The following is a 117,167-nucleotide window of genomic DNA, read 5'->3' on the forward strand; positions in this document are numbered from 1 at the left end:
CCTAAACATTGATGCCACCAATTCCCATTCTAGACAGCTGTACAGTCAACCCTCCACATGTGTGGATTTGACTTTTGAGGATTTGATAATGCATGGATTTGATTAAAATGTTTTCCCTGGATCCTCTGGTGGCACTCTAAGGTTATTTTGCACCAAATCATAGAGCCATGTTGGAAGATCCAAAGATTCCCAGATATAACACCTCCCTAGGTACTCCAGTGCTATTGTATGGTCAACTTCCAGTGGATGTTGACCCTAAAGCAGTAGTTCCCTACCTTTTTTTGACCAGGGACCACTCTCCAACATTAGTAGCAAAAGGGTTATGAATAATTTTTGGTCAACTTTTGATTCAGTTTGGTTATCTGGGGTGCTGATTCAGAAAATTGCATTGGATGGACCACATCAGCTCTATCTTCTGATACAGAACATATGCCATCCAGTAGTCGCCATCTGCTCGCCCACAAAAAACAAATTTAATAATCTAGAGCTGGTGTGGTCTATCCAATGCAATTTTCCGAATCAGCTCCCCAAATAACCCCAGGAACAGGCCTAAAAACGAAGATACCGAGGCGCCCTCACTTCCATGCACCATATCGCTCAGGGGGAGGGAGGAGGAGAAGCAGCACTCAGGAGGCTTGTTGTCATGCCTTTCATGGGTAGTCAGTCTCTCCCCTCCCAATATCCCCATTGCCTCAGTACTATAAGAGGTGCGGCCATTTTATTTTAGTTCTTGGGGACCACTGGTGGTCCATGGACCATAGGTAGGGAATCACTGTCCTAGAGTCATACTGGAGAACACAGATATTATGTTATTTCATTTTTTCATTTACATATTTTTATTTTCGTGGTGGTCCTGTGCCCCTATCTCAAGAGCATGTAGAGGACTGACTGTTTGCAATAAACCAGGAATAATGTTAAGGATAGTATCTGAATGAGATTTTCTTCTTCCATCTGAGAAAAAAAACCTGACACCAGAGGAGTCAAAAGCCATGGGCAAGTATAGTGAAAGCTCCCATCTGAAGGTGCTGGACAGCTTTCTTGATTTTTCCTTCCATAAACAGTTTTCTGCATTAAGGAAACAGATATCCAAACAGGTGAGGAAGCAAGGGATGTTTACTTCCAAGAAAAGAGCGATGCATTGTAAACTTTCGTGACTGAGGCGCAGCAATAGTGTAACAAAAGCTTTCCACAAAAGCAGTAGTGCACTGCTTTCTGGGAAACATCTTCAAGCCTTCCCGTCAATAATTCCCAGAACATAACAATTCCACACAGTGCAGGCATTAGCAATTATTCCTAATGCAGCACAGCCTTCTGCCCTCTGTTGCAGGATATTCACTTCAATTATCCTTCTGCTTGGTGTTTCATTTAAGAAGATTATTTCATAGCAGCATCAGTAGATGACTTGTGCTGTTACTCACTTATCCGTTTAGCAGGTTTATTCAACACTGGGTCAGCAGAACACTGGAACCTGCTGTCTGTTGGACAATTTGGGCTCTTTTAATTCCTCTGTGAGACACTGCACTGCAAAGGTCTGTAAGGGTCAGCAAAGATTAGCAAGGATTTCCTATACAGAATCATCTGTCAACGGATGTGCCTCCTTATTAAAAGATCTTAGGAAGCCTATTGGAATGATTAAGGAAAATATAATTACTGTTGTGCGTGAAGGGCAACCATTAGACCACAGTGATTTTAATATCTGTGTTTATTTATTTTTAGAAAGTGGCAATAGATGGTTCTCAGATAACCATTGTTCATTCTATGGTAAACATAATCTTTCCTTCTCTTTCGATCTCTCCCCTTCCCTCCCTCCCTCTTTCCTTCCTTCCTTTCCCTATGTAGAAAGGAACTTCTGTAAAATCAACCCTCGGGATTACTAGGCTCACTGAAGAAATGGTAAATCTTTATCAGAAGCTATGGAGCCCCTGGAGGCGCAGTGGGTGAAATCCTTGTGCCAGCAGATTGCTGACTTGAAGGTTGAGTTGCTGACCTGAAGGTTACCGGTTCAAATCCAACCCAGGGAGAGCACCGATGAGCTCTCTCTGTCAGCTCCAGTTCCATGTGGGGACATGAGAGAAGCCTCTCACATGGATGGTAAAAACATCAAACATTTGGGCGTCCCCTGGACAACGTCCTTTCAGACAGCCAATTCTCTCACATCAGAAGGAACTTGCAGTTTTTCAAGTCATTACTGACACGAAAAAAGTCAAAAGCTAATTTAAAGGCCCTAACACACTCATAAATGTGTGTATGTGTGCCTTACCAGTAGGGGTCACTGTGCAACTAGGAAGATTAAGCTACAACAATAGGACAGAACATATACCTGGCAGTTGAAAGAATAGCATATATCAGTCTCAGCTTATCTCTCTGAATCGGAGTCTGGAACCCTATTTCTGCAGTATGCTAGAAGCTGCACTTCTTCCATGCAATGAGGATGAGAAGAGGTTGACAAAATGTGTCAGTTCCTTGCAGTCTATTTTCCAGTGCCCCAAACTTTCTCCCCCTTTTACACTCACATAGTTTCATACTCACAAAATTATGGCTTTCGACTGCTTAAGCAATGCTTTGAAAATACATTTTTGGCTTTAAAGAAAAATGGAAGAAAAACATTTGCTAGTTTGTAATATGAGTTGACAGCCTGTTTATGAGATACATGTCCAATTAACGCTTGCATAATTCCTTATTTTGGATGTTGTGAAAGTTGATTTTTTTATCTCCCTCACAGGGAAACCAAACTCCCTAGTAAACCTACCTTTAGCATGCTTACTGCCCGCTATAGCTATGTGGAGGCCATTTGTCAGGAGTGTCTTGGTTGTGTGTTCTCGAATTGCAAGGGGTTGGACTGGATGGCTCTTATGGTCTTTTCTAGCTCTATGATTCTATTCAATGTGAGGTCAGAAAAGCATCTGATTGCCATTCCCTAAGGCTGCAAATGATTGGAAGCTCTCAAAGGATGCCTTGTAGGGTTCCCCCATTCTCTATATGGCTGTCAGGGGTGGATAGCATGCAGAATATGGATTTACAGGGAGAAGAGACAGGAGATATGACATACTTCTGCTGGCAGAAGCCTTATACAGTGCAGAATCTTGATCATAGTGTTGATTGTTACATAGTTATATGAAGGCATTAACAAATCTGTTTGAGTAGCTACATGCATGCCTGACATAAATAATATGTGGCCTGAGTACCACATATTTAGCTCTATCTCCCCCCTCCCCAGTTTTTCAGGGCCTGCTTCAATACCATCTGTGCACAATGGCAGAACTATCATAGTAATAAATAAAGCCTTTGCATAAGTAGACACAAATCCGTTGAATGAACTTCCCTGCTAGCTTTATAATGCCCCTCCTTCACTACAACCCCCACAATCAACAGTATTTTCGTTTTGCCTGCAACTCAGTTTGTCTCTTCATGTGTCTTATCAATATAATTTGTTTTGTTGCCTATAGATTTTTGTCATTCTTTTATCTATTTTGCGTTTCTTGTGTTGCTGCCTTGGGCATCAGGAAAAGAGTCTAACAATTTATTTTAATATGCACATGATGACTAATAAACACTAGTGAAGCTTCCATTGTGAGGGAGTGTGGTTTTGTATGCAGAAGGTGCAAAGTACGGCAGCTGCTCTTTGCCTAGTAACACTGACTCTAAATTCAACATAGTACAGTCACAGTGATGAAACCCCCTCTCCCTGGAGTGGAACAGGAACTTGATGTGTAATGAAAATGAGGCCATTTGACACATTTTTCTATTTTTTTATTCACAGCACCTGTAGATCAAATGAAAGTACAGAAGAATGTTCTATTTTAAAACAGCCCTTTCCTTTCAATGTCTTAGTAATTTTCATACATAACACATTCCAGACTAAAAGGCATACTTACATTTGTGAAAACACCCGCTGAGATAACCCATATCCTTTGTGTGATGTAGAACCTTGATGTTTTTAAGACAGTGCTTCTCAAGCTAACTGACATGGTGGAAAGGCATCCAATCCCAGTGTGCCAAGGACCAGTATGATATTTGTGCTATTTTACTATATTTGGATAGTTCCTTGGAAACTCATTATGGATTGGCAGATGATGGTTTGCAGACCAGAGCTGATCCATGGAGCACCATGTAGTGTTGTAAGAGATGCTGGGAGTTGGTTCACCTCCTTACGTTAAAGTATTTGTGTGCCTAAACACCCTAAAAGCATTAGGTTCTGCCCTGTCTTGGAAGATGATAAGCAGAATCAACCCTGGTTATTACTAGATGGAGGATCGTCAACGAATACTAGGTGCTGTAAGATATATTTCAGAGGAAGAAACTGGAATAACCACTTCTGGATATTCCTTTTAGCTGGAGTGGGGAGGTTCATGACATATGCATGTATGTTACATACTTGCATGTCATGTTAAGATATTTTTATGCATATATTAGACATATATGTTTTATGTGGTGTCATATAAACGGATTCCAAATCTGGAGCTGCAAGAATAGAAGTCGTAAGATTTTGGAAAATCACAGGATTCTCTGGATTCTCCACAGGGCTATCTCTTTAATACTAGTTGAATAGGATCTGATAGGCTGCTCAAACTCAAAAACCAATAGCAAAATCTTAATGTAGCAAAGGGAGATAATTCCCCCCTCCAAAAAAAAAAACAACAACACCCCACACTTTGCAGTCAAGCTTTAAAAGCTTGCATAATGTGTTTTGTGCATTTGTAGGATTTTATTGTATTTTGTACAAATATAGCATTTATTTTGCACAAATATAGTATCAAAAAACGACTGAAAATAAGGATCAGCATGATGCAGTTTGTTTGAACAAAACAGGAAAAGACAGATGGATTGATTCCATGAAGAAAGCTATAGTCACAAGTTTGCAGGAACTAAGCAGGTCAGTGCCATAAGCTGAAGTTGAATTGACAGCAAGTCACAACAAAAAATAACACAAGTCTCTGATAATGTTGTAGCATTTCTCAGCAATAAATTCAATTTAAAAATAGGACTGATAAAGAGTACATATTGCTGCACCTTTTAATCTAAGACATTTTGCCCAGTGGCTTTTAAAATGAGAGATAAAAAGGAAGAGAGGGGGATAAATAACATTGAATGTACACTCTCTCTCCAAGCATTGGATTGACAAAGTTTATGGCCCTTTAAGCTGAGCAAAAGAAGAAAAAAAAGAATAACTTCAGCCCGAAGGGCCAGACTGACAGCTTTAGATCTAAAAACAAAAGTAGAACAGAGAGAATGAAAAGCGCCTGCAGATGCGCTAGTGAGAAAGATATTCTAGCCACTATGTTTGCAATCCTTACCTCATGAAGAAACTGGAAAGCTTCAAAAGCTAACCTGATACATTTTGTGTCTGTTGACTGATCAAATGAAAGCATGCAGGATTTCAGAAATACCCAGGGATCCCAGCAACAATCTTTTTAAATGCTCCCCTCATTTGTTAGTTCACCTCTTCGACTTTCCTTTGCACCTCTCATTCTCTGCTGCCTCTGGAAAAAAAACCATGTTAATGCATTCTGTTGGGAAACATGCAGTTTGAACACCAAGGCCTGCTTGGCTCCTGCTGCAGTGCTAGTAACCAGATCTCCTGTTTTTTGCTGTGAGAAGAGACACCTCCCTCCTCTTGGCAAGTCTCAGGTTAAAAACCTGCCACACTTCATTGGTCACTTGGCATCCAGCCAAATCCTCCTGAACACTTGTGTGCCTGGTGCTGGGGTCCCTTTCACTTTCTGCTCCCTTCCAAACTCTATAATATCATGCCTAAGCATGATCAGGTCACGCATTTTGACCCCCCACCTTCATTAGATGCCTCATTCTTTAGGGTTTAGGGTTTTTTTTTCTTGTTTTAAATTTTAAAACCCAAGATCAATTCAATCCCCACTATTTTTCATTCCCCATTTTTCATTATTGCCCAGCTTGGGTATGTGAGAGGAACCTTCATTCTTTGAAAGGAACTTTTTTGCTCCTCAATTTGGCCTAAGCCTTTTGGCCTTGTTGCTCCCTGTTCCTGGAGTTTTACTCCTAAATTTTTACAGGCTGTTAGTTCCATTTATATATCTGTGGAAAGTTTGGGTTGGGAGAAAAAACTTTTGTCTGTCTGAGGCAAGTGTGAATGTTGAAATTGATCACCTTGGTTAGCATTTAATGGGCTTGCAGATTCAAAGCATGGCTGATTCCTGCCTGGGAGAATCCTTTGTTGGGAGGTGTTAGCTGTCCGTGATTGTTTCTTGTCTGGAATTCCCCTGTTTCCAACGTGTTATACTTTATTTATTGTCCTGATTTTAGTTTTTTAATACTGTAGCCAGATTTTGTTCATTTTCATTGTTTTCTCCTTTCTAATCAAGGTGATCAATTGCAACATTCACACCTCCCTCAAACAGACAAGAGTTCTTTCTCCCACCCTGGACTTTCCACAGATATATAAACCCCACTTGCCTAGTTTCCAACAGACCTCACAACCTCTGAGGATGCCTGCCATAGATATAGGTGAAACATCAGGAGAGAATGTTTCTGGAACATGGCCATACAGCCCAGAAAACTCAGAGCAATCCAGTGATTCTGGCCATGAAAGCCTTTGACAACACATAAGACACAATTTTCCCTCATTTGCCCATATTTCCATAATTACTATTATTAACTCCTTACTCCACACTTTGGAATTCAAGGCAGCTTACAATTTATAACAAAAGCAAAGAGAGCAAACATGGCGTATTGGTTTGTGTGTTGAACCATGACTCTAGAGAGGAGGGTTTGGATCTGTATGCAGCAATGGAAACCTACTGGGTGGGCTTAGACAGGTCAGAAGAATACAAAGGCAAACTAGGCTCTGAACAAACCTTGCCAAGAAATCTCTATGACAGGGTTGGTTTAGGCCTGCCATAAATTGGAAATGACTTAAAGGCACACAACAACAAACAAAAGTGAACATAGAACCAGAATTAAACTATTGATAATTTTTAAAAATAAAGCATAAACACTTTCAATGGATAAAAAGCAGTTTAAAACTACAATTATTGTTATTAGGTTATACCTCTGTGGCAGCAATATGTTTCTATTGTTTTATGTTTGTATAGCACTGTGTACATGGATGGCACTGTATAAACAAATGACAGCAAGTATAAACAAAACTGTCAGAAGAACAGCTAACAGCATATTTTCAGCAGTCACTTCTTCCAAAAGAAAAAGAAGCCTTTCCCCATAAACAAAAGGATCCAGACACTGTGGACCATGGGTGGGACCCTGTCCCGTCTTCAACTAAATTCACAAACATTCTCCCACTTCCACAAATAGTTATAAGTCCCATTACGCTGGAAACATCAATGGCATTGTAGGTCATCCAAGAGCCTTGTCAATGTCTTCCACCAACACCATACTGCTCACCACCCAAGTGAAGGCTTTCATATAAGGACAATTTCCTCCTAGATTTGATATGTTTCCTCTACTACAGACATTTTATTTATTTATTTATTGATCAAACTTATATGCCGCCACTCCCCTAGGGCTCGGGGCAGCTTACAAGAACAGGCTAAAATCTAACAATTTAAAAACATCCTAAAACATCTTTTAAACATCTTTTAAACATCTTTTAAAAACATTGCAGTGTTCCTTTCTGTCATTGGTATGGAATTTGCATGACCCCACCCACTGTCTGCCCCTTAACCCTTTCCTACCCTTTCCTATGGTGTTCAGCAACTGAACATACTGGAGGGTGTTGGGGGACTGACTCAACATGATGGAAGTTGTAGTTCACCTGCATCAAGATACAGCACTGTGAACCCCAGCAGCAATGGACCTGGACCACATTTGGCACAGAACATTCTGGAGGGATTTGGGGGGAGTTGGCCTTGACATTTGGGAGTTGTAGGTACTGGGATTTATAGTTCACCTGCAACCAAAGAGCACTCTGATCCCCACCAACGATGGACCTGAACCTAACTTGGCACACAGAATCCTCATGACCAACAAAAAATAGTGGAGGGCTTTGGGGGAAAATTCACCTTGATTTGGGGGTGTTGTAGTTCACTTACATCCAGGGAGCACTGTGAACCCAAATGTCAATGGATCTGTACCAAACTTGGCACACATATCCAAATATGCCCAAAATTAAACACTGGAGGGGTTTGAGAGAGATTGACCTTGATTTTTGGAAGTTGTAGTTCACCTACAACCAGAGAAACTGTGAACCCCACTGACAATGGACCTGGATTTAATTTGGCAAACAGACCATTGTGACCAACTGAACATACTGGAGGGGTTTGAGGGGAACTGACCTTCATTTCTGGGAGTTGTAGTTCACCTACATCCAGAGACACTTTGACCACCACTGATGATGGATTTGGACCAAACTTGGCACACAGAACCCCCATGACCAACTGAACCTACTGAAGGGGTTTGAGGGGACTGACCTACCATGATAGGAGCTGTAGTTCATCCTGCAGCCAGAGAGCACACAGACACCACTGATGATGCACCTAAAAAGCAAACTTGCCCAACATAACAAACTTTAACTACTCATGGAGCTTCAGAGGGTTAACCTGGCATGATGTGAGTTGTAGTTCACCACAATCTTATGCATTTTGTCCAATTAAAAACTGACTTTTTCAAATAACCCAGGCAACGCTGAGTACCCATGCTAGTGGATATATGTGTGTGTGTGCTTGATTTTAAATATCTGATATTATTCATGGACAATTCTTACTTTCTAAGAACTGATTTGATGCCAACAGGAGCCTCCCACAGTGAACAGCACACTGACTCCCTGGGACTAGGAGGAGGCGGAGGAAGGGAGTGATAGGTCTTTGCTTGTATGAGAGCGTAAAAAAAAGCCATGAGAGTGTAAGTTTTTTCTAAGAAAAACAACCCAAAAACCAGAGTTGGGAAAGACAGTAAAAACTGAACAAAAAGTGATGCCAAAGTGGGGGCTTTACAGAGCTCTTAATCAATGGCTAGTCAGTATTAAAAACTCTAAAATCAGGACAGTAAATAAAAACCACTCAGAAAACAGGGGAATTCCAGACAGGAAACAATCAGGGGCAGCTAACACCTCCCCACAAAGAATTCTCCCAGGCAGGAAGTAGTCAGGCTTTGAATCTGCAGAACATTCAATGCTAACCAAGGTGATCAATGGTAACATTCACACATGCCTCCAACAGACAAGAGTTCTTTCTCCCACCCTGGACCTTCCACAGATATAGAAACCCCATTTGCCTAGTTTCCAACAGACCTCACAACCTCTGAGGATGCCTGCCATAGATGTGGGTGAAACGTCGGGAGAGAATACTTCCGGAACATGGCCATACAGTCTGGAAAACTCACAGTAACCCAGAGAGTCTAATCGTTTTTTAAAAAAATTAAAAAAAAAATCAGTGGAAAAGAAAGGAGGGATCGGAGAAAGTGGGAACCGTTCAGCATCGGGGCCAGCTATACCTACAATTCCCTCCCTCCCTCCCTCCCTCCCTTCCTTCCTTCCTCGATTACTCACTGGAGGCAAGGGGGAGTTTGGGGGTCTGAAGGAAAGCCTCTAGGAAAGGCGGGGGGAGCCACGCGCGGCTCTCATTGGACGCGCGCGCTCCCAGAGGCCCACGGGGGCGCGCGCACGCAGCCTCCCCCTCCCCTCCTCCTTTCTTCTTCTTCTTCCTCCTCCTCCTCCTCCTCCTGGGTCCATCCCCAGCCTCCTGGCTCCCGTCGCCCAGCCTCCCTCGCCTCTGCCCTCTTGGCCCGGACCCATCAGCGCCGCTGGCAAAAGCCCTGCCGCCCGGCTCTCCCTCTGGGCCGCCAGGAGCCGCCAGGAGCGGGACGAACGCGGGAGAAGCCTCTTTGCCGACCTTCTCCTGCTCGGGCTGCATCGAGCCGCCAGGATGGGCTGAGCGGAGGAGGAGAAGGGAGAGAGAGCGAGAGAGAGGAAGCGAGAGGGCTGGATGCCCGGCGGGTGAGTGCCAGGGCGCAGAGACGGGAGGGCGGTGTCGGCGGTGGTGCAATGCAACACATCGCGGCTCCCGGCGCTTGCAGGGCTCGGCGGACAGGCTGAGGAGGGGCAGCGAGAGCCTCCGCAGCCGCAGCAGGCGGGACTCCTGGGGTCCAGGAAAGGCTGGAGGCAGCGCTTCTGCGGGAGCGGGAGCAGCAGGTGGAGCTTGGAGGCGCAGCGGCGGGCATGAGGCTCCTGCCCTTCCGACCTGGAGGAATGTGACCTTCCCTGGCCTCCGCCCGCCGCCCTTCCGACCATGTGGCTCCGTTGGCGGTGGCCCCTGGCGGCGGTGCTGGCGCTGGGCCTGGGCCTGTCGCTGTCCCGCGGAGCGGTGCTGGCCCTGGCCTGCCCCAAGGAGTGCGTCTGCGCCAGCAACATCCTCAGCTGCTCCAAGGCCTCGCTGAAGATCTTCCCGCCTCACCTGCCGCCCTACGTGGCCGTGCTGGACTTCAGCCACAACGAGCTGGGCCGCCTGAGGGCCGAGTGGACGCCCTCGCCGCTGCCCCTGCTCCACTCGCTGCTCCTCAGCCACAACGGCCTGTCCTTCATCTCCACCGAGGCCTTCTGCAACGTGCCCCGCCTGAAGTACTTGGACCTCTCCTCCAACGCTATCAGCTCGCTGGGAGAGAACCTCTTCAGCAAGTTGGAAGAGTTGGAGGTGCTGCTCCTCTACGCCAACCGGATCACCAAGATCGACCGCACCGCCTTCGAGGAGATGGGCAGCCTGCGCAGGCTGTACCTGAGCCATAACAAGATCTCCCGCTTCCCGCTGGAGCTGGTGAAAAAGGGAGAGGCCCAGCTGCCCGAGCTTGCCTTGCTGGACCTTTCTTCCAACGAGATCAAGCATCTGTCCGTGAAGGAGGTCAACCGGCTCCCGGCCTGGGTGAAGAATGGCCTCTACGTCCACGGCAACCCCCTGACCTGCCACTGCGAGCTCTACAACCTCTTCACCCACTGGCAGAAGCGGCAGCTCAGCTCCGCTGTGGACTTTGAGGAGGAGCTCAAGTGCTTCCACAATGGGGAAGCTGTCCAGATCTCCAGCCTCAGTGACCCGAGACTGATGAACTGCAGCGAATTCAAAGAGCAGGCCCTGGAGGTCCATCGTGGGGAAAAAGTAGTGATCAACTGTGACACCCGGCAACGAGGGGTGGCCATCAGGGAGTGGCTGACGCCCAAGTTTGAGCGCGTTCCCCAGGAGGGGGAAAACAGCTCCATTAGTGTCCTGGCCAATGGGAGCCTTCAGATCAGAAACATCAGTGTGGATGATATGGGGCCCTACACCTGTTATGCAGCGAGCCAGGTGTTCAACGAGACCCTCTACGTGCACGTCACTGTCCACAACTACTCCTTGCACGGGATCCCCGACACACTCAACACAGCCTACACTACCCTCGTGGGCTGTATCCTGAGTGTCATTCTGGTGCTCATCTACCTTTACCTGACTCCGTGCCGATGCTGGTGCCGCCACAGTGAGAAGCAGGCCGAGCAGCATGAGGACAGCATCAATTCCTCTGTCCTCAGCACCACTCCTAACCACAACGCTGAAGGGACTGGAGGCAAGGAAGGGTTGAATCGGCACACGGGCAATGAGCAAGGCCAGAATGGCAAATGCAAGCCCAACAGCTCCCCCCAACAGGGCATGAAAGGGGTCTCAAAGGGAGAGCGGAAAATGTCGGACCCAGACTCTGTCTGCTCAGTCTTCTCAGATACTCCCATTGTGGGAGGCTCTCAAAATGAAGGTGGGAGAGGAGGCAGTAGAGACAAGGGAAAGGCTGAGTTGGTGGGGCTGCTGTGATGAGTAGGGCAGTGGAGCGAAAAAGAATGGAACTAGACCCACGTCCTGCAGGCATAATAGTCATACTTGGCCCTCTCCTCCATGCTACCATAATAGTCTTAACTGCTTTAGCCTGCTGCTGTCAAACCCAATATTGAAAACCTGACATCCTAACTTGCTCTTGAAGTACAGCCAGTATGGAGCTCCCTTTTTTGGGGGGTGGGGGGTGGAGGTGGGTAACTAAATGATTGTTCAGTTCTCCTGCATTGGAAATTGGCAGATCTTCAATCTAGAGAAGCAGAGCACAGGGTCAACTGGCCAGTGGATTTACTGGGTTCTCTCTAACAGGAAACTTCCCCCTCAAGCCTTGCAGTACCAGAAGTGGTTGCATCCTGTTTCGTCTTTAAAACCAATGATGTTAGTGTGGCATATGCTTTTGTAGGTGGCAGTCTGCTTCATTGGGTGCATGAAGTGGACCTGAAACCACGCACATTGAACCAGGTTCATCAGCGTAGTAGCTCTAGCCACAGCAGTAGTCCCAACCAGCCATAGCACTGTGAGGAAGATGTTCCTCTTTTAACTCCTTAAGGATTTTTTAAAAAAACAAAGAAACATGCTGCATATTTTTAGGAAAGAAAACAAAGGTTTCCATCATACAAGGCTTCTCAGGATACAGTTCAAAGCATTTTCTTCCAAGCAGGCTGAGCTGTTTTGGAAACCTAAATCACCCTTGGTGATGGTGGTGAGAAAGATAAAAATCTACCAGTGCAAAGGGTAGTCCCTCTTCTGTAGAACGCTTTGTAAAAGGGAGTTCAACCCAGAGATTTTAAATTTCATGGCATCAAATTGCAAAAAAAAAAAAAAAGATACCTTGTTCTTCAGCTTGTTTGAATTAGAACCATGGCGTGGCATGGCCAGATTCAGCTGTTTTAATTACTCAGCTCTTTGCTTGGCAGGCTTATGATAAAATTTCCCATTATCCGTGACATATGTTGAGAGAAGAGCCAGGGTTGCAGCACAGCAATTCATCCTTTCAGAACTGGAGACTGTAAAGATAAGAAATCTGGAATCAATGCAGCAGCTCCATCTCTCCTAGCTTTTTTAGAAGACCGAGTGTTCAACAGACTCAAGCTCTTCTGGTGCGGATGGGCAGCAAGGAAAGTTCCTGACTGTGACTACAATAGAACTCTATCAGTCATTCAGCAACAAAGCATAGGCAGCATTTCTGGCAGAAGAGACACTTTACCAGGATTATTTGTGCTCCCTTCAAGCCTCGCTTAAGAACCAAGCCAGTATGTTTGGCTCTTTTTCCAGTATTGTTTTTTTTTGTTTGTTTGTTTTGCATTCATTCCTTCATTGGCTTATCTCTCAGTATTTCTTGAAGAAGAGGGTTTAGAAGAGAGGGGAAAGGAAACAAGGACTACTTTTCAGGACACCCTGTTGGCTTGGCTCCCTTCCCTCTCATTCTGTGAGAGTTAAAGCCAAGCCATGACTAGTTTTCAGGACACCCTATTGACTTGGCTCTTTTTCCTCTCATTCTGTGAGAGTTAAAGCCAAGCCATGTACTGATTTGCACCTGCTGATTTCTTTGTGGAACATTTGCAGCACAAACCCATCTGAGTTGTTTTCATGCAAGTGCAGGAGAAGGTTTTTACACTTATTTCCTCATATTGATTTTTCAAGTCCCAAGAGAAGGCAGGATTCCATTTGCTTGCCAAGTCTGAATGGTTCATTGAGTAGGGGTGGCCTTCGAAACAATGGAGCCACCCAAAAGGTGCGCTGTTTGCAAAGATTTCTGTTTTATCTTAATTCTGGCTCCATTGTTGATTTAAATTAAGGTTATTTCATGCCTGCAGAGAAGAATGGAGAGCAAACGGGAGAGGCCAGTAGAAGCAGGATGTGTCAGGGTAGGTAGATAAATGACACAATAAGCCATAGAATGTATTGCACAAAGCTGCGAATGGGTCCACACCATTCTTGGCCCTAAAGAGCCAGAGCTCTATGCTATATAGCCATAGGAACCTTGCTTACAGCCCCAAGGCTCGCTGTTGCCTCTCCACTATAGGGAAACCCTCAAGAACTGTGCAGAGCCCAAAGTGGAAGACTAAGCTGCCTCTGACTAGCAAATCTCTTCAGCCGAATCAGCTAGCTTGGAGACACTGTCACTGTCCCTGGTGTATTTTGTCATTTGTCCCTAGTACACTGTTGGGAAGAAGTCCTCTCAAAGAAGCATACAGACCAAGACAAAGATGCACCTGTAAGCCACATGAGGGGGAGAAAGGAGAACTCAATGCTTTATTTCTATTTGTTTAAGAAATGAAAAGAATGTATTTATTTACTTATTTATTTATTCGTTACACTGCACATGATGAAAGCAGGGAGAATTTAGCAATAATGGACTGGAATGACCGACTGATTTTTGTATGCCTGTGGTTGAATGCAAAACCGTGAGAGTTGCCATGTCCCAAACACTCCTTCCCTTCTAAATCTTGCAGTAAACCTAGTTTCTAAAATCCCCAGGCCCTAGGAGCAAAATCAGAGCACCACTAGAATGAACACATCTAAGATTCTCTTATGCATTTTTTAAAAACAAATGTGGAAATAGGTCACTCGGCGCTGTTGATGTAGTAAAGCAAAACAAAACAAAATTCAGCAATCTTGTACTCTAATATTGCATAGGCTACGTATTCATTCATGCTAATAACTGTAACCAACTGTTTTTAGGCTGTTATATTTCTCCAGATCTGGTGAGAAATAGGAGAATTGAGGGGAACTCTCTTTGCTACTTGTTGGTGCCGTTGCTATTTGAACCCTTTTTTTGTTTGGCAGGACAGAGCCATATTGCTGCATATCATAAAGGTTGTGGTCCATAGCAGTAAGTCCAGGGAAGGGATTGCTCTCTTCCAACCCCAGACTTTCAGATAGGTGATTATGGGAGAAAGGTTTGTAGCCTAAAGGTGCAGACATTGATCACAGTATAGCTGAAGGGAATCTGATTCATAACACAGCAGAATTCTACCTGTGTAGAGTAACCCCAGTACAGAGGCATCAGTCTAAATTCTCATATATCCACATGTATTTGCTGCAGTTAAGGGTTGGATAAACGAGGTAGGTCAGACCATTTAGCCATCTGGCCAGTTGTTATTTACTTTGATTGGCATTATATATGTTCACACCCATAGATCTTTCCTGGTACCCAAGAACCTTAATTTGCAATATTGAGGATATTATACTTGGAAGCATATGTTCCCAAATACCACTCAACCCTTGATTTTGGTTTGACAGAACTGTGTGAACATATTGCTAATGAGTCAGAGTGAGGGTGTAAAGGGCCTTTAGCTGTCTCAAGTATGCACATGTGTGCAAGTATGAATTAGTTTGTGGGTGGACACACTTTATGCAGTCTCTGATGTTATTCTAGAAAAGCCTAATGTTTAGACTGTGCTAGGGGCAATACTAACATTTATAGGGGATGCAAAAGTATGTGACTGTAAGAGTATCTCTAGATTATTTTTTAGCATGTCAGAAGTGAATTGAGAACATACTGCAAGTCACTTCTGGTGTGAGAGAATTGGTCGTCTACAAAGACATTGCCCAGGGGACAATCGGATGTGTTACCATCCTGCTGGGAGGCTTCTCTTATGTCCTTGCATGGGAAGCTAGGGCTGACAGATGGGAGCTCACCCCATCTCACAGATTTCAATCACCAACCTTCAGGTCAGCAGTTCAGCTGGCACAAGGGTTTAACCCCATTGCACCAAAGCACCTAGATCAGTGGTTCTCAACCTGGGGTCCCCAGATGTTTTTGGCCTTCAACTCCCAGAAATCCTAACAGCCGGTAAACAGCTTCTGTTGGTCCCTTAACAGGGGAGCAACCTTGTATTGATTATAGTGAATTGTGCAGGAGATGACCTTGTAATCCCAGGAGAATATTGGACACAGGCTTTGCTCCAGGGGCCAACATGGTTGGGTGCTTGCAAGGGCTCACCACGGCAGACTCCCTGCTCCTCCTCTTTGGGCATCTCTTCCCCTTCCATCCTGATTTCATGGTAATTGTGAAGATGAGCAGCACTTTTCCTTTGATGTTGTTTTATGGGCTGTGTCTCAAGAGAAAATGAATGAGCCATTGGCAAGGAAGAGGGTGCCCTGACAGCATTTTGCCCCAAGCTTGGAGATAGCACTCTTGCAGAATGGGTCCAGTACTTCCATCCACTAGAAACAAAGCAAACATCATCTCGTTTTTCCAGTGGCAGTAAGAAAACACAAGAAAAGGGCCTAAAAGTAGGTAAGGAATCTGGTGTTTGTCTTGCTGCCAGTACTAAGGCCCCTTCTACACTGTCATATATCCAAATTATATGACAATGTAGAAGGGGCCTTAGTAACTGGATTATATGAGTGTACACTGCTATATAATTCAGTTCAAAGCAGATAATTGGGGTTTTATATGGCAATGTAGAAGGGGCCTAATCATGGTTGAGGGATCAACATACCCTCCTATCTGTCCCTGTACTTAATCCTGGTTAGTGTACTTCTTGCACCCCAACCCTGAAATTATCCTCACCAGTGTCTCTACCCACACTCCTCTAAAGCACAGTTCACACAGTACTCTTTCGGCTATTTAACAAGATCCTCATTGCCAGAAAAATTAGTTTTGAGCATTCTGTTTGCTAGCTGCTAATGGGGAAATGGTTTGGGATCAAGGCTTTATACTGGAAGAGCCCCTATTCTGTTGCCTGATCACTCATCTCTCCCTCTGTTCTGTCTGTTCAAAGGGATGAACTGAGGAAAGAAAGGAGATCTCTCCCATAGATAATTATGCCTCATCAATAATGAGTAAGGCAATCTTTTTATTCCGTCAAAACTCACAGTCAGAAAAGAAGCCACCCAGATAGGTTCCCTCTTGCAAACCTAAAGGAAACATCCACCTGTTCTCTGTGTGGTGTCAGAGCAAGTGAACTACTCACCCCTCAGCAAAGGCCTTCTTTGTGCTTTGTGCTGTTTACATGAGCAGGATCACTGCTGAGAATCCCAACACGCTTTGACCCCATTTTTAAGTTGCTAGGAGAGAGTTCTTGTTTTCTCCCTGCATTTTTACCCACAGAAGCACATAGATGAGAATAAGTATCACAGCTAGAAATATGCCTGTTGTGATCAAGAACAGATCATAGATTGGTATTGGTTTTTTGTAACCACTTCTACTGCTCAGTGAGAATTGAAAACGATCCCTAGATTTCACTACATAGTTTTGAAATGAGATGGTGAATGAGCTGCCCCCATACCCACAAGATGCTGCTGCAGTCAAAGAAATAAATAGCCTGTGTCCACTTAGTGTAACCTTCTGGCCTGTTCATGAATGATTACCAGAGCTAAGTGCTTCTATAAGGCCCATTAGCATTAGGTCATTTTAAAGGGCTCAGATAGTTCAATCAAGATATGTAAGCTAGCACTATAGGTTTTTCATCAGTTGTATCTTACCCTGCCCTGTCCGCTCAGCTGGCAACATTCTGCATGAGCCTCTTTAACGGGATTAAATTGAAGCTACATAGATGAGCACTCTGTATCTTCCTTGGTCAAACGTACACCTGGCCTGCATGAGTCGGGCTGCCCTGAATCTGTCTGTCTGCTGATGAGGTCAAATGCAGAGCGTCATCTCAGTGGAGAGAAATTAGGCAGCTCACAGCTCCACTCTATTCACATTTAGAAAGGCACCGATGAATGTGCTCCCCATTCCTGATGCTTTAGTCAATGCCTGTGCATGACAAATATGCAATGCAGCTGCAATCTTGGCTTAGGGAGAGAAGTGAAGGGAGAGCCTGATCTTTGGGCAAAATTTGGAACCAGATGGTTCCTTAGCAGATTATTGGAAATCCCCCAAAAAACTCCAGGAAGGACACAGATTAAGTTTGTGTGTATGTATTTATGGATGCAAGCGAAAGACAGGCATACTGCCCTGTGAATCCATGCAACAAATACAAGATTGCTCCTGTGGCTCCAGAACCAAAAAACGATGAGATGCTTATAATCCAGCATGGCCCCCATCTCCCATTCCCCATTATGTGGTTTGCAGGTCAAGCAAAATATTACTCAAACCTACAGAGAAACATACAAGCTTACGTATTTCAGGCAGAGACGATCAATCCCAGAGAGTATCTGGGCTGTATTTCTCTGTCAGATAGTCTGTACTCTCCAGCATAGGCACAGGTGAAAAATAAAACATGGTTTATGAATATGCATTTTCAGGATCTGTCTGCTTCTATTTTTTCTCCCTCAGGATGGTGCATCATGGATACAAGCCTTGGTTTGTAACATTTCATTACAGGCAATTAAACATAGCCAAAGTGGCTATTACAGGACAAACTATTTCATAATTAGAGCATACCACTGCGAAAAGAAAAAGACCAATAAGCTTGCCATGTTAATTAGATTGCACCTTGAGCTCCCCAATGAATGGTCAAACAACTAAGCACAAAGGGAAGCTGAACAGAGCAGGACAACCAGCTGTACAGCCTGACACTACACCTGGATGGGCAACCTGAGCCCCTCGAGAAGTTGTAGGACTTTCAGGCTGATTTTATCCAACAAGGTAATGGTGAAGGAAGATGAAGTGTGTGGTTCAGCAATATTTGGAGGATTTCTCCTGCTTTAAATGCTTTGTAGCCCTGAGACAAATGCAGTTGTTGTAGCTCCTATTCTCTTGGCCCATCCTCCTGTTCAGCCAGCCAACCTGTTCGCCATGGAACAAAACTAATGCCTGCCTTTTCCTCTTGGGTGTTTGCTTGGTGTCCCTTCTGCATATCTGCATCGCTTCAAGGTAATCAGCATTTTATTTGTAGGGTCAGCTCCAAATTTCATGGTAAATGTTTTGCCACAAATACTTCACAGAAGCTTCTTCTGGCAACATGGAGCATCAGAAACACTCAAAGAGAGTTATGAATCATTACCAAAATCATTTGTAGTTTTCACAATTTCCTTGTACTGCAAAGTTACTAATCAATTCACACCATCTCTAGTTATCGATGTCATGGGAATTGTAAACCTCTCATGGGAAGCTACAATTAGATCTGTGGTTCCAAGATGTTACTTATCATATGCAGGATTTTAGTTCCTAGATAATAAGACCAAGTTTTCTCGAGTTTGTAGTTCAACAACACTTGATATCCCAATGATTTGGGGTCAACAGTGCATGCTGTGCTCACCACACAAAAGCACTAGAACAGGCTGAAGATCACACTAAGTGTACACTATATTTGTGCAGTGCTGACTGATGGAAGATCAGGAGCTTCCATCTAAAGACAAGCAAAATTGTTTCTTTTGTCAAAATTAGGGATCCTGTGAAAGAAAAGGCTTACATAGTGTAACACACCAGATCTAAATTCAGAGCAATGTTCACCCAAACAGTAGCTGCCTTTACTTATGCTTGAAAGCATGTTTCATTGGAGGATTACTGGACCCATGTGGGCTCTCCATTGCCAAAATATGAACAGTCACTAATGAGCTCTGTCCAGAAAAAAAGCATTTCCTTTTTCCACTAAGCTGACAAGAGAGATTGATCTGAACAGACAGTAATTCCACTCAAGCATTCATGGCTGGAACTTGCCATAGGCCATGGAGTCAGCACTATGAGGTACAGTACTACTTTCTGCAGACATTCATATCAAAAAGGACAGGACCATAGCTGTCATGAATGTGTGTGCTAAGAAAATAAATTGTGATCAGAATGTCTTTTGAGATCTCCTCATGCTTTTAGAGACTCCGGTTTCCTAAATATTTCTTAACATGACTGAGCTGAAATTCTTACTTTCTGACTACTAGCAGCTCAGAATATTATTATTTATTATTATGTTTGTTTATACCCTGCTTTTTCTCTCCACAAGGAGACTCAGAAACTATAACTGGATACATCTTGCATAATTATATACTTTAACTGCCTTGGCTCAATATTATGAAATTCCGAGATTTGTAGTTTTGTGAGATATTTCTTTTTGATAGAACTCTGTTGCCATAACAAACTACAGATCTTACGATTCCATAGAATGGAGTAAGGGAGTTAAAGTGGTTGTCAAATTGCTATAATTCTGCTGTGTAGGTGGTCTATATATGCCTCACATAGAACAAACTGATGTTAGTCTTCAGCTTTTGCAGACACACAACTCACCTTTAGCCATGAATGAATTTATAGTTACAACTGAAACAATTAAAACTTAATTAAATTATGCTTAAATGTTTTAATATGTGTTAGTTGACAGAACCAATGTTGCAAATCTCCTTTGGTATATTGCAAGAAGAAATGCAAGATTCTGGCTGGGGCTGATGGAACCCACAATCCAGCAGCCTCTAGAGGGCTCCAGATTCCTCTTCCGTCTCTGAGAGATAGATTTCCCAGGATTTCTAGATGAGTTGCTCTCTCTCTCCGGGCCCTTATAACATGCCTAAAACCTGGAAGAAACCAAGATAAAAGGGGTAATTCCTTGGTGGATAAATGGCATTTCAGGAAAGCTGAAAAGCATGTGTTTCAAAAATGCACTTAGCACTTCTTCACAGGGCCCAAAGGGGCCATGCCGTTTCACCGGCAAAGACAAGGCGCACGGGGCAGCTTGTGGCACCCTGCAGGCCCTCCCTCCTCCCCTAATCACATGGAGAATGGGATAGGGTGCTTTGGCATTCTTTCGCTCTCCTCCATCAGATGGCAAAAAGGGTGGCAATGTGCAGCAACATGCCATCCTTTCTACCATCCCATGGGTTTTTTAGTCCCAAAATGCGAGTAGGTCCATTGAAGCTATCCAAAACACATTTAGCTTCCCATAGTTTTCTGATAGCACCTGGAAGGCCCCATCAAAGGACCTCTTTTGCCGTGTTTAAAGGCAGCAAAACTGCGTTTAAAAGCCTCTTCACATGACTGCATATCCATGTAGTCATGGAAAATCCATGACTTTTGAGCCCCTTTTGTGGACTACTCCAGTGCATGTGCACTTTTTAATAGCCTGAAACAGCTGATCAGGCTGTCAAAAAATGGAGCCACAGACACACAGGTGGCTCAATCTAAGGACAGTTGGAAAGCAGTGAGAACTCTCTGCAAACATTCATTTGTTCCAAGCTATGGTCAATAGTTTGGCCACAACATTTTGAACCTGATGCAGTTTCCAAAGGCAGGCCCACATAGAGTGCACTTCAGTAATGCAACTGAGAGGTAGCCAAAGCATGTAATGAGTTTGTAAGTATGATAAATTGTGTATGCTACACATAAACATGTACAAAAGCATCCCCAACTTTGGTTGAGCAGCCATCTAATGTCCATAAATGGAAAGGGAGAACTTAAAAAAAATCTTGACAGAGATTCCAGCCATAGTTGATCAAAAAGAATGAGAGTTTGAAATTCAGGTGAGAATATGAAATTGATTTATTTTTACATACAGAATTTTAAAATGAGGGAGAGGAGGAAAGTGTGTTTCCAGTGGAAAAGTACTGGAAATCCCTCCAAACTAAATCTAGCATTCCATACTACTGTCTATGCTGGCCAGGACTACTGGGACCTACAAGATGTGAAGTATTATATGATTCCCACCCTTTTAGTAAATCCACTGCTTAGGAGGTTGTTTGCAGAATAGACACAAATCTTCACTTTTCATCCTTCATTCTGCAAACCCCTTTCCTACAAGGGGATTTTAAGCTTTAAAAGCCAGACTTACCCTCAGGTAACACTGCTGTAGCCAAGCATAATTCCTATATCAAAATGAGTTTCACAGAACTTAGGTAGAATTGTCCCTTCCTTGCAATTTCTCCTTGAGCTGTATCCTCGCTATATCATTCGCCATGCTTTCCCAAATGTAACTGTCTATAAATATGAATACAGGTATGCACGTCAGATGTTTGCACAGCTGTTGGTGTTGTGTACCTTCAAGACATTTCTGAATTATGGCAAAACTAAAGACAAATCTATCATAGGATTTTTGGGGGTCATTTGTCATTGCCTTCCTCTGTGGTTTAACCTACTGGCAGTGCCTGATTTCATTTGTCTGGGAAGGCTAGGCTGCACAGAAAGGTTTAATTTGCGAACGAAAGGCCATTAAGGAGGGGGATGATTGTACATCATTAGGGAGGGAGTTCCAGAGCCGTGGAGCCACCACCGAAAAGGCCCTCTCTCTCGTTCCCACCAAACATGCCTGCAATGGTGGTGGGACCAAGAGAAGAGCCTCTCCTGAGGGTCTCAGGGTAAAAGGAGATACGGTCCTTCAAGTAGGCTGGGCCTGAACCATATAGGGCTTTGTAGGTTAAAGCCAGCACCTTGAATTGCGCCTGGAAAAAAACCGGAAGCCAGTGCAGCTGCTTCAGGAGTAGAGTAGTTCTTTCTCTATATCCCGCTCCCATGAGCAGTCTAGCAGCTGACCTTTGAACCAGCTGAAGTTTCCAAATGGTCTTTTGGGGCAGCCTCACATAGAGTGCCTTACAGTAATCTAGCCTGAATGTGACTAAGGTATGTATTACCATGGCCAGATCAGGCTTCTCAAGGTATGGGTGCAGCTGGCACATGAGTTTTAACTGTGCGAAGGCCTTCCTGGCCACCGCCAACACCTGGGCCTTAAGGTATGTACACATCATTTTGATAGATCTGAATCCTATTGGATAATCCCAACTACAGTAGATCCACTGAAATCACACTTAAGTAAATTGTATTGATTCAGTGGATCTATTCTAGCTAGAACTAACAACAGGATTTGGGCCATTGTCTTTGCTAAGAACAGGTTAAGCTCCAAAGTCTAATTCAAAAAGATCCCAAAAAATGGTTATCTTAAAGAGACAGAGATACTGTACATTAAGTGAATGGGAAAAAAATCCCAACAAGTGGCCCAGTGTTCAGCAAACTGCCAGTCTCTTACCGGGCACAATTCAAAGTGCTGGTTATGACCTTTAAAGCCCTAACTTATATGAACTGGCCTGGATCCTGAATCATAGAATAGTAGAGTTGGACGAGAACTCATGGGCCATCCAGTCCAACCCCCTGCCAAGAAGCAGGAAATCGCATTCAAAGCACCCCCAACAAATGGCCATTCAGCCTCTGCTTAAAATCCTCCAAAGAAGGAGCCTCCACCACAGTCCAGGGCAGAGAGTTCCACTGCTGAACAGCTCTCACAATTAGGAAGTTCTTCCTAATGTTCAGGTGGAGTCTGCTTTCCTGTAGTTTGAAGCCATTGTTCCATCCTAGTCTCCAGGGCAGTAGAAAACAAGCTTGCTCCTATTACTTCCCCTCACATATTTATACATGGCTATCATGTTTCCTCTCAGCCTTCTCTTCTTCAGGCTAAACATGCCCAGGTCTTCAGGAGAGGCCCTTCTCTCGGTCCCACCTCCATCTCAAGCTCAGTTGGTGGGAATGAGAGAAAGGGCCTTCCTTCTCGGTAGCTGCCCCTCGACTGAAACTTCCTGCCTAGAGAAGCCAAAATGGCCCTCTCCCTGTTGTCCTTCTGGCAGCAGGCTAAAACCTTTTTTATTCAGGCAGGCTTTTAAAGATGAAGGTATTTAAGATCAATTCAGGGGGTGCTGTGGTTTATATTTATATTTAATTGTTTTAATGTTCATATATTTGTAATTTTTAAATGGTCATGCTGATGCTTTTATGTTAAGCCGCTTTGAGTCCCCTTCAGGGGAGATAAAGTGGGGTATAGATGATGATGGTGATGGTGATGCTGATGATGATGATGATGATGATAGCCTCACCTCAAAAAAAGGGGAGGTAGCAAGTTAGCCACTAAGACAAATTCATTAATTTTAAACACATTTTAAACATTTGCTGGCTTTTTTTAAATCAGATTTATTTTTCAAATGTTGGTGAGGACTACAATGCAACCTGGACAGATTTTTGAAAAGTTCCTTTTTGGACAATAGTTTACTTAATCCCCCCTGCCAGCAGTTATAGGGTAGATAAGGCAATATGGGGAATCTGAGTATTTAGGAAAGATCTGCAGCCCTCTTCCTCTTTCTTCTGAGTGGCCCAAACCCTGGCAACATCAAGGGCATTCTAACGATTCAAAGTGCCAAGCTAATTGCATATTCTTTCCTGAATCTGACACTGAAATCCCCTGAGCACACAGGCAGGTATTATAAGGGCTTTATAGTCATCTCCATATGAATGGGATAATAACTTTCAGTTAAAAGTATTAAGACCTAATTTATCCTTTTTGACTGAGAGCTTTATGCAAACTGAGCAGGCATCTACTGTGAATTTAAAAAAAGACTGACTTTCCAAACTGTCCTCCAAGTAAAAGGAAATAGAGCTTGCCCTTTGACAGCAGGTATTACTATATTGTCTTGTACCTGAAATTTGTCTAAAGCAGTGGTTCTCAACCTATGGGTTCCCAGGTGTTTTGGCCTACAACTCCCAGAAATTCCAGTCAGTTTACCAGCTGTTAGGATTTCTGGGAGCTGAAGGCCAAAACATCTGGGGACCCACAGGTTGAGAACCACTGGTCTAAAAACAGAGCTGGTCCAAGGTAATTTTCAAGTGTAGGCGAACATAAATTTTGCCCCCCCCCCCGGAAAAAAATCACCGAAAAATAAAAGTGTTGGATAAGCAAAAATGTTGGATAATAAGGAGGGATTAAGGAAAAGCCTAAATAAACAACACTCTGAAAACGGGAAATCCAGACAGGAAGCAATCAGGGCCAACTAACACCCCCCAACCAAGGATGCCCCCAGGGAGGAAGCCCAACTTGCCTTGCTTCCTAGACTTCCTACAGAGGAGGAGGAGGAGGCTGAGTTGGATGACCCAGTAGTCTGAATCAGTACAATTATTTCTAACAATGTATGTCAGATTTTCTCAAACTGACATTTTCCAGAAGTGCTGGACATTCATTACTGCCATCTCTGCCTTGCACATCCATTAGAAAGTGTAGATTCTATATCTCTGCTAAACTAAATAGTTGCATACAGGTGTTAAAACTTTAATCCTTGGGAAAATCTACTTATAAATGAAGGTACTAGGACTTATTTAACAATTTCCCTCCTTTCTCATAAATGGGGCCAAAAGTGGCTCACCTATGAATTAAAACAAGCTCCATAAATTAAAAAGTAACAGTAGAAAATGAACATTCAATTAAATAAGTGTGTATGCATTAAATTAATTCACCCAAGTTAGGTAAGATAAGCAATACTTACTTCACAGGCTTCCCAAAAACCATATTGTCTTCCTAGGCTCCTGTCTGCCGCAGGAGACAGGAGTTGCCTCGATGGCGCCCCCAACAACATGGCGCCACAGGCAAATGCCTAGTTTGCCTGGTGGTAGAACCTCCTCTGTCTAAAGGTATACCAAGAGATGGGAGTTTAAGGCTGGCGACTACCTAGTCAGAACACAACTAGTGCGTAGTATATTTAAAAGGGACTGAGAGCCTAACCTAAGGAACAGAACCCTAACACCCATTTTAAAGTCCAATGAGCAACTCTTTGTTATACCACAGTTCTGGGATGGGAAGGGGCTGGCTATGTCATTCTGAAGCACTCTGCTTGACTTGGAGTTGTTTACACTGTAGAATTAATGCAATTCTATGCCACTTTAACTACCATGGCCCAATGCTATGGGATCACAGGAATTAGAGCTTTACAAGGTCTTTAGCCTTCTCTGCCAAATAGTGGCAGTGCATCACTAAAGTACAAATCTGGGATAGCTGAACATAGAGTTTAGAACCCATGTGTAATACTGGATGCCTACTATGATATGCAATTTAAGATATAGACATAGACACCATCTATATGGATTCATCGCCTACATTTTCTTTCAACATCTTCACCCTACGAGATGGAGACTGACATTAGCAGAGGCACTCCTCTTTTTAAATTGTCATACAAATAAGCAGTTTTTAAAAAAGGGGTCAGTATTAGCGTGTTTGAAACAGGAAACAATCCTTGCTTCACATTCTTCAAATTTCATTTGGATGGCACCTCATCCACAGTTGTACTGTTAAGTGGCTCCCTTTACTCCAGACAGTGAGAAGTTCCAGCCTTGCATTTCTTTGGAAGGAGATTACCTGAGGATTCTTGGCATTTATTTGCATTCATTTACAAATCTGCAGGTGGAGAATTGGTGGAGGCATAGCTTAAACACTCTGACAGCTCACACTAGGCTGCTGCTCCCACAACTCATTATCTCCAGGGAAACAGCAACCACCTCAATATGTTAGCCCTACAGAGTAAAAAAAACCCTGTTCTTTCATCCTTAGTCTGACTCAAATTATAGTGTTCTTTTGGTTTCTTGTTACATACAACCACAAAAACTGGGAGTGGCTGAGGAGATCTGCCCTCTCTTGCTATCAGTTTTTCCTGTTAAGAATATCCTCAAAATAGGTTGATTGCTTTGGGTCAATAGAAACTGGCCATTTAGTTCCCATGCCAGGTTAGCATGATACTAGTGATGCCATCTTATTGAAACTAGATATTACTGGCATTTATGTGTTCTGTCTAAATTTGGATAAATTATTCTTTTGGACTATATCTTTCAGTATGCCAGCTCAGTATGTCCATTCTGTGCTGGCTAGGGGCTTCTGGGAGTTGTCATTCAAACAGTAACCTTTTCAAGCTTTGTACACTGTATATCCTCATGAGAGTACCAATAGTGCTGTTTAGAAAGCAGAATCATAGGCTTGGAAGAGGCCACAAAAACCTATTAAATCTAACTTCATTCTGCCTGCAGAAATGCACAAATAAAGCACCCCTGACAGATGGCCATACAGCTTCTGCTTATAAACTTCCAAAAAAAAAAAAAAGAAGCCTCCACCACACTCCAAGGCAATATATTCCACCATCAAATGGCTCTTACCATTAGGAAGTTTTCCCCAATACTTTTAAACAGTCATTGAGGAAAAGGGGTTGGAACAACCACTTCCCATGAAACGTGACTGCCTGAGATTCTTCCTTATTTATTCCCTGCTTCCCGTTGATAATCAGCCCACTCCTGCGCCCCAGCAAGTAGATCTCTCTCCCACTTCAAAACGTGCATCACTTGTCAGAAAGGTTGCTGTGATCTTGCTGTCTTTGATGTCATCAAACCTTCTCTCTCTTAAACTTCAGGAGGTTTCTGTGGATGGGAAACATGAAAAAGATACTGTCAGCTACCGGCAGCATAACATTTAGTTCTGGGAGAACACATGGAAATGTAAGTGGTTTCAAAGCCTTATTAGGAGAAAGCTGTCACTCAGAGTAAAAAAAAAAGTGTTTGCGGGCTGCCCTAGAATTTTCTTTCATAATATCAAGAAGAAGCTCTTGCCAAATATCTCCTGAAATCCTACTCTGTTATAGCCACAGCCTGGGTAAACATATCCTCATTAAGGATATTAACTTTCTTCCATATCCCCTAAACATACATGTTGCATTTCTAGTCTTTGTGTGTGTGTGTTCATAGATCTGGAAGAAAATAACACCCACATTCTCTATGGAGCCATTAATAGAACCTCTAAATCCCTCTTTACTGGCAGGATGGGGGAACCCTTTGATTTCCAAATGCTTTGGACTACAGGTCCTGTCATTAGTGTTGAGTGGCTTCAAGTCATTTCTGACTGATGGCAACCCTAAGGTGAACCTATCATGGGGTTTTCTTTGGCAAGCCTCCTCTGAGGCTGAGAAAGTGGGTTTCCAGATCTGAACCTTGGTTTCCAGAGTCATAGTCTCTAATATTCAACCCAGTACATGCAATCACCGAGTTCCAAATATCCGACTTACAAATGTAGTTAAGAACAGGGGTGAGACAACAGGAAGTGAGATAAATCTACCCCTTGTAAGGGAAATTCACTCTGAAAGAGTTATCATGGAGAAAAGACATCTCCACTGAAGCTGTAGCACAAATCCTTGTTTCCATAACAAGTCAAATTTTTCAAAATCTCATGATTCAATACCCATTACTGCTCAGACTATTGGCTGTTGATGATGCTGTTTTATGTTGTTGTCTTGTTGTAATGCCATTGATTTGATTGATATACGTTTTAATCTATGTTTGGTTTTAATCTTTGTTGGATTGGGCTTGGTCCCCATGTAAGCCACCCCGAGTCCCTTCGGGGAGATGGAGGCATGATATAAAAATAAAGTTGTTATTGTTATTGTTGTTATTATTATTATTATTATTATTATTATTTTATCACAGGGACAGAAAGTGAGTTGAAATCCTCTGAACAGGGGTACAGACAGCAAAACAAACACCATGTTGACCCCTTCCTATACTATTCAAAGCAATGCTGGAGTTACACTTAAAAACGTACCTGTTCTGACTTACAAACAAATTTAACTCAAGAGAAAAAGTTAACTGAAGGACAAACCTACAGAACTTAGTTTGTTCATAACTTGGGGGCTGCCTGTACAGCACACCGGTTCTCACAGCTTCCATAAGTGATTGCAATTGACAATGTTGGTTGAGGCTACTGGATAACAAAGTCTCAAATATCTAGAAAATGAACCCATGTTTCATGGTAACTAAATCTAACTACATGTAACTGTACTGAGTACTGTACATTTTCTTTCCTCTGCCAGTTTTTCATCCTTTGCCTGTATCACCACAGGATGCACATTCCTCATAGGAGGGCCCTGTCTTATTTCTCATAATTTCATAAAGTAATTGTTGCTTTCTTCATATGCAATCCATTCCCTGTTGTACTGCTTCAGGAAGGCTCTTACATAATAAGCCAGTTACATGGAGATTTTTTAAAATAAAACTGTACACATGGAAATGATTAAAAAACACATAGATATGATTACTATGAATAGAGATTATCAATAAAGATTGAAAGTTTGCTTACTGGATTATAGGTCTCATATTTCCCCATGTCATCACAGTCAATGAACTAGTGGGGGGAGTCTGGGAAGTACAGTCCAAAATAATAATACATTATACAAATGTCATTATACAAATATGAGAGAGAGAGAGAGAGAGAGAGAGAGAGAGAGAGAGAGAGAGAGAGAGAGAGAGAGAGAGAGAGAGAGAGAAATGCGAGAATCTGTTCCAAAATGGATTTTAAACAAGGAGATGAAATTGGATTCTTTTTAGTGTAGGCAGTTTGAATCGGAGTGCACTTGTTAGAGGTTTTTTTATACTGAAGCAAACAAGCAAGCAGGGGGGATTGTTGCATTAAGTCATCTGCAGCAAAACTAACAAAATGTTCACCTTGAACAGATTGGCACCACAGTTAACATAATTCTCCACTTTTCTTGCATCCATAAATATATAAATTTACCAAAGGAACAGTCCATTCACCTGAACACATGGGCTGTAGTCCACAACTGGTAAGACCAGGGGGCCCCAAACTAAGGCCCGGGGGCCGGATGTGGCCCTCCAAGGTCGTTTACCTGGCCCCTGCCCTCATTTATAATATAATATTTTTATATCCGTTTTAATAATATAATATATTGTATATACATATGATATTGATAATAATATCATTTTATACAATATAATACTAATAATAATACCATATAATATTAATTATATGTTATATATTACATATAATATTACACTATAGTGGTATAGTTCAATATAGTAATATATAATGCTAATATTGTGCTATACTAATATTATAATATACTGTATGTACATACAGCTGCTCTGAGTTCCCTTTGGGGTGAGAAGGGTGGGATATAAATGTAGTAAATAAATGTCGTAAATGAATAAATAAATCATTTTGGACTTAAGCTTGCCCAAAGTCTGAAATGACTTGAAGACACACAACAACAATCCTAATTAACCTGACTATCTCATTGGCCAGAAGCAGGCCCACACTTCCTATTGAAATCCTGATAGGTTTATGTTGGTTAAAATTATTTTCATTTTTAAATATTGTATGGTTCTTTCATTGTTATTGTTGTTGTTTTGCACTACAAATAACATGTGCAATGTGCATAGGAATTTGTTTGTTTCCCCCCCCCCAAATTATAATTTGGCCCCTCAACAGTCTGAAGGATTGTGGACCGGCCCTCTGCTTTAAAAGTTTGAAGACCCCTGGGTAAGAGTGTGAGTTTTTAAGATTTCTTTTTTATTTGATTTACCAACTGAAGTGTGCTATAAAAGACATACACTGAAAACTGAAGAATTGTGTGTACCAAGACTAAATCACAGTGTTTCTACACACTTTTTATCCATCCTCTCCCTTCCAGGTTTCTAACATTTCAGCTATAGAAGTTAGGGCAGGAAAAAGGTTGGGTTTTTTTTTGTTTTGCTTTTACTTTTGTTACAAAATTTTCCAATTTATTGGCAGTTCACCCGAAGATCTTCCAGCAGATCCCTCTTTACCTTCTGCTCTTGCTCTACAAGAATGGTTTGCAAAAAAATATGATAATGTTGAAGCCAGTGCAGGTATCTTTGCTGTGTTTATTGTAGAGACTTTTCTACTCAGTACCTTATCAAGAGCCAGCACAGCACAGTGGTTCAAACATTGGAGCTGCAACACTGGAGATTTGGGTTCAAATCTTGATTCAGTCATGAAACCCCGGTCACTTTCACAAGTCACAGTCTCTCAGCAAAAGGCAAAGGCAACCCCCTCTGACCAAATCTGGGTGACCCTGGGCAAGTCACACATTCTCAGCCCCAGAAAATCCTGTGAAGGGGTTGTCCCAGGGTCGCCATAAGTAGGAACCAACTTTGACCATAAAAAAATCCACAACAAAGTCCTTTCATTGCCTTTTGCCCACCCAGTCCCTGCAATATATCCAGATATTAAGGATGAATTAATGATCATTTAGAAAATGCTAGTTATATTTTCAGCCCACCATTTCTCCAGAGAGCTCAAAATAACAGGTCTTTTTCCTATCTGCAATGTTAACCTCACAACAACTCTGTGAACTATTTTCCAAAGGGATGTCCATGTTAGTCTGTTTTAGCATAAAATATAAGGGAGGGAGGAAGAGAAAAGCCTAATTGTCTCTAAGACGTGAAGACAATATATTCTAATCTCAGGAAAGTTTGTTCTGTTCAATGAAGAAAGTCTTCTTGAAGACAATATTACTGATATTACCTCACAACCTCTGAGTTTGCCTGCCACAGATGTGGGCAAAACATTAGGAGAGAAAGCTTCTGGGACATGGCCATATAGCACGAAAGACGTACAGCAACCTAATACTGCTGATGTTGTTGAATTACAATTGAAATGAAAATGGGCATATTCATATATATGCCAGCCTAAGAAGCCATTAGCTCTGTTCAAGCCTGTGTCAATATGCTGAGACTTCTCAATTCATTGCTCTGCTTTTCTAGTATTCTACTGAAACTCTCTTGTTCCACAATGACCCTTTTATGATCAGAACAGAATGTCCTGGCAAACAATGTGGTGTCAAGGCCCGAGGTCCAGTGGTGTCGTTGTATATTTTGAAGTGCAGGCATTCCTCCTCACAATCCTAGAGGTCATGCCTCCAAGAGGAGCCTAAAATACCATCAGATGTATCCATCCACAACACACTGTAACACATCCATTCTAGAATTTTTTATTCAGCCATTTTTCACTCTGTCTTTCCATTGTAGTTTCTCTATAGGGAGGAAGATAAATAACTGAGTTCATGTACATGTGTCTGCATTAGAAGTCACATAAATGGACTGCTTTTAATAGTACTTCCAGGGGAAATGTCCAATTTTCCTCTGGGTGGCACTGGTGTTCAAAAATCCCAACCTACAGAAATGTTTCTCAGTGGTTGTTGATCAGCTGAGCAAAAAAATCACAGGTGGCTTTTTTTTTTTTTTTTTTTTTGCAAAACAGGGCACAATAGGAATCAAAGAAAATGCCTGAAATAGGAAATGACTTGCTTAAAACTTCCATCATATCCCTTCCTAAAGAATGCCCTCATCCCGATGGCAGCAAAAACAGAGATGGGAATTGTGTGTCCCTCCAAATGCAGCTGGACTATAACTCCTGTCATTGCTCCCCACTGGCTAAGAAGATGGAGTTTGTAGTCCAACCTGGTCATAGCTGGTTGCTTCTACTCTGGGATTGATTCCAAGTTCTGAATGATCTGTCCAAAGTGCTGAACTCTGCCCTCCAAATTGTCAGGACCCAGGCTGCAGAGCACCAATAACCATACGCAGAGACCAGAATCTATCTAATATCTTTATTAAAGGATTATATAAAGTCAATAAAAACAAGTGAAGAATATAGTTCAGAAGTAGACCATTCAGGAAAGGTCAAATATAGTCCAGGAAAACAATGTCCAATATGTGATATTAGAGTCCAAAGTTGTAATCCAATAACCGAAACACACACTTTGCCAAGCAAAGTGTGGGGAAATAACAGGGTCCTTTAGTCCAATGGAGCTTGGCAAACAATGCTGGAAGCAAACTAGATTCTTGGCAACCAAGGCTTGATACGTGGCAGCAAGAGGCAAGAAACAAGAACAAGGTCCGTGGCGAGGTCCGTGGAAACAAGGAAAGCTTGATGCTAGAACAAGGTCCGAGAAACAAGGCTTGGAACTTGGTCCTGGAGGCAAGGGACTGGAGTAGCGTAGTCCACACACGATCTCACTCCACAAGGTGACGAATTGACTCCGCAAGGATTTCTTTGCGGGCAAACACCTATATAGGATCTTGTTTTCCCGCCAGGGAACACTTTCCCTGGGGAACAAGAAACGAAACCCATACTGTGTCCAGATGCATGACACCTTAAGATTTCCCAAGGGAAACAGGCTTAATCAGTTAATTGTCTGGCAGCAATCCTGGCGCTTCTGCGAGTCGCCTCCCTAGCGCCTCTATCTCGATTATAATAATCCCGGCGAGAAAATGGGGGAGATTTCTACTCAAGGCTTGTTTGGCTGACTTCCTGTGGGCAAACATCTTGCAGGTGCAAGGGCTCCAATTCTGGCTGAAACGGTGGGAAACCCAAGTTTTCCTCTTCATCTGCCACAATAGTACTGGGAACGGGACTACATGGCCCATGAGTCATCACACTATCCCCCTCCTCAAGGCCCCTCTCCAAAATGGGCCCCCTTCCCGAGGTGCGGGGCCACGGCTTGGCAGGGTAGGCCTGATGGAAGCGGCGGGCTAAGTCGGGGGCATGGACTGTGGAAGCGTCTTCCCAAGAGCGTTCTTCGGGGCCAAACCCCACCCAGTCAATGAGATACTGAAGGCGGCGGCGGTGGAAGTGAGAATCCAAAATGTCCTGAACCTCGAATTCCTCCTCCCCATCCACCAAAACAGGAGTGGGGGCCGGCCGGTCTGCATCGGGGCGGACACCATCCGCCGGAAGGAGCAGGGAGCGATGAAACACTGGATGGATGCGCATAGAGTGCGGAAGTTGAAGTTTGAAAGTCACGGGGTTAAGTTGCGCCACCACTGGGTAGGGACCAATGAAACGGGCATCTAGCTTCCGGCAGGGACGGTGGGAGGGCAAAAAGCGAGTGGACAGCAGAACCCGATCTCCTACCTTGATTTCGGGGCCCGGCTGGCGATGGCTGTCAGCGTGGCGTTTATAGTCCTCCTTGGCTTGGTCCAGTTGCTGGAGCAATAGTTGTTGCACCGCTGTGAGTTCCTGCAGCCAGTCCTCCGCTGCAGGGACTTCTGAGGTTTCAATGACAGGAGGAAAGAAACGTGGATGGAAGCCGTAGTTTGCAAAGAACGGGGTTTCCTTGGTAGAAGCCTGGACACTGTTGTTGTAGGCAAACTCTGACAGAGGTAATAGGGAAGCCCAATTGTCCTGTTGATAGTTTACATAACAGCGAAGGTATTGTTCCAAAGTGGCATTGGTACGCTCCGTTTGCCCATCTGTTTGGGGATGATGAGCTGAGGATAAACGAGAGTCTATGCCCAATAGTTTTTGTAGTGCCTTCCAGAATCGAGAGGTGAATTGAGATCCACGGTCAGTGACTAAACTCTTGGGCAATCCATGTAGTCGGAAAACATGCTGAAGGAATAAATCTGCAGTTTCTTTGGCCGTGGGAAGGCCATCACAAGGAATGAAGTGGGCCAACTTGGTGAAAAGGTCCACCACCACTAGGATCGTGGTATATCCAAGGGAGGGTGGTAGGTCGGTGATAAAATCCGCAGAAATTATCTCCCATGGACGAGATGGAGTAGGAAGGGGATGCAGTAGCCCTGAGGGCTTCTCCCTTCTTGTCTTGGAACGCTGGCATACCGGGCAGGTATTGACGTATTTTTCCACATCCTTGCGGATCTTGGGCCACCAAAAATCTCGTAGGATCAAATGCATGGTTTTAAATAGTCCAAAATGCCCTTGCAGTCATGGCATAGGTGAAGTGCCTTTTCTCTGCCTGGTCCTGGAGGGATGTAGACATGATTTCTGTAGCATAGTAATCCATCCTTAAGTGAGAAAGGGAAACGTAGTCCTTGGCAAATTTGATCTTGAGCCCAGGCATCCGCCTGTTGACTGGCTCTAATTTCTTGAGCACAAAGGGGTCCTGGAGTAGAGGGAGTTGGTTCAACTGCAGTGGATTTGGTGTTCCCCACTGTGAGCGTGGCAAAGTTCTCGGGCTGCAGCAATTGGGATTCGAAGGTCTCTCTGCGCCCTGCAGCATACTCTGGTTTCCGTGATAGAGCATCTGCTTGCTTGGTCTGAGCTGGGGTTACATAATGGATCTGGAAATCAAAGCGCTCAAAAAATAAAGCCCAGCGCTGCTGCCTCTGATTTAACTTGCGGGCAGTTCTTAAATGTTCCAAATTACGATGGTCAGTATGGACCTCAATGGGAAATTTGGCCCCTTCTAACCAATGTCTCCAATTTTCAAAGGCTGCTTTTATGGCCAAAAGTTCCTTCTCCCAAATAATGTAATTTCTCTCTGGGGCTGTTAGTTGACGGGAGTAAAGAGCACAAGGATGAAGATGTTCTCCCACTGGTTGCATGAGTACAGCCCCAATTGCCACATCGGAGGCGTCAGCCTGCACAACAAAAGGATCAGGGTGCTGTAGAATTGGCTGGGACGTGAATAACTTCTTTAGTTGCTGGAACCCTTTCTCTGCTTGCTCCGTCCAGCAGAAAGGCTGTTTTCCACGGATGCAGCTGGTGATTGGGTCAGACCAGCGGGCAAAGTCTGGAATGAACTTGCGGTAGTAGTTCGCGAACCCCAAGAAACGTTGCACCTCTTTCTTGTTGGTTGGCGCCCGCCATTCCAATACTGCTGAAACCTTTGCCGGGTCCATGGAGAGCCCTAGTAGCGAAACACAGTATCCCAGGAAATCTACCTCTTGTAGATCAAAAGCGCATTTTTCCAACTTGGCATATAGTCCATGATCCCGCAATCGTTCTAACACCATTCTGACGTGTTTCTCATGCTCTGATTGTGATCTAGAAAACACCAAAAAATCGTCCAGGTATATGATCAAGAACCGATCTAGATAATCCTGAAAAATATCGTTGACAAAGTGCTGGAACGTTGCGGGAGCTCCGGATAAACCGAAATTCATGACTAGGGACTCGAATAATCCGAATTTAGTCTGGAAGGCGGTTTTCCACTCGTCCCCCTCCCTGATGCGAACTAGATTGTAAGCCCCCCGAAGATCCAGCTTGGTGTAAACCTTGGCCCCTCGAAGCCGGTCTAATAGGTCCGAGATCAAAGGCAGGGGATAGCGGTTCCGCTTTGTGATATTGTTCAATTCTCTATAGTCCACAACCAAGCGTAGGTCCCCTGACTTCTTTTTCACAAACATCACTGGGGAAGCGGCTGGGGATTGAGAGGGTCTGATGAACCCCTTGCGAAGGTTGGACTCTATGAACTCCCTGAGAGCTTCTTGCTCTGGTTCAGTCAGGGAGTAGAGGTGTCCTCGTGGAATCGGGGCCCTCTCCACCAAGTCAATGGCACAATCGTAGGGTCTATGCGGAGGTAGTTTCTCGGCTTCCTTTTCATTGAACACATCCCAAAAGTCTGAGTATTTCTTGGGCAAGGTGATGATGGGTTCAGCGTCTGTGGCATGGCAGACCTTGGCTACGAGACAATGGTTTTGGCAATATTTAGAAGCAAACTGCAGTTCTCTGTTGGTCCAGGAGATGTTGGGGTCGTGGAGTGTCAGCCATGGAATTCCCAAAATCACAGGGAAGTGAGGGACCTCGGTAACAAAGAAGGAAATCTCCTCCATGTGTTCTCTTATCCACATTCTGGTGGGTTCAGTCCATTGGCTTACTGGACCTGTCTTTAGGGGACGGCCATCTATGGCTTGCACCACCCGGGCGTTCTTGAAATCGTGATATTGTAATCCCAGAGAGTCGGCATACTCCCTGTCGATGAAATTGTTTGTTGCTCCTGAGTCTATCATGGCATGGATCATGACGGGTCCTTTTTTCGCTGACCACAAGGTGACCACTAGGAGGAATAGGACTCCGGTTTGCGGCTCTTGAGTGGGGTTTTTGACCGGGTTGGCGAGCCTCTCTACGCCCGGTCGCTGGCTTCCCCCGCCGGCTTTGCGCCAGCCGCCTCGGCCGTCTCCGCAGAGGACGCCGCCACCAAGCGAGCGGCGGGCTTTCTTTTGGCTGGACATTCTCTGGCAAAGTGGCCCCCGTTCCCGCAGTACCAACAGAGGTTTAAACGTTGGCGGCGGGCCTTCTCGGCAACATCTAATCTGGGACGCACATTGCCCAACTGCATCGGCTCCTCCTCGCTTCCTCTGGGGTATGGGGCTGGTGGTGGGGGTCTCCACACTGGACGTGGCTGAATACTGACGGGAGCAGGAGGTTTTACTCCTGCTCTCCCACTCTGGCCTCGGAGCCACTGTTTTCTGTTGGCAAGCATGACTTCGGCTCGTAAACATTGGTCAATAAGTCTCTCAAGAGAGTTTGGAGGATCCACCTTGGAGATTTCTTCCTGCATCTCGATGTTGAGACCCTCACGAAACTGTCCTCTGAGGGCTACATCATTCCACCCAGTGTTTTGGGCCAGCACTCGGAACTCGGCGATGTACTGGGACAACAGCCTGTCCCCTTGGAAAAGGCGCCGGAGTTTATGGCCGGCCGCCTCTAGATTGTCCTCGATCCCCCAAGTTGCCTTAAGGTGATTCAGGAAGTTTTGCGCGGAACTTAGGTGCATGGAGGCTTCATCAAATAGCGCCGTCGCCCAATGGGCCGCTGGCCCTTCTAGGAGACTGTAAATCCATGCCACCTTGACTTCTTCTTTGGGAAACTCGGCGTGGCGGGCTTCCATGTACGCCTGGCATTGGCGATGGAAAACATGAACCTTGGAAGCTTCTCCAGAAAACTTGGTTGGTAGCGCTAGGGCAGGGAGACGGGCTCCGCGTTCCTTCAAGCCCCGCATGTCTCCCTCCTGCTTATGGAGTGTATCACGGATTCTGTCCAATTCATCCTTGGAAATGGTGTAGCTGAGTGGTTGGGCTTCTGCCCCGGTTCCTGTAGACATTCTGGTCTAGGTTAATTGGTGCTTAGGTTGGCGGAGTCAAACTGTCAGGACCCAGGCTGCAGAGCACCAATAACCATACGCAGAGACCAGAATCTATCTAATATCTTTATTAAAGGATTATATAAAGTCAATAAAAACAAGTGAAGAATATAGTTCAGAAGTAGACCATTCAGGAAAGGTCAAATATAGTCCAGGAAAACAATGTCCAATATGTGATATTAGAGTCCAAAGTTGTAATCCAATAACCGAAACACACACTTTGCCAAGCAAAGTGTGGGGAAATGACAGGGTCCTTTAGTCCAATGGAGCTTGGCAAACAATGCTGGAAGCAAACTAGATTCTTGGCAACCAAGGCTTGATACGTGGCAGCAAGAGGCAAGAAACAAGAACAAGGTCCGTGGCGAGGTCCGTGGAAACAAGGAAAGCTTGATGCTAGAACAAGGTCCAAGAAACAAGGCTTGGAACTTGGTCCTGGAGGCAAGGGACTGGAGTAGCGTAGTCCACACACGATCTCACTCCATAAGGTGATGAATTGACTCCGCAAGGATTTTTTTGCGGGCAAACACCTATATAGGATCTTGTTTTCCCGCCAAGGAACACTTTCCCTGGGGAACAAGAAACGAAACCCATACTGTGTCCAGATGCATGACTCCTTAAGATTTCCCAAGGGAAACAGGCTTAATCAGTTAATTGTCTGGCAGCAATCCTGGCACTTCTGCGAGTCGCCTCCCTAGCGCCTCTATCTCGATTATAATAATCCCGGCGAGAAAATGGGGGAGATTTCTGCTCAAGGCTTGTTTGGCTGACCTCCTGTGGGCAAACATCTTGCAGGTGCAAGGGCTCCAATTCTGGCTGAAACGGTGGGAAACCCAAGTTTTCCTCTTCATCTGCCACAATAGTACTGGGAACGGGACTACATGGCCCATGAGTCATCACACAAATAGATTCAGATGCTTGCGTTCCTCCTCCAAAGTCTGTATTAAGAATGATGAATTCCTACATTATCGATGAAGGAAAATATGTATTAATTTCCTTTACACAGTTCCTAAAATCAGGAGCTGTTCAGAGTGCAGAAAAAATGAAGCTAAAAAGGTATGTTGTGGAAGGCTTTCATGGCCAGAATCACTGGGTTGCTGTGAGTTTTCCAGACTGTATGTCCATGTTCCAGAAGCATTCTCTCCTGACATTTGACCTGCATCTATGGCAGGCATCCTCAGAGGTTGTGAGGTATATTGGAATAAAGTACAACACTCTGAAAACAGGGGAATTCCAGACATGAAACAATCAGGGCCAGCTAAGGATTCCCCCAGGCAGTAATCAGTCCTGAAGTTGCACTTACTTACTTAGGCGATCCTTCTTAGTTCGAGGATGATGGTCCTCCATTTCTTGGAAGACGCTTGTGCGTGATTTTTTTTTAATGTGTGGAGGTCGGTGCATGGCCGGTCAACACACAGTTTTCACAGATTGAGGTCCCAGCAGTGGTGTGATTAACACAATGAGAGTGGCTTCTCAGTCTGTTGCAGCCTTCTTCCACCTTCACAGCCGTTGTAACATGTATCATGTTATCCTACGCCTGCTCTGCCGTTGAGGTCTTTGGGTCTTTGGATTGTTCTTGGTCTGGATCCTCCCCTTTGGCTACTCCTGGGAGTGTGTGACTCCCATGGTTGTGCCCACAGGTTCATTGGAACACGCAAGCTCCCTCACCACGCCAAGGTGACAATCCATCAAGGGGGCCTGAAGTTGCAAGGCCATTAAATGCTAATCAAGGTGATTAATTGTAACATTCACACTTGCCTCCAGCAGACAAGAGTTCTTTCTCCCATCCTGGACCTTCCACAGATATATAAACCTCACTAGCCTAATTTCCAATATATCTCACAACCTCTGAGGATGTCTGCCATAGATGTGGGTGAAATGTCAGGAAAGAATGCTTCTGGAACATGGCCACACAGCCCAGAAAACTAACAGCAATCTAAAAAAGATATGTTTGGATTGTAACTCCCAGAATGCCCAGGAAGCATGGTCAATGGGGATACTGGAGGTTGTGGTGCAAAACAATTATGTACCAAAAAAGTAACATTTTGAGCTTAGCATGTTTTCAGTATATCCAGATATATATGATTAATGTTTCTCATAGAAATGACAGAACTACATTAAATGGTCAGTGTAGCTGAGCCACTGAAAGAGCAATCCAGGTTTCCACATCTTATCACAAAATCAGTTCACTTTGACTATCTACTTTAAAGTTTGGATTAAACTCTAGACTAGATTTAGTGCACTACTGACATGGAATCTACCAACTACCACTGCCTTTTCCTAAAGCTTTTTACAACAGGAAATTACCCTTTTTAAAACTAAGCTCTGCCATTTTACATTTTTATGTGCCCATTTATTAGCAAATCATTAAAAAACAACAACACATATACTCCACTGAGGTCAGGAGAATGGAGTTCTACAGAGCTAGGAGGTGATACTTCTGGGACTACTGGATGAGTCAATCTGGTAGATGTAGTTTGCCAGACACACACTGCCTGGCTGTCTAAAGCACTGCTATGCTTTGGATACTTTTCAAAAGCAGAAGGGCCAAAGGGCAGAAAGAGCATATCAAGAAAAGGTCTTCTCTCTGAACTCTGTAAACCAATAAAACGATTGTTTGGGTAAGATTTATTTCACTAGGATCAATTGCTGAGGGGTACTCTTACAGTTTCCATGTCAGCAAGGAAACAGAATATTTATGTCCTGGTAAAAACTGTTGAAACAACATTAAAGAATTGGGCAATTCCCTCACACCCATCACTCTTCTTTTTTCTTCTTTCTCTTGCTTTTTTTCCTCCCCTCTTCTTTTTTTGCAGGGATGAAATCAACTCAGCATTTTCCAGTGCAAGAATACATTCCTTCAGGTACCACTGAGGAGTCCATGGGAGTGATGAAAGCCAGCAGGAACAAGAGGGAGTAAAAGATCAAAAACACAGAGGCCTCCCAAACATCATGGCTTTAATTCAAAAGCTAAATGGCTGAAAGAGAGCTAATGGGGCAGGGCACCAATCTCTCCTGGGAAAAGCTCCAACGGGGAGCACCATTGTCTGGCCATCTGTCACTGCATCCATTGGGGTAACTCTGTCAGCTTGTTCTGCTGAATTCCTATCTGACATCATGTTAGGCGAGGCAGCTGTAAGGCGGTCTGACTCTGTGGCTCCAAGGAAAAGGAAAATAACATCCCATGGGGGGAGGGATTAATAGTTGTTGTAGATAAAACAAGTGAAAACCTTAAGGCTGCAATTGTATGCTCACTTACCAGAAAGCTGTCTCATTAAATTCAGCCAAATTTAATTCTAAATAATACACGTATGACATTAAATAAGACATCTTGTAGCACTTTTGTGACTAATTGAGAGAAAGGAATTGGCAGCCTGGGAACAGACCTTTATAGTTATGAATAACCTGGCTGGTGTGAGAATAACAATAGAAATGCAAAACTTTGTGGGTAGGGTGGTGGGACGACAAACTCAATTTTAATTGTGGCCACTGGGGAGGAGAAATAGAAGGAAAGATGTTATCTAAAACCAAGGTGAGTAGATAACCAAATGAATGGTAGAAGGAGTTATTGGAATGTAGTGTCGTGGTGGAACCAGAAAGGTAAACTGGCCAAGATAGCCTTCAAAAGACTGGGGTGACAACTGGTGTTATACTATGTGTAATGTGCCAGGATATCTGTCAAACCCAATTCCATTAGACTGGAGGCTGTGGATATATTCCAGTTCTGCTGTTTCCCCCCCCCCCCCCCAATCTTTTCTTGCAGTTTTTGTTATGTTAAAAAAAAAACATTAGTCCTACAAAATCCCTTTGTATATGTATCCAGATGGCAATGTCTTTGAATTAAGTAAGTCATGTTTTACATTGAAAATGGAGGCATGATATCCCACATCTATATCAGCCAGATGTAAATTCATCAGCGAGAAGATGAGTCTGCTTTGGATTGTAATTTGAACATTAGCAGAGCAATCCAAGTGATATCTCTCTCTCTCTCTCTCTCTCTCTCTCTCTCTCTCTCTCTCTCTCTCTCTCTCTCTCACACACACACACACACACATACACACACACACACCCAGAGGGGGGGGGGGAGAGAATATGATTCAGCACCTTGGAGAGCCACTAGATACTACTAGCTCTCACTCCCAATTATTGGTGTCCATGTCAAAATCCTGTTTAAAGATAGAAACTTTTGAACACAAAAAAGTAAACAGTGACTACTACTTACAACTGCTATACAGCCGCTAATAGTACAATTATTACTTCAAGACAAACTAGATAAATCCTTACACATTTGCAACAGAGTATAACGTAGCAATGAATTATGCTGAAATGTAAGCTTTTTCCATTACTTTGCTCTGTTAATAGAAGGAGAGGAGTGTAGTCCACACAACACACAACACTGCTACACTGGACCAACCTCAGTCTATTAGGACACTCTGAAGCAATAAGACCATTGGATCCCGTGAGGGAGAAAAGTGGGATATAAAGAATTATTATGATTACGAGCTGCAAAGGTTAGGACATCATCCTTTGTAGTTGTTACTTTAGGGTGTCCTAGTAGAACAAAGCAGCCTCTTGACAAGAAGTGGATAAAATCACAAACCTTGTTATGATCTTTGTTTGATCCCATTAGATAACATACCAAATGTTGTGGATTTATGATCAAGCATGTGGAAATCTATAGCAAAATAATAATAATCAGAAACTAAGTGGGAATCACATGGCTCTCCAGATATTGTGAACAAGTCCCAGCAGCCCTAGCCAACATAACCAGTGATAATGAGTGCTGTTGTTGGAAGCTCACAAGACTCCCTCTCAGGCTTTAAATTATAGAGATTGATTGGCTCTCTCAAATATTTTTTCAGGTTACTTAAGCAACCTCTTCTCGCTCTACAATGCACTTTGCTAGCCTAGTTTATTTGCTCTAATCCATTATCAATATTATTCTTTAACCAGAGAGAAAATTGTGCTTTTTCAGAAATATATCCCATATTTGTTCTCAAACCCGATTTGCTTTGTATAAATGTTGAAAACAACAGTATTTCAGGGGGAAATGAATTGATTTTCCACTTTAAGAGACTGTTGACTTTATCTAAAAGTGACGGTACAGATCAAAGCACCCTTAGCAAATCTGTGTTCATGGCATTTGACTTAGAATAATCTAAATTGTGAAAATAGTTTGTTCTCTTCACAACCTCTGAGAATGCCTGCCATAGATGTGGGCGAAATGTCCACAGAGAATGCTTCTGGAACACGGCCATACAGCCCGGAAAACACACAGCAACCCAGTGATTCCAATCATGAAAGCCTTTGACAACAGATTGTTCTTGTTATTATTTTCTGGATATCTATCATCTTCTAATCAAATGACATACAAAAGTATCAGAAAACAGGTGAAATAAACTGTTAGAGGCAGGAAATCTAACTAGATAGATAGATAGATGACAGATACCTCAAAACAAAATAGTGATTACAATGTATCTTGGTCCAGCTGGGACATTCAGGGGAAAAGCTACAGGTGCTATTCCCTTTTGAAAACATCTAGGGTTTTCTTTTTACTCTTCATAATATCCACATGAAGGATTGTGAGGAAACCCTCAAGTCACATGGAGATATTTATATTACCAATTTATTTGTTTGTTTGTTTATTTACTATACTTTTACCCTGCCCTTCTTACCCCGGAGGGGACTCAGGGCGGCTTACCAAACTAATAAAGGCAAAATACACTGCAGTGGTGAGAATTTTACACATGGCATTATGACTCCGCTTCAATCTCTGCTGTAGAAGAAGAGTTTTAAAAATCACATGGATTCCATCATTCATGGTTTGAAAATATTAAAAGAAATTTCAAAAAAGGCTATCTTGATTTTGCTATTTTAGATAAGGGACACAATTTCACTACGCCACTGCATAGAGTGGGATGAACATCTACAGATTTTGATATCTACAGGGGGTACTGGAATCAAACCTCAGCAGATACCAAGGGCCCATTGTACAGGTTGCTTCTACATTGATGGCAAAGTTAATCAAAAGACATTGTGTAGCTATTCTTCCTTAGCATTCTAAATGCTTCTCCTTCAACTGCAAATCCCAGGATCCATGGGACTGAAGCATGGCATGTAAAATGGAACCACAGCACTATAATGATATAGTATGAAGGAACCTCCAAGTAGCTGAGCATTTGCTTTGGAATTTGCACTAGCACAGTGATTTTTTAAAATGTTTTACACAGAATAAGAACTGAACTGAAGTATGCATTCTTTCCTTTTTGCTATGTTGCAGTGAGTGTGCATAGACATACACTTTCCCACTCTTAGCTAAAGTGCATTCTTTGCTTTCTCTACTGATGTCTATGGAAAATGCTCTATTCCACCGGCTTTTCATTGTGAAGCAGCCATTAAAAAATAGCCTCCCAGTGTGAAGCAGTCAGTTAGGCTTAGAGTTATTATGGGGTTAGTAAGGGGGAGCTCTTAAGATTTCCTCCCCCTAAAGCACATAAGTAATACTTTGGGTTGCCCTGTATCTACTTTATTTTTTGATTGTGTATGGCCTGGGATGTTTGGGGAGATGTGAATTGGCATTAATACATGGTGATGATTTAAAAGATAAAGCATACTTCCAGAGTTGCATTAAGAGTGCGAGCAGAGAATTCTGCTTTTACACTAGTGGCACACTTCAACACATTTATTACTGTAAAAATTACAGTAATGGATAATTTAAGACTTCCTGGAGTGAACAATTGTTAACGATTTCCCTCAAATTCCAATTACAGACCAAAAAGAGAGATCATATGAACATTACTCTTGATATAACATTGTTTTTAGGTTGATTCTTTCTGAGGAATTAAATTTGTTTCCACAAAAATAAGTTAAAGTTAATGATGTTGAAGTACATAACTGGAATTGTTAACATGGAAATATCCATCAACTTCAGCATCATAAAAAGGAGTCAATTTTTTCTCAACTTGACTGGCTGTTTGCATTTCCAAGAGAACTCTATGGTGTGGCATGATATTTTTAACCATAGGATTGAATTTGACTTATGAAATAGCTATAGCCTCCCTTGAGGAAAGCCTTTGCTTTACCCAAATACTGTCAGGAGCTCTATCTTGGTGTTATAAGATTTATTTTAATCTCTGCCACTTTGTATGCAGAAAATGTGTTACAATGGAGATCCCATATTAAACAGTTCACTGTGTTCTCTCCAAAGCAGGGAGAAAAGACCACTGGCTAAACCAGTGGTTCTCAACCTGTGGGTCCCCAGATATTTTGGCCTTCAGCTGCCAGAAATCCTAACAGCTGGTAAACTGGCTGGGATTTCTGGGAGTTGTAGGTCAACAAAAACATTGACTCATAAAAGGCAGACTGCGTTGGATAATCCAGAACGTTGGATAAGCTGGATAAGTGAGACTCTACTGTACATATTTTAATAATAATAATAATAATAATAATAATAATAATAATAATAATAATGATAATAATAATGCGGTTTTCTGGCATTGTATATTTCTGCCGCTTCTGTGACTGTTCATTTGTATTTTGATTCCGTAGCCCACTTGTAGATGGATGTCCAGAATCAGCAGCATCCATCGTGGTCCATTTTATCCTGGGCGACGACCAAGCCAGTATAGACTTCGTTTTGGTTTGATTCTCCATAATGCTAATGGGTTAGGTGCTCTTAGTTCAACTCCTCAGCTGAGACCTCTCTGGCTTGGTTGGACCTGTCGGTAGTTACACTACCGCCAGCACAGCTCTCAGCATCATTGGAGCAGTTAAGCCCCCCCCCCCCCACCACCATGTCAAGGTGGCACCAACGGGGGTGCTGTGCCAAAAAATTTCAGCCAGCATTTGGAAATAATAGACATTGACAAAATTATGATCTGCCAACTGCAAAAGGCCACCCTACTGGGATCTGCACGCATCACCCGAAAATGCATCACACAGTCCTAGACACTTGGGAAGTGTTCAACTTGTGATTTTGTGATACGAAATCCAGCATATCTATCTTGTTTGCTGTGTCATACAAAATAATAATAATAATAATAATAATAATAATAATAATAATAATAATAATAATCTTTATTTATATACCACTCTATCTCTTTGAGATGACTCAGGGCGGTTTCCAACATGTATGCAAAAACAGTCAATTGTCAAAACAACATACAACAAAAGCACAAAAGGTCATTTTTTTGTTTTGGCAGCAGCAAAATATATCCAAAGCTACTTAAATATGTGTGCTTTAAAACTACAAATTGAACAATTAAGTCAATCATTTGTAGTGCAAAGACTCCAAAGCTTATTTGAGTAGAATCTGGGAAAGTTTTTCTGGACTACAGCTCCCAGCATCCTTCAAACAAGTAGTCCAAGAAAGTAACTTTTACTAGTTCTGAATATGACCTACACGGACAATTAAGCCTGGAAAATACATTTTTAAACTTAAGTTAAATGTGGCATCTCCTAGCAATTGCATGAGAATATCATAGCAATTTAATTTCTAGTATCCATGCTGTGAATGATTCTTGCTGGGATTTTACTCTATAGGAAGCCTTTGCAAATAGTTCCCCCTTGTGGAGTTTGTTTTGAGCAACTACCAATATGGGTAGTTGTTTTTTTTCCTTCTTTTTCTGCTCCCAGGGATTTAGATCATAAAATCATTAACACATCGATAGACACCCATGCCCTTTGTCTGAACTTTCTAACAACGTGGTTGGCCTTTGTAGCACTGGAGGAGCACAAGACCAACACCACAGAGTTCAACTCCTGTTATCGGGTCATTAACAACTCTGATGAATTAACAGCACTACAGTCTGCTACACATTGTCTGTAAGCAGATCTATTTAACAGTGTATGTCCAGCCCCAAACTGGTTGCTTCATTCTACTTAGTGATAGACTCAGTCTTGCTGCTGCTTCTTCATTCACTGGTTTATGAGTTAGCATCCTTCTCATGCACATAACCTGGAATTTTTGCTACTTTCAGCCACCTTTCTGGTTCAGTTTTCTCCCTATTTCTACTCAGGATATTTTCTATCCATTCACACTTTATTCTTCACATCCTCACAAGAAATCTCTTCTTTTTGGGAGGCTCTATCTAGACTGGAAAACATCACACCGCAGTCACATAGACATTTACTCAGAAGATGCATGAGTAAGATACATGTGCATCTTAGGACTGCAGGTGCTGCTAAAGACTCATTCCTACAGAGATGTACAAACTCATATTAGTTCCGCTCATGAAACTTGGATGCGCCTGTGGACACACCCACTCACCATCTGCACACTTGAGAAGACACACACACAGGGGCAGCATCAGAGTTGGTGTTGAGCAGGCTTTCTTTGTTAAGATGTGAGACTTTTGTGACTAATGTGTTTGCTTCCGAGCTGTTTTCTAGAAATTAAAAACCAAACCCACCAGGCTAGCAGGATAAGGCAGGTATATCAGCAAGTATTAGAACATATATTCTCCAAAATATATCTAGAAGTAAAAACCAATCATTATTTGATCTGAAGAGAAGGATAGGATGACAACCTTTTATCCTTCCATGTACAGAAACCAAATACACTGAACATTTGGAGATTAGGTCAATATTACTGATGGGACACAATAACTTGGGAGGTCCAGGACAAGTGGTGTGGTGCACATACCACTGTATCTTTCAACAGAAGGGAATGGCTAGCATTTCAGAAGGTATTGCTACCATACAGTATCTGATGCCAGATCAGGTTGTCCTATTATGTCCAACAGTAGGGCCAATTCTGACAATCAAATGGGAAAAGAAAAGTAATACAAGGAACAGTAAAGGAAATTATGAAAAACAAACTGGAACAAACTTAGTGGGGAAGGGGGACAGATCTCAGTGTGAGAAATAAAATATGATGGTATCAATAAATATGAAAGCACCACATCACCTCTGATCTTGGAAGCTGAGCAGGATCAAGCCTGGTCAGTACTAGGATGGAGACCATAATGGTATATTCCTTTGTTTACCCTAATATAAGAGCCCCCGGTGGAGCGATGAGTTAAACCCTTGTGCTGGCAGAACTGCTGACCGAAAGATCGGAGGTTTGGATCTGGAGAGTGGGGTGACTTCCCATCTGTCAGCTCCACCTTCCCATGTGGGGACATGACAGAAACCTCCTACAAGATAGTAAAACATCCAGGCGTCCCCTGGCCAACATCCTTGCAGACAGCCAATTCTCTCACACCAAAAGCAACTTGCAATTTCTCAAGTCGCTTTTGACATGAAAAAAGTAGAATATGCATACTTCTCATTTGTTAAATAAAATTAAGTTGTTTTCCTTTAAGGCAGCACAACTCTTCCAGAAATACCCTTTTTTTAAAAAAGCACTGAAGCAGTGATATTTTATTGCTGGGAAAATACAGGTAAAACATGATTACAGGAAAGATATGCATCTGAGGGATGCCTGCTGTATCACCGCTAGTGAAAAGCAGTGCTAAGCTTCATTTTGCTATTCCGAACCATGTTTTTGAAAGAGCAAACACATTTCTAAGAACCAGAAGCATTCACTTAACACTATGGGACACAGAGAATGGGCATGAGATTTTGTCTTTACCCAACTTGTTTAATGCCAAATTGTAAACTTCTCAACTCCAAAACCCAGGCAAGACAAAGACTTCCTTAATACGTGTTGCTTTCTAGCTCACTTATTTAATTAGCTTGATCCTACCACCAGACTCAAATAGTGAAGATGTGTATTATATGAATCTTGAAAGAAAGGCAGTATGATTGAACAGCATGGTATAGTGGCTTGATTGACTGGGAAGCTTGGTTTTGAATCCTTCTTCCGCTATGGAAAACCACTTAGTGACCTTGGTGTCCTCTAAATAAATCTTGCCAAGAAAGACCTATGAACAGACTGTCAGAAGTCAGAGTCAGCTTCAGGTACATAATAACAAAGAAGAAAACACAGATGATCCTCATATGGGTTTATTAAAACTATAAATTAAAGAGTCCTTCAATTTCATTTAAAGGTTTATTCCTTCAGGTTTGTTGTTCCTATTTATCTTCACTTGAAATTATTTTGCTTATCTGTGGCTTCCTTGACTGAGTCAATCTACCTGCAGAGCAGCCTTTCTATTTTCCTACAACCTTTTCCTACTGCTCAACATATTTATCTTTTCTAGCAAGTCACATCATCTCAAATGTCCAAAGTACTGCAATCTTAGTTTAGTCATCTTTGTTTCTCGTAGAGTTGAGACCTGATTTGCTCTAGGACCCATTTTTTTGAAGTCTGTCATATCAATGGAACTTTTCTCCAGCATATTTCAAAGGAGTTGCTTTCCCTTCTGTCACCTTTCTTCACTGTCCAGTTTTTACATCTATGCATAGAAGCAGACAATTTGAATCTCTTTTAAAATAGGAACCTCCACACTTTCTGATACTGGCCTACATAGAGGATCACACCTACTGAACGTGCCATTTGGATGCAAAACTCCAAAGTCAGAGATCCATGTCTATTCCAAGAATAGTTCAAAGAATGACCAATATAATATCATAATTAACCAATAAGCTTTTGACCTAGAGTTCAGATACATTTAAAAACCACTACCACCCCCACCCCCGTCACAACACAGTTATCTTTTGTGTGTGCTTCTTTTTGAAACTTGGCAAGCATAATGGCCTTATGGTGTAGTACAATCTCAAGATTGTCCAAGCCAATTGGATGGACAATGTGAAAAAAAATCATTCATTCATTCATTTCATTTATATCCTGCCTTTCTCCCACCAAAGGACCTATGGCAGCTTACAAAGTTTAAACTGGTCTCCAATATAAAACAATGACAACCAAACGTATAAACAACTGCAAATTAAACAAAGAAGATTCACACACACACAAACAAGAAATAATTACATAATGTATTTGAAATAAAAAAGAGACTCACCCCTGAAATGCCCTTGACAAACAATCCATATGTTTTCTTCACACTGTGAATCCCAACAGTCTGAAAGTAAGTGTATATTCTGAAGCATATTACAATAACATTTTATAGCCAGCTGCTTGCTCGTGTGTTTCTTTCTTTTATTTGCACTTTTGTACTTCAGTCAAAAAAGCACTCGGTTTCCTGCTATCCCACTTACAATTTAAAAAGACAAAAACACAAAGGAAGGGAATAGGAGTGAGGGAGGAGATTGAGTCCAGAAAATTCTTGCTGCCCTATACACAGCCTCTGGTATTGGGATGGGGGGGGGGGGGCTCTCACCAGTTGCTGGGACCAAGGCACAATGCCACTGTACCTGACTGCTATCCTTTTGTGTCTCTGCACAGACTTCATTGTTTCTATAAGAACCTTGGGAAAATATGACTGGGTTACACAGAGGCCTCTTAGAAATTCTCCACCCTCCGTTCACAGATTGAACCTTTGCTTGCCACTCACTGCTACATCTCATTGTTATAATGGCTTAGTGTTTTCTAACAAGAACATATAAAATCCTTCTTTATTGACATTTTCCACAAAAAATCCCTGTTGACTGAAGGATGAGTGAACAGCATATATAATGCTAGTGGGGAAGAGAGGGAGAAAATAGAAGAAATGTTGACTGACAGGATGTCAGGAATAAACCCCACATGGAGAAAGGCCCAGCTTTGCTGAAGATATTAGAGGGTTATTTGATTGTATGGTTATGAACATACAGAGCAGAGGACATGGTAGATCTGAAGAGCTAGTTGGGGTAATCTACAAGCTACAGTTTAACACAGACATGAGCAAACTTTGGATTTGGATTTTAACTCCCAGAAATTCAAGTCAGTTTACCGGTTGTTAGGAATTGTGGGAGTTGAAGTCCAAAATACCTGGAGGGCCAAAGTTTGCCTGTGTCTGATTTAACACCTTTAGATGACACAAAGGACGACTACTATAGAGTAGCAGTTCCCAAACTGTGTTCTGTGTAAACAGAGGATTCCACAAGAAATTGTAAGGGTTCAGCGAAAAATCTTTAAAACCTTTTTAAAAATGTATTTTTACATGCCCAAGACAATAAAAGTGAAAAAAACAAACAAACACCACATTAAAAAAAAACAACACTTTTAAAAAATATTAGACAAAACCTTTCATGGAATCCTAGGTCTCTCAACATGACTCTATGGTCAGCTTTTGCCAAAGGTTGACCACAGAGTTGTGCTATAGGATGTAGAGATTTCTGGAAAGAACATATTAATCAAATCTGTGAATAATCTATACTGCAAAAGTTAAAACCAGAAAATGTAATCTAGTTTTCTGCATCAGGAAAGCATTACAGGACTTCCTCAGCATCTCTGTTGATTGATGAGCTGAAAAACAATGTTTTTTTCTCCAGAATACTGGAGAATTCTGAACAAGAATTAGCACATGCTAGACAAAAACTGAAACAGGAGAATATTTTTCTAAATCAAGACATATCACACATTTGCACATGTGCACAACAATACACACAACACAGAACAGAACAAAAGAAGCACATGACACAGAGGTTCACAAAGTATTGTAATAAATCAGGGGGAAACAAAGTGGATGAAATTTTGCTTCCCAAGGGTCCTTCTGAGATTTAGACGTATTGTCCCTTCTTTGGCAAATGAGTTCTTGCGACCTGGTTCACAATCACCAAGGCTGGGCAGAAGGGCAGCCCCACAGATAAATACCAAACAAGTCCTTTAATCTGAGCCTGAAACCAATCAGAACAGATGGCTAGCACCACAGTGAACGTGGCAAGAAGGTAAACTATCAGTCCACAAATAAGGTGGTACTGCCGGAGCGTAGGTATAAACGACATTCTCAGGAGGTGTGGAAAACGTAGGCAAAGTCCACACAAGATATGCCCACATGCAGCCACAAAGGTCAGGAGACCCATAATGCTGTGCCAGGAGACAAAGTGTGGGAGTTCACTCCGGTTCTTGCTGGAGACAATGAAGGCCAAGCCCAATGCTGCAGCCACAAGCGCCAGCGTCTGAAGAGTCCAATGCAGTTGCGTGTGCACTTTGTGGAAGCAACAGCAGAAGAGGAATAATGAGCTGTCTGGTGAAAAGATCAGGATGGCTTCAGTCAGGCTGAGGCAAAACTGAGAACAAAGGAGCCCATTAGCCAACAGGTCTGTTTTTCCTTTAAAAACAGTTGATGGATTGTGGCTATCAGTTAAGTGGAGGGATAAATCCACTTTAAGTACAAACTTTAAAGGACATGTGCAAGGTACTAAATCTCAATGCAATCAACACCTTGGACATCCCTTTTAAAATCTTGACTAAATCATGGTCCATATTTGCTGCCTCAATGACATATAGATGCCTAGCCACCACTAGTAAAGAGTTGGCTGTCAAGTCAGGTGAGCATCTATGCCAATTTACAAGCAGCACCAAAGCCTTTGCACTGGATGAGGACCTGCTAAACAAAGTAGCAAACCCTTTCTTAAAAGTATCACATCAAATGAAAAGGCTTAATTCTTCATCTCCCATTTCATGTTGGATGTTCTGGTCACTCAAGCAGCAGTGTTTCACATGCTAAATCTAAGGAATATACATAACTTGAATAGATCTTTCTGTTTTTTTCTCTACATGTTGGGAAAAACAGATCAAGCGTTGTTTTGGAAGAGCCTGAAGTGGCACAACCCCTAAACTACCATGCAATCCTACCTAGCATATAGATTGGTCCCAAGAGTTATACCCCATCTTAAGCCACAAGGAGAGGCAAGTAACAAATATAAATTTTTATTATTAGCAATTCGTTTGTGGCAGGAAAACTGAGTTACATCTGTGTAAGACAAGTCACCACTGGCCAATGCTGAACCCTGAACACCTGATATCTCTCTAATTTGCCACCACTGCCTTTAAATGAAGAAAAGTTTCAAGAGCAAAAGTCACAACTTCTCCCCCCAGGAAAGAGATGGAGAATCTTTATATTACATTACAGATAATATTTTAGACCAGACTTCCCACAACTCTTTTCTGTAAGCTACACTGGCTGGAGATTCATGGAACTAAAGTCTACAGCTTCTAGGAGGCAAAAGTGCCCTGCCTTTACTCTTGGTGGTTGTACAGACCAAACCTACAGCAGACCAAACCTACTTGATGATCTTGCCTTCTACCCCTTCGTATTAATGACTTAGACGAAGGGTTAGAAGGCACGACCATCAAGTTTGCAGATGACACCAAACTGGGAGGGATAGCTAACACTCCAGAACACGGGAGCAGAATTCAAAACGATCTTAACAGACTAGAGAGATGGGCCGAAACTAACAAAATGAAGTTCAACAGGGACAAATGCAAGATACTTCACTTCAGCAGAAAAAAATGGAATGCAAAGATACAGAATGGGCCTGGCTTGACAGCAGTAGGTGTGAAAAAAAATCTTGGAGTCCTCGTGGACAAGTTAAACATGAGCCTACAATGTGATGTGGCAGCTTAAAAAGCCAACAGGATTCTGGCCTGCATAAATAGGAGTATAGCATCTAGATCCAAGGAAGTCATGCTCCCCCTCTATTCTGCCTTGGTCAGACCACACCTTGAATACTGTGTCCAATTCTGGGCACCGCAATTGAAGGGAGATGTTGACAAGCTGGAAAGCGTCCAGAGGAGGGCAACTTTTAAGCAGAGGCTGGATGGCCATCTGTCGGGGGTGCTTTGAATGCGATTTCCTGCTTCTTAGCGAGGGGTTGGACTAGATGGCCCATGAGGTCTCTTCCAACTCTACTGTTCTATGATTCTATGATTCTAAAATGATCAAGGGTCTGGAGAACAAGCCCTATGAGGAGCGGCTTAAAGAACTGGGCATGTTTAGCCTGCAGAAGAGAAGAGGGAGCAAGCTTGTTTTCTGCTGCCCTGCAGACTAGGACGAGGAACAATGGCTTCGAACTACAGGAAAGGAGATTCCACCTGAACATCAGGAAGAACTTCCTCACTGTGAGAGCTGTTCGGCAGTGGAACTCTCTGCCCCAGGCTGTGGTGGAGGCTCCTTCCTTGGAGGCTTTTAAGCAGAGGCTGGATGGCCATCTGTCGGGGGTGCTTTGAATGCGATTTCCTACTTCTTGGCAGGGGGTTGGGCTGGATGGCCCACAAGGTCTCTTCCAACTCTACTATTCTATGATTCTATGATTCTAGGGCTGGGGGATATGTGGCTTTGAGGGCACTGAAATATACCTCCAAAATTATGGAACATTTTATTAATTTGTCATTCTTGTGTAGGGGGCCACGCTAAACTGTATCATACCGATTTTAATATATGTCCTGTTGAAGTTAGGTCTATACAAAGAATATTAGCATGACCCATGTACAGTGGAATACACCATAATATTGGCTACACTGTTAAGATATGATACAGTTCAACATTGGGAGGGCCACACATTCCTCACCCCTGGCCTAAATGAAAGGGAGAAGCAGCAGTGAAAGTGATAAGGCATATTCAGAGGTTCCCTAATGGTGATAAGGCATATTTAGAGATTCGTAAAGCCTGTAGCTGGCATCAATACTACTGGACCAGAACAAATCATTCTGGCATACAATGCTGCTCTCTTAGGGCTACTTAATACCTTACAAGGAAAAGAAAATAATGCCACAATTAGTCAAGGGGTTCAAGCAACTGTTTACTTAGTATTTTTGGAATACCATTCAAACCTCAGCTACTACATATGGGTTGGCTTAAGGAAGAAATCCATGGATTCATCTTTTTTGTATATGCCAAATATACTACAGTATCATAAGTAATTTCTCCTCCATTTAGAATGGCCATGAGGGTGCTGCAATGACTCTATGGTAAATCCATAGAAGAGAGGTAGCGGATACCAACCTCCATATCAAACAAAAACATTGACTTCTGCTACTAAGAGGATGTCAGACTCCTGCCTTTAGTCTGAGGTTTAGAGGAGCTTTTCAATGTGCTCGTCCCCTCCAACAATCAGCACCTTAGATGGCTCTTTTATACTTCAGGCTGAAATCAGTGGTTTACAGTACAATGACATAGAAGCCACTAGCTGCCACTTCCTTTTTAAAATGCAAGTTTCTGTACGCTGCCTTAGTCTGTCAGTCTCTCCAAAAGCAAAGCTTAATAAAACAGTATTCCTGGGATATTGAAGAGAATAACTTACTGCTATTGACATGAGGAAAGGGTGCCAAGAAAATAAACCTGGAAGGAAGAGAAAAAAAAAGAAATTGAATACAACCCAGCTTTAGCTAAGCAATCTAAAAATAAACATGACTTCAGTAACAGATTCAGTTATGGCAAACCGTACATTGTTACAGCAAAGAAACTCTGATCTGTGGCAGAGCTTTGGTTGCAGCCAGACAGTCCTCTGGAAGCAAAGGGGGATTCTGTATCAGCAGCTATGGATTGGGAGAGATTTCTGCTTATTCCTACTGCAGACAATGGGAACACTGTGCACATGGAAGACTCTGCATAATAGCCTGTACATACTGTATGCACTCAAATATATTATCCTTGTTGGCTTGAAGTTGTAGGTGATGCAATGAGAAACGCCAAGGTTTGAGCTTATTCTGAAACAGTTTAATTTCTTTGACAAGGCCACTCTTCATATACCCAATGGCCTAAATCCAACGTGACATTCACAGAAGCACTGGGATTTTTACCCTCTTCCTGTTCATCCTCCATTGCCTGAAAACATGTTTTGGAAGTCCTTGAAGCCCTTTGGAGTAGTTTTTTTGGAGGGTTGCTCAGTGCGATACAGCGGGAAGGAGAGATTGCACCATCTTGCTCATGCTGGATTCTGCTCTTCTGCTAGTCTACATTGCAATGTGGATACAGCACATTATAATGACTCACTACTATGATAAAACCTAAGATATTGAAGAACTTACTATTTTGGTAAGGCCAGAGCTGATATATTAAGCATCAAGGAAATATAGGAGCAAGACCTCCTCATGCTTTATGCAGTATTTCTAGACTCTTAAAATAAGAACTCAACTCAATACCTAGACTACGTGTAGTTGGTGGAAACAATTTAATATACTGAGTTCCTCACTATTTCATGAGCCCTTCTACTGCATTTCATTGCAGTATTTATAATAGCTTGCTTTTGTCTTAAAGGAAGAAAGTGGGGTTTTTTATGCTTCTGAAACTGCAACCAGAACCCTTGCCATATGAATTTTGAATTATATTTTTATGGAATTAGAAAAGATGCCTTACTTAATTCTCATCTCTTATATAGAAGATCTGGATGTAGTATTTTGACTTGAACATTATGGGGACCATAGGCTACATTTTCAATGTGTGCATAGAAAACTTAGGTATAACAATCCCAGCCATACTTCTGTTGTCAGCAGAATGTGAATCCCAGATGACAATAAAATGTAAGTGGAATGGGGGGGGGGGGTAGTTTTTAAGTGTAGTTTTAAATGTATTTTAATATTATGTTCCATAACACAACAATTTAATTGCTTTTTAAATTTATATAGTCGTGTTTGAACACATGTGCTCTGTTTTACTTGTATTGCGTCATGTTTGCTGTTAGCTGCCTTGAATTCCTATAATGGGAGTAAGGTGGGATATGGAGATATATATACATACATATACAACAAGATGTTGAATGCTTCTGTTTAGGATTCCAGCCTCTCCTAGCCTTTCCCCTCCCTTTCCCACTCCTTAACCCTTCAACATACCTCTTTCCTCCCCATGTCCAAACCTTCCCTTCCCTAAGTTTTTTCCTGCCCCTTTCCTTGTCCCTTCCCCTATTTTTTCTCTCCCCCCCCCAATATGTAACATATAGCAAAACCTCAATTTTTTAAAAAGGATTCCAGCCTCTCTTTCATCTCTTTTCCCAGGTTTTCCTCTGTGCCCCATTCACCAGCCAGTAATTTATGGTTACTGAGTTTGCTCATTCTTCAATGGGCCATTTCAAGGGAAATTACTTTTTCCCTGATCTCCCCCTTGAAATCCTGGAATTACACAAGCCTGTTAAACCTCCTCCTGTATGCAGATCTCACCATTTTAGTTGCATGAGGAAGACATACAAGTGCACAGAGAAAGGGTTCTCCAAAAATCTCTTCAATATATAGATACGTGCCTGTCTTAACCAGGCAACCTGTGGCCCTCTAGAAGCAGTTGAACTCCAAATCCCATTAAACCCTGCCACCATCACTAACAGTATGAGGAACAAAACTTGAGGGATGAGCACAACCCTGTGTTATTCTTCAACAAGAATGGATTTTACAGCAAAGATAGAAGATTCCCAAATTCAAAAGTTGGGACCAAGTTTCTCTCTATTCCCAGTAAAGTAAATAATAAATCAATTATCAGCCAAGTCTTCTTGCAGACCTCAGATATTCCTTTTGTTCTCAGCCAGCGTAGATGCAGGAAAAACAGTACTGAGAAGGACCACTAGAATCTGAAACCCAGCAGAAATCGATAGTAACTGGTGTTATTTGGAACAGAGCGCACTAAGCACCAGCCAACCACAATGAAGCAGGGTTAAGCCCTGTTGATTGCACAGAATAAAATGAGCTCACATTTAAGTTCACTGTAATCTGCCCCATTTAGAAGTGTTTAACTGTAGTCAATTTGTGCCCGTTATGAGAAGCATTAAAAGGCTTTCCTATTGAAAGTAGTTCTAAACAGTGAATTATAAAAGCTCACATAATCAGACTGCCAGATCAAAACTAAGGGATTGTAGAGATCTAGTGTATGGCCTGTAAAGTTCACAGAAACTGTTGGATTCTGAAATAGAAAACATCCATCATGTATTATAGAGCTGTCATATTCTGAAGTAAGTCTTCCAGCAGCCATAACAGAAGACAAAACCCATTCCAAACAAGAAAACAATCCCAACCTCACCATACTGGTTGTCAATGCACAATAAAAGGCAAATATAATTTTGAAAAATTAGGAATATAATGTGTTACTATGTATGGGCTTAAATAGTATCATGGTATTATGCAGATGTGCCTGGCAAGTAGAAAACAATATCCTGTCTGGTATCTCAATTGCCAGTAAAATGAAGTTAGCAGGTAGCCGTTTTCAGTCCTATAGCTTTCAGTGAGCTACAAGTGCTATTTCCATACAGCAAAATAAGTCCAACATAAATACTCACAAGTGTTTTGTGAAACTTCAGTGTCTTTTCACATATGAGATTTGTCATATTTGAAGCAGCTTCAAAATTGATTAATGAACATTTGGGAGGTGTATGTGTGTATATATATCTATATATATCCTCTGTACACATTACTTTCCAAACAGGTGGAATATGTTCTTCAGTCTAAATATATCAGAGCTGCATTACAAAAAATGATAAAACTCAGAAGCAAGCTAGTAAAATTGTTTCAAAATTATTTCAAAGAAATTATTAAGCAACACTCAACATAGAATTGTCTGTGCCTTCAAGTACCCTGTCGACTTATGACAATTCCATGAATTTAATATAATTTATGTAGGCGAGGAATACTCAGGGGTCCTTCCCTTCGCTAGTCCCTTCTTTAGGAATGGACACAATAAAATATGCAAAAAAGGGGGTTTGCACCTGCAAGGCAGACATAACAGAGAATGAGACAAATCAGGACTGCCACTACAGACATTTCAGCATTAAAGTGCATGATAGTGTTTCACTTTACCCTGCCTGCCTCCTTTAAATTGTGAAATGCTGATCTTAAAGTTTCTCTTTTCTGCCACCTTTGAAGGGTACTTGCCTGCACCATCACTCCACACATTATTTATTCTATATAAACATCTGACATGGCATCCTGTCTATTTTGCAATTGTCTATTTGTGTTGTATGAAAATGTAAATGAGGCATAAAGTTGTTTGGTTAGTGCTGATTACACATTAATCTATATTTATTTGACTAAATTACTATTAGGTCATTTCCTCACAAGATGTATATTCAAGATCATTTAACGGAGTAGTAATCCTGTCATGCCTTCAGTCACCATGTCATATTGCATGTACCCCATTTATTATATCATTAACTACCTGTCAATCTTAAAAACATTAAAATTCCCATCACTAGTATGAAGATTTATTTCATGCAGGTCTGCTATTTTGAATAGGCTCATTTGAGAAATGTTTGTGTCAGAAAATCAGAAACATTGATTTTATAATTGCATTATTGTTAGGATTTATTTACTGTTTCTTTACTGCTTTTACCTCCTAGAAGGTGGTTTATAAATCTACACATAATCACACATGAAAACTAGAATGGTGGAGCCCCCAATGGCGCAGTTGATTAAACCGCTGAGCTGCTGAACTTGCTGAAGGTCAGTGTTTCGAATCCAGGGAGGGGGTGAGCTCCCACTATTAGCCCCAGCTTCTGCCAACATAGCAGTTCGAAAACATGCAAATGTGAGTAGATCAATAGGCACTGCTCCGGCGGGAAGGTTATGGCGCTCCATGCAATCATGCCGGCCACATGACCTTAGAGTTGTATATAGACAACGCTGGCTCATTGTTTTAGAAATAGAGTTGAGCACCACTCCCCAGAGTCGGACACGACTAGACTTCATATCAAGGGAAAACTTTTACCTTTATCCCAGTAAAGAGGAATGAATCAGAAGGAAGACAGAAGGGTTCAAAAGGAGGCTGCTTCCTGGCTCTCTCTGTATCACACCACATGACAACACATGATTTGGAATCAAAATATGAGTATTTTCAGAGTTTTATTTGATTAAGTTTCTATGCTGGTTAAGAAACTGCTGAAAAAACAGGGAGAGGCCTCCTCTTCTTACACCGCTGGCATTATGCACCTCTGAAGCCTCCCGCTTACCCTAGAACTGCATCACGATCTTTTCCGTGCCAGCTTCTTATTTTACTGGTCTTAAATACCTTGTGCTTCCAGTTTTATTGGCATGTAATGTTTGCTTATATATGTGTGTATCTTCAACTTGCCTGTTGACTTTTGTGATTCCTTGAATTTCACAGGGTTTTCTTAGGCAAGGAATACTCAGAGGTGGTTTTGCCAGTTTCTTTCTCTGAAATATAGCTTACAGCATTTGGTATTCTTTGACAGTCTCCCATCCAAATACTAACCAGGAATAACCCTGATCAGCTTTCAAGATCAGCTGGGACTGTTGCTGTTAGCTGCTATCAAGTAAATTTAGACTGACACAGCTCCATGAATAAGTTGTCATTCTTATCATCAATAGCTCTGCTCAAGTCTTCCACAGACTCAGGGCTGAGGTTTCCTTGACTGAGTCTATTGATTTAGAATGCAGTTTTCCTCTTTCTTATTGCCCTCTACTGTACCAAGCATTATTGTCTTTTCTAGTGAATATCCCTTCTTGTCATATGGCCAAAGCCCCAGTCATATTAGGCTCCATTTACACTGCCATTGTAATGTAGATTGAACTGCATTATATGGTTATATAATCCAGCTCAGTGCAGTAAAGTGCTTAATGAGTCTACACTGATAATATAATGTAGTTCAATCTGCATTATAATGGCAGTGTAGATGGGGCCTTAGCTTCTAGGGACGGTTCTACGTTGTTTTTCTCTAGAATTCATTTTTTTGTCTTTTTAGGAGTCCAACTTTGCAACTATACACAGAAACAGAGAAATCAGTGGCATTGATCATCCTTACTATCCAATGATACATCTTTGCACATAAGGATCTTGTCTAGTTCCTTCATAGCTGTCCTTCCAAGTCCTAGTTTTCTTCTGATTTTTTTTACTACAGTCTCCACTCCGATTCAAGGTATTTTGACTGAGCCAAGGTATTTTTTTCCATGTCAGGAGCACATTGAGAAACTGCAAGTTGCTTCTGTTGTGAGAGAACTGGCCATCTGCAAGGACGTTGCCCAGGGGACACCAGGATGTTTGATGCTTTACCATCATTGTGGGAGGCTTCTCTCATGTCCCTGCATGGGGAGCTGGAGCTGACAGAGGGAGCTCACTCATTCTCCCCAGATTCGAAGCGCCGACCTGTTGGTCAGCAGTCCTGCCAGCACAAGGGTTTAACCCATTGTGCCACCGGGGGTTCCTAGCCAAGGTATTAAAGGTTTTGAATAGTTTGAACATCATATCCTTTAAAGTTAGTTTTGTTTTCTTAATGTTCAACTACAACCTTGCTTTTGCACTTTCTTGCTTGACTGTCTTCAGTCATTGTTCCTAGTTTTTGCTATTTTTTCCACTAGTAGTATGGTGTCATCTGCATACTGATGTTCCTTCCTCTGATTTTACACTCTCCTTCTGATTCCAATCCTGAGTTATGTATCTGTTCAACATACATGTTAAACAGATGGAGTGATAAAATGCAGTCTTGTCTGGCTTCCTTGCTAATTGGAAACTATTCTCTGCCAACTGGAACTTATTTGGTACCCTGAAGGCAAGCTATGAACCCATCATTAAATAAAATGATGCATTTGGAGAGTGAGATGAAGCAGCCATGATCACTTCGGGATTGGTGCAATGTTCAATGTTCTATTATTTATGTTTGATGTTTATAGTAAGCTGGTTTTAATCAATTGTTACTGTATATGCTATTTTAGTTAAGGGTTGTATTTTATATATAGTGAGGCACTGAATTTTGCCATTTACTTTGCTGTGAATCACTCCGAGTCTCCCCCACCAAAGGGGTAGAGAAAAGCGGCATATAAAATAAATAAATAAATAAATAAATAACTGAAATTACATGATGAGATCGTACAAGGGCATAAAATTGGAAAAAAAAGAATGTATTTTTATACATTAATACATGTAACTGAAAGGGCACGATGGAATTATATAATTACAGTAAAACCCCACTAAATCGAGCCCCACTTGTCCGAGCGTCCGGGCAACTCGAGCCAAATTCCTCCCCCCCCCCCTCACCCCGCCAGATCCCAGTGCTGCCGGAATCCAGCTGGGTGAGTGAGCGAGGGATGGAGGGTGGGCTCTCTCTCTCGCTCCTCCGCCATGCTGGGCACCGGTGCTGTCGGCCCCCCCAGCATGGCGAAGGAGCCAAGGCATGGGTGGGCGGGAGAAGGAGGAGGGCCCCAAAAGTCCTCCTCGCTCACCCGCTCGCTCTCTCGCTCCTCCTCCATGCTGGGCACCAGTGCTGCCGGCTCCAGCATGGCGAGGGAGCCGAGGCACGGACAGGTGGGTGAGTGAGGAGGACTTTTGGAGCCCTCCTGGCTCACCCACTCGCTGCCTGGCTCCTCCTCCATGCTGGCCGCCGGTGCTGCCGGGAGCCGAGGGAGCCGAGGCACAGGCGGGTGGGTGAGCGAGGAGGACTTTTGGGGCCCTCCTCGCTCACCCGCCCGCTCGTGCCTCGGCTCCCTCGCTTGCTGGAGCCGGCAGCACCAGCGTCCAGCATGGAGGAGGAGCGAGCGGGTAGGCCCATTTAATTTAATTTGTATGCCCATTTAATTTAATTAGAGAGTGTTCTGCCATGATTATTGATACCTTGCTGAGTACTTCTGCCACGAAGCTATAGAAGCCCTCTATTTCGGCCTAGAACTGTTTTATCTCCTTGTTTTTAACATGTGATGTATGTATTGATTGTATGACTGCTTTTCATGTTTGATTTTACAATGTGTAATTTGTTACTGTTTTTATTGTTGTTGTGAGCCGCCCCGAGTCCCCTCGGGGAGATGGGGCGGGATATAAGAATAAATTTATTATTAAATTTATTATTATTATAGGCGAGGAGTGCTCCAAAAGAGCCCTTCAGTCAATGTTTTTAAAGTTAATGTTTCCAATAAATTGCGATGTTTTAATGCTAAATTAATAAATACAGTAATTACTACATTACTGTGTATTGAACTGCTTTTTCTGTGTATTTATTGCAAAACATGATGTTTTGGTGCTTAATTTGTAAAATCATAATGAAATGTGACATTTAATAGGCTTTTCTTTAATCCCTCCTTATAATCCAAGTTATTCGCTAATCCAAGCTTCTGCTGGCCCGTTTAGCTTGGATGAGTGAGACTCTACTGTATATAGAATCACTAGCTTTGCCCAGCCACGTGTTGCTGTGGCTTGTGGGAATCGTTTGTCGGCCAGGTGGAATAGCAGTGAATAGCCTTGCAGCCCCAAAGCTTGGCTGTTTTCTGGAGTAGCTGGAGTCGCACCCTCAGTCAAACAGCCACTTTGAAGCCTGGCTACTTCCTTTGTAAGGGAATAATTGTTTGGCCAGATTGAATTGCACTGAATAGTATTGAAGCTTAAAAGCCTGGCCGCTTTCTACATAGGGCATCCTTGCTAGGCCAGGTTGAATGGGACGGAGTAGCCTCATGGCTTCAAAGCCTGGAGGTTTTCCATGTAGGGGAAATCTTGGTTGGCCAGGTTGAAAAGCACTGAATAGCCTTGCTGCTTGCAAGCCTGGCTGCTTTCTACCTTGCAGAATCCTTGGTTGGCCAGTTTGAATAGCAACGAATAGTCTTGGTGTGGCAGGTATGAATGCTGCAACTAGGCATCTTGATTAGCATTTAATGGCCTTGCAGCTTCAAAGCCTGGCTGCTTCCTGCCTGGGGGGAATCCTTTGTTGGGAGGTGTTAGCTGGCCCTGATTGTTTCCTTTCTTGAATTCCCAATTTTCCTGGTTTCAGAGTATTGCTCTTTATTCACTGTCCTGGTTTTAGAGATTATATTGCTCTGTATTATTATACCACAGTAATTATTACGTATTATATTTATAATCTTATATTATCTGCTTAGAACTGGATTGAATGAGGCCCCTTGTACACAGCTGTATAAAATTCACACCTAACTAGATTATATGACAGTGTGGAGTCAAGATAATCCAGTTCAAAGCAGATAATATAAGACTATAAATGGGTAATATAGCTGTGGGGAAGGAACTTGAGCCTACACTGCCATATAATCCAGTTCAAATCAGATAATCTGTATTTTATAGGCAGTGTGGATCAGGCCCAAGTGCACTCTGCCTGTGCCCTGGGCGCCATTTTAGCTGAGGGAGTTGCTAGGATATGAAGGGGGCGGGGCCTAAAGGCAGCAGAGTCTACCTTTCTAACTGGCAGTTAGGGGGAGAAAGGCTCTTCCTCATCCTCTGTAATTTGGACTATTTTTCTGGGGGTGTTTGATTGAAAAACATATTTTGGATGACTGTCTTTTGTGGCCAAATTTGGTGTGATTTGGTTCAGTGGTTTTGTTGTTTACTCCATAGAAAAATGCCACATTCTATTTTTATATATATAGATTTGATGAATATATCCAATATATGGAGTTATCTGGAGCCCCAGGTGGCGCAGCGTGTTAAAGCGCTGAGCTGCTGAACTTGCGGACTGAAAGGTTGCATATTCAAATCTGAGGAGCAGAGTGAGCATCTGCTGTTAGCCCCAGCTTTTGCCAATCTAGCAGTTCAAAAACATGCAAATGTGAGTAGATCAATAGGTACTACTCCGGTGGGAAGGTAACGGCGCTCCATGCAGTCATGCCAGCCACATAACCTTGGAGGTGTCTACGGACAACGCCGGCTCTTTGGCTTAGAAATGGAGATGAGCACCTGCCCCCAGAGTCGGACATAACTGGACTTAACGTCAGGGGAAACCTTTACCTTTACCTATGAAGTTATCTAAATGATATAAAGTTATAGAATAATACAAAAATTGTAATTCATGTACTCAATATAGTTATACGGTATATTCATATTTATAATTTAAATGATATGTACTCAATATCTCCTTAATATATTAATATATCTTCCTTCCTTATTTCTTCCTTCCCTCCCTCCCTTCCATGGGCAAGGGAAGGGATGCATGCCACTCACTAGTGCCAGGCCTGGAGAGGAGGAGCAAGAAAGCCGCCACGCCTAGAGCCCCGAGGTACGCCAGGACCCAGCATCCGCGTCGCAGCCACCGGAGACAAACGTGGCCCCAGGAGCTAGGCATCGCCATCTCGGCCAAAGGGACACGCAAAGCGCATGCGCCAGAAAACACACCTGTCGGGGCGTGGCCGGAGCCTGGCAAGGGGGCGGGGCTTGGCGCGCCTCTACAGGGGGCGGGGCCTCTGTGTTTAGCCCCTGAAGCAAAGGAGAGAGGAAGCGAGGCAAGACGCTCTCTGAATACAGCGTGTTCTATGGCCCAAGCACGTGTAGGAAAGGGCCGTTAATGCTGCCCCCGTCCATTCAGTACTCCAGGTCTGAATCGTGTGCACAAGGTTACAATTCTTGAGTACTCGCCACTGGCCCGTTTATTACCAGGAAACAGTACAGACAGTGGGTTGCTGTGAGCTTTCCGTCCTGTATGGCCATGTTCCAGAAGCATTCTCTCCTGACGTTTCGCCTGTATCTATGGCAGGCATCCTCAGAGGTTGTGAGGCATGGAGAAACTAGGCAAGTGGGGTTTATATATTTGCGGAATATCCAAGGTAGGAGAAAGTACTCTTATTTATTTGAGGCAAGTGTGAATTGCTGCAACTGATCGCCTTGATTAGCAGTGAAAAGCCTTGCAGCTTCAAAGCTTGGCTGCAACTTACCTGGGGGAATCTTTTGTTGGGATATAAACATACAGTAGAGTCTCACTTATCCAACACTCACTTATCCAACGTTCTGGATTATCCAACGCATTTTTATAGCCAATGTTTTCAATACATCGTGATATTTTGGTGCTAAATTCATAAATACAGTAATTACTACTTAGCATTACTGCATATTGAAATATGTTTTTTGTCAAATTTATTGTATAACACGATGTTTTGGTGCTTAATTTGTAAAATCATAACTTAATTTGATGTTTAATAGGCTTTTCCTTAATCCCTCCTTATTATCCAACATAGTCGCTTATCCAACATTCTGCTGGCCCATTTATGTTGGACAAGTGAGACTCTACTGTAGTTAGAATAATGCAATTCTACAGAAGTGGTTGGATTGCAAGGCATAGCCTAATGGCTATGGTGGCCAGGGCTGATGGTCGTTCTAGTTCAACACCTGGGGGGCCATATGATTCTTATCCCTGCTTTAGTGGATTATGCCTTTATAAGTTTTCTGTCCTGGCAAGTTCAGGAGATAATGGATGTTTTGCACCAGGTGAGAAATGCAGGGAAACAAAGCTTTAAAATCTTACTTCACAAGACACCTAAGATCGGGCACTTACCAACCCAAAGGCATTGTGCAGATATTCCATCTTTTCCCCCATTAATAGTTTCTTTTCAGTTAAAATATGGTAAAGTGTCAGAAGACTGCATGGGAATTATAAGTAAATTATAAGCCACATTGCTCTAATTTTGTGTAGAGGCTTGTTGTTGCAGTGAGTGCTGTATCTGGAAACACTCTTAGCTTACCTGGTGGTTATATCACTTGGTAAGGTCTTCTGTAGCCACGTTTATCATGGGCAGAAGCATGGGCAGATGCCACTCTCCCACTTGGGTAGATACTTATTGCAGAAGTGGAATTGTACTATGTGTATTCAAAGCCACTGCTTGATTCTGTACAAGTATATTCAACCCTTACTTCCATACCTCTTGTGAACAGTCTGATGAAATACTGTTGGACTCTGTCTCTGAAGTTGTAAGGAGTTGGGCATTTCTTTTTCCCTGAATAAGTCATGGATGCTCAGCCATACACAACTGGCCCATCTGCTCTTCTGAGCTGAAAATACCTGTTGTGACTGCACCTTCGGGGACTGTGGATGATGGTGGTGGGATCAGGAGAGGAAGGAAAAACCCTCGCGAGGTGGGCTCGTTGGAGGATTTGTACAGAAAGAGAATTAGGGACCTCAATGGGGAGTCTTCTGAGGAAGATTCAGATGGGGAGTTTGTGGAAGAAATGGATGCTGGTGAACAGGTGGTGGCTGAGGAAGTGGGCACTGACTGGGCACGGGCACCGGAGATGCCTGGGGAATTGGGGCCCATGGATACTGCTGAACCTGGGGTATCTTCAGAAGCAGATCCCACTTGGTCTGTTTGGAGAAGCGAGGATGGATCCTCAGGTGTGCATGGTGTTGGGTGTGGGCAGGATGATTGGGATTCTGATGAACAATTAGGCACTCCCGATCCACGAGCCTTAGCTGTGTGGAGTTCTGACTCTGATTAAGGATTTGGGACACCTGCTCTTTGGGTGTTGGTGTTTGGACACCCAGGGAGAATTGGGATAAATTGGGAGTGTTTGGTCACTTCACTTTGCATGTGGCAAGATGTTGCTGGGCGCCATTGGGATTCCTGTACGTGTTTAAGAAGACTGGACTGGGACTTTGCTTCAGATCTGCTGTTGCCTTCGTTGCCTTGGCTCTTTGTGCCAATTTGTGGACCTAGGATTGATGACTACAACCTCTGACCCTGGACTGGAATTCGACCCCGTTTCTGCCTTCGCTCTCTGATTAGTCTACCCATGGCTCTTGACTTCTGGCTTGCCTCCTGACCCTGCTGCTGTCTCCTGTCCTGACCCTGGATCAACCTGACGACGTCTCTTCGCTTTGTCCTTCGACCTTCTGGCATTACCTGCACTCTTGAAGCAGTTTGCTGCTGTTCCTGCTATTTCGACTCTGGACCGGTTTGACGACATCTTCTTGCACTGCCCCTTTAAATCTCCAAAGCCTGTTGTTTGCAACAGAAAGGGTTTGGAACCATTCTTTCCCTTTTGCACCGGCTCCAAGTTTGTTTACAAGCTCCTTTGCCCGGTTTTTGTTTCTGTTTAGAGCTTTGTGTTAAAACTGCTAGCTTGTGACTCTTGGGAGTTTTCTGGGAGTTTCCAAGTCTTTGTTTTGTTTTGGCTGCTTTTCCAAGTCAACTTAGTTTGTTTAGAGCTGAATTGAAGCACCTTTTGTTTTATCTGGATTATTTGCTTGGCTAATCCGGTTTGGTTGCTAAAGCATACTTTTTGATATATTTTTGTTTGGACTGCTTTAAAACACTGAAAGTTAAGTGTTTAAAGCCATCTTTTGTGTTTGTTTCTATTTTTTGGGCTATCTCTTGAATAAACTCTGTTTTGCTCTCAAATTGGCGTCTGGCTCTTGACAATACCATCATTGTACTTTATAGGAATCTTGATGTGCCTCAGGAATGTATAGGTTGCTCTGTGTCAGAAGGCCCAACAGATCATTTTAGGCAAGGGACCCCCAAACTAAGACCTGCAGGATGGATGCAGTCCTCCAAGATCATTTACCCGCTCCCCACCCTAAGTCTGAAATGACTTGAACAACAATAGAGTCTCAGTTATCCAACACTCGCTAATCCAACATTCTGGATTATCCAACACAGTTTGCCTCCTGCCTGGATCCACAGCTGTTTCTCTGGGCAGCAAGGACTGAACTTTTTACATATTTAATTTTTGACAGTGTTGTTACTCTAAGTTCATTTTATGCAATTCTATCTTTATTTGTAGTCAGTTAGTTAGTAGCCAGTGTTTTTGTAGTCAATGTGTTCAATACTTTGCGATGTTTTGGTGCTGAATTCGTAAATAAATTAATTTCTACATGACATTACCATGTATTGAACTGCTTTTTCTGTCAATTTGTTGTAAAACATGATGTTTTGGTGCGTAATTTGTAAAATCATAACATAATTTGTCATTTAATAGGCTTTTCCTTAATCCCTCCTTATTATCTAACATTTTTACTCATCCAATGTTCTGCCAGCCTGTTTATGTTGGATAAGTGAGACTCTGCTGTACTGATTAATTTGTCTATCTCATCAGCCAAAAGCAGGTCCACACTTCCCATTGAAATGCTAGTAAGTTTGTTTGTTATAATGGTTCATTTTAAATATTGTAGTTTCATTATTTTTTCACTACAAATGAGATATATGCAGTGTGCATAGGAATTTGTTCATGTTTTTTTCAAACTATAATCCAGCCCTCCAACAGTAGGATGGACTGTGAACCAGTCCTCTGTTTAAAAAGTTTGAGAACTCCTGTTTTAGACATTAATCTTTTGTCCCCAAAGACTGAACTTTTCTCCAGAGATTCTGATCAAGCTGTTACCTTAGGTCAGCCTTTCTAAATCTAGCTGCTTCTGAACATGTTGGAGAATAACTACTTTAATGGTGATGTAATGGCCATACATAAACTGAAGAGCAGTAGCTCTCAACCTGTGGGTCCCCAGGTGTTTTGGCCTACAACTCCTAGAAATCCCAGCCAGTTTACCAACTGTTAGGATTTCTCGGAGTTGAAGGCCAAAACATCTGGGAACCCACAGGTTGAGAACCACTGCAGTAGAGTAATGGAGTTGAGAAAGGCTGCCTTGAAGAGTCTCTTTAAGGCCTTGGATTCCATATCCCATCAGCCCTTATAAACATAGAAAGTAGTCATGGATTATAGCAGCTGTGGCCCATAATCTACTAGAGGCTACAAATTCCTTAATCCTCACCAGCTTCTCTCAGCCTTCCAGCTTGTAGACTAAGCATTACTCCTGCCCGTCCTTTGCCTGAGAATTCACATGATTTAAGAGGCTGGTGGAGAAATGAGGTTTTAAATACACAAACAAATCTATGAAAAGTTGCAAGTCATTCTTGTGCAGCACAATTCATGTTCATTTCTTTTTTTTTTTTCATAGTAAAGGTAAATGTTTTCCCCTGATGTTAAGTCCAGTCATATTCGACTCGGGCTTGGTGCTCTTGTCCATTTCTAAGCCGAAGAGCCAACATTGTCCACAAACACCTCCTAGATCATGTGGCAGGCATGACTGCATGGAGCGCCGTTACCTTCCCACAGAAGCGGTTGCTATTGACCTACTCAGATTTGCACATTTGCATTAACAGTGGGAGCTCACCACGCTCCCTGGATTTGAACCACTGACATTTCATTCAGCAGCTCAGCGGTTTAACCTGCTGCATCACCAGGGCTCCATAGGATCCACTTAATGGGGATATTTATGTGTCAACTCCTTGCAAGTGCTGTTTTTGCACAATTAGCTCCTCTTCCATTCCCATAATGTTTTGAAAGTAGACATAAAACAGACCTCCCCTCCAATAATACAGTCTATACAACAGGGGTGGGCAAATTACACCCTCACAAGACTATTTTTGCAGGCGTTTGGACATAACTCTTTTGTCCTCAAAGACAAACTTTTCTCCAAGTTGAACTGCAGCTAAGCATAATCAAATCCAGGTCATAGGATCAATCTATTGGGCCAGCATTTCTAGATTTGGCTTCATCCTACTTCAGCTCTCTAAGATGTTATTTTTCTGGCCAAAATGAAAAGGTGAGTTGCCTTCTTTTAGAAGTCTTCAGAAAAGTAATTCACCCTTAAAAGCCCACCCTTAAAAAAAGTACAAAGGGTAGCAGCACACAGCCGGGGAAATACACAGGTCCACCATCCCTTGTTCTGTGTTTTGTATTAAAGTCTTGCTGTCCTGTGTATTATACAAGGCTATGAGTGATACTGAATGCTGTAGATTTTCTCTGCCAGACTGCACACTGCCCAGTGCTACACAGGTCTGCTTCTCTTGGAAGGAAGCAGACAGGCACTCCAGAGAAATATATCACAAAGCTTTGTTAAAACCCAGTGGCCATCCTCGCAAAGAAGCTGACACTGGCTCACAAAACCAGTCAATGCCAGGTCCAAACTTCTTTCCCATCCTCTGGGGAAATTACAAACAACTCCAGCAAATTATTTTTAAAGGAAAAGAAACTGCAATCTCAATTTCATTACAGTGCTACTGGCTTCTGGCCATTCTATATACAATCAAATTCCCAAATTGGGATTGAGTTGCATTTAAATCAGCTTTCCTCTTATTCTGGTTCTTTTTTCTTTCTTTCTTTTGCCTTTCTCCTCCCACCCAATCCCTTGTTAAATTTAAGCAGAAAAAGAACAGCAGGAGCCTTGACGTATTTTAGAGGATTTTTTTTCTTTTAAAAAAATACTATAAAGTTATAAAAAGCAAAGAGGCTTTAAATCGGGCTCAGGGGGTAGAGTTCTCAGACTGCCGGCTCCTTCTGTAGAATGCAGGCACTTGCTGTTAATGCGCTTTTGACTGTAAAGAGAAAAGAGAAGAGAGTGTCATCAGTGCAAGTTTGTGTAACACTATTCACAGAAAAAGGGACTATGTCACCCATACTGCAACCAATACCTCTTTAAAATGACAAAATACTTTGGTAATGAATGACAACCAATGATTCAACATCCCCATGTAAAACTAAACTAAAAATGTACATAGGGGAGCCTATAAGACTGTAGACAAGGAGGAAGCGGATATTAATTTTGAGCCTGTAATACCGTTATATGTACTATTCAAACAGAAGACTGTAACCCCTTAAAGAAAATATATTATCTGAGAAATGATAACTGAACAGCTGGAAAATATTGCACTGTATGCAATAAACACTTATAAAATATATCTATTTGAATAAATAAATAAATCTAAAAAAATTACAAAATACACATTGCCAAGTTTGTTCCTTAATACAAAAGCTGTTTACATGGTATTCTTCTATTCATCCAAAATGGGAGAGATGGGGGAGTGTGGTATTCCAGGTATTGCTGGACTACCTTTCCCACAATCTCTCTCCATTCTCCATACCAGTTAATACTGATGAGAGTTCAACAAGCAGAACTACAATTCCCCATTTCCATTCATTGCAAAACATTACATAAACAAGGATATATAAATGCTGTTGCTGTTCAGTGGTGTCTATTTGGCTTTGTCTTATGGCAACGTATGAGTGCAAGATCTCCAATAGACTGTGTTAGATTTACCAACTTTCTACAAAGAAAAGCACAGAAGTTACACTTTCTGTCTCTCTGCTCAAACAGAACCACACACGAAGGGCACCAAAATGTTTATATTCCCTCAAACAATTGCAACAGGCTGATCCTAGTAAAAAGGGAAAGCAACTCCAGAGGTCAGAATAAGCAATAGAACACACCTTCACAACCTGTTGCCCTCCAGATGTTCCGGGCTTCAGCTTCCAGAATTCCTGACCATTGGACAAGCTGACTACGGCTGCTGGGAGTTAGGGTGCCAAACACCTGGAGGGCCACACATTGTGCAGACCTGTTCTAGAATTTCCTTTCCAGATTGGCAGCAGTTGATATTTTCCAGATAATGTGTGTCCATATTATCTGTAAGTTTCAGAAAACCATATAACATGCCCAGGTACAGTAAGGCCTTTGTATCTGCAGAGCATACATTTCTGGCCAGACTGTGATTACCTGATATATAACCTAACACTATTAATTTAGCTGACTTCTGGTCCAAACACACCACAGAATTGTGTTAGATAACCTAGTGATTGCTAGAAAGGCATTTTCTCTAGGAATTTGCAAGGTTCTACAATGCAACCCTAGGGTAACTTCCAGGGAAAGCATACTATGGAATTTCATGGAGGACTTAGAAAATTCCTAGAAAAATCATTTTCCCCTGGTTGTGGATGAAAGAAACCACAGGTATAAGTTCCATAGTTACACAGATCTTACTGCATAACAGAAGTTAAAAGAGACAAAACTAGAAGACCGATGGTCTTGGAGTGCCCATTAGAAATATGAAATTAGTGATCAATCGGATCCAAGCCTCAGGGCCTGTCTCCCAAGCCTCATCCCTTTCTCATATGATTTGGTGCCCTTTCACAGAACACATTCATAATGCTATGATTCCCCTTTAACTACCACAGTAACATTCTAAGGAATCCAGATTTCCTGCAGTGTAGGGTAGGGTTTTGGAGAATTCTCGGTCAGAGATTCAATGACTCACTAAACTACAAGCTCCGAGATTGCACAGGATACAGCCGTGGCAATTAAAAAGAATAATGATGCTGTAACAGTATAGTCTGTGTGCAGTCTTGGTGTGGATTACTATTGCTCTCATGTGATCACCACCAGCACCTGTCTTTCTGATATCCATTAGTTGATGGAACCTTCTGCACACAACTGCTCTTATTTTGGGTCTGTTGATCATTATTTGGGTCTGTTTTGGGAGAAGTCATTTCTTGGGGTGCTGAGCTCTATTTATCTATAGAAGTACTCTTGCAAGCAGCCTAAGAGGTGGGCAACACATTATAAACAAAGGGAAAGAGAACTGGAGGCAATTTGATAGGCACAGATTCAAAGTAAGGTAGGGGCAAAGCCAGAGATAAATGCCGAAAATCTGCTGAGAAAGAAGCCGGACAGCAGTGATGGTACCTTGCCATCTGCAAGGAAAATGCAGCATGCTGTGAGGTAAACAAAACAGGATTAAGATGAAACTCTGATAAGGAAAGGTAAATACCATCTGGTAGGTGTCACTGAGATTTAGTTGGATGAGAGTCGTAACTGGAACACATGAACTAAAGCATTAAAAAGGGTCCAAAAGAAGGAAAGGATGGGAAATAAATAGATGATGATAGATTCCCCTGCCCCCCTAAAAGAAATGTGAAGCTTTCATAGACTTGCACAGAAATCCATAGATAGGAAATCCTACCCTAAGCATCTCAGTAAGGAAGAAAAAATAGAGAAACAAGTGGCATTAATATGGCAGTATAATATAGACCACTCAGCCAGCTGGAACACTTGGGTAAAGCCTTTCTGAAAAGTATTCCAGAACTCTTACAAGCCACAGCAGTTGGGGGGATTTCAATGATGCAAACAATCTGCTATAAGTCTAACTCTTCTAAGAATAGAATGCCCAATGAATTATTGATTTGCCTTGTTGACAACTTCATCTCTCAGTAGGTGGAGGAAAAGACAAGGGGCTCTGCTAGCAAGGACTTAACTCTGACCAACAGAGAAGAACTGGCTGATGAAATGATAGCAGCAGGCATCTTGGAGGGAAACAACTGTATTTCACTGACATCTGCGATAGCAGGGGATGTAAACATAACTGAACATAATCAAACATGTGTCGGCGACTTAATCCCCCCCCCCCCAAAAAAAAAACCCTCAGAAAATAAAGAGGCTACTGACTCTGAAAAGACAACGTGGAATGCACAATAACTTTCCTTCCAATGAGAAAGAAAAACACAGAAGAGATATAAAGAAAGCATTGCTGCTTCACAGGGAGCTCTCTGATAAGCTGAGATATATCTAGGATACTGAAGGAGAGACAGGTGACCAAGGATAAGTACAAGAGTGTGGTTCAAAATTGTAATGATGGTATTAGGAAGGCCAAGCTTGAAAGATGCTGGAAGCAACAACAAAGAGTTATTTGGCTGTGCTTAAGAGTAAGAAGCAGCAGGAAGGCAGCAGGAAGTCAGCTGTCTACAGAAGTTGGGGAAGCGTTGGGTGACAGAAAAAGGAAAAAAAATAGTCTCTTATTTTGCCTGAGTTTTTTTTTTTACTACAAGGAGATTTCTGTTTACAGAAAAGAAAATCACACAAAGGACTTGCAATCCAAAGCAAATGCAACCCTGAAAAGACATTTCAGATACCTTAAATGAATTCAAGTCTCCAAAGTCAGAGGGGATATTTTGTAGATCAAGGATTTTGTGGATGGTACTTTAGAGACATGCGACATTAATCCTGGACAAAAAATCCAGCATACATATTTAAAAGAGTCTGTGAGCATATACAAAACAATTTATAACATATTGAGCATTCTCCATTTAGAATTCCAATATCCAAAATAGTTCGGCTGAGATGTTTACTTTCTGATGGTATGCAAACGTTGTTTCATACACAAAACTATTTTAAAATATTGTGCAAAATTACCACCAGGCTACATGTACATGTATATGTGTATAAAATGTATATGAGGCATAAAATATTGTTGTGTTTAGACAAGGGTCACATCTCCAAGAAATCTCATGTATGTATAAGCAAACAAATCCAGAAAAAACCCCAAAAGATTTCAGGTGCCAAACATTTTGGATAAGGGAAACTCAACCTGGACTAGAAGCCAGCTGAAGTCAAGATGACATTTTAAAGAGACAAATATAAATCTCTGCCATCTAGATATGTGTGTCTATATGCATACATACACACACTGAGACACAAATATCAGCGGGGGGAGATGTGGCTTGGCAATAATAAACAGAAAAAAGGCTCTGGATGTTTCAATAGATCAGAAGCTGAACACGATCCAGCAATGCAGTGTTTAAAAAAAATCCTGATGCAGTTGCTGCTGCTGTATGCCTTCCAGTCATTTCTAACTTGAGGAAATGAGCAGCTCTAACATGAACCTATCCTTTCTTGGCAAGATTTATTCAGAGCAGGTTTACTGCTGCCTAACTGTCAGAGAGTGGGATTTGCCTTAAGTTTCCCAGTAGATTTCTATGAATGAACAGGTATTTGAATCCAGTTCTACCGAAAATCCTAGTCCTGTCACCAAAGTACTACAACATTTTCTCAAACATTCAATCACAAGCTGCATTAAAAGAAGCATTATTTTCAAGATCAAAAGAAATAATATTTCCATTTTGTTTTGTGTTCAGGGTATGCCTAGAATATTGTACCTAGTAATCATGGCTGGCACATCTTAGAAACATAGAATCATAAGGTTGGAAGAGACCTCATGGGCCATCTAGTCCAACCCCTTGCCAAGAAGCATCACATTCAAAACACCTCCAACAGATGGCCATCCAGCCTCTCCTTTAAAGCCTCCAAAAAAGAGCCTCCACCACACTCTGGCTGAATAGCTCACACAGTCAGGAAGTTCTTCCTAATGTTCAGGTGGAATTTTCTTTCCTGTAGTTTGAAGCCATTGTTCCGTGTCCTAGTCCCCAGGGCAGCAGAGAACAAGCTTGCTCCCTTCTCCCTATGACTTCCCCTCACATATTTATGCATGGCTATCATGTCTCCTCTCAGCCTTCTGCAGGCTAAATATGCTCAGCTCTTTAAACCGCTCCTCATAGGGCTTGTTCTCCATACCCTTGATCATTTTAGTCGCCATCCTCTGGACTCATTCCAGCTTGTCAATATCTCTCTTAAACTGAGGTGCCCAAAATTGGGCACAGTATTCCAGGTGTGGTCTGACCAAGGAAGAATAGAGGGGTAGCATGACTTCCCTGGATCTAGACACTATACTCCTATTTATGCAGGCCAAAATCCCAATGGCTTTTTTTGCCGCCACATCACATTGTTGGCTCATGTTTAACTTGTTGTCCACGAGGACTTAAGTTCAATGACAAGACGGATCATGTCAACAGGAAGAAATTTGACAAGAGTACACACTTTTTCAGAAAGTGATAGTGAGGGGCTTCTCCTTCACTTAGGATGCACCTTTTGGGGGCGCTGTAGTCTCATGCTTCACTACAAAACTTGAGGTGCTGCCTGCCAACTGGATGATTCTAACAATACGAATCTGACAGTATCATACTCACTCACACATGATAATCAAGACTGACATTTTGCCAATAATGTATGTCCCCAGAGTAGGCAAGGAGTAATCCGGGAACTAAAAGCCATTTTTCACATCCAGCCACCCATGCTCTCTTTATCTTCTGTAACACAGCTCTACTGTTAAGCTTGGAAGATCCAGGGAAAATTTAACTCACACCCACCCATAAAACCTCTATAATGATGCCTGCTTTGGACAGAGCTGCCTTGGATACACTGCTTTCTTTGCCTTTTAAGAAGAGACGGTTTAACTCTTTGGAATGCAGGAAGGAATGCAAAATCAAGTGAGCAATGCCTGATGAAGCCACAGGGCAGAAAGGTCAGGAACTGCTGACAGTGAAAGGTCATTCCGCCTGATGCAATTCCTACTGAAACAAATTCAAGTCATTCACATTGGTCTACTAAGAGTTATCCGTCAGAAAAGTGTAATGGAGCTTCCATGTTCAGATGAAAAGAGAGAGATTTGCTTGTAATTGCATCCTGGGGGTTACTCTTTTGAATCCCACAACCAACATGGCACTAACTATGTGGCTGGTGGGACAAAAAGGTAACCTTCCCAAACACTAACAAAAACTGAACCACTAGTATTATGGTTATACCCTGCAGGTAAGCTCTCTGGGGTATCCATTATTTCACTGATGAACCTTTTAAAATGTCTTCTTGAATCAGTTTTCAGAAATTGAAAACAGTCAACAAATCAAAGTCAGTGAAGCATCACTGTTTCTGCTCCCATAAAGGATTATGGGAATTGTAGTCCAACACATCTGGAGGGCCAAAGGTTCCCCGCTCCTGTGTTAAATAGTGTATACACTTGGCAACCATTACAAAACAACTTCCAACGGAAGACAAATATCTTTTTCACAAGTGAATCCAAAGCACTTTCACTGAAATATTTATGAAAATTTTACATTTAACCAGCTTGCTCCTCATTGGGACAATGAACCTGCTCTTTATTTTCATATAAAACTTTATATGTTCCATCCACAGTGCTGAACCTATTTAATAGCACCCATCTTTTTTGATAGCTCTGGACTAATACTCTGAGCAGATGCTTAGCTACCACGGCATTTGACACAAACGCCCAAATGCACACAAATCTCTATCAATAATGACAGATAGAGGTTCATGTATAATCACATCAAGACAACTGTATTAACACAATTTCCTTTTTAATTTATATTACCCTGGCAGTAATGTTTTCATTGCTAGGCAACATATTAATATTTTAAATAAATATTACAACTGCTCTTCACTTTCTCTCGCTCTCTCTTATGTCAGCCAGCAGAATGAACAGAAAGCACAGCCCTTCATTGACATTGATTATTGTTTCATTATGTTACTAGTTCCTTTGAGCCCATTTGGATCCAGTCATTCGCATAAGGCTACATTAGCCAATTAGGCAGGTCTATATTTTAGAGTCTTGTGAGATCCAGCTGATGGACGGGAGGCAAAAATGCAAGCAGTCCCCAAGTTATGAACAAGATAGCTTCATGTTTTGGATAGCATAGGGAAGGGTTAACACCCTTCTTGAGTTTGCTTTGCTGTGTGTGTCCCTGTTCAGAAGATTTCACCTAACTTTCTGTACCTGTTGTAATTGGATTTTGAAAAATTTGGTTGGTTGTGGAAACAAGGATTGGTGCTAAAGCTTCAGCTGAGACACCTTTTCCTCATGGTAACTCTTTCAGGAGATCTCTCTTCCTACAGAGAGATTTCTCTCACTTCCTGTTGTCTCACCTCCGTTTGTAATCCCAAGTCATTTGTAAGTCAAATGTTTGTAATTCGGGGACTGCCTGTATAGATAATAATAATTTTAGGATTTCTTTCAAATACGCTTTTATGTAGTTCTTCCTCATTACCTGTTTCATTTGTGGAGATTTTTGCAAACTGAAAAAAACCTTCCTGGAGGGAAGGATATTGGAGGCAAAGTTGAAGTATTTTGGCCACATCATGAGAAGATAGGAAAGTTTGGAAAAGATCATGATGCTGGGGAAAATGAAAGGAAAAAGGAAGAGATGCCGACCAAGGGCAAGATGGATGGATGGTATCCTTGAAGTGACTGGCATGAACCTGAAGGAACTGGGGGTGACGACAGCCGACAGGGAGCTCAGGCGCAGACTGGTCCATGAGGTCACGAAGAGTCAGAAACGACTGACTGAATGAAGAAGAAGAATCCCTAATATAATCAAAATCTTCTACTCTTTCATTTTTAAATGAAACTTTACTAATGTTACCGTCTTTCCTTATCAATGAGGCCAAGAAAAAGCTGTACTTGTATATTTCTGTTATGCAGCTTGTAAAAAATCCCAAATAAGTAAAAGGATGGATCCTTAGCACAGGCTCAGTGCCAAGAGTGAAGAAATGGAAAGAGGTGAGTTTCACCCCTTAGAACATGAAGGGCAGGACTACTGTGCTGTGTATCTTCAAAGCTTAGTTTCTTCTAACATTTTCAACATTAGTTATCTTAGCTCAATGAAAACATTGGTTTCCTAACTTGTACAGGTCTCACGGCTCTGATAAAGGCTAAAACTCTGCAGCAACAAAATAATTTTTAATTGAGGCTCTGACTTTTCACTGACTGTACATGTATTTGAATTCATCAGTTGCCACAATCTCAGTATCATATCCATCATTTTAAGGAAATAAAGGTTGCTTGAGACAACTGTTCAAAAGTTTGAAACTGAGTGTACAGAAATGTAATCTGTACCTTGGAATTTCATAAATCTAATTTAAAAAATCAAAGCTAATGTTTAGTGTTCAGAAAAACTGCCCTTGATACTTTGCTTTTCATTCCCTTTTTCTGGAGCCTCGGGTAGTGCAATGGGTTAAAACCTTGTGCCGGCAGGACTGCTGGCTGACAGGTTGGCGGTTTGAATCTGGTGAGAGCGAGTGACCTTCCTCTGTCAGCTCCAGCTCCCCATGTGGGGACATGAAAGAAGCCTCCTACAATTATGGTAAAACATCAAACATCTGGGCATCCCCTGGGCAATGTCCGTGCAGATGGCCAATTCTCTCACACCAGAAGCGACTTGCAGTTTCTCAAGTCGCTCCTGACATGAAAAAAAAATCCCTTTTTCTAAAAGGCCTCAAGTGCATCCCCCAACATTATGTGAGTCATTAATAGAAAAAGGAAAAATTATTTTTTGTACTACAAATCCCACTTGCCCACGCTGGTTGGGAGATTCCAAAAACTGATATCCCAAAATGTGCCTTTTCCCATTTTTAGTATTAAAGATGACAAATGGCTACATCAATTAATCATTCCAAACTTTCTATGACTAATCTATTCAATAAAGCTTACTACCATTTTTCAAGTGTCTTTGGAAATTATGAGATAAGAATGATGTGTTCATGGCATACCTCTTTTTGTTCCACTATTTTACAAAGATGTGAACAAAAGTCAGCATGTCTAACAAAATACTGCAGTTGATACATTTATTACAAAACACAGTTTTAAATGATGTGCCTTGAAATACTGACTGAAACTCCTCATTACAAACCCCAGTGGTGGTAAAGTGGGACGGATGTGTGGCACTATAAATCCTTCCCTTGAAATTATTACCTTTGGGGGTCCTGACACATAACTGAAGGTTTGTTACAAAATGCTCTGCTGGCACTAGAACACAGACTATGTGGCACAATGCTACTGAATTTAGAGACACAAATGCAGGATGCGCAAGGCCGTAACATACCTTCATTGTGTTCTGCTTCTCCTCAAAGCCCAAGGAGACAACTGGCTTCTTCCTTCGGATGGAGCTACCCAAATCAGATGAGGAAGAGGAAGGCAAGGGAGCGGGAGAGTGCTTGGCTTTCACTGGCCGACAGTAAGTGGCTGTATTCTTACGTCTCTTAGCCTCCTCATCAGAGATGCAGTTGGCTTGCAATCCTTTGGGCCCATTCAGCGAAGAGGCCCGGTTCTCCAGTTGTGAAGCTTTGACTGTGATGTGGCTGGGAGCCCGGCAGTCCAGATGGCTGACCCTTTTGATTCTGGCACCTGCAGGGACTGTTCCGTTCAAGGAATGAGTGGACGAATTGATGACAGATGGTTTGGCCTTGGCAGATGGGTGGGAGACCTGGCAGCCAGCTGCCTTGCTCTTGCCCAGATCCAGGAAACAGGTCTGTTTGTATGGCAGACTAGCCGGGGAGCTGGGAGACTGCTTGCGCTTCCGGGCCAAAGCCTCTGGCTCCACGCTGCCAGTCGTCTCCTTGGCTTTGGAGGACTTGCTGGCCTTGGTCAAAGGCAACTTGCTGAACGAGGGCGAAGGTGTGTTGGCTGGGAGCGGGGAGGTGATGGACTGGCTCCCACCCATGCAGTCTGACTGGCTACAGGCGGCCGCAGCATGGGGTGAGCCCACTGCATAGTTCATACTGTGGTGGCCACGGCTGTCCCTGGAGGCCACAGTGGCTGAAGCGGCACAAGACACAGAGGTTCTGCCTGGGATGCTGTGCGGGAGGCTGCAAACCAGGGAGGAATTGCAATTCTGGGACGTGCTGGATGCAGAAAAACCCAGAAGCGCCGGGGATGGTGTGGAAGGGATCTGGTGATCTGCAGCTGGAGGGATCCTTCTGATTGGGCCATAATAGAGGGGGAAATGGTTAGAAGCAGATCCTACCTCCCTCAGATGTCAATCTGCACATTTATTTGGATTTTTCAGAAATTACACAGCCTTCCTTTGCCCCTTTACCTTTCAGATCCACAAACTGTTTAGCTGTCCAAGTCTAAGAATTTTACAGAGACAACTACAGATATAAATACACCTCCTTTGCTACTCCATCATTATTTCTCCCTTCGTCAGCCCCAAGGTGCTCCATTTTCCCTTTGTTCAGATACTGTGTCCCTGTTCATAAAGGATGTACAATCAAAACCTGTATCCCAGTGCCATCTACTGGTGAAAGCAGGATTGAGACCCTCTACAAGCATTGAAATTGCGGGTTGAAAGACTTCAGCTTCTGAGATCCAGAAACTGAGGAAAACACATATATTTAGACTCCAATAATCCAGAGTGAAGGAATTTGGTTGACTGAGTACCGTAACTGAGCAGGCAGCACAGTTCTTCCATAAAAAATGTACTCCCAGCTTTCTTCATTTCATCAACATAGCTGGGGTGAGGGAATGAGAAAGGACAGGTCATTTTGTGGCTTGTTATTTTTAAATAGGAAGTAAGGAGTCTGCAATTCCTTATTTGGGAGTCAAAACCCTCACTAATCTACTGAAAACTCCTCAGAGACCTACAAGTAGATATCCTTTTGCATTGAAGGCATAGCTGCAAAATAAGAATTCTTCCTCCTCTAATCTTCGTACCATCCCCACATTTCTAGCATTCTGGCAACTTAAAATTTAGAAACAGAGTTTAGGCATCCAAAGAAAAGGATCAGGCAAAGTTATTGAAAGAATGCAACAGGAGCATATATGAGTTCTAGGTGTAGCTAATTTTCAGCATCCTACTACTTGCAATGTTAGAGGTTTCCACACTAAAAGGACATTTCATTTCAGGAAGGGAAATTCTTATTTGGGAGGAGATGCCCTCATTTTGTTGTCCTCTCCAGAGCTTCCTGGATTAAGACATCCATTGACAGAATAAACTGTTTTTGTTGGCAATAGTTAGGGGTGGTTATGCCAAAGCTGCAAAATGCGACCCTAATTTTCATGATCTATTCCTTTTAAACTGAGACGTTAGCTACATTTCTCTAAACAGACATTTTTCAGTTATTTGTTCAAACATAACCACCCTAGTTGCAACCCTAAGCCAACACTTAACTTGGAGTACGTCCCAGTGAACTCAATGATTATTACTTTTGAGTAAACATGCCTAAGATCTGTCTGATAGGGCTGTTCTAGACACCTTCTCCCTCACAAGATAAGTATGTATTTGGTATTCACTTGTTGCCAAGGGCCCAGCTGTTTCTTCACCAGACACCACTTTTGTTTAAAAGACTGAATAACAGGGAAATGTGGTGACTGTACCGATTCAAGGCTTTAGCAAGCCTTTGGTGGAATGCATTTGGAGAAATGATGAACTCGTCACTGGCACGTCAATACGTCTAACAAATCTTCCACTGTGTGTGCATATCTAGTAGCAAATGCAGACATACACTTTAAGGGGGTATTGCTTCCTCTGGTTACCTACCTGGCCCTTCCTCAGGGACATCCATCAAATGAGACAATCCTAAAGACAGTTCCCTCTATGGCACATTCTTTCCACACTTTTCAGATTCCTGTCGCTTTTTTTCCTCCCATTTTGAGCAGCTGATGGTTTTACTTTACTCCTAACTGATCTAAATGTCATTGTTTTATAATTATCCTATTTTTTTGGAATTAATAGTTGTATAAACCTATAACAACTAAATAAATACTGGTGATACTGAGCATGCATCAAATATAGCAGCCACTCTGCTGCTGGTGCAGTTATCTACCTCCACCTTTTCCTCAAAAATAGATCTATCTGATTTCCATGAAATTTACTTCTAGGTAAGTTTTCACAGAACTGCAGTCTTAGTTGTTCTTTCAACAGAGTTTGTCCTGACGAAAACAGGCAAATGAAACAAAAAACAGAGACATTATCCCAGATGCCATGACATATTGCATGTCTCTGTAGTGCAGGAGTGAGCAAAATGTGAGGCTCCAGGGCCATTTTTGTGGCCCTTAAGGACACCTAGAGTCTAAAATAGGAGGGGACAATTTCTTTGCCCCCAAATGCCTTCTAAATGTTGTAGGGCATATTTCACCATGTCTGGGTCCCTTCGGCCCAGAAAAATGTCTTTTTAAAGAACAGATAATAACCCGGAAGTCACTTCCTATGACTTCTGGTTTTGAAAAAGGATCTGAGCCCAAAATGGGACATGGGACTCCACAAAACAAGGCAAAAATGCCCCCACAGCTCCTATAGGGCATTCAGAAATATCTGGGTAAAAACTGTGTTGTTACAGTGGGAAGGGTGGCCAGGTTGGTAGGTGCCTATTTTCCAAATTAGGCTACCAGTTGCCCTTATTTGTCTGCCACTGCTTAAAGATGTTACATACCCCTTCTTCTCTGCATTGACTTTATATGTTATAATCCTCAGTCTGATACAAGCGTATAACTATACAGGGAGCAAAATGGGAATAAAAATTCTGCGCAATAAAAAATTATTTCAGTTTCCAAATTTCTAGCACTGCAAAATGAGACCATGAAAAGCATTCACACAGACAGCTCTTGTATTTGCATTCCCTTGGTCTTGTGCAATAACCATTGCATTGCCAGCAAGAAGAAATGCTCACTGAAAGAGACAGTGCATAGGCAGAACAGGGTTGCTGATTGCTTTCAGGATAAATTTGTGACAAAAGAGGCCTCCCTTTCAAGCTAAAACAGCTGCTTTGCAAATTTTCAGTGCAGCAGTTAATTTTTGCTACAAAAAGATAGCAGAATGTATGCATTACTGCTGGATGTTTCTGGAGTTTTTTTTCCTCCTTTCTAAACAAACATGAGACAGCACAGAGGAAACACTGTGAAATCACTCTCTATTTCAGTGTGTACTTGAGACCACACCACTGAGTGACTTCTACCAATACAGCAATGCTATGGTGATCTTCAGTCCATATTCACTTACTTCCACATGTGCGAACTGAGATGCCTCTCCAGCATAGAACTGAGTGCAGAGCAGAATCGATCCAGCCGTCGACTGAACACATAACACCCTGGGCTCACCAACCTGCTTCCAAAAGTGCAGAACTGTGTGTGTGGGGGGGAGGGGGGGTAGTAAAGTGGGTTGGAAATAGAAATGAGGATGAAAAGTATTTAGAATACAAATTTTTGTAAATTCAAAAAAAAAACCCACCCTAAAATGATATCTGCAGTCTTGCATGGGGATGGCATGCTGCTAATTTTTAAAAATCATTTCATCCATCCATCTCCCCAGCTACTGAGTGCAAAAATCTATAGTATACACAAACTTGACCCAGACTAAGATCATCCCACTGATTCAATCGATCTCAGAAATACCCAAGGGTAACCAAGGTAATTTAAATGTTTTGCATGCATAAGGACCTTGGATCAATTCTTGATATAACCATTTAGAGCAGACTCGTCTAAGGTGCAGCCCAGGATAACCAACACAAAATTGTAAACATACTTATAGCACTATTAGATTTTTGGAATTTTTGTCTGTAATTTAACTGCACAGTTATTGATTATGAACTTTGAGGACAATAACAGAATGGAATGGAATAATCAGAGCATGTTATATTCATATATCATATACCTCACAACCTCTGAGGATGCCTGCCACAGGTGTGGGTGAAACATCAAGAGAGAATACTTCTGGAACATGGCCAGACAGCCGGGAAAACATACAACCCTGTGATCCCGGCCATGAAAGCCTTCAACAACACAATTAGTAAAATTATGCGAGGACTTTTTTTTGGCTTAGCTTTGGTGGTGGGTATCACAAAAAGTATGGATCAACCTTTTTTTTACCAGCTATTGTTAGTTTTTGTGTATTTTATGTGCAGTTCAAGACACTTGTTCTTCTTCCAATGTGGCCCAAAGAATCCAAAAGGCTAGACACCCATGATTTAGAGGAATCAGAAAGCTGAGAACGGCTAGCTGTTCCTCATAGAGCTGCCATTAGAGTAGAGCCTTAGACTGGAAATATTATTTTTTTGGGACTACTACTCCTAGGATTCCCCAGCTAATGACAATGCTAGAGATGACACTGAGATGGACCCATACTAGGTAGCTTCATGAGCACAAGAATACAAAACTTTATTTGCTCCGAATAAGGCATTCCCCCTGCAACTTTTGGAGACATTATCTTTCTACAAGGATCCATGAAGGGTCCCAGTCCCTAGAGCAGCACAGGTCTCCTACTTACTGCCTGGGGCCTTGGAGACTGTGTTGCGTAATGGCAATCCAGTTTACGGGAATCCTCCACTGTATCATCTTCGCTCTCTTCACTTGAGGCCCGTCCAGTGCTCTTGGGCACTGGGAAAGGGTAAAGTCGGTGGTCGACTTCACCAGAGGCGGTAGGCAGATCATCAGGGTCACTCTCTGAGGAAACCCTAGACCTAAAAAATCAAAAGACAAGGAAAGAGTATGAGCTTTCCAAAGATGGATTTCCCTTAATCGGTGGTAGATATTTGTCCACTAAGATCAGAATCTGTATTGCCACACTATCTTTGCCAAAGTTGGGTTTCCCTTCCATTCAATGGCTATAAAAATCCAACAGGAACATACCATTCATGTTTGTAGCAAAAACAGAGAGAACCATGTAATTTGAAGCACCATTGTAATTGGGTAATCATGACAGCTCCGATCAGGGTGCATGCACATGAGAAAGTTAGAAAAGTAAATCAGAATGGAGTTTTAGCCTTGTGGATATATGGAAACATGTAAGCTGGACTTAGGATACTTATAATTAAAAAAAAATTAATACATTTCTGCTCAAACACTGCTTACTCATTTTGGTATCACCTTCTTGGATGGTGTCATCCAATGTAGTTAACACCCTCTGCACCCCCCCCCCCCCCGAGTGACCCATTGCTGTGAAGTCTCTACATAATGGCATCATTGGGAAAGGAGGCATGGGATCCTGAGGTACCCAAGATTTGCCTTGGAGCCTGATTCCCCATACTGAAAACCCACTTGTGGAAAGTTAGCAAAGATGTTCCACTCTTCTTTGAGTCACTGTTTGCACTGATAGTAAGACAAGGAATTTTCCAAGTAGTTGTAGATTATGGGCATCCTGGTCAATGTCCTTGCCATGTTTACCTGGAAAGTGCACAGTGGGAATATGTTTGCTTTGTGCGGCAAGGTGAAGCACTAGGCAGGGCCAATGAAGCCTGTGACAGCGAAGAGGAGTCCTGCGGGAGTCGCTCAGAGGCCGCCTCCTTCCTCACTGGGCTCTTCTCTTTGGGGGGCTCCCCTTTCTTGGCGCTGGCCTTCAACTCAGCCACCAAAACGTCAAAGTCCTTGTCACGACCTTGCACCTCACGACGCTGATGTACCGAATGGATCTGGGCCACAGACAGGAAATAAGAGACATCAACTAATAAGCACATTTACAATTGCACTGTGCAAAATCTCATGAAGATGCCCATGGAAATGATGCAGAAGCAGGAAGATAATTGTCAAGTCTTTATTTATTGAAAGACAAGCTCACTCATATAAGATATTTGATTTTCACATACAGGTGGCTTCCAAATAAGGAATTCTACATGAGAAAACTAGAAAGGTAAACCCCTAAGAAAACACTGTGACACATAAACTACTTTCAGCACAGATGGACAACATCTGGCCCTGCAGATGGTGTTAGATCCCTTATATTGATTAGATGAGGTGGAACTGATATAAGCTACATCGAACAACATCTGAATTATCACAGGTTGCTTGTCCTTGGCTCATACCAAAATGAAATGGTATATTAAAACAAATTTGCCTGTAATAAAACTTACGTTAAAAGACAGTGCAAAGCTGCTTTTAAAATGTTTCATCTGAAGTGTTTGCAGCCAAAGAAGGGGCCACTTTGCTAATAGCACTTTTACCAAAACTCAATTGGATATCTATCTTGATAGTTATGGTTTGCCTATGGCTATTGAGCAAACAACTGCATTTGAGTGCCATTTGGCTAATGAAGTTGTCATTTGGCAAATGGGTTGACTATTGAAACCCAAAACACAGAAATGCCCTTGCCAAAGTACATTGTGAAATTATGTAAAGGGGTGTCATGGAAAGACATTTGTGCCCCTGCTGTCCTGAATTCAACTTTTGTGATGCCTTAATTTACTTGTCACATTGTGTTATGGTTTCTTATACTAAATGTCTAAAATGGCTCATTAATGTCCCTGCTGCTGCTCAGTTGCCCAGTCGATTCTGACTCTTCATGACCTCATGGACCAGTCCACGACAGAGCTCCCTGTCGGCTGTCGCCGCGCCCAGTTCCTTCAAGTTCATGCCAGTCACTTCAAGGATACCATCCCTCCACCTTGCCCTTGGTCGGCCTCTCTTCCTTTTTCCTTCCACTTTCCCCAGCATCATGATCTTTTCCAAGCTTTCCTGTCTTCTCATGATGTGGCCAAAATACTTCATCTTTGCCTCTAGTATCCTTCCCTCCAGTGAGCAGTTGGGAATTATTTCCTGGAGGATGGGCTGGTTGGTTCTTCTTGTGGTCCAAGGCACTCTCAGGATTTTCCTCCAGCACCAAAGTTCAAATGTCCAAAGTTCAAAGTCCATTAATGTCCCACTTGGCACTAATTCTCCCTTTTTTCTTAAATATCATACTTGTTTCAAGTGGATATGCTATTTCCATTTACATTTTACGCTGCACACATAGCTGTAAAAACCCAAACATATCTACATGGAGCCTAAAAGAAAGCAGAGGCAATGTGTGGCTCTTCAGATATCACTGAACTGCATCTCATATCATCTTTCATAACCAGGACTGTACTTATAAGGTCACAGGTTCCCTATACCTATCTGAAGGTAACCTTAAAGCTGGCTAACTTGAACCTTCACACTGTTATCCACTTGCTGATGATAATTGACCTCTATTTCAGAAAAGGATTAAGAGGCATAATAGTCATGGAATGTCTCCTGCTCTGTCTGCTGGCCTCATTAAAAAAGAACCAGAGCTGTGCATGGCCTACAAAGATGCTGATAACCAAATCTATGGTAGGGAAAGCTTTGGACCTCCAGGTTTTGGGCTACAACTCTCATGGTCCCAGACCATTAGTCAGGATGATTGGAGCGGCTGAGACTTGGAAATACAAAACGTTCTTGGCTTATGGCACAATTTAAGCCACTTTAACATTAACTCACCATCATTATAAAACAAAACACAATACGGCAGCTAGATGAATAATAATCTCCTTAGTCTAATTCAGCTCTTGGAATTTTGTACACTCTTTGGGATCAAGAAAGAAAATGGGCTGTTTTTACATTTTTGCAACCTCTCTCTCCAACTGTGCCAGAAGTTGGAAGTATCTAGCATACCACAGGCCCAAAGCAAAGCTGGTATTGTGAATCCCCTTTGGGGTGAGAAGGGTGGGGTATACATAACGCAAATATAAATAAATAAATAAATAAATAGCACTCTTATGGGTGTAATTTACACAAAAGCAGCTTCTCCAACATGGGCACATGAGACCATAACAATAAACCAGATCCTGGATCAGAACAAAATCCAGGATCTGGTCCCCCAGAAGGCTCAAACAGATGCCTCTGGGACACACAAGAACTGAGCTTCAAGCAAAAATCTTATTTCACTGTTGCACCTTAGCAAATGTTATTCAACGGTGAGTTGCTTCCGAGCTCAGACATTCTGTAGCATTTTAAACCCTGGTACATAGGACAAATCCACAGTTGGAAATAAAAGGCTGCTGAAGCATATGGGGTATTATGCAGAACAGAGCAAAGACCTGTCCTCTGCAGCCCTAGAGAGCCATACTATGTCTAATTGGCACTCAAGTTACAGGAAGACAGATTTTCACTGAACATGAGGAGAAACTTCACAATGGCAAAGGCAGCTTGACAATGGAACCAATTACCATGGGTGGATCACAGAATCATAGAACTGGAAGAGACCACAAGAGACATCCAGTCCAACCCCATTTTGCCATGCAGGAAAATACAATCAAAACACTCCCAACATATGGCCATCCAGCCTCTGCTTAAAAATCTCGAGAAGGGATTCCATCACACTCCATGGAGGCAGCATATTTCACTGCTAAACAGTTCTTACCATGTTTAGGTGAAAACTTTTTCCTTGCAATTTGAATCAATTGCTCCATTGTGTCCCAGTCTCCAGAGCAGCAGAAAACAAGCTTGCCCCCTTCTCAATGTGACCTCCTTTCAAATATTTTAACATGGCACTCATATGCCCTCTCAGGCTTCTTTTCTCCAAGCTAAACATATTCAGCTCCCTCAGCTGTTCCTCATAGAGCTTGGATTCCACACTTTTGATCATTCTTGGTCACCCTTCTCTAAATATGTTTTTCAATACCCTTCTTGAACTGTGATGCCCAGAACTGGACACAGTATTCCAGGTGAGGTCTGACCAAAGTAGAATAGAGTGGGACTATGGCTTTCCTTGATCTACACACTATACTCCTGTTAATAGACGTAAGTCTTCAGGCAGAGAACAAACAACCATCTCTAGCTGGCACTCTAGCTCTGGTTTTACTTTATGGAGCAGGGGAACAGGATAGGTGATCCACAAGCAGAAGCTGGTGGCTTCATGTCACCTGGAGAGCAAATTCACTCTGGTTTCAGTCCAAACAGGAAACAATCTAGCTAAGTTGGTGAATCTATTCTGGAGATAGGGTTCAGCACCTTGGACAACACCCTAGAGATTTCAGAACCAATGCCTACACAACTTCTCTCTCTGTATATAATTTCCTGCCATTGCAACATTCTGGTTCTAAATGCAGAGGCTTTTTGATTATAATTCCAAAAGCTTCCTTAAGGAGAAGGGAGCCAGTCAATTTTGCTCAGGTCTTGCCAGGTGAAGCTCCTAGAACCTCACCACCCAATATGGTGGCAAAATATCATACCTTGCAGGTCAGTAACCGAGTGCAAACCTTCTTGGTTTCAGGATTCACCACTCCACACTGTTTGTTCAAGTCACATTCTTTCCCTGTGGAAAGAAACACAGAAATAGCTACAAAAGAAAAAAACACGTCAGTTAATCTTCCTTATGCCTCCTTGTGGAAGATGACATGACTTCCCTCACAGCTTCACTTTTGTTCTTTTAGGCAGCCCTTCCTCACAAATTGTGTTTGGAGAAATTCCAGCTCTTTATGTCATAGAATCTAGAATAGAATAGAGTTGGAAGAGACCTCAAGGGCCATCCAGTCCAACCCCCTGCCAAGTTGCAGGGTCAAACTAATGAATATATTTTAGAGGTACGTACAGACCTGGTGGTCTGAGTGGGGATACGTAAGCATGCTGAATGAATGAATGAATGAAGTAATCCAGACAAATCCATTTTGTATTTTGGTGCATTTTTATATTATATAGCAGTGTGCATACCAAGTTGTGTCTTTCAGGATCACAAAGTAGATTTAGGGGACATTCTTCCCATTCTTTCACTGTGACTGAAAGTGAATTTACTGTGAGCTTTGGAAGCTCCAAGTTCAAGTTCCCAATTGGCTACATAACTCCCTGGGTGATGTTGAGCCATTTACTCTCTTTCAGCATGAACTACTTCACATGGTGGTTTTGTGAATGAAGCGGGGAGGAGAATAGCTATGTATGGTGCCTTGCGGTCAAAGAAGGAAAGGTGGGATATACAGTACATGTAACTAATAAATAAATGCTATGCTGAGAAGACAAATATTGGTGGGCTCGAAGAAAAAAGCAAGACTAAACCAAATCCAGCTTGAGCAAGCTTCAAGTTTCAGATAGTTTTTTTGAGAAAAGTTAGAGGACTAAAACTCCCAGAAATACACAGTAATTATGGCCACTGGGATTTTTTGGGAGTAGTCACCCAACCCCATTCCCCTTCTCCAAACCCTGCTGAATTACAACAAACATTTTGGTCTGGTCTCTCGATGGCTAACTGAGTAGAAACCCCAGGCTCTCCCCATTGAAGCTTTAAACATCTCATAATTTGGAGGGCAGGTATGTCCGAGTAGGACTGTCTTAGAGACCCATTTTTCCAGTCTGGGAAAGATCACTGTGCACAAAAGTCTACAAGATCAGGCCAAATCAAGATCAATCAGTAATGAAAAACAGGACTCACGTGGCATCTTCTTCATGGATTTTGAAGTCCCGGCCTCCTTCTCTCCTAAGCTGGGTGCATTCTCCAGTTTCCTGCTCAAGCCTTCAGCAGAGATGACCAAGCTGCCACCTGCTCTGGCTGTTGTAAGGGGTTCCTTTGGTGATGCTACTAAGGAGGGCTTGACCAAGCTCTCCTTTGAGCTGCCAGAAGACTGTCTGGGGATGATGGTGTCAGAAGACTTTGAGGAAGCCCTGACTCCAACCCCATCTGACTTTGGAAGGCCAGAGATCTTCTCTAAGTTCACAACAGGCACAAACAAGCTGAGGGGGAAGATAAAGGAGCCTCAAGTCAGAAGTAGTGCAAAAATACATCAACTCACTCTTGAGCCAAATGCTGTTAACTTGACATGCAATTGCACTGAGTTTGTTTTCATAAAATTCCCAGAGAAAACATGCTTAAAAGGCTAATAATGCAGTGTGACATTCCACCTCAGGCATATCTCAGGTGCCTCTCCATCCAGAGCTGCTCTGCAGGTATATGTAGGAACTCAAAGGGGGTTAGGCCGCTGGTACAAGTGTGTGAAAACTGCACCCAGATGAAGGTAATAAAGAAAATCTCTGACACGCCTGCCACATATCAAGCCATGGAAAATGGAACGCATTAACAGTCACATGCATGGATGCCAGCAACAATGAGCTCCCACCTCACCTTTATTTATTAGCAGCAGATAAAAATGAAGGAAGAAATCTCTAAAGCACATTCATATTACCTGCTAATTGGCAAAATGAAACCAATCAAACCCCCAAATCCTGGGCATCTATCTCCATGAGACTGTAGAACATGAGTGGGTTTTTTTGAGCCCTCCAGGATCCCATGTTTTTTGGGGGTTTTTTAAGTGTATGTGTGTGAAATGTAAGTACTGCTGTCAGAATCTTTCAGGAGTGCTGATTCTTGATAGAGTCCTACCTTTATATTTACTTTTTTAAAAGAAAGAACATGCTCATGTGTGTTTAAGAAAAGCTAGAGATGTGTATGCCATCTCTAGAATTACACGAAGTGATGTACCATCTCAGAATCAACTGAATCTGGTTGGATCCCATGTGGTAAGAAGGATAATTTCCCTCATTCTGCCCCTCCCCACCAATCAGTATACGGCAGGACTGCTTCCTTACATGCATAAGCAGGTTACTTCTTAGTTCCAGAAGGATTGATTAGACAGTCCTCTGCATTCTAGTTCAGAAAGACATTTTGTTGCATAAATCTAACTCTGCTTACCAAAGGTTGTCTTTCGGCATCTTGTCTGTCCTCTCTGGCATGTGCTGGGCTTGACTGAATGAGCTGTGGGATTTTTCCTGCCAGGTCTTGGTGGATCTGTGACCCCCGCTGGCAAGGGACCGTCCATTGACCGCATGGCATTTCTGTAAACTTGAGGAGGTCTGCGCCCGGCCATAGAGTTTGTTGAGAGGTCCATGCCGTCTCTCTGAATGGGACCAAAGGCACAGTTAACCAAATGGGTTTCAACTGGCTAGCCAGCACAAGGATATTAAGGTAGTTGCCATGCTGCATGTGTTTGGAGAACAGAACTGGGGAGTTTCAACAGCAACCCAGAAATCGGGGAATGTGTTTCTTCTTTTAAAATAGGTTTCTGTTCCATTGCCAGCCCTCATCATTCTGCATCTGCACACCTGCCACCTGCAAATGTTTTATAAAACCCAATCCTCCTTCATCAGTCATGGACAAAATATTGTGAAGTTAAAAAAAAATGTAAGGACAAAAATACTGCAAGCAGCATTAACGTAATGTCTGGTTTGACCTACCTAACTCCACCCCTAAACCCAATCTAATTTATACTTCTGAGAAATAGCAAGTCAAGTCTGATCAGTTTATATGAGAGAGCCCAATTGCTTTATTTTATTCTACTCACAAATCTGAGATCTCTTTAGACCTTTTTTTTACAGACTCTTTAGATATTTTAAAATGTTTTTTTTTCTTGGCATGTATTCCATCACCTCCCTCTAACCCCAATAATTAGGCCTCACATGTATTAACATTCTAGGAATTCTGTCTAAAAGCAGCCCATTGGAAACCTACTTAATAAAAATTAGTGGCAGCATCCAGCACAGAAGGTAGAACCTCCTAATTCTCCCAGAACTCTCCTAAGCTCTCCAGTTTACCAAGCCATATAACATATTGATTAAACCTTTCTACAGTACAACCCAGCACTGTGCCAGATAGTACACAAAAAGCACTTTCCAAGGCATTTGCCAGATTCAGGAGCCATTCTCTTATTTGCATCTTACTTAAAGAGGCCTGATAAGCTATACAAAACCAAGTCCCCAGGGTGCAAGTTTTGAGCCCACTGGGAAAGTCAGGACACTCAGAAAAAGGATTGCCTTCAGCTGCCAACAGCAACAAATGATATGTGCTGATATTCTGTTTCTCAAGTCATGATTGACAAATCCCAAATGAAGAATTAGTAGAAAATAAGGTAAATCAAAATGTACTTCTATCCCATTTTTTCCTTCAATAGAATGTGAGAAGGTGGGCATGGGATTCCCATCCCGACACTAACCAAGCCCTGCAGCAAACCATGCCCTGAGACAACTATGCCAGCCTGTTCATCTACTTGCAATTCTTGGCCAAAAGACCAAACTGCAGCTTGCACAATTGGTCTGATCCTTGCCTACTGTTCCTCTTGCGTCTACTCAATGACTTCTTTTAATGGTAGCAGGCAGATGAACTCTGATAATCTCAGAGAAATGATGACTTCCTCCAAGGGCTAAAATAAAAATATGGATGCAGACAAATTATTCATAGAGCAGTGCTAAAGGAGATTACCTACCTATATGCAGTTTTAAATGTGTATAGGTAGAGAACTGTTTTCACCCCAAGGGGCAAATTCAACTTCACCCAAAGACAGGTAAAGCCAAAGGCAAAAATTGGAAACCAAAATTGCTAGCATATTTTAGTTTAGTCTTAGTAGTTAGGAGCAGCACTTTAGCCTTTTAGAATGGTGAAGAAACTATACGGTGCAATGAAATTTCCGAATTATGGTCTTTATGAAACAGGATTGGTCCTCTAGGAAAGTCAATAAGACCCTAGAATGTTCAGATTTTGCCCCAGGTCCCAAATTTGTCCACAAAAGTTCAGTTTGGAAGCATCTATATGCAAAGCATGTGCATTGCCACTGAGTTATTGTTCTTCTCCTTTTGAAAAGCATGTTGCTTCAGTTCACATGCTTTACCATTCGGTGTGGATGGCCTGGGCCATTTTCCACATATTTGGTTCCAAAACAACAGTAGCAAGATGCTAATATGGGAAGCAATGTTTACATGGCCCCAATGGGACATTTAGGGAGTTTCCTTACTTGCTGATTCAAGGGAAGGCCTTCCTCTGGCATTTTCAGAAGAACAACAACAGAAAAAGGGCCTTTTTACAGAGGCACTGCCTAAGGTAGCAGCAAACAATCCTACCCACAGCTCTCCCTGAGAGGCCACAGACATTCAACCGGCATGTCAGCTGCCTAGCTTACCGCAATGCTTCTGAAAGGCTTGAGGTTTGACCACTTGGCCACAATGGTTACACACCACCAGGTAGAACTCATCATGAGCTGGGCAGTGACCAAAGATAGACATGTCTGAAAGGACAAGAGATGCGAGTGATGAGAGCGTGCCCTGGGAGGAGCCCCCTGGAACCCTGGCAGTTTTTCAGGCTAAGACACACTTTAATCAAACCTCTTTTTTCTGATGGAATGAAAGGCACAGCCTCTGCTGGCAACAGGTATTTAAAGGGACAGAAATTGAGAAATGGAGCTGAGGATCACAAGGTGTACTTCTGATGCTGCTGCTGAGGTGGCACAAAGCATGCATGATACAGATTTCCAGCTCTGAACTGGAAATACTCCCAGAGATGCAAAAGCAAGTAGACAATGATTATGAATTATGGTTTTCATTAATAACAAATGGTCACTATATTAAGTCAAGCCTGAGAATCCATTTAGACAAATGATCTGCCCCCCATCTGGCCATTCACCATCCTGCAATAAAGGATATTCAACATTTTGAAAGCCCAATCCTCTGCCATTTAACTTTGTACACAAAAATGTCCACAATTACTGAGCATGAATGCTTACCTTCCCAATGGTCACCTAGAACAGCCACTGAGCAATGATCCATGGATCAGTGATGGCCAATTCCTGCCAGACCCAAGACTATGGGTTCTCATTTTAAACAGAAAGGAACCAAAACAACTGGCTGTTGTGGGGGGAGAAGGAGAGGGCCATCACATTCTGCCCTCTGCTCACTAACTTTGGCAACAGGCAGCCCCACTTCCAAGCACAGCTGGGGGGGGGGGGGCAGAAAGAAAAACAAAGAGACCCAGACGGGCTTGGAAGCAATGAAAAGACCAAGGGCAGGAGGGCAGGGAGGGGAGCTGCCAAAATGGAGGGAGGGGCAAAGCTCAACTAACTGCAGCCTGCTGGAGGGTCAGAAGGGTACGGAGTGCTAAAGCACAGCAGAAGCTCATTTGAAAAGTCTGGCCTGGGAGTTCAGCAAGAAGGACAGGTGGCAGCTCACATTTCCAAAGGTCTCACTCTATAGAGAGAAGCAGAATGGGGCATGGGAATGTTTTACAAACTGGTCTGATTTATTTGAAAAAAGGGCAGGCCACTATGCAGAGAGTCACAGGAGACAGCATGTCCTGACATTTTTTGCAGGTGTCGAGTCTTCTTAGCTTCTAGAAGGAGGAATCTGGGTTCTTCCCTCTTCTCTAAGAATGAAAAGTCCCTTAGGAAAACACACATGCACACAAGCGCGCACACATACACACTGAGGGGGAACCTTTAGATGTCTTGTGACTAAACAGTGACTCTGGGCAAGTCATCCTAATCATTGACACTGAAAAAAAAACTGGGATGAGCAGAGCAAATACAGCTGCCTTCCCCAACCCACTGCTGCCTGGATGTGTTAGGATAGGATGCTCATTCAGCCCTGTTGTTGGGGCTGGTGGAACTTTGTAATTACCGTAACACATCTGGAGGGCTCCAGGTTGGAGAAGACTGGAATACAGGCTTATTCCCTTTTAGCATTCTTTCATTTGGGAGGTAGCTAGTGAAGCATTCCCTTGGTTAACCTAGCAAGTGACCTGGCCGTCACTTGGTGATAGGAAAGGATTATTTTAGTATAGAATACACAGTAACATCTGGGCCCCTTTTCTTAAGTTTGACTCACTTGCATGAGTCATATGGATCTATTGTTGTGTGAGCCTGCTTTGCACTGAGTCTACTTTCCTGTCTGGAGAGACATCCATGATCTAGGTCAGTGCTTCTCAGGCTGATTCGGGGGGGTGGGGTGGGTGGGTGGGGGGTTGTTGCAATATTTTACATCCTATCGGGCTTTAGATCAACACCATAGCTGTGCCCATCTATCTCCTTCCTGGGAACTTACTGTGGCCTGGCAGTCAAGGCATGGGGAACAGCATCAGTCCATGGGCCACCACTTTGAGCAGCACTGGTATAGATAATATATATGACAAGGAAGACAACTTTGGCCAAGACATGGCAAGAAAGGCAGAGGCTCTTAATCTCTCTCCTTGATATGATTAGAAATTAGAAATCATAGTGAGCAACAGAGGGTCCTTAAAGCAAGGTGGGTACATGCAAACTGCACAACTTTTGGTTATCCAAAATTTATTGTTAAATCAACAGCATCCGATTTTGTGGTTTTGTTCAGAACCCAAAAGTAGATCTCACAAACCCATTCATGTGCCAAGGAAGCCACAGTGTAAAAACATCCTGAAAATATCTACTTTGATAATATGGTTGTGATTTTATTATATTTTGTGTTCCTTATCACAACTGTTTTGGATTGTCGTTGACCACTCATCTGTGTGAAAACACCAGAAGGGCAGGATACGCCTTTTAAAAAGTAAGTACATTTTGTTAGCATTCTTTTCTATATTTCAAACCATTGGCATGCCCAAGAAATAGCCAGGCCCATCTTTAAAAGGAGATAAAATAGCAAACCTCATTGATATGTGGGAACACAACTACTAAACTGGAAATTACTATTACTTCAATCACTATCAGTCCACAGAAATTATGTCCCTACACACTACCCAACTGCACTAGGACTGCTGGGCAGTGTGCCATTGTGTGAGCAGGAGAAACAGTGGCCTTCTCTACAACAGAATGAGAAAGAATGGACAGTCTCCACTAAGGATGATCTGCTGTAAGAAGCCAAGGATCCCTGCTCCAGACAGACACAACAATCCCGTTAAAGCCTGACACTCTCTTCAATGCAGCATTCACAAATGCAGAGAAGTTCATTTAAAGCAAAGAGCCCAATAAGTCAGGAAAGAACAGATGGTTTGCACAATTCTTACCTTCTTTAATGAGGGTCATGGCATCCAGCTTCTTGCTCCCATTCCGATTGTTTTCTTCCAGCTCAGACCCTAATAGACAGGGGGAAAATTCCCATCAAAAGATTTTGCACAGCCATCATCCACTAAAGCTGATGTGAACACATGATTTCAAGGCAGCTTATGTTGAATCCATCTTCCCTTAGCACAAGGTTGGGAGTCACACAGCCCTCCAGGATGTTGTTGGACTACATGTCCCAGCAATGCTAACCAACAACAACTTCTGGAGGATTGTGAAATGACCATCCTATCCTTACCACATGGTAGTGAGCTTACTTTTGTTATTGATGTGTGCCTTTGTCATTTCTGACTTATGGCAGCCATAATGTCAACATATCATGGGATTTTCTTGGCAAGATTTGTTCAGAGGAGGTTGCCATTGTCTTCAACTAAGGCTGAGAGAGTATGGTTTGTCTTGGGTTATCCAGTGAATTTCTTTAGCTGAATGGGAATCTCCCAAGACCCTCTCCAAAACTCAAACAATATCATGCCAGCTATAAATTTACAACAGGTGAATAAATACAGCATGGTGTAAACATTTGAGTATTGAACTAAGGGGACACCTGCACTATATAATTAATGCAGTCTGACACCACTTCAATATCATGGCCCAATGATGTGGAATCATGTGAGCTGTAGTTTTGCAAATTCTTTAGCCGTCTCCACCAAAGAGCACTGGTGCTCACCATATCACAACTCCCAGGAGTTGTAATATAGTGAGGGTGTTACATTGGTGTCAAACTGTATTAATTCTACAATGCAGATGCACCCCAAAACTCTGGAAGACTAGGGTTTGAATCCACCTCAGTTAACCTACCGAGTGACCTTGGGAAATCACACTCTCTCAGCCTAAGAGCAAGGTGAGGACAATCCTTCTCTGACAAAATCTTGCAATGGAAAACCTGTAACAAATTTGTTTTAGGGTCCCTGTAAATCAGAATTAACTTGATAGCACAGAACAACATCAAACACAATAGGAATTCCTAGAGAATAAACATGTTTTGGGTTACAAGCTATAGTGTCCTTTTAAACATCTTAAAAACAAGGGAGAGGAATGTGTACTCTCTCTTACTACTTAGCCATGCTGTCTAGGGCTGATGGGAACTGCGATCCACCAACTACCATCTGAAGAGCACCACTTCCCACCCACACATCACACTTCCCCAAATTTGCCATTTTCTGTTATGCCAAGTATTGTGCCCAGAGATTAAAATACTGATCTGCAAGCCACAGAAAGACAAAATGACAGCACCAACAGATCAAGACAGGGGCTGGTTTTTTCCACTCTTTGAACTGCTAGGGAAAAAAGGCATACAGCACAGGTGAAATAGATTATGCGGTGACAAGTATTATTACATTTACATCTCACCCTTCCTCCAGCTGAGCCTGGGAGGGGATGTATTTTTGCCATCCTCACAACAATGCAATGAAAAAAGGGTTAGGCTGGGTATGTGACTTGCCCAAGGTGACCTAGTAAGCATCCTAGAAAAGCACTGGGGGCGGGGTGGGGCAGATCAACAACAATCCCTTTCAGAGCACTCTTAAAGTTTCCAAGAGAATGAGGATCCCTAAGAATCAGCTCTCATAAAACGTGGCAGATGTTCCCAAGCTTCTGCAAACATAATAGTGGACTTGCTGAATCTCAGACTCCACTGCCTGCTGCTTCAGCAGAATTGGTCTGCCAATCTGTATCAATCAAGAGGTATTTGCAAGACAATGACAGGCATACAGCACCATCCGCGGGTTGCTTTGCAAATTACAGAGATATGGCCACAGGATCTCTCTCCCTCACTCTCTCTCCGGAGCCCTATTGAAAGTGGGCACTTCAAAACACTTATTTTTAATTTCAAAGGGCAGCATTCAAATACCTACAGTCCAGCAAAATTCCATATGTGCATTTGCATACACAGGAGAGAACACTTGCATGACATCTCTCACTCACTCACATTCTACATGCCTTTAGAATAAGTATCACTGATCTGGTACTTTCAAAGAGAGACTCCAAGATGGGCTTCAAAAGGAAATCCACAAATCCCAAAACCTAGACTAGCTCTGAAATCAAACCCTCCCTAATGCCAAATTATCACTGGTGTCATGATCAAAACAGAATAGCTTGCCCTGGAAACCTGTTAATATTTATAAGATTTTCATTACAGCACAGCCCTTTTCTTGTTATGTGGTGGGTGTGTAAACCACTGCCTAGAATGATGTGTCTTCTAATCTAATACGAACATACAAGCAAGAAATCAAGCACATGAGTTTTAGAGCTAATCTTCTGCCTAATTCTTTCTACCTGGGCTTCTCCTTGCATTTGTGAAATGCCCACCAGATCTTGGCAATGCAGGTCAGAAGCTATAGATGGTTGGAAATAAGGTTCTAGGAGCCAATCTGGCTACAAATTAAACAATACAAACAAGTGGCAGAGCTGGTTCCCAAAGTCTTGACTCCCCTGCTTTAACCCTTGCTTATATTCCTTTTGCATCTAATTGAATTTCATGCCACATGGTGCCCTCACAAAGACAGGATGTACTTGTGACAATGCATCAACTGTTTCGCCGTCAAAACAGAAGGGAGAAATCCAAAAGAGTTGGCTTTTACTTTATATTTTGCACTGATATCAGGAACAGAAACACTGGTTTTGCCGACATTTTACAGGATTAACACACACACACATACAAACAATCCCACACTGACACAAGAGGAAGGGGCAAGCTTTTTCCATATATGGGATTGCTTAAGATTTCAAATCTATAAGCAACAAATGAATAATACAACCCATTTAGAGTGCAATAGAAAGCGGTTTGCAACAGGAAATTTACAACCTGCTTCTAAATCCCTGAAAACACCAGAGTCATTATGCAAACTCTGCTGGAGCTGGAAGTAGATCAGGAAGCATACGAAGCACTAAACTATATCAAGTGCAATGGGAAGATAATGGAGGGGGAAGGGAGAGACTTGACAATATGAAAAGCATCACCAGGGACAGCTCCGCTGAGTCTCGCCGCCCCTTCCGGAGTCTGCTGTCAGGCAGTACTTGAGAAAGTCAAACGTTTAGGTAATCCCAAATTATTTCTGGGACTGCAAGAAAAATAACTGCAAAGGGCCAATATTCCCCACTCACCCTCTTCATTCACACACCTAGGGTGCATCTACTCAACACTGTAGAAATAATGCAATTCCAGACCACTTTAAGTAGAATCATAGAGTCGTAAGAGACCACGAGACCACGAGGGCCATCTAAGCCAACCTCCTACCGTGCAAGAACACACAATCAAAGCACCCCTGACAAATGCCATACACTACTATGGCTCAGTACTGTGGAATCACAGTAGTTGTAGTTTTACATGTGTTTTAGCTTTCTCTACCCAAGCCTGCTGCTGCCTCACCAAACTACAACTCCCAGGATTCCATAGCACTGAGCCTTGGAACCCTAAGACTTAAAGTGGTGTCAAACTGCATTATTTTACAGTGTAGATGCCCTCCTACTCTGTAAGGGAGGGCAAACTGAGCAAGGGAGTGGGGGAAAGCACAGGGACAGAGCATGTACAAACTGAATAAGAATGCAAGGGATTAGAATATATCATTTTGCCCAAGAAAATGGGCAACTCCAGTCAATTGAAAATGTTAATGGCCAAGTCATCAGCACAAGATGAGCTTGGTATGTAAGACAAAATGAAAGGTGCAATGAATGCAAAGCTAATGGATGGGCAGGGACCAGTTGTTTCAGTGGCCTAGGCAAAGATAGAAATGAACAGAAATGGAACAACTTGAAAAGAAGGATATCTGGATGTACTACACAGCAAACACACTGACTGTTGAAAACACTTTAAAGGAACAGATTGAGTTTGAAAAGAATGATGGAATTTAAAGATCAAATGGAGGTGCTTCAAGTTTAAAGGGAGAATATAAGAGTTTTGGAAGTGTGTGCAGAAAAAGAAGTGTGGCCACTGAGAAGATGACTGAGAAGAGCCAGAGATTTCAAGAGATCCAAAGATTCAGAAAAGACAGATAAGGCTTGTGGTCTGCATTATTTACAGAAAATTGCAAAAATAAATATGCAAAGGAGAAAAGAAAACATTGTACTTGAGCAAAGTGGAGGCTGATGACATGAATCCAAGGATCACGTGAGATCAAGACTGTTTTGGAGACTAGGCCCCCTTCTGCACTGCCATTATCAAATCAATATTCTCTGCTTTGAACTGGATTATATGGCAGTGTATTCAGAGCAGATAATGTGGATTTTCTGCTTTGATAATCTGGATTATACCACAGCATACAAGGAGTCTAGGACATAATGGAAGAGTGGGTTCAAATAGCGAGAAAAGAGATTCCACCTAAACATGAGGAAGCACTTCCTGAATGTCTAAGGCCCCTTCCACACAGCTGAATAAAATTCCACATTACCTGCTTTGAACTGGAATATATGACAGTGTGAACTCAGATAACCCAGTTCAATCCAGATATTGTGGGATATTCTGCCTTGATATTCTGGGGACCCTTCCACATGGCTGAATAAAATCCCACATTTTCTGCTTTGAACTACAATATATGGTAGTGTGGACTCAGGGCCCTTCCATACAGTCATATAACCAAGAATAGTAAGGCTGAAAATCTCACAATATCTGCTTTGAACTGATGTGGGATTTTATTCAGCTGTGTGTAAGGGGCCTTAGATAACCCAATTCAAAGAAGATACTGTGGGATTTTCTGTCTTGATGCTCTGGGTTATATGGCTGTATGGATGGGCCTTAAGAGCGTGGTAGAGTCTCCTTCTCTTCAGATTTTTTTGTAGCAGAGGCTGAATGGCCATCTACTGGAAGTGCTTTGATTGTACTTTCCCTGGACAGCAGAATGGGGTTGGACTGAACAGCCCTTGAAGTCTCTTCCAACTCTATGATTCTTAGGGCTCTTCTATACAGCCATAAAATCCTGAATATCAAGGTAGATAATCCACAGTATCTGCTTTGAACTGGATTATCTGAGTCCACACGGCCATATGATCCAGTTCAATTTATACTATAGTACAATATATTATATAATACTAATAGTTATAATATACCAACAGTGTATTATATATATGGTTGTATAATAATTATATATTAAATATGACATGTAATATTACTAATAATATTGCAGTATAGTGGTATAGTACAATATAGTAATATATAATACTAATATTGTGTTGCACTAATAATATAATATATTGTATATACTTATAATATTGATAATAATATGATTAACCCAGTGGCGCAGTGGGTTCAACCGCTGAGCTGCTGAACTTGCTGACCAAAAGGTTGCCAGTTCAAATCTGGAGAGCGGAGTGAGCTCCTGCTATTAGCCCCAGTTTCTGCCAACCTAGTACTATAGTTCAAACACATGCAAATGTGAGTAGATCAATAGGTACCGCTTCTGCGGGAAGGTAACAGTGCTCCATGTAGTCATGCCGGCCACATTACCTAGGAGGTGTCTACGGACAACGCCGACTCTTTGGCTTAGAAATGGAGAAGAGCACCAACCTCCAGAGTCGGACACAACTAGACTTAACGGGAAACCTTTACCTTTACCTATATAATATAATATTAATAACAATACAATATGATAATATATTATAATATTGTAATATAGTAATACTAATACATTAAATATAATTTAAGGTTAGGTAAAGGTTTTCCCCTGATGTTAAGTCCAGTCGTGACCGACTCTGGGGGTTGGTGCTCATCTCCATTTCTAAGCCGAAGAGCCGCCGTTGTCCGTAGACACCTCCAAGGTCATGTGGCCGGCATGACAGCATGGAGCGCCGTTACCTACCCACCGGAGCGGTACCTATTGATCTACTCACATTTGCATGTTTTCGAACTGCTAGGTTGGCAGGAGCTGGAGCTAACAGCGGGTGTTCATTCCGCACCCGGGATTTGAACCTAGCACCTTTTGGTCCGCAAGTTCAGCAGCTCAGCGCTTTAACGCACTGTGCCACCAGGGGCCCCTAAATATAATTACTACTGATAATATATAATAATATATAGCAATATACTGTTTATTATTGTATGTTTTAAGTTGTAATGTTTTTCCGCACGGAGGGATAAAGTGGTATATAAACAAGTAAATAAAAATGGGGATTTTATACAGCTATGTGGAAGGGGCCTAAGACTCCCAAGATGTTAGGAATACTGTTAAAAACAAAACAAAACAATCCAGACACATGAATAAAACCAATTTCAGACAGAAAAAGAAGATATCAGAAGTGGGGCTGGGGGAGAAATTAATGGGGTTTAATAAAAGATGGTAATGGGTTAAGAGGATATGCATAAAGGCAAGTATGGGTTTAATATTATCCATTGGGAGTAGAGAGATCCTAGGGAATCTAGTTTTCCCAGGCATGAGCAAACTCTGGCCCTCCAGGTGTTTTGGACTTCAACTCCCACAATTCCTAACAGCCTGCCGGCTGTTAGGAATTGTGAGAGTTGAAGTCCAAAACACCTGGAAGGCCAGAGTTTGCCCATGCCTGGGGAACAGGCAGACAGTGGAACCAGCGGCGCTAGGACCCGGCGCCTCCTTTGTTCGGGGCAGGCGGAGGGAGGGAGGGAGGAAGCGCGGCGGCGGCGGCGGCAGCAGAAGGGGCGACGGAGCGTTCCCCAGCTTCCCCGCCGCCGCCTGAGGGCCCCCGAGCGGGGCAGGCGGGCTCACCTGTCTCGGCAGCCGGCGGCCCGGCCCTCTCCACCCAGGCGCTCCAGCTCTGCCCCGCGAAGTCGTCGAGATTCGGCAGCCGCCGCTCCACAGCAGCCATGGCCGCTACTGCTGCTGCCGCCGCCGCCGCCGCGCGTCCACGCACCGCCATCGCCGCGCGGGAGCGCGCAGCCCTCCCCGCCGGGCCAGGTCTTCTGCGCAGGCGCGCTGCCCCGCCTGCTCCACGGGAAAGCGAGTTCGGCGCCGCCGCCTCACTGCGCATGTCACGGGAGAAGAAGGCAAAAGAGCAGTGGAGGGCGGGAGAGAGTGGCACGCGAAGGAGGAGGGTTCAGAGCCATTGCGAGCCCATGCCCTGCCTTCTCCACCACCTCTGTTTCCTTTCTATTAATTGTTGTTAATTAATTGAAAACAACAAAGGCACTCAAGTGAAAATAAAGGCACTCACATCAAACAAATAAAGAAACCCAATACATAAACTCGATCCCATACTATTACCTCTCCATAACTTCACACCTCTATCAACTCAAATTAAGGGTGCTCCATGCAGTCATGACCTTGGAGGTGTCTACGGACAACGCCGGCTCTTCGGCTTAGAAATGGAGATGAGCACCAACCCCCAGAGTCTGTCACGACTGGACTTAACGTCAGGGGAAAACCTTTACCTATTAGAATATTATGTGTAGTGTTGTTGAAGGCTTTCATGGCCGGAATCACTGGGTTGTCGGGCTGTATGGCCATGTTCCAGAATCATTCTCTCCTGATGTTTCGCCCACATCCATGGCAGACATCCTCAGAGGTTGTGAGGTCTGTTGGAAATTAGGCAAGTGGGGTTTATATATCTGTGGTATGTTCAGGGTGGGAGAAAGAACTCTTATCTGTTGGAGGACAGTGTGAATGTTGCAACTGACCACCTTGATTTGCATTGAATAGCTTTGCAGCTTCAAAGCCTTGATGCTCCCTGCCTGGGGGAATCCAAACGTGGACAATTTCAACAAAAAGGAGGAAACCATGAAAATGAATAAAATCTGGCTGCCAGTATTAACGAAAACTCTAGAATCAGGACAGCAAATAAAAAACAACACTCAGAAACGGTAATTCCAGACATGAAACAATCAGGGCCAGCTAAAACTTCCCAACAAAGGATTCCCCCAGGCAGGAAGCAGCAAGGCATTGAAGCTGCAAGGTCATTCAGTGCTAATTAAGGTGGCCAACTGCAACATTAACAGACAAGAGTTCTTTCTCCCACCCTGGACATTGCAGAGATATATAAACCCCACTTGCCTAGTTTCCAACAGACCTCACAGCCTCTAAGGATGCCTGCCATAGATGTGGGCGAAACATCAGGAGAGAATGCTTCTGGAGCATGGCCATACAGCCCGGAAAACTCAGTGTGGCTCAGTGATTCTGGCCATAAAAGCTTTCAACAATACAAAGATGTATATGTTTTATTTAATTATTTAAACTTTATAAGTAGTTCTTATAATTTGTTACAAATGTTTATTATAGATGTTTTACTTATGAGCCAGTTGCGCCCATACTTTGGGAAGTCTGACTTGGCCACGGTTGTCCACGATCGTGTTACATCCCGAATAGACTACTGCAACGTGCTCTACGTGGGGTTGCCTTTGAAGTCTGTTCGAAAGCTTCAGTTGGTCCAGTGGGTAGCAGCCAGTTGCTCACTGGAGTGGTGTACAGGGATATTACCACTCCCCTGTTATGGCAGGTCCACTAGCTGCCAGTCTGCTACTGAGCACAATTCAAAGTGCTGGCTTTAGCCTATAAATCCCTAAACGGTCCAGGTCCAGCTTACTTGTCTGAATGTATCTCCATCTTTGATCCACCTCGGAGGTTAAGATCATCAGGGAGGCCCTGCTCTCGATCCCACCACCCTCACAAGCATTAATGGTGGGGACGAGAGACGGGGCCTTCTCAGTGGTGGCCCCCCGTCTGTGGAATTCCCTCTCTAAATAAAATCATGTTGGCCCCCTCCCTCCTGTCCTTTCAGAAAAACTTAAAACATGGTTTGTGGGACCAGGTATTTAGCAGCAGATGCAGCAATAATAGTAAGAACGATTTATGTGACTGATAATAGACAGACTCTGGATTATGACTTGAATTTGTGTAATTTTAATTGCTTGTTTTTATAATGGTTGTTTTTAATTATCTCTTTTTAATTGTAATTGTTTTATAACTGTTATGTTTTTGGCATCTAATGACTGCCGGTTGTAAGACCGCCCTGAGTCCCCCTTCGGGGGTGAGAAGGATGGGATACAAATGTACAAAATAGGGCTATTTGTTCCTTTTGTATTGTTTTATGCCACTGAATGTTTGCCATTCTTTATTGGAAGCCGCCCTGAGTCCCTTTGGGGAGATAGGGCGGGTTATAAATAAAATTATTATTATTATCACTGCAAATTTCATCAAGTTTGACAGCACTGCCTTGACTCAGTGCTACGGAATCCTGGGAGTTTTAATTTTCCTCATCAAACTATGAATCCCGGTAGGCTGCTAAGAAATTGTGGAAGTCTGAAGTCCAAAACACCTGGAGGGCCCAAGTTTGCCTGATCTACATTGTTGAATTAATGCAATCTGACACCATGGCTCAATACTATGGAATCCTGGAATCTAGTTGGTGAGGCACCAACACTCTTTTGGCAGAGAAAGGTGAAGGCCTTGTAAAACTACAACTCCCAGAATTCCAAAGCATTGAGCCATGGCAGTTAAAGTGATGTCAAACTGCATAAATTCTACTGTATAGAGTCACACCTTTGGACTGTACATTTATTATAGTGTAAGGAAATACAGATTGAGCTTCCCTTATTCAGAAGTCCAAAACACTCCAGAATTGAAGCTGAGATACTGATACCTTTTTCTTTTCTGATGGTTCTATGTATGCAACTTTGTTTCATTTAAAATGTTGCATACAATTAACTTCAGGCTCTGGATAGAGTGCAGTGAAATCTTCTGAACTAGAGCACAGTCAACAAAATAAACACCACAGTGGTGTTAACCTTTCCGTATTCTATCCAAAGCTTTATAGATAGTTAGAGCTGAAGTTACACTTAAAAATATACCTGTTCCGACTTACATATTTAAGAACAAATCTACAGAACCTATCTTGCTCATAACTTGAGGACTGCCTGTACGGTCCCCAAAATACTTCTGGTCCCAAGCATTCCTGATAAGGGAGACTTAATTTGTATTTATCTATGCCCATAGGCTATGTGACTTCAAGTTCCAGTGATAGTTGCTGGTGATGACGGAAGCAGGAGTGGAAAGGTGTGCGTTCAAAGCTCTGCTTAGTCATGAAATTCACTGTTGGATCTTGTACCAACAGTTGCCTCTCTGCCTAATCTTCCTTACAGGTTTATTGTGAGAATCATAATGAAGAAGGCTATGTAGTTTTGAGCTTCTTCAAATAAAGGCAGTGTGTATATTGGACTATTGCTATCTGCTGGGGTTTGGTTCCAGGGCTCTCCATGGATAAGAAAACCTGTGGATGCCCAAGTCCTGCTATATACAGTAGTGTAGTGCAATGGTTCCAAAACTACAAAAGCATTGTAGCACTGCAAAAAATATTTTTAAAGTCTATGCCAAAGTATTGAAATTCAGTGTATCTCTGCTTTTAAAACAAAATTTGAATCTGTGCCACTGAGTAACTATTGAGTAGAACTGACAGCTATCAGTGGCCGGAAAGGTTATCCAAGTAATGCTTCCCTTCACGTCCACCTATTTTATTTATTTATTTGCCATATTTCTATCCCACCCTTCTCACCCCAAAGGGGACTCAGAGCGGCACACATCAAGGCACAATTCGATGCCATACACACATATTTAGCAAATAAAAACATATACATTAAAACAACTGCTAAAAACATTTCAGCAATTAAAATAATTAAATCACTTAATCCAAAATCACAGTCTAGGCCGTTCCAATTACCACTGCATCATTTCACATTTACATATTGCACTGATAAGTTATCCAAAAGCTTGGTCTCACATCCACATTGTCAGTTTTTTCCTAAAGGTCAGAAGGGAGGGGGCTGACCTGATGTCACTGGGGAGGGAGTTTCATAGCCGAGGGGCCATCGCTGTCTCGTCCCCACCAACCGCACCTGCAAAAGAAGTGGGACTGAGAGCAGGGCCTCCCCAGACGATGTCAATCTCTGAGATGGTTCATATAGGGAGATACGTTTGTACAGGTAAGTTGGGCCAGAATCATTTAGGGCTTTATCAGCCAAAGCCAGCACCTTAAACTGTGTTCAGTAGCAGACTGGCAGCCAGTGGAGCTGATGTAGCAGGGGCCTTGTATGCTCCCTGTACCCCGCTCTGCTGAGAAATCTCGCTGCCGCCTGTTTGACTACTTGAAGCTTCTGAACAGTCTTCAAAGGCAATGCCACATGGAGTGTGTTGCAGTAGTCTATTCGGGATGTAACAAGAGCATGGACTACCGTGGCCAAGTCTGACTTCCCAAGGTACAGGTGCAACTGGTGCATCTATTGATGCAAATCAAGCTTTTTAGTTTATGTTTACAACAAAAACATATTTAAGAGTAAGTTGGATGCTGTCCTGAATCTACATATTCAGCTATTGTACAGAAAACCCAATTTCAAAACAATTTGGAGTACAAAAACTAACAAAAAAAATTCATTCATCACTTTTGGTGTGAATCCAATATTTTCCTGTATCAAAATCAATGCTTGTGGTTATAGTTGAAATATTTTTTCTTTATTTCCAAACCTTACTACATTAAACAAAACACTCAGACAATTGGAGCAGATGAAAGAAGGAGGGACTGTGTGGGTTTACATTGATTAGGGATAAAAAAAGATTTCTGAAGGGTTCTATAACTGAAACATTTGGGAAGTGCTGGTGTAGTAAAACGGCGTCCTTTATATAAAATGGCAACAGCTCAACATGAGGAAGTCCAAGGGTCTGAAATGGTAGAAGGCCATAGCAAGGTACATCTCCACATCAGCATACAGCTTGGCCTGTAACAAAATTTAGATTTAAAAAAAATAATTGTGAACTGTAGTCGATTTGAATCTATGGAAAGAAAATCCATGGATTCCATGGGATCGACTGTACATTTAACGAACAGCAATAGGAGGAGACAATTTCTTTATATCTCTCTTTTCCATACTGCATAATTTCATAATCATGTATCTTCAGGCCCATTTGCTGGGTGACCTTGGGCCAATGACTCTGTTTAAAAAGAACCCCTTAGAGCTCTGTGCAGTCCACTTGGGTTTTCATCATCTTGAATAATTCAGTGTCACATGCAGGCTTGTCCATTTCATTGCACATCCCACTTTCATATCTTGTGTGAATACTGTAGTTGGGAAAGCACCAGTTGCAGTAATACTCCAGGATTCCTTCCGCTGCTAGAAAAGGGTGTTGACAAGAATGGTGGTGACTGAGACCAAAAAGTTAACTATAGTACTGAAGTTTAAAAGAAAATTTTGAAGCCACATAAGAAGTTGCTACAATGCACTCTCAGTTAACTGGCACTCATGGGGAATTGGTGGGTGCTTAGTAATAGTAATAACTCTATAGTAATAGAGTTACTGTACTATTAAAAACAGGGCAAACTAATACTATACCTCATACTACAGCATATTATAAACCAGAACTTTCAAAACATTTCATATTGCTGACACACTTTTTAGGCATGCATCATTCTGCTACACAGAAATTTAATTTTATTAGCAAACTGAAGGTTAAAACAACCCCTTATAAGAGATACGGACACATAACATAAATTGTAATAATGAAATATATGGGTACAAAACACATCTCATGAAAATCTTTCTTATATATTTTTTTAAATATATGATTTGTAAATATTAGTTCTTCGGGTATTTGCCAGTTGCTTGAATTCCGGTTAACCCCTCTTTATGTTAAGTGAGTGTGAGTGCACTTATCTATTTAATACGTATTTAATTGTGGGGTTCCACCTCTCTCCTTCTCTCTTATTGTTGTGTTGTTTATTTGTTCAGTCACTTCCGAGGACTCTCCATGACTTCATGGACCAGCCCATGCCAGAGTTTCTTGTCTGGCCATCGCCACCCCAGCTCCTTCAAGGTCAAGCCAGTCACTTCAAGGATACCATCCATCCATCCATCTTGCCTTCTCCCTTATATGCACTATACAAGCAACACACTGGGGGCATGTCCTGCTGCCTTGATGCATATCTGTACAAAAGTCCCTGCACATGGCAAAATAACAATTAAACAAGTTAAACATGAGCCAACAATGTGATGCGGCAGCTAAAAAAGCCAACGGGATTCTGGCCTGCATCAATAGGGGTATAGCGTCTAGATCCAGGGAAGTCATGCTCCCCCTCTATTCTGCCTTGGTCAGACCACACCTGGAATACTGTGTCCAATTTTGGGCACCACAGTTGAAGGGAGATGTTGACAAGCTGGAAAGCGTCCAGAGGAGGGCGACTAAAATGATTAAGGGTCTGGAGAACAAGCCCTATGAGGAGCGGCTTAAAGAGCTGGGCATGTTTAGCCTGCAGAAGAGAAGGCTGAGAGGAGACATGATAGCCATGTACAAATACGTGAAGGGAAGTCATAGGGAGGAGGGAGCAAGCTTGTTTTCTGCTGCCCTGCAGACTAGGACACGGCACAATGGCTTCAAACTACAGGAAAGGAGATTCCACCTGAACATCAGGAACAACTTCCTCACTATGAGGGCTGTTCGACAGTGGAACTCTCTCCCCCAAGCCGTGGTGGAGGCTCCTTTGGAGGCTTTTAAGCAGAGGCTGGATGGCCATCTGTTGGGGGTGTTTTGAATGCGATTTCCTGCTTCTTAGCAGGGGGTTGGACTGGATAGAATCATAGAATCATAGAATAGTAGAGTTGGAAGAGACCTCATGGGCCATCCAGTCCAACCCCCTGCCAAGAAGCAGGAAATCGCATTCAAAGCACCCCCGACAGATGGCCATCCAGCCTCTGCTTAAAAGCCTCCAAGGAAGGAGCCTCCACCACGGCCCCGGGGAGAGAGTTCCACTGTTGAACAGCTCTCACAGTGAGGAAGTTCTTCCTGATGTTCAGGTGGAATCTCCTTTCCTGTAGTTTGAAGCCATTGTTCCGTGTCCTAGTCTGCAGGGCAGCAGAAAACAAGCTTGCTCCCTCCTCCCTATGACTTCCCTTCACGTATTTGTACATGGCTATCATGTTTCCTCTCAGCCTTCTCTTCTGCAGGCTAAACATGCCCAGCTCTTTAAGCCACTCCTCATAGGGCTTGTTCTCCAGACCCTTAATCATTTTAGTCGCCCTCCTCTGGACGCTTTCCAGCTTGTCAACATCTCCCTTCAACTGTGGTGCCCAGAATTGGACACAGTATTCCAGGTGTGGTCTGACCAAGGCAGAATAGAGGGGGAGCATGACTTCCCTGGATCTAGACACTATACCCCTATTGATGCAGGCCAGAATCCCGTTGGCTTTTTTAGCTGCTGCATCACATTGTTGGCTCATGTTTAACTTGTTGTCCACGAGGACTCCAAGGTCTTTTTCGCACACACTGCTGTCAAGCCAGGCGTCCCCCATTCTGTATCTTTGATTTTCATTTTTTCTGCCGAAATGAAGTATCTTGCATTTGTCCCTGTTGAACTTCATTTTGTTAGTTTCGGCCCATCTCTCTAGTCTGTCAAGATCGTTTTGAATTCTGCTCCTGTCTTCTGGAGTGTTGGCTATCCCTCCCAGTTTTGTGTCGTCTGCAAACTTGATGATCGTGCCTTCTAACCCTTCGTCTAAGTCGTTAATAAAGATGTTGAACAGAACCGGGCCCAGGACGGAGCCCTGCGGCACTCCACTTGTCACTTCTTTCCATGATGAAGATGAGGCATTGGTGAGCACCCTTTGGGTTCGTTCGCTTAGCCAATTGCAGATCCACCTAACCGTAGTTTTGTCTAGCCCACATTTTACTAGTTTTGTCTAGCCCACATTTTACTAGTTTATTTGCCAGAAGGTCGTGGGGGACTTTGTCGAAGGCCTTACTGAAATCCAGGTAGGCTACATCCACAGCATTCCCTGTATCGACCCAACTCGTAACATGGGATGGCCCATGAGGTCTCTTCCAACTCTACTATTCTATGATTCTATTATTCTTCTTTTTCTTCTTCTTACTTAGGCGATCCCTCGTAGTTCGAGGATGATGGTCCTCCGTCTTCGCTATCTTGGGGATGGGTCCGTAGATGGCTGAAGAGACCTATTCTTGATCTGCATGTTCTCCCGCTGTGAGGACATCAGTTTCCAGGTGGAAGGCGGTCTTGGTCAGGGTTGGCTTGAAGGCCCTTCCTCTTGGCACGTTTCTCCCTTAAGCCCTCCATTCGTACCTCTTCAAACTCCGCAGCACTGCTGGTCTTCTCTTGCCTTCTCCCTTATATGCACTATACAATCTTGTCTTCTCCCTTATATGCACTATACAAGCAACACACTGGAGGCATGTCCTGCTGCCTTGATGCATATCTGTACAAAAGTCCCTGCACATGGCAAAATAACACTTAATAGGCAGCTATGATGGTGGGATCCAAGAGAGTGGCAAACAAGAGACATAATAATGAACCAAGACCAAGCATTTCTCATCTGTATGTACACTTTCTTCAAAGAAAGCCCTGTTCATTTAAGTGCAGCTCACTTCAGCATCAGTGATGTGTACCCTGTTTCCCCGAAAATAAGACAGGGTCTTATATTAATTTTTGCTCCCAAAGATGCACTAGGTCTTATTTTCAGGGGATGTCTTATTTTTCCATGAAGAAGAGCTCACATTTATTGTTGAACAACAAAATGAACATTTATTATATACTGTAAAGTAGTTGTCATCACAAACCAGCATAACCAGACAAACTATGAATCCTATCAAGAATTTCTTGTTACTACCATTATTTACATGTACAACAATCTATGGTACCTCTTGCAATTTAGGTTTCACAAGGTTTCCACGCTGATTTCTCTCTATTCTAGTTTCAATGTAGTCATGAATGATGAATAATATAATATACTATAATAATATGATAATATAATAATAATATAATTATATACAATATATTAATGAGATAATATAATATAGGATATAATAATAACAGAAAATGATAATAATATGGTATTAATAGGATAATATAATAATGGGATATAATAACAGAATAGCATAATACTATAATAATAATAGGATAATATAATAGAATAATAGAATGGAATAGAATGATATAAAATATATTAATAGGATAATATAAAATGGAATATAATAATAATAACAGAATATGCTAATAATATAAAATAATAATATGATAATATAATAGAATAATAGTATAGAATATAATGATATAAAATATATTAATAGGGTAATATAAAATGGAATTTAATAATAACAGAATAATAATATAATAATATGAAAATATAATATAATAATAATATAATAATAATATAATGATATAATAATAATAATAGAAAAATATAATATAATGATTTAAAATATATTAATAGGATAATATAATGGGATATAATAATAGTAACAGAATATGATGATAATAATATGGCAATAGAATAATAGTATAAAATAATCAGTTTCATGGCATAGGATAGGAAGATGAGAGGAGAATCCCAATGCGTCCTGTACCTTTAAGGAGCGAAGCCTTGGGGAGGAGTGGAAAGCCCTCTTCCTTCCTTCCCTCCCACCCTCCCTTGCCCGGGCTCCAGGAGCCAATCAGAAGCCTCTGGGAAGCAAAGCAGCATGGCCAGGAGGGAGACGGAAGGAAGGAAGAAACGGCAGCAGCCACGGAAGGTTTTTCAAGCCTCGGCTGGGGGACAGGCAAGGAAAGGCCAGCCAGGGAGGCACAGAAAGCAAGCACTTTCCCTCCCTCCCTCCGGTGTATGAATGAGTGCTGCTTCTGCCCCGCAGCCATGCTTCCCAATGGAACTCTGCTGCAGCCTTAGTTGCTAGGTCTTACTTTCAGGGGAGGCCTTATATTTGGCAATCCCCCCAAACCCCTGCTAGGTCTTATTCTTTGGGGAGGTCTTATTTTCGGGGAAACACGGTAGTTGCCTCCTGAGTGTTTGCCAAGCAAGGCGCATGGGTCCAGGATCCACTGTTCCTCCTCATCTTGTGGATGATAGAGGAGAAAGAAGCCCTGTAGGGAAACGGCCTTGGCGTTCTGTTTGTGAGAGCGCCAGGCCAACACAGCTGAGTCTGGATCTTCTGCCATGGTGATAGAAAACTCCCTTGGGTTTGAGAAGAATTGCAAGCCAGGGAGCCCTCTGCATCCCTGAAAGGTTTTCTTCTGCTCCGCCAATCCCCCTCCTCCCTGTGAAGATCAATATCTTGCGTGCCAGCCAGCATCCTCCCGTCCAGCCTGCACAATGAATTCATCCATCACTTTGCTCTTTTCCTAATGAATATTTTCTCCCTTGTAAGAGCTGTTGCTAAAGTCTCTGAACGGCAATATTTCTCCTTCAAGATGTCACTCTGCTTAGCAGGCTGTGGTGGAGTTTAATAGCAGGGTTCATTTCTTCCTCTGCTTAGAGAAATCTTCCTCTCCCAAGCCTATTCTCCTGTGCCGTCTGTGCTGCCCTTGCAAGCAAGATTGATTAATAATAATAATGGCAGCAGCAACAATAATGATACAAACACCCCTGTGATATTTTCTGCCAGAATGATAGTGAATCAAGGTGGCTTTCAAAATCCAATAAAACTTGAGCATAATGTGGTGCTGATTTCCAGTTTTTTTATTTTAAATGTCTCTTAGTAAGGTTTTTTTCTCCATGAGCTATTCTGGATTCTCACCAGCTTCTCTTATCAAGAATATGCCATTCTGTATCCTATGGCACAGCATAGAATTCAACAGATAACATGTGTCAGTACAGAAGTCTCCTTTCCTTTCCTTGCAAAGCAGATAGTTGTAGTTACTAGTTACCATGAGAAGATCCTTATTACTTACACTCCAGCATAATATTCTAACCTTGGTCAATTTTGTGCATAAGGAAGGTCCCCAGCAAATGGGATATGAGTGCAATAGTGCCCACTTACTTGTATTCTTGTATTCTCAAGCGACTGATGTGCAAAGACCTTGGAAGCAGCAGCGGGACCCAAACTGTATTAGAACATATGTTGCTTGTCAACTACATGTCAAGAACTGGTGAAAATCAATCCTAACACACATCTACAGCATAAGCAGTGACACGCAAAGCCCTGACTACAGCCATCCCTTGATATCCAAGGTGTGAATTCAGAAATGTGGAAACATTTGGTGGTTTTCTCTCATTTAAGATTACAAAAAGGAGAGATATGGTGTTGGTTTGTACATTGATGCATGGCATAAAAGAAGTGAGTACAAGTCCACCCTCATTTAACTCATTTCTACTTGAATTAAGTTTATACACAAGAAACAATAGAGAACACTGCTTTTTACGCAGTGCATAAGACATTTGTGGGGTTTGCTATTGTGTGTGCCATGGTGATGTATGTATTATGGCTTCAAAAGACACATTCACAAACAATGTATTGTATATACTCATGTATTATTTGACCTCATGTATCATCGTCGTCTCACTCGTTCAGTCGTTTTAGACTCTTCGTGACCTCATGGACCAGTCCACGCCAAAGCTCCCTGTTGGCCGTCACCGCCCCCAGTTCCTTCAAGGACGAGCCAGTCACTTCAAGGATACTGGCCATCCATCTCACCCTTGGTCGGCCTCTCTTCCTTTTTCCTTCCATTTTCCCCAGCATCATGATCTTCTCCAAGCTTTCCTGTCTTCTCATGATGTGGCCAAAATACTTCAACTTTGCCTCTAATATCCTTCCCTCCAGTGAGCAGTCCGGCATTATTTCCTGGAGGATGGACTGGTTGGACCTTCTTGCGGTCCAAGGCACTCTCAGGATTTTCCTCCAGCACCAGAGTTCAAAAGCATCTATCTTCCTTCGCTCAGCCTTCCTTTTGGTCCATAGGGTACTATGGGGAATACCATTGCTTTGACTATGCGGACCTTCGTTGCCAGTGTGATGTCTCTGCTCTTCACTATTTTATCAAGGTTGGCCATTGCTCTCCTCCCAAGAAGTAAATGTCTTCTGATTTCCTGGCTCATGACTTCCTCATGTATCTATGCAGGTTTTGGAGCCAAAAACATGAATTTTGGTATGACCCATGGATAAGTCAAGAGTTGTTATGTGGAGAGGGAAAAGCACTGATGTTGCTTGGGACCAGCTGCCCCCAACTATCATTGCCATTTCCTACCCAGGCATTCAGAAAGGCCAGAAATGGCACCACTTGAGAAAGTAGGGGGGGGGGGTCAATGCTTCTTTTAGGTTCTCCCAGTATAGACTAAGCTCTTGTCTTTTTCCACTCTATGATGAGAAGAAAATACATACTTTTTTGATAATAGTTAAGGTACATTGATCTGTGCATAAATCAACCCATGTCTTTGGGGTTGATTTTCGACTGAAATTTCTAGACTTATATATATGGGATAAGTCATCACCATGAAACAGAGCTTCCATGTAAACCAGAATACCTTTTCACACCAGGAAGCAAATTATTGCCTCTATGCTCTGCTTATGAGCTGGTAGGAAACATCAGATTAGCCTTTGCTGAAAAGAGGACACCAGAATAGGTGGACATTTGTTCTGATCCAACAGGGCACCTTTTCTGTTCTTAGGCAAGGGTTAGGCCCCTTCTACACTGCCATAGAATTCAGATTATCAAAGCAGATAATCCACATTATTTGTTTGAATTGATTATATGAGTCTACACTGCCATATAATTCTATTCAAAGCAGATAATCTGGATTTTATATGGTAGTGTAGATGGGTCCTTGGTGGATCATAACAGACACTTCAGCTGCACTTCCTAATAAACAATAAGAAAGTTGTGCAGGCTTTCTTGAAGACATGGTAGAAACTTCACTGGTTGCAAATGCTGCTGCTAGGGCTTAACTGGACTATGCATGGCAGCACAAACTATCCAATGCTATGCCATCTATGTTGTTTACCAATTTGTTATAGGGCTCAGTCCAAGTTGGTTTAGGATCTAGATCACCAGCCAATAATCTGGGATCAGCATAGCTCAAGAACAGAGCTTGAAAGTAACAAACAATGTAGCAACTAATTATTAAAAGATTAACAAAGTGTGGAAATGTACATTTATCAACTAATAAAATGAACGGGGAGACAATTACTTTATAAGTGTAATGCATTTTGGCATTTCCAATGTTATTTTTAAAATTGAAAACACATTTTGGTAGAGATTTTTCAAATTTTATGCCTTTTTAAAAATCAATCCTGTGTCTTTTTTCCTTTAAAATAAAAAAGTACAAACTAAAAAGTAACACAAGTAATTGTCCCATGATTGTTACCAGTAATAAATATAGTTACTTTCCAAAAACTGTGGTGTGAATAGAAAAGTACAGGCTGGGCATCTGCTATCCAGAATTCTGAAATCCAAAATACCTGATATATATATTTTTATGTAAAACACATAACAAAAATGGGGGGGGGGGGGGTTGGGGTGCTGGAACAGATGAATAGTATTTCAATGCATTTCAATGGGAAATTTCACTTTGAGATAAGAATGTTTTAAGTTAAAAGCTTGCTCACAGAATGAATTAAACTCAGGTGTCATTGTATAGCTATTAGAAAGTAATAAAAAAACCCACCTGAATTCTAAAATACTTCTGGTCCCAAGGATTTGGGGACTGTAAAACCTTTTAGTCACTTTGGCCCCTTCCACACAGCTGAATAAAATCCCATATTTTCTGCTTTGAACTGGAATATATGGCAGTGTGGACTCAGATAACCCAGTTCATAGCAGATATTGTGGGATTTTCTGCCTTAATATTCTGGGTTATATGGCTGTGTGGAAGGGCCCCTAATGAAATAAATTATATTACCTGTTGTTAAGGTATGTTCATAATTGAATGTTGTTACACCTTTGTTGATCTAAACATTGCTTATAGGTTACTCCCAGATTCCAGTTCAGTGCCAGAGTTACTGAAAATGAGTTGCTAGGGACAACAATAGAAAGGATTAAGCTTTTGTTCAGTCTTTGCTTATAGGTTTCCCAGGGCATTTGTTTGGAAACTGTAGGGAGTAGGGTGCCCCAATGCCACAGTATGGTGTTTTTTGAGTTTCATCTCCTGATAGCTTCAAGCGTTGTTGCATGTCCTAATTGTAAATGTCTTTACCTTGTTGCCAGTTTACTATTTTATGTAAGAAAGTATTGTTCATCCAAATACATTCTGTCACTCACTATTGTCTTAAGTTGCCTTGTAAATGG

At 42.4% G+C, this 117,167-nt stretch overlaps 3 protein-coding genes and 1 long non-coding RNA gene across 6 annotated transcripts; 2 read left to right on the forward strand and 2 right to left on the reverse strand.

The window, feature by feature from the left end:
• Positions 1-9,643: 9,643 nt before the first annotated feature.
• On the forward strand, positions 9,644-17,962 carry amigo1 (adhesion molecule with Ig like domain 1). The gene has a single exon (XM_008109425.2). The coding sequence runs from the start codon at positions 10,212-10,214 to the stop codon at positions 11,748-11,750; it is 1,539 nt and encodes a 512-aa protein (XP_008107632.1). The 5' UTR covers positions 9,644-10,211; the 3' UTR covers positions 11,751-17,962.
• Positions 17,963-21,108: 3,146 nt separating this feature from the next.
• Positions 21,109-64,528, reverse strand: LOC100562748 (probable transmembrane reductase CYB561D1). 2 transcript variants are annotated; one of them, XM_062978407.1, is made up of 4 exons: positions 63,695-64,528; positions 54,135-54,172; positions 48,971-51,119; positions 21,109-26,790 (listed from the first exon to the last, which is right to left on the reverse strand). In XM_062978407.1, exons 1-3 carry the CDS (start codon positions 63,819-63,821, stop codon positions 50,610-50,612), a joined length of 675 nt encoding a protein of 224 aa, XP_062834477.1. In that variant the 5' UTR covers positions 63,822-64,528; the 3' UTR covers positions 21,109-26,790; positions 48,971-50,609. The 2 variants fall into 2 exon arrangements, 1 of the variants encoding a protein (XP_062834477.1); XR_010005452.1 differs by lacking the exon at positions 48,971-51,119 and having other exon boundaries at positions 63,695-63,795.
• LOC134298397 (uncharacterized) lies at positions 60,975-67,338 on the forward strand. The gene is made up of 2 exons (XR_010005453.1): positions 60,975-61,297; positions 63,673-67,338. It is a non-coding gene; the product is annotated as an uncharacterized LOC134298397 (long non-coding RNA).
• A 2,348-nt stretch (positions 67,339-69,686) lies between these two features.
• Positions 69,687-103,071, reverse strand: atxn7l2 (ataxin 7 like 2). Of its 2 annotated transcripts, XM_062978405.1 has the most exons (11): positions 102,896-103,071; positions 96,176-96,244; positions 93,327-93,431; positions 91,070-91,274; positions 89,816-90,114; positions 88,626-88,708; positions 84,847-85,091; positions 83,951-84,143; positions 82,688-82,809; positions 78,794-79,667; positions 69,687-69,831 (listed from the first exon to the last, which is right to left on the reverse strand). In XM_062978405.1, exons 1-11 carry the CDS (start codon positions 103,044-103,046, stop codon positions 69,817-69,819), a joined length of 2,361 nt encoding a protein of 786 aa, XP_062834475.1. In that variant the 5' UTR covers positions 103,047-103,071; the 3' UTR covers positions 69,687-69,816. The 2 variants fall into 2 exon arrangements, with proteins under 2 accessions (XP_062834475.1, XP_062834476.1); XM_062978406.1 differs by lacking the exon at positions 93,327-93,431.
• Between the last annotated feature and the right edge of the window lie 14,096 nt (positions 103,072-117,167).

Source organism: Anolis carolinensis, chromosome 4, assembly GCF_035594765.1.
Source record: "Anolis carolinensis isolate JA03-04 chromosome 4, rAnoCar3.1.pri, whole genome shotgun sequence".
Classification (NCBI taxonomy): Eukaryota; Metazoa; Chordata; class Lepidosauria; order Squamata; family Dactyloidae; genus Anolis; species Anolis carolinensis.

Excerpts from the sequence above, each read along its gene's own strand:
- amigo1 (XM_008109425.2), top strand. The coding sequence starts at position 10,212 with ATGTGGCTCCGTTGGCGGTGGCCCCTGGCGGCGGTGCTGGCGCTGGGC.
- atxn7l2 (XM_062978405.1), bottom strand. The coding sequence starts at position 103,046 with ATGGCGGTGCGTGGACGCGCGGCGGCGGCGGCGGCAGCAGCAGTAGCG. Across the intron at positions 90,115-91,069 it reads ATGCCGAAAGACAACCTTTG|CTTGTTTGTGCCTGTTGTGA; the intron begins GTAAGCAGAGTT and ends CTTCCCCCTCAG. Across the intron at positions 79,668-82,687 it reads CTCAGTTCGCACATGTGGAA|AAGGATCCCTCCAGCTGCAG; the intron begins GTAAGTGAATAT and ends TGGCCCAATCAG.
- LOC100562748 (XM_062978407.1), bottom strand. The coding sequence starts at position 63,821 with ATGGCGATGCCTAGCTCCTGGGGCCACGTTTGTCTCCGGTGGCTGCGA. Across the intron at positions 54,173-63,694 it reads CCTCTCCAGGCCTGGCACTA|GTTTATTTTCTTGGCACCCT; the intron begins GTGAGTGGCATG and ends TCTTCCTTCCAG. Across the intron at positions 51,120-54,134 it reads CTTTCCTCATGTCAATAGCA|TTTTGCCTCAGCCTGACTGA; the intron begins GTAAGTTATTCT and ends CTTTGTTCTCAG.